Consider the following 144,179-nt stretch of genomic DNA (forward strand, 5'->3'; position numbering starts at 1 on the left):
ATGTAAGTTGTGAAATCATAAAAATGCTAGAAGAAAACGTAGGCATAAAAATTTCGGACATCTCACATAGCAGAATTTTCATGGACATGTTGCCTAGGGTAAGAGATGCAAAGGAAAAAATAAATAAATGGGACTACATCAAACTAAAAAGCTTCTGCACAGAAAAAGAAACTAGCATCAAAATGAAAGGGAACCCACTGTTTGGGAGAACATATTTGCCAATGTTACATCTGATAAGGGATTAATTTCCAAAATATATATAAAGTACTCATACAATTCAATAAAAGGAAGACAAACAATCCAATTAAAACATGGGCAGAGGACTTGAATAGACACTTCTTCAAACAGGACATACAAACGGCCAAGAGACTTATGAAAAAATGCTCAAAGTCACTAATCAGCATAGAGATGCAAATTAAAATGACAATGAGGTACCACTTCACACCAACCACAATGGCTGCCATCAATAAATCAACAAACAACAAGTGCTGGTGAGAATGTGGAGAAAAGGGAACATTGGTGCAATGATGGTGAGATTGCAGACTACTATGGAAAACAGTATGAAATTTCTTCAAAAAATTAAAAATTGATTTGATATTTGACCCAGTGATCCCATTCCTAGGAATATATCCTAAGACTCCCGAAGCACTGATCAGAAAGAATATATGCACATCTATGTTCATAGCAGTGCTATTCACAATAGCTAAGATCTGGAAATAGCTCAAGTGCCCATCAGTAGATGAGTGGATAAAAAAGCTGTGGTATATATACACAATGGAATACTATGCAGCTGTGAAAAAGAAGGATCTATTACCCTTTGAGACAGCATGAAGGGTTCTAGAGAGTATTATGCTAAGCGAATTAAGCCAATCAGAGAAAGACAAGTACCACATGATCTCACTTATATGTGAAATTCAATGAACAAAATAACATGATGAATAAAATGGAAACAGGCATGAAAACATGGAGCAGACTGATGAACTTCAGAGGGAAGGGGGTAGAGGAGGCGGGTAGAGATTAACTAAAGAATTTACATGCATCCCAATATTCCCGTGGACACAGACTATAGGGTGGTAAAGGCCTAAGGCAGAAGGGGAACCAGGAGGAGGGGGACAATGGGAGAAGGGGGAAGTAGGGGGGACATTTGTAATACTCTCAACAATAAAGATTAAAATCTTGTTTAAAAACAAAAACCTTTGTATTCTGTTAGACAATTCTAATATCCCGTGTCCTTGATGTGTGTGTAGGGGAGGAGAGCACTAATCTGTTCGGTATTAGTTCTGATGACTGACACTTACGTGGAGCCTTTGTGCTTGCTGATTTTTTTTTTTTTTTTTTTTTTTTTAATTGTGAACTTGTATTTGCTTGGATCCTATGGGACTACATGGAGGATGCGTCCCCCAGAGAGGGTTTCTACTGTTTGTGCTTAGAGTACAGGGCACTTGAAACTCTTCAGTGCTCTTCCATGGTCTTGGCTTCGCGGGAGGCTCGGGTTTGGCTCTTCTTCCCAAGGCGTTGTGAGAATTACGGGGATGGGATTTAGGAAGCGCCAGCACCTAGCGCAGTATCGATCTAAGGATTTAGGATCACTTGCAGGACAAGCTGTCCACCGTTCCTTTCCACTCTGCTTCCATCGGGTGGGCTCGGTCTGAGCAGGGGTGGAGCGCCAGGCTCGCAGAGAAACCGGCCGCCCGCGGGGCGGAGCCGGCGCTCGGGGGCCTCCTCCCGGAGGTGGGGCGGTCCCCACGGCCGCTTCAGCCTCCCCTTCCTCCCCGCGGTGCCGACTGCTGCCGCCTCTGGGGTGAGTACGCCCGGCCTTGGCTCCGCTGGCGCCCGGGCGGCGCAATTCCGAGCGGAGGGCGGTGGCGGGCGCCGCCTGGGCATCTCCGGACGGCAGGCAGGGTTCGGGCCGGGCTGGGCGCGCGTGGGCCGGCGCGGCCTGGCCTCGGTGGGGTTGTCCTGCTTCAGCCGACCGGCCGGGCTGGGCAGGGAGCCTGTGGAGGTCGAGCTGGCCGGGAAGCACCGGCCCCGGTGCAGGCGCCATCGCGGCTATTCCTCGGCCGCCGGCGGGGAGCCAAGCGAGATGCTGCCAGGTAGGAAGAGATTCGAGGTTCCTCCGCCCATCCTCCCAGGCCCAGCTTCACGGTTCTGGGATGGCCCCCAGCTTCTCTCTCCCAGCGGGCGCATCAACGTGAAAAAGCCCCTTCTTCATTGGATCCCTGCTTCCCCAGGGTTTTTACTAAGAAATTGACTGTTGATCCCAGGGCCTACAGGGGCAGAGGAGTTGTGAGAGCCATCTGGATTTTAAAGTTCTTGGTACAGATTGGCAGCTACAAAATCATCACGGGGATGTAACACGTACAACATAGGGAATGTAGTCAATAATACTGTAACATGTGGTGCCAGGTGGGTGCTGGACTCGTGGAGGGGGATCACTTTGTAAGTTACAGAAATGCCTAACCACTACGCTGTACACCTGAAACTCGTATAATATTGAATATTAAGCGTAATTGAAAAATAAAATTTTAAAAATGAAGTACTTCTGAGACACCTGCCCTTAGTCAGGCTCTGTGTCAATCCATGGCTGCCTGTTGATGTTTGGTCTTCCATTAGACAAGGGCTAAACCTAGGCCTGAAAAAAAAAGAAAAGAAAAAGTTCAGGAGGGTTGGGACTGAGAAAAGGCCTTTGGGTTGGTAGCCTTAGGACAGCGATATCCATCGGCTGGGAGTGTGCGTGTTGTAAGTGTTCAAGAGTGGGTGAGGAATGAGAACAAAGAGGCAGCCAGGGCACAGGGAGACCTCTCCAGCCCTTTGATGAAAAGGAGGAGGAAGAAGATTGTATTTGGGGCTTGAGGAGAGTTTTTTGTTGCTGAATTTTTAAATTTCTACATTTTTAAAGAGAAGAAAATAATATATTGAGAGTGCCAGAAGGTCAAGGAATCTTGACTACGAATGAGTAGGATTCAAGGTCCAGATGGAGAAATTGGGCTTGAAAAGAGGGTTAGGGGGCTATTTTAGGCACCTGGCCTGGGCAGGAGAGCTGGAATGTGTCTCTAGGGGGAGGAGATAATGCTGTATTGGACCATAATTTATCTTTTTGAAATTTTATCTTCTAGAGCAGAGTTGGCCTTTGTACCCCCATGAAATTGCAAACAGTTTCATGATCCATGCTTTGATCAGATCAAAAACATCTGTTAAAGAGAAGTGCTGAACTTGGACCACATAATCTTGGGGGAGGGGGATAAAACTAGCTCTGTTATTATATGTTTTATGCCACTTGATAGAATAAGTATTTAGTATCTACATTAAACTGAGTGTTATTTAATGTGTGCTTTTTCCAGGGATGCATGAGTGTGATTTAGGAACTAACTATCCCTTTGAAGATTTTTTTATTCAAAGTGAGAATATCCAAATCAGTGGTTTTCTTCTCTCTCTTTTTAAGCCATCAATGAACAATGGTTTCTCAAACCAACCTGGGTTCCTGTTGAAAATATGGATTCCCTGGCCTTGCCTCAAGCCTTTGAAATAAAACTCTCTGGAGGTGGAGTCTAGGAATAGTAATTTCAAACACAGACCACAAGATTCTCTGGCATTGAAAATTATTGATAGCCCCTGAGGTTTTTCTTTGAGATTTGGGGCTTGTTGGGGTCTCTTTAGAACAGATTTCCTTGAAGTTTATTTGAATGAATTGCTGCCAAACTTAGGTAACTGAAAGTTATAGTCTTTGTCTATTGTGTCATCTCTAAACTTTAATGTATTTTAAAGGAAAATTATGTAGTCATTTTGCCTGAAAAGTATATTGTTTATGATCATAAAACCCCATTTTAGAAAAAATTAGAAGATACAGAAGAAACAAGATTTCCTTAGTTCTGTAATTAAGGAACAACCACCAGCCCTGGCCAGTTTGGCTCAGCGGTTAGAACGTCGGCCTGCGGTCCGGAGAGACCTGGGTTCGGTTCCCGCTAAGGGCACGTACCTCGGTTGCAGTTTGTCCCCGGCCCTGGTTGGTCGTGCGGGTGGCAGCCACTCGATGTGTCCCTTCATGTCGATGTTTCTCTCTCTCTCTCCCTTCCTCTCTCTCCCTCCCACTTTATCTGTACAAAAAAATGGAAAAATGTCCTTGGGTGAGGATAAAAAAAAAAAAAAAAAAAAAGAAACAACCACCAGTGATTCTTTCTGGAATTTTATATATAAAAGACATGCATACCACACACATATATAGTATAGTTTGGATTATATTCTACATATATATTTTTTTAAACTTAGCTATTATAAGCACTTTCCCATGTAATTAACTTTTTTAAACCCCATTTTATTTATTTACTAAAAAAATTTTAAAATTGATTTTAGAGAGAGGGGAACAGAAAGAGAGAGAGAGATAGAAACATTGATGAGAGGAAACATCGATTGGCCACCTCCTGCAGGCCCCACACTGGGGATTTGGCCCATAACCTGGGCATATGCCCTGACCAGGAATTGAACCAGCGACCTCTTGGTGTGTGGGTCGATACTCAACCACTGAGCCACACCAGCCAGGCTGAACACCATTTTAATGAAAGTATATGTTCCATCGTATGGTGGTATTGTAATTAATTAAATTAGCTCCTTAATGTTAACACTGATTCTTTTCAGTTTTTGGTTATTTTAGTAATATTTGTTGATGAAGTCAAAAGCTATTCAAATGCATCTTTTAAATTTATTTTAAAAATTATTTTTATTGCTTTTTAGAGAGAAAGGAAGGGAGAGAGAACAGAAACATGGATGTGAGAGAGAAACATCAATTGGCTGCCTCCTGCACGCCCCTCACTGGGGAATGAGCCCAAAACCTGGGCATGTGCCCTGACTGGGAATCAAACTGGGACCTCTCAGTTCATGGGACAATGCCCAATCCACTGAGCCACACTGGCTGGGCTTAAATGCATTTTTAAGATCTAATTTTTACATATCTGTACTGCTTTTCCTCACCAGGAAAAATTGATGTTTCTGAAGGACCTATTGCATTTCAGGCTCATTCTCTTATTTCAGTGTTTCTCAAACTTCAGTGTGTGTAAGAATCATCTGAGAAGCTTGTTAAAAATTTATTTTCCTGAGTCCCAGGCCCAGCTGCTCTGGGAATAGGACCTAGGAATCTTCAATTTTAACAAATTCCGCTCTGTATTAGATACGAGTACTCTTGGAACCACATTTTGAAATATGCTTTTTAAATAAATGGCAAAACAAACTCAGAATTTAGGTTACTTGCCCAAATCCATTGATAAATCTGTTAACAAGATTTAAACTCAGTTCTACATGACTTCAGGGCCCTTTTTTTCCCATTACCTGAGTCCTTCTCCAACCTTCTCATTGAGGTGTCCCTGATGACAGCAGAAAGGGAACTCTGACCCCACTGCAGGGTTCTGGGGGACAGCTGGAAATGCCACATAAGTACACATTGAACCTCCATTAAAATCTCCCATCAGAAATTCCTATGAATTTTGTTATGCTGCATAACATATACTGTATAAAACAATTTCAGTCCTTTGCTTATTAAATTTACGTCATGTCTCCTGACCGTTTTATGACAACTCTTGCTGTAAAATGGGTGATACAGGATCATCCGGCATCTCTTGCCCAGATGCATGGACCCTGCTCTGTTGTGCTCTGTGGATTCAGGGAGGAAGGGGCAGTTGGAGTAGTAACTCCTTTCAGAGTCAGGGAAGAGGAGCACTGCTGTGGAGAGCTCAGTGGCAGAGGAGCAGTAGGTGGTGGGTGTGACCAAAAGAAAGTGCCATTCATTCTAGATGGAGCCCTCTACCCTTGGGAGAGTGCTGGGTTAGTAAACCGAAGGGAGCTAGCATGCAGGTGAGCCTTTTTACTTTCTAAAATCTTCCCAAAATGCAATTTTACATCCTGTTAATGTTTTTCCTTCCTTAGTAATCATTATTTTTTTTTTGTGTGTGTTCCATCTGTTTTAGTAGTGTCCTTATGTATTTTAACTAGCATGTCCTACAAAGTAATTTATGATTTACCAAATTCAGCACTGAGTATTTGTTAGGTCACAGGAATACATAGATCAGTGATTCTCTCTTTGTTTTTTTTAAATCCTTACACGAGGATATTTTTCTTTTTATCTTCAGAGAAAGTGGGAGGGAGGGGGAGGAAAGAGAGAGGAAGAAGGAGAAGGAGAAAGAGAAAGAGTGAAACATCCACGTGAGAGAGACACTTTGTCTGGTTGCCTCCCACCCAACCCGACCAGGGCTAGGGAGGAACCACAACCAAGGTAGGTATGTGCCCTTGACCAGAATGGAACCCGTGATTCACCGGACTGCGGGCCAATGCTCTAACCACTGAGCTAAACGGGCCAGGGCATCAGTGATTCTCTTTGAGAATTAAATTAATCTTACTGCCTTATGTTGGGTTATACTTAGTCTCCAGTTTTTTTTATTTTATTTTAACTTTTCATTTTTAATTAATTTTGGACTTAGAGACAAGTTGCAAAAATCGTACAGAAAATCCACTCAACTTCCCCTAATATAGCCCCTTATATAACCATGGTTCAGTTATCATACAATTAATTACAGACTTAATTTGAATTTCATTCATTTCTTGCTAATGATATTTTTTTCAGAGTATTGCAATACTTTATTAAGAGTGTTGGCTTTGAATTAGTAGCTAAAGTAACAACTGCATGAAGCCAGTTTAGATGTACTGCATGATACTCATACTTGATTTATTGACATTATTTAGCAATTTTTTGGACAACTTTTTGTTTTTTATTAAGCACATTTTATAGTATAAAGCTGTCATGAATGACATCTGTACAATTTAATAGTTTTAATAGCTATTTAGACACAAATTTCTTTCCAATGTCTAATTGGCAAGCATAATTAATTACAAGCATAGTTAGAATTAGACTATCCCATTGCTTTGAAACATGAATACCATGAATACAGCAGTGAGTTACAGTTGTGAATTTATACTATAATCCCAGAACTTCAGATTTCCTTGGTTGCAAAAGTGCCCTGCTGTAATTTAGTAGGTACTATTCAAAGTTTGTAAGCATATTCAAATGCCTTGATTTCTCAGGAACAAGAACTTTCTATTAAACAACATAGAAAGTCCATTTGTTCAGAAGAATTGTTTCTTCCCTTCCTTTCCCCAAGGACTCGCCTAACCAGTTTGCTAGTAACACTGTGAGATGGAGAATAGTAAAAGTTAAATTACTCTTACAACCACTGTCAGGAGCTTACCTTATGAGTGGAAGCTTATTATCATTTTTTTTTAACACTTTTAGACTCACTTCTTTTCTTTTTAAATATGTTTTTATTAGAGAGAGAGAGAGAAACATCAATGTGAGAGAGATATATTAATTGGCTGCCTCCTGCACGTCTCCCACTGGGGATCGAGCCCGTAGCCCAGGCATGTGCCCTGACCAGGAATCAAACTGGGTCCTCTCAGTCCATGGGACAAGGCTCAATCCACTGAGTCACACCCAGTGGGCAAGACTCATTTCTTAAAAATAGAAATGAATTTAGTAACATGTGGGAGAGAATATATTTAAAAAGAAAAGGAAAAAGCAAAGCCAACCCAATAAACAAATCACACACACACACAGTGATACCCCACACCGTTCTCGGTACAAAGGACAAAACAGAGACCAGAGACCTTCCCTTTAGCAGTCAAGTGTGCTTCCACAGGAAGAGGTTTAGTTAACAGGAAGTTCTTATTGGCCCTTTAAAATGTTATTGACATTGCTTTATCTCGGAAACAATCAAAGCTTATTGAACAAGGGAAAAGGAGTGCCAACCCAATCTGTTGGCGAAACTTTTCCATACATTGTCAGCACGATAGTGCTATTTACACGTGCCAGCTGCTGAGCACTCAGGAGCTTTGATAACCTGTCGGGGCCACATCAGCAGGTAACAACAGACATAACAGGGTTGGGATTCATGAGCTTGCCACTTTGTACCACGAAGGAGTACCCTTCACTCAAGATAGGCCTCTGAACTAGCCTGACCTGTTATATGGGCTCCAACATACAAGCAAGCCTGCTACCACCCTGACAAGGCCAGGATTCATGAATTCTGGAGCCAGGAAACTCAGTCAATAGGGCCTCTTGTTCTTCCCTCCCCAGGGTTACTAATGTACAGAATAATGGTTTTGTGTGTGTGTGTGTGTGTGTGTGTGTGTGTGTGTGTGTGTGTGTTTTACCCTCACCTGAGGACATTTTTCCATTTTTTGTTCAGATAGAGTGGGAGGGAGAGAGAGGAAGGGAGAAAGAGAGAAACTTCGACGTGAAAGGGACACATCGAGTGGCTGCCACCCACATGACCAACCAGGACCAGGGACAAACTGCAACCAAGGTACGTGCCCTTAGTGAGAACCGAACCCGGGTCTCTCTGGACTGCAGGCTGTCGCTCTAACTGCTGAGCCAAACTGGCCAGGGCCAGAATAATGGTTTTTGACAGTGAAGTCAAATGAATACTCTGGGAAGTGACCATTAGTACTCAGGAGTACTTACGAGGAAAAGAACAACAAAAATGTTAAGGTACCTCTTTATTGTATATACTGCTCAACAAATAAAACACTCTGTGTTAAACTTTAAATTATATTTTAAAACAAGATTCCCATTAAAAACTCACCACACGCACACACACACACACACACACACAATGACAAAATGAAAACACCATGTGAACACTGATGGAAGTGTTCTAGGTAATCCACATCAACCCTGGTATCAGGTTCTTGAACCCAGCCCATGGCTAAGTGGGAACACACTCTGTGTTAGTGTCTCAGGCATGGGGGAGCAGGGGCTGGACTTCAACAGCCTTGAGGTTAAACTGTTACGTGCATTACATCTGCATGCGGATATAGGATTTTAAATTAGGAGGCAAGCACATGTGTAAAGGTGTTACTCTACCAAATATCAGGAGATGGCTGGGGTAAAGAGAACAATTAATAAAAGGAAAGAGCTGTATTACCTGTTGGGAGATAATATAACCTGGCTTATAGTTCTTTAAATTAAAAGAAACGGTGTAGAAAGGAAGCATAATAAAAAAATATATATATTACTAAATCCAGAGAAATTTCCCCATTGTTCAACATGTTCCTAATACAGGTCAGTTAGGATCTATAGTCTCTATATCTCTATATCAGTCTGATAATCTTTGAGTGTAATGATTTATAAAATGAACTGGAAGGGTCATCTGTGGATCTGTTTTTATTTTTATCTTTTAAAAATTTTTTTATCCTCACCTGAGGATATGTTTATTGATTTTAGGGGGGGGGAGGAGAGAGAGAGAGAGAGAGAGAGAGAGAGAGAGAGAGAGAAGGAGAAAGAAACAGAGAAACATTGATCATTTGCCTCCCGTACACACCCCCACCAGGGATCAAACCGCAACCTAGGCATGTGCCCTGACTGGGGATCAAACCCACAACCTTTTGGTGTATGGAATGACACCCCAACCAACTGAGCCACCTGACCAGGGCTGTGGGTCTATTTTAAACAGATACTGATCCCACCCTCGTCTTTCTGAAAGACCCTTCCACAGAGGGTCAGTGCGCACCATTTTTCAGCCGGCTTCTTCCAAAGTGTTCCTTTGGAGACCACTTGGTGCCATTATTTACATACCAACTCTGCTGCACACAGACACCTGGCATCGAGGTAGGAAAGAATGTTTTCTGCCATGTAATCTGAGTCTTGCTTTGGTTAAGCAATAATGAAGTCCCCATGCAACATGGGCTTCAGGTACAAGTTAATGTGTTCATGCTGGTAATGGTGTTTGGGGAATGCAGTGCTCCACAAATCCCCCTTGATCTGGTTCCAACCAGGGGTCAAAGTATTTAACACACAGGTGTTTTTTTTTGTGATAGTTTCCTTCTGATGGCCTCTTTTTGGAGACAATCACAGATGCCATTCCATGACTTATCTGGAAAATATTTTGTATCTCAGATCCACAAACTCAGAATGAATGGGGGTAATTCCCTTTCAGACTAGTCTGAGAAAAGACAGCAGTCAAACAGCTTCCAAGATTCTTTCTGTTTACTGTATCCAGTTTTCTTCAACAAATCCCAAACATGCACTTCAGGAACTGCTAAAAGACAGCAATCCGTACACCCATCGTAGTATCAGCGGCAAAGGATAGCCACTGAGAGATGAAAGGAAGGGTCAGTGGCGTGTGGATGGTGAGCTCCATGGTCTTGTCCTCACTGCACCCACTGTAGCTTCCAGTGGATTCTTTTTTCCTGTTTCTGTATTCTATCCAGGATTCTAATTGCACTTAGTTATTTATCCTCCATCTCCTCCAATCTGAGACAGTTTCTCCGTTTTTTTCTTGTCTTTCATTATTTTGTTCCTTTGAAAGAGTTATCAGTCATTTTGTGGAATCAAGTTCTGTAGAAGAGTACCAATCACAGGGTCATATTACTAATCTTGAAGTTGATAGGTCTTACCACTGGTGATATTAACCTTGATCACCTAGTTAAGGTTCGTATTTGCTAGATTTCCCCCCTATAAAGTTTACTGTTGTTTCCTTTGTAGTTAATAATTATCCTGGGGAGGATATTTTGAGACTCTTCAAACTGTGTTTATCCTCAAATTTTCTCTCACTAATTTTAGCACCTGTTGGTGGTTCTTGTCTGCAACAGTTATTACAGTGGTATTTGCCTAATGGTGATTTTTTTTCCCATCTTTTTCTTCCTTATTAATTGGAAGTTTACTGTAGGGAAGAGTATATTTATTTGATCATTTATACTATTGTGAACTCACAGATACTCAATTTGTTGTGAAGGTTACAATGCAATACTATTGTCGACATAAGACACGTCCAAACCTAGAGAGAATTTTCGTTAAAAATTTATTTGAGCCAAACTGATAATTGCTAGGAAGCAAGATCTGTTTTTTAGTTTCTTTCTTGCATTTGAAATTAAGGAGGGAACATAAGGAAGATTATCTGAAGGTTGGAAAAAGCAAGGTGCGGATTGGATTACAGGGTAGTTAAGGTTGTGTGTTCTCTCAAAGGTTACGCCATTGAGTCTCTTCTAGCATTTCAAAGATGTGTTAACCTAGATGCACAAGAACAATGGACAGGGATTGTTTAGTAACTTTTCACTAAAGAAGCTATAGGCCTGGGGTGTGACTACCCACTTTGACCTGCCCAGTTAGGAATTTATAATTTTTTTACAGATTTTCATCTACGCCATCATTATTTTCTTGCTCAGATACTTCCAGTTTTAGCCATTAGGAGCTCAGTCTTTGAGTTTAAATGACTTGTCCATGTAAATGGCTGCCATTTCTATCCCACCTTTGCCCCCCACCCAGGGAACCATTGCTTCTTTGGGGTCTGGGCAATGATGACTCAGGTAAAGGAACTATAATCAGGAGAATAAATACCAGAGGACCAAGGAAGGGAGGACAATGTGTGCAAGAGTCAGCTCTCAGGAACTCTGCAGGAGTGAAGGGAGTAGCAGTTATCAGCTTTTCCCCTGGTGCTGCCCCAGAGAAACCCACAGGAGTAGGACCATGTGCCTGGGCCACATCATGCCCACTGAGATGCCCTGTGTCTCCAGGATTACCAGCTGGATTTAGAAACATCAGAATGTTATTCTGGCACCTTTGGCAACTGAATGGAGACCACATCTTTTCTTCCTGGTGGATAAGTGCTTAGTAAATAGTTATGGAGTGACACCTCATGTCCCCCCCCCCCCCCCGCCCCCTCCTCCCAATGGTGGTGCAAAATTTGTGTATGTAGAGATTCTCCAGGAATGATACTTGGCATTCATGCTGATTTACCTGTTGTTATATAGCTTGTCTTCTCTGCTAGATTTTTTCTTTTATTATTTTGGAAAAATTCAAGCATAAACAAAAGGAGAGAAAAAAAGCAAATGAACCCTCAGGTAACTACCTATCACCTAGCTTCAATACTTCTCAATATTTTGCCAATCTTATTTATTCCCCCATTTTGGGGGATGGGGCTGGTCTATTTGAAAATAAATCACAGACATTACAGTCTAAGAAAGGATTGAAATGAACTGTGAGTGTAAGGATAGTACTTCGATTTCCTTTGCATTTTTTTTTGTAGACCCAGCGCTATGCCTGAAAATAGCAGGTGCTCAGAAAAGACTGGTTGAATTGAGAAGAGGAAAAACAAAAGTATGAAAACATTATTTTGAACTAACTCTAGGGCAAACTTCTAGAAAGTAAAAGGGTGGCAAGTCTTGCCCTAAAATAACTTCTTTCATGGTACCTACATTTCTTCTCTAGTCATGACACCTCTTTCCTTCAAGACCGCCTTGATCAGGGTCTCAATTTACTAAATTTTATTATAAGTAAGTCTGTTCTGATAATGTTTTTCCCAAACACCAACCAGGGGTTACCTGCCCCAAAACAAACTTCTGTTTAAAAAAAATCATTACTGTTTTTTTCACTATAAAAATAATATATACTCATTGAAAGAAAAATAGGAAATTAGAGAAAAATAAAAAATAAAAATAATCTGTATTTCAAGTGGAACTCCAGAGATAATATTATCTCGATTAGCATTTGGGTAACATTTGAGCATGAATCACATTGGTATCAGTCAATGAAAATACAGTATGTTTCTGGGAATGTACCAGGTGTATGTGTATGTAAATCTCATCAAATTCTTACAGCAACTGTTGTGAGATTTTCACTGTTTTCCAGCTGGGGAAACATGCCTAAAGGGATTGTTTTAGTCACTCAGCGGATAAGCAGGCTGGGCAGCAGATCTCTCTTGAAAGACAATTGTGTTAGTGGCTGACTGTTCACACCTTGGATGTTCACCCACAAGACCAAGGAGACCTCACACATGAGCTTTCTTCATGCTGGCTCCCTGTGTGGTCAGTTTTGAGGAGCGCACTAAGACTAGAAAAAATCTGAAGTAATTCTTATAAAAAAATTTTTTTCCTTTATTAATTTTTTATAGAGAGAGAAAGGGAGGAGAGAAAGATAGAAACATCGATGAGAGAGAACATCGATAGGCCGCCTCCTGCATGCCCCCCACCGGGGATCAGGCCCACATCCTTGGCATATGCCCTGACCGGGAATTGAACTGGCAACCTCTTGGTGCATGGATCGATGCTCAACCACTGAGCCACACCGGCCAAGGCTGAAGTGAATCTTTTTAACTGGATCCCACATAGTCTCAATAAGCGGGGTTAGCAAAGAAGAGCTAATTATTCAGTAATCATTAAGGATGGCTCCTTGCTTTTATAATACATTTCTTATCTTTGGACAGATTCCTTGAGCTGCTGTTCAGCAGTAGTAGCCTATGGTTATTCTGAGCTCACTACTAGGGTAGGTTTCAAATCTCTTGAAGCCATGAAGCCATACTCCCTGCCTCTGTAAAATGCAGGGGACATATGTGTGTGCTCTCCACTGTAGTTCTGTGATCAGAAACCCCTCGGGCAGCTGAGCCCCCTGTCAGGGGATAATCCCTCCACAAGCAGCTCTTAGAAAAACAACGTTCCCAGTCTAAATTTTCCAAGACTGAGATTTTAATAAAGAACGATTGGCACTCCCAGCATTTACGCTTCCTGAAATTAAGTCCACAAGAGGTTGTCTGATTGGCCCAGGAACCTGCAGACTTACCTGGAAGGAAGAGAAGAGACCTTCAGGAAGCCCTTCGAACAAACAGGCCCAAGGAAAGGAACAGGAGGGTGTGGGAGAGAGGTAGAAGGCCCTTAAAAAACTCTGCATATGGCAAGGGTTTGTGTTGGGTCCACCCAGGCCCCAAGGAAAGAGATTGAAATGTCCATGTGAAGGGTGTGGCAGAAGCCCAGACTTTGGAGCTGACCACGTGGGCTCAGGCCCCAGCTTCACCACTTACTGCTTGCGTAGTCTTGGGCAAGTTCTTTAATCTCTCTAAACGAAGGTTTAGAGAGACTAATAATTCTTATCTCGTAAGGTGGAGATGAGAATTAAATAAGGTAATAAAGTTATTTAACCCCAATACATGGCACAGTGTCAATGCACAAATAAATCGCTTTTACTAGCTGTTATTACTGTTATTTCTTATGATACCTTCAGGACTAAATACAGGTCACACTGTTTAATTGCTGCTTGGGTCAAATCTTCTTTTTTGTGGTTTGACCCAGGAAGCTAACCTCCTTTAATTACATTGTGTCTAGAGAGACATGCTTTCTAGGTTTCCCTCAAACTAACCTAGAGCTAAATTGTTGAAATACTACCCTTTAGTAAGTAAGAGGCCATCCTGAGAGTTGGTAAAATTTTGTTTTTCATAGTAAATTACCACATCCCCACATCTCATTAAACACACACACACACACACACACACACACACACACCCCTTTATTTTCATTATAAAAGAACAGATGATACCATACAAAATTCTGAAAAGAAAAAAAAAATACACCCCTGTCTAACCCCATATTCCTGATACAATTGTTGCTAGCTTTTGGCTATTTTTTTTCCCTAGAGTTTTCTTATTTCTATCATTTTAGTGGTAATCATACACATATAGAGTTTATTTTCTCTTTTGTTACTTAAGATTTAATCATAAGCGTTTCTGTGTTATCACTTGGCATAGAAAATATTTTGGTCCTCATTCTGTTCATTAAATTGAGACTATGTTTGGCTGTAGAGATGATCGGTGCCCTGGCTTTAGCATGTCTGTGTCTGATAACATGGTTAGAATCTGAGGAGAGGTGTGGTTTTGGCAATGCAGGCAGCATGTCCGGGGTATTGCTTCTCACCAGGTAGCCTTCATCACTGTAGTGTTCTCACCATGGTCCAGGTGGTCCCTCAGCTATGTCCCTCAGAAACTGGATTTTTGTCAGTAACTGAGAACATAGCCACCTCTCAGATGAGTTCAAACTTAAGTATGAAATCGGCATGGTATCTTATCAAGTGACAGTGAGAAATACAGTTATAATGGTGGTTCTAGCCACCTCCAGTGTGTCTGCCTGTTGGCCATCCCTCATCTCTAGTTACTTAAAGAAAGTCATATAACAATATAACAATATTAACCACTTAGTGGGAGCTTCTTGTGTATCAGGAGGTGGGCTAACACTTGATGCATAAATACATTAGGGCACCCAGTCCCACCGTAACCTCTCTGGGTAAGTGTTATATTGATCCCCATTTTATAGACCAGAAGACCAGGTTTCATGGCCAATATGTGGTGGAACTGTGGATTCTGTCTGGATCAAAACCTCTGACTGTAACCATTTTAACTGTTATTCTACAGATGATTGACCTCCTGTGTTGACATTCTCTTAGTTTCTTGCCTCTCCCCACCTATTGGGGTGTGTCCCATGCCCGTGCCTCATTGTGAAATCCTTCGTTTTTCATCCGGTTGTTGAGGAACACATTGTTCTAGCTCTCACAGAGAAGAGCTTCTGTCTTGTTCTCCGTAACAAGATTTTGCATGTTGTAAGCTTTCTCTTAAAGCTGTGCCAGGAAGAGGACCCTTAGGGCTGTATTTTAGGCTCTGCCCAGCTCAGAACCAAGGAGGCATCCACAGTCTCTGCTTTCTCCTCCCAAGCAGCACCTGGGCATGGCTTTTCTCTGGGTGAAGGACAGCCCGAGAGAGGGCCCAGGGAGAACTCCCGCGATGTAGAGATGGTCGGAACCTTCTTCCTCTCAAATCTCTGAGTTTATGACCTCTGAACCCTAGCTGGAGAACTCCCATGACTGTTAGTCAAGTTCCGCTGGGGATAGGTTTTCAGTTTGTGCTGACGGGAATCATTTCAGGGTAGGATGTCCATCTGAAACATGCCTTTGTGATCACCTTGTAGAGATTGCTGGAGCAGAACGACGAGCAGAAGCAGGCGCTGCGTCTTCAGCTGTCATCGAGTGTGTAGTCCGACTGGGAAAGGGGAACAGGGAGCTTCCCGCCCGCAGTGAGGCCGAGTGACACATCGCAGGAGACATGGGCTTCCACACAACTTTCTACCTTTCCTACAAACTGCGGCTCCTGTTGCTTTTCACTTTATGCCTGACAGTGGTCGGGTGGGCCACCAGCAGCTACTTCATGGGTCCTATTCAAGAGACCCCGAAAGCAAAGGATTTCATTACTAATTTCAAAGAGGCCATGTTTTGGGGGAAGAAAAATACTCCGAGTAACAAAGCCTCTGTGAAAACAGTCCTGGAGAGCTGCCCTCCTGTCTCTCCACACCTCAGTAAGTATTTTCTTTATCACAAGGGCTACATCAGCGTTTTCATTCTATACATTACAGAAAAGTACAACGGCCAGGAGTGTACAGGTCAGTGAAGTTCCACGAAATGAGCAGACCTGTGCGGCCAGCATGCAGGTGAAGAAATGCTTAGTTAACACCCTGCCTTCGAGATGCGAACACCATCCACAGATTTTTCTCCTGTTTTTGAACTTTGCATAGAAGACATATGCTGTGTACACTTTTGTGCCTGACTTCCATTGTTCAACGTTAGGTTTATGAGCTGTGTCCGTATGGCTGATGGGGAGTCTTCCACTATGTGAACATACCCAATTTTATTATCCGGCTGCGAAAGTGCCAGCAGCATATGTCAATAGGCATAATTTAGCTCACAAATCTGAGGTGGGCTTGGGGGCGGTGGGTGTAGGCTGGTGGCCCTGCTCCACATGTCTCTCATCCTCCTGGGACCAAAAGGCTAGCCTGGGTGCATTCCTGTCCCGGCATCTGCAGACCACACATGGATAAATTCGGCCACATTCAAGCCTCCACTGTGTATCATCTGTTAGCATCCTCATGGCCAAAAGTCTGGAGTTGAGGGACAGGACTGAGTCTGTCCTTCAGTGTTGTGTTTAGTGTTTATTTCTTAAATATGTTGTTTGTTTTGATTCACCTTTGATGTCTTTCACTTTAAACGAGCAGTAGATTGGTATTAGTGAACCCGTGTGAGAGAAAAACTCCACTGCGATATTGTGCATAACCCACCAAGGTTCTAGTCAACCTCTGATTCTTCTGCACATTCAAGTGCTCCTGGTTTGCCAGGCACTCCTCTGAGCCTGCATATCGTTCCCTTTATCCCGAACGTCGTTCCTCAATTCATGTGCCCGGCGGATTCCTGTTTATTCATCAAAAGTCTAGTTTAGATCATGTCTCTCCCCGAAAGGTTTCTGAGACTGCCCCAGAGTTAGTCTTATGTTCCTGTGTCTGCCTGTATTTCTGCTGTTGTACCCACCACAGTGTGTGTTCTGTGTTTGCCTTTCTGCCCCAGGGCCTAGCGTGCGGGCAGGATGAGGGCAGGGTGAGCCTTGCGGTCTGTAGGGTCCAGGGTTCCTCACTTGTCCCGCAGAGGTGGCTCTCCGGGCACACTAAATGGACTCTCTCTGGGACGGCCTGGGGCTCTTGGGAGGCTTTTTGCCCTTAACTTGACAAAAACCCGCAGCCCCGCTTTCCCCACGGAATCACGGCCTCGTACCGTGTTCATACGGGCACGCTGCTTCTCTTTACCTAGTCACGGAGAAGCCAGATGGCATTCTGCTTGTGTGAGGGAATTATTTTGCTCACAAATTACACAAGTTGCGATAGAAAAATGAGTTATTGAAATGCAAATCTGAGGGGATTATCCTCCTTGTTTAGAATCCTCACAACATATTTAAGTAATAACTGTGTTTATAAAAATAAATGTGCAGCTCTGGCTGGTTTGGCTCAGCTGTTAGAGCATCGGCCCATGGACCAGAGTCGTGGGTTCGATTCCGGTCAAGGGCACGTTCCTTGGTTGTGGTTTGATCCCTGGCCCTGGTTGGGGTCATGAGGGAGGCAACCAATGGCTGTGTCTCTCTCACATTGATGTTTATCTCTCTGTCTCTCCCTCCTTCCCTCCCTCCCCCTCTATCTGAGAATCAATGGAAAAATATCCTCAGGTGAGGATAAAAAAAAAAAAAAGACATGCAGTGACACAAACCTGAGCAAGGACCTGGAGTGTGAGGGAGACATAATTAGTGGTAGATGAAGATGGGCCAGAAGGAACAAAACTTGAGAGGATGTCATGAGGGTGGCAGGGAGACTGAGAGAGGACATGGAAGCAGGTACTAGAAGGTTAGGGCCGTAAAAAGTCATGGCACTGAGAACGTGAGCAAGGGGACTGGTTTATATCAGACCTCTTACATGAGGCTCTTTCAGGGGCCAAGAACAGAGGCACGGTAGGTTAACGTGGATGATGGAGTTTATTAACAGGCTGCTCAGGAAGCCATCTCAGCAGCCACACCACCATCCCCTCCCAGCAGCTGCTCCAGTAGCTTGCCTCGCACGTGATTCCGTTTCTGGTGTTTGCTCCTAGGGCATCGCTGCCTTGCCGACTATGCCTCCCATGCAGAGCCTTCAGGAAAGGCTCTTTCTCGAAGGCCCGTTACTCTGTCTAGGTGGCTGCAAACAGTTATTTGTCCTTGGTGCTGCTTGGCAGAGTCTTAACTACTTCATGGGTGCCAGAGCCTGGTCTCAGCAGCCATGGCCAGGCTAGGGGTGGCCACCTGGAGCCAGGCACCGTGACACACATAGGCAGGGCCTGCAGTTGCTTTGCATGGAAGAGGATAGCACAATTCGCAAGCCACTTGAGATTTTACAGCCTGAGCAGTGTGTGTGGCGTTGTAACGAAGTGTGGCTCAGTTCCCTAACTGAGCTCTGCCTCCTTTCTTACCGGTCAGTATTCCCTGTTAATTCAGATCCAGGAGGAAGGTCAGTGGCTTCAGCCTGAACTTCAAAGCCTTGCATGAGATGGGTTATCTTGGACGGCTCTGGGGTTTCATGCAACCGGGCTGCGTCCAGACTCACAGAGCAAATGCTCTGTCGGGGATATCTGCCACCCCGATATCCCCATGTTGCACAGTTCTGGCTGTGTTGCACATACCTGTTATCGCTGGGTTAGGGAGCGAGGCTATTTTCTACTTCCTTGTGCTGTTTCACCATCAGGGAGCTAGGATAGCCCCTAAGAGCTCAGGGAAGAAGTGGGGAAGGGGCCTTGTCCATGAGCTTGAGTCCATGGATTGCTCTTGATTTTTTAAAAGGCTTCACCCTCCTTTGGAATTTTAAGGAGGAAAAGCAGATAGAGCACATTTGAGGTGTGTCTAGTCCTGACCTCTGCTTTCGTCAGGGTCATCAGGAGAGAACACATTTCTAATTCACTGGTGAATCACAGAGCCGAAGTTGGTTATCCGACCACAAGGGAATGCTCTTACATGTTATTTTCTTGCTTTTGTAGCCAGTAACCTGAGTCACATGGTTCTGTGGTTGTAGTTTATGACCAAATGAAGCTTCAAAGTAGTAGTAATAATAGCAGCTAGCACTCATATGGTGCTCACTGGGTGCCAGGTAATGTTCTGAGTGCTTACATGTGTACTAGCCCATGCCAGCCTGCCAACACTGGATGAGATAGCCATTGTTTCCTGTGTCCTGTTTTCATTGTAGGAGGCCAGGACAAGCTCATTTTCAAACCAGATCTCACGCTGGAAGACGTGCAGGCAGAAAACCCCAAAGTGCACAGAGGCCGGTATCGCCCTGAGGAATGTAAGGCCTCACAGCGCGTCGCCATCCTCATTCCACACCGCAACAGAGAGAGGCACCTGACGTACCTGCTAGAGCACCTCCATCCCTTCTTGCAGAGACAACAGCTGGAATATGGCATCTATGTCATCCACCAGGTGAGTGTGCCGACAGGCCTGGGCTCTGCCTCAGATTCCCCTCTCTCTGAGGGACTTGGCCCTGTGTCGGTCTTGGTTAAAAGGAGCATCAGACTATTGTCAAAGGAGAGATCTCTTATGTTGTTCATCCTTGAAAGGAGCGCAGGAAATTCTTGACCCAGAGTGTGGAGTAGTGGGACCAAGGGCTGGGGAATTTTACTGCCCCTTAAATGAACCTCTGGAGGAAGCCTGTTTTGTTGTGAGCCCTGCGGTGGGAGCCAGTGGCTGCTCTACGGTTTCCGCCTGAGTCTGCCTCACCTTTCCCTCTGCATTTGCCATGCACTGTGTAGTATGTTGGCATTGTTCTGCATTTGTCAGCGTGGCTACTCACTGGGATCTAGACAGAGGATTTGACAGCCTGCTGTGTTAATAGCCCTGGGGTTCTGTAACCCTCTCCACCATTCTGCCTTTAACTTTGCCACTATTTATTATGTAAAACATGTTCAGTTTTCACTTTATTTTTTTTATTATTATTACTTTTTTAAAATCCTTACCTGAGGATATTTTTCTATTTATGTTCAGATAGAGTGGGAGGGAGAGAGAGGGAGAGAGAGAGAGAAAGAGAAACATCAATGTGAGAGAGAACAACTGGTTGCCTCCCACACAACCCCTGACCAGGGCCAGGGACGAACCGCAACCAAGGTACGTGCCCTTGGCCGAATCGAACCTGAGACTCGTTGGTCTGCTGGCCGATGGTCTGCTGGCCGATGCTCTGCCGCTGGGCCAAACCAGCCAGGGCTGTTTTCACTTTCTTGATTTACTTATCTGGCTTCCAGAAGCATGATTTAGTAGGAACACAGTAAGTGTAAGTGTTAGATGCTTTTGAAGAATTTAGCTCTCAGTGGAGTGGGTAATTAAAGATGCCTTTATTTGGTATTAATATTTATTGAAAGAAAAATAAGGCATCAACTTGAATATCTGTGTCTAGCTTTTCAAAATTGCCCTGGGCCATCCAAATGATTTCCCCTCAAATCCTTACAAATGCTAAAAATGCAAGCAAAATCATTAGTTACATCCTTACTATTGGTTATAACAAGTAATACTGTATTTGTTTTATGAAAACTTTTGACACATCAGAGTATATAACTTTACAATGTATATTTTATAATCAGTTGGGGATCTTGAAAATTAATATGTCTGTATAATACATTTATGCCTATTACTTTAGTATTTGAAATAAAATTTTACTATTGTTAAATTTTATAATTATGTTTACTTTTATTTATTATTATTATTTTTTAAATGGGAACAGGAGAATGTGGCCCAATGCTCAGGGGTGGCTATACCATTAGATTGCTATCTTTTTTTTTGTTTGTTTCTTTATTGATGTTAGAGAGAGAGAGAGAAAGAGAGAGCAAGAGAGAAATAGAAACATCAATGAGAGAGAACATCAACTGGCCACCTCCTGCATGTCCCCTCCCCCCCCCCCCCCCCCCCGGGGATTTAGCCCACATCCTGGGCATGTGTCCTAATCGGGAATCAAACCAGCAACCTCCTGGTGCGTGGGTCAACCACTGAGCCACACTGACTAGACTTAGCTATTTTTTTTTTTATCCTCACTGGAGGATATTTTTTGCATTTATCTTCAGATAGAGTAGAAGGGAGAGAGGGAGGAAGAGAGAGAGAGACGCATTGACTGGTTGCCCCCCACACAACCCCAACCAGGGCCGGGGACAAATGGCAACCAAGGCACATGCCCTTAGCAGGAACCGAACCCGGGACTCTCCAGTCCGTGGGCCGACGCTCTAACCGCTGAGACAAACCGGCCAGGGCCAGACTTAGCTATTTTTAAGTGTACAGTTCAGAAGTGTTAAGTATATTCACACTGTGCACTCAATCTCTAGAACCTTTTCATCTTGCAAAAATGAGAATCTGTAAATGACAATTTCCCATTTCAAGGTATGTTTTTTATTTTTAATTAAAAACATTTTTTTTATCTTTATTGTTGAATATATTACAGATGTTCCTCCTTTTTCCCCTATTGACCCCCTCCTCCCCACTCCCGTCCCCTTCCTGCCTTTCCCCACACTGTTGTTTGTGTCCGTTGGTTATGTGTATATGCATATAAGTTCTTTTCTTCCCACTCCCAACCCCCCTTCCCTTTGAGGTTTGTTAGTTTAGCAACCAATTTTTACTTAATCCCTTCACCTTTTTCACCCATTCCCCCAACCCTCCTCCCATCTGGCAAACAACAAAATGTTCTCTGTATCTATGAGAATGTTTCTGTTCTGCCTGTTCATTTTGTTTGTAGATTCAGTTGTCGATAGATATGTGTTCATTGCCACTTTGTTCATCTTTTTAATCTTTTTCTTTAGGAAAACCCTTCAACATTTCATATAATAATGGTTTGGTGGTGATGAACTCCCTTAGCTTTTCCTTGTCTGGAAAACTCTTTATATGGCCATCGATTTTAAATGACAGCTTTGCAGGATAGAGTAATCTTGGTTGTAGGTTCTTGCTTTTCATCACTCTGAATATTTCTTGCCACTCCCTTCTGGCCTGCAAAGTTTCTTTTGAGAAATCAGCTGATAGTCTTATGTGAACTCCCTTGTAGGTAACTAACTGCTTTTCTCTTGCTGCTTTTAAGATTCTCTCTTTGTCCTGAACCTTTTGCATTATGATGATGATGTGTCTTGGTGTGGGCTCTTGGGGTTCATCTTGTTTGGGACTCTCTGTGCTTCCTGGACTTGTATGTCTGTTTCCTTCATCAAGTTAGGGAAGTTTTCTGCCATTATTGTTTCAAACAGGTTTTCGATTTCTTGTTCTCTCTCTTCTCCTTCTGGCACCCTCAAGATGTGAATGTTGGCACACTTGAAGTTGTCCCAGAGGCTCCTTACACTATCCTCATTTTTTTGGATTCTTTTATCTTTTTGCTGTTCTGATTGGGTATTTTTTGCTTCCTTATATTCCAAATCGATGGTTTGCTTCCTGGCTTTATCTACTCTACTCTTTTTTTTTTTTTATCCTCACCTGAGGACATCTTTTCCATTTTTTGTTCAGGTAGAGTGGGAGGGAGAGAGAGGAACAGAGAGAGAGAGAGAAACATCGATATGAAAGGAACACATCGAGTGGCTGCCACCCACACGACCGACCAGGGCCGGGGACAAACTGCAACCGAGGTACATGCCCTTAGCGGGAACCGAACCCGGGTCTCTCCGGACCGCAGGCCGACGCTCTAACCGCTGAGCCAAACCGGCCAGGGCTCTACTCTTGAATCTGTGTAAATTATTCTTTATTTCAGTTAGTGTCTCCTTCATTTCTGACTATGCATCTTTCATTTCTGACTGGTCCTTTTTTATGCTCTTGAGGCCCTCGCTAAGTTCACTGAGGTTCTCACTAAGTTCATTGATCATCCTTATAAGCAGTGTTTTGAACTCATCATCTGTTAGCTTGCTTATCTCCATTTCGCTTAGTTCTTTTCCTGGCGTTTTCTTCTGTTCTTTCATTTGGGACCTGTTTCTATGTCTCCTCGTTTTGGCTGCCTCCTTGTGTTTGTTTCTATGTATTACTTAACGAGAGGTATGGGGCTATCTGAGACCAGATGCTGCTTGTTTGAAAGAATTTAGAAAAACCTGAAGCAGGATCCAAGACAGGCCAATCCTATGGTTAAGCAACTGGCAACAGCTTGGGTGGGCCTGAAAATTGGGTGGGGCAGGGCCTCAGGAAATTACCAGGGCAGGGCTACCAGTGTGAGCCAGGTTGCTGGAGTCTTAGATACGGGGGCTATCTGCCTCCCCAGGGAAGGGCTCACCAAAGGAAGAAAGGCCTCTGACAGCACGTCTGTCTAGGAGAAAGCCCCCTCTCCAGCCCTTGCTGGAATGCCAAACAGCTCAGTTCTTCCCTGTATGTCTCTGGTGCCCCTCGAGCTGCCTCCCCTTCAAGCTTAGAGGGAGTGAGTCTGATAAGTCCATGCATGGTCCCTTTAAGAGGAGCTGCCTGGGGCCCCAGCCACCTCAGCCTCCCTGAGCCTCAGTTCCCACTGATTTTTCCGGCCTGAAGTTATGGGGACTTTTCTTCCTGGCACTGGAACCCTGAGCGGGGCACCTGGTGTGGGACGGGGACCCCTCAGTCCTCAGGGAGGACCTTCCCAGCCGAGGTGTCCCTTCTGATTTTTATCCGCCACATGTGGGTGTGGGACCAGCCGGTTGGCCTCCACCCCTCCTACCAGTCTCGATGTGGCTGCTGCTTTAATTCCGTAGTTGTAGGACTTCCATTCAGCTTGATTTCAGGCAGTTCTGAATGATGGCTGTCCTGTAGTTTAGTTGTAACTTTGATGTGGTTGTGGGAGGACGCGATACCATGTTTACCTACGCCGCCGTCTTGACCGGAAGTCTCAAGGTATGTTTTTAATTCTGGAATTTAAGTGAGTATGAAACGTGAAGACACAAGCTGTCTTTCCCTGTGATTGCAGCTCCTGTGGCTTCTTCATGTCAGCAGTGCTGCTGTGCATAGCAGGAGTGGTTCATGCAGCTCCCCTCTGAACCGCAGGGGCACAGCACGAAACCTCGTCTCTCTCCGGAGCTTCTCAACTTTTCCTTTCCCTCTCTGTAGGCTGGAAGTAAAAAGTTTAATCGAGCCAAACTCTTGAATGTGGGCTATCTAGAAGCTATCAAGGATGAAATTTGGGACTGCTTTATATTCCACGATGTGGACCTGGTGCCCGAAAATGACTGGAATCTTTACAAGTGCGAGGCTCAGCCCAAGCATCTGGTGGTGGGCAGGAACAGCACCGGGTACAGGTAAGGCGGCCCTGCTCTTGGCCGGCTGACCTGGTGAAGCTTGCCCTGTTGTCATCAAAGCTGTGTGGGATGCGTGTCCAGAGTGTCTTAGGAAAATGAGAACTAGAAACAGTGGCACATGACATATCACTTCAAGTTCAAAGCAGGAGCCCCGGCCAGTGTGGCTTAGCGATTAGAGCATTGGCCTGTGGACCGAAGGGTTGTGGGTTTGATTGCCAGTCAAGGGCACGTAGCTGGGTTGCAGGTTGGATCCTTGGCCCAGTCAGGGTTGTGCAGGAGGCAACCAATTGATGTGTCTCTTTCACATTGATGTTTCTCCCTCTCCCTCCCTCCCTCCCTCCCTCCTGCCCTACCTTCCACTGTCTCTAGAAATCAAGGGAAAAATATCCTCGGGTGAGGATTAACAACAACAACAACAGAGTTCAAAGCAGGCATTCGAGAAAGTCAGGTTTCTCCTTTTAGGAAAAAGCCCTACAGCAGCCTTGGCAGAGGACTGCCAAAGACAAAAGAGAAAGAACAGGAAAGGGAAATAACCCAGGCGTTGCCACCATGGCCTGCCCAGCACAGTGCTACACCGTGGCACTTTTTTATGCTGTCCCCACTGTGCAGAATTCACGTAACTCACCTGTCTATCCTTGATCCCCCTCTAGGAGGCAACAAAACGTTCCCCCAGTTCAACTTTTAGTCCTCTGTGGTGAGAATGTGACACCTCTTTCCAGCTAGTGGCATCTTTTCAGAGTTCTGAGGGAGGGTGAGGAGGGTGTACCCATTGAGCAGTCCGCTCAGGAGCCAGGACACCCAGGAAAAGTTCCTTCTGAAAGCCACTGTGGGAAGTGCGAGGTACCTGCATGTCTTAGTTCCCCATTTCTTGTGACCCCCCCAGGAGAGGCATATCTGCTGAATAAGGCATACCATATTTTATACCAGCTCCTATTTAAGCACAACAATGGGGAAATAGTGACCAAGAAAATGCTATACAAATGAAACTTTATATTCGCTTATGTGTGTACACTTACCTGTCAGCTTCCCCCAGGTCCTGCCATTCACAGGTGCTCACCATGTCTATGGTGCTTACTGTGCTCGGGGCCCTGAGACCAATTTTAAAAAATATTAATTAATTTTGTTATAGGTGTCCCTTCTTTCCCCCCATTGATAACCTCCTCCCCACTCCTGTCCCACCCCCACCTTCACAGTATTTTTGTCTGTGTCCATTGGTTGTGCATATGTGCATATAAGTTCTTTGGTTTATCTCTTCTTGCCCTCCCTCTGCCCCAACTCTTAGGTTTGTCAGTCTGTTCCCTACTTCCATGTCTCTGGGTCTGTTTTGTTCATCAGCTTATTTTGTTCATTGTATTCCACAAATAAGTGAGATCATATGATATTTGTCCTTCTCTGATTTTGCTTGGCATAGTACTCTCCATGTCCCTCCATGTCATCTCAAAGGGAAAGAGATCTCTCTAACAGCTGCACAGTGTTCCATTGTGTATATGTACCACAGCTTTTTTTATCCACTCATCTACTGATGGGCACTTGGGCTGTTTCCACATCTTAGTGATTGTAAATAAACCTGCTATGAATATAGGGGTACATGTATTCTTTCTGATTGGCGTTTTAGGCTTCTTAGGATATATTCCTAGACATAGAATCACTGAGTCAAATGGCAGTTCAATATTTAATTTTTTGAGGAAATTCTATAGTGTTTTCCATAGTGGCTGCAGCAGTCTGCATTCCCACCAGCAGTGTACTAGAGTCCCCTTGTCTCCACACTCTGGCCAGCACCTGCTGTTTGATGATTTGTTTATGGCAGCCATTCTGACAGGTGTGAAGTGATACCTCATAGTCATTTTAATTTGTGTTTCTCTGACCTTAAGCCAGGAACAGGTATATAGATCAGTGGAACAGAACAGAGAACCCAGAAATTGACCCAAGACATTATGCTCAATTAATATTTGACAAAGGAGGCAAGAGCATACAGTGGAGTAAAGACAGCCTCTTCAATAAATGGTGTTGGGAAAATTGGACAGCTACATGCAAAAAAAATAAAACTAGACCGCCAACTTACACCATGCACAAGAATGAACTCAAAATGGATAAAAGACTTAAATGTCACTCGTGAAACCATAGAAATCCTAGAAGAAAATGTGGGCAGCAAAATCTCAGACATCACAAATAGCAGAATTTTCACAGATACATCGCCTAGGGCAAGAGAAACAAAGGACAAAGTTAATAAATGGGACTACATCAAACTACAAAGCTCCCGTACAGCAAAAGAAACCAGCATCAAAATGGAAAGGGAACCCACTGTATGGGAGAGCATAATTGCCAAAAGTACATCAGATAAGGGGTTAATTTCCAAAATCCATAGAGTACTCATAGAACTCAACAGAAGGAAGGCAAAGAATCCTGAGGCCAATTTGAATGGGCCTGGTGCCTGCCCTCAGAGAGCTCCCTGTTGTGTGCTGGTGTGAGGAGACAGCTATTGCATCAATTTTGCACTTAACTTTTGCAAATTCAACTAATAGCACTTGGTAACGAGTGAGGGAAGTGGGAGGAGAAAAATCTGCGGGGGAAGATGCCATGTGCCTGAATGAGGGCAGGTGTAGGGGGGCCGCAGGGCTGGAGAGTTTCTGGGAGAGAATCCCAGGATTTTTTTCTTTTGGGAAACTTGATCTTTGATTCTGAATCTCATTATCTGGAGGTTTTGTTTTCTGGTCTCTGAGCCACCTCTGTTTGAAGAAAGCAGCATATTATGGCTGGGCACCTTGATATTTTCAGAAGCATGTCAAACCATCTGTTTGCTTCTTGTGTATTAATAAGTTTTCACTATCTACAACACAGAATACCCTGACACAGATGATAACTAAACATCTGTGGTGAGAAGCTACAATCACACAGTGTTTTTTGGAGGTGCAAATAACAGGATTGTTTTAACGATGGGCCTTTTGTTGGAATTCTAGATTTTATCTTTGTGTTAAGCTGGACCACAAGAAACTGAGTTCTTGGGTATTCCTGCTGGGAATTGATTTTGAATAAAACGTTAATGTCTCAAGCATGGATTTCATCAGAGGCTACTCCCTCTCAAAGCAGCCCGTGTGAATCTTGCTGTTTTAACTGGCTGTTGTAACTGGCCAGACATTACTTGTATAACTATCAGAAAGCCTTTGTGTTTTTGAGTAACTGGCAGGTTTTCTTAATGTGAATCTGGGGGTTGAACGTATTCTCTCTTTTCTTCTGGATGCAAGAAGCTCTGAGCCAAATCCGTTGCTTTCTGTTCAAAGTTTAAAAGAATCTTATTTGCAGATCGGAGTTCTGTATTTCCCACTTTAATCGTCTCTTCCGATTTAAGTTTTCCTCTGGTCCTGGTTTGTCATTTTTATATTTTTTGCTTTGTTATATGTACCATGTAAATTGCCTCCTCTGCTGTGGGCAGGGAGAGACATGCATTAGCAATGACACTGCCTCCCTCCCCTTACCTTTGCTACCTTGGGCAGAATCCCTCTCTAGCGGGCAGCTAAGTGACTGCTCCCTGCTGGTAACTGTGTCACTACGCCACAGAACTGAAACCAGCACGTACTTTATTTATTCCTTATCACAACAGTCATACGAATATGATAAGTGCAAAAAATGTTTTTGCTTTACACACATGCAGAGAGAAGGAGTGAAGGTAACTTGCCCCAGCGGTCTCACATTCTGATGATAAAGCTCTGGACCAGCCGGTGGCAAATTTTACTGCCAAGAATTCCTTTGGTACCTGCCTGCTTTCTCCAAGGACTCGGCTGTTATTTTATGACTACCTTTCCCCAATCTTTCAGCCCTTTAAAAAGAAATACAACTGTCCGGGGCCAATGAAATAGTTGTGTGTTTCCAGATCAGAAAAACCTAAAGCAGAGATCAGTAAACACCGAGGCAGATGCTCTCCGGAGGCCCCTGCGGACGGAGCTCTTTAACCTCTCCCTCCGATCGCCCTCCTGCCCTTCCCACGGCGCAAAACCGCTGTCCGGGCGCGGCTCAGACAGCGTGCACTTTTCTCCCTCTTTCCTTTCCCTCATGGACTTCTGGCCACCTAGAGGTCCCCCATTTTTCTACCCATCTGAATCCTCCATTGTGTGGCACCTACTTCCTCAGAACCCTGACAGTGCTCACCTCTCATCAGACCATAAACTCTTTGAGGGCAGGGCCCAGGGATCACAGCGTTTAGCCAGCTGCCTTGCTCCCGGCGCACAGTGGGTACTCGGTAGGTCACTGTCAGATCATCAGTGCTGGTTCTGTCCTGGTGACCCATCCGCGGTGCTTGTCAGGTTAGGCCTGGGCCGTGCTTCTGCTCTGTCCTCACGCAGCTACTGGTCTAGGTAGTTAAGAGTCCCTTGACAGTCAGAGTCCAATAACCATGGCAACAGGTCACTAACCTAGATGTCTTGGGCAGTAATAGCTGCCTTCTGAACATTTTATTCCCTTTTGTTTGTTTTAGGTTATAATAACACCATTTTCTAGAATTTTAGGGTGAGGGCGTATGAGTAAATCTGTCTCCATTATGGGTTAAACAGGGTCCTACCTGCCATCTGTATTTGGAACACAGAAACCAACATTGAACCACAAATTACCTTCTGGGACTCCACCTTTTAGATGGCAAGTGTCTATGTGTTTATGGATCACTCCTTTTGGTTTTTCTCCTTGTCTGGAAAATCAGAAATATTTCATAGGTCCTGGAGCACTTTGAACTGAAGTTAAAGTTTGAAATGCTCCACAGATTCACATTCCTTTACTCAGGAACACTCACGTTTTTTTTTTTTTTTTTTATCCTCACCCGAGGACATTTTTCCATTTTTTGTACAGATAGAGTGGGAGGGAGAGAGAGGAAGGGAGAGAGAGAAACATCGACGTGAAGGGACACATTGAGTGGCTGCCACCCGCACAACCAACCAGGGCCGGGGACAAACTGCAACCGAAGTACGTGCCCTTAGCGGGAACCGAACCCGGGTCTCTCCGGACCGCAGGCCGACGCTCTAACCGCTGAGCCAAACCGGCCAGGGCAACACTCACGTTTTTAAGCAGCCTTCATTTGCATTTCTGAATTGCTACAGTGTTATCTTCAGGGATATTTTTACTTCTCAGATTTGCTCATTGGTCCACCAGTAATCATGAGTCCTGTGTGACTGGGAGGTGCCTTCCAGCGGGTCCCTCTCGATCTTTTCTCTTTCCCCCTTTCCTTGGCGGTGTCCACATGGCTCCACCCTCTGCCCTCTTCTCACCTGCTACCTTGACCTGGGCTGGGTACCTTGACAGCTTATCCCCACAGCCATATCTTTAGCCTCTCTCCTCTCTTCAGCTTGGACCCTGTGTCCCTTTGGCCACCAGCAGAAGCCCCGGGGTATCTCCGATTCCACTTATTCAAAGCATAATTTACAATCTTCCTTTCAAAACCTAATGTTGTTCTGTATACTCTATTTCTGTGAAAGTCACTGTCCTCTACCTAATTGCTCAAGCAGGAAACTCAAGTTAGCTGAGGTGTGTTGGGTTCTTCTGGCAGCAGACGCCAGGGTGGAGCTCTGCACTCCCGGAGGTGGAGCTCAGCACACGAAGTGTGTGTAGGAACCGTCTCATGCTCTCCATCCCCCAAAAGTGAAAGTAAAAAACAGAATATTCTCTGTGACACTTATTCATCCTAAACCCGCATGCAGCCTCAGAACCCTCCTTAACCCAGAGCCCTGGTTAGCTACGACTCTTCGTTGGGTTGGCACATGAGGTGAAGTCTGTCATCCACATCTGAGGTTATGGTGCACACTCCCAGGTGCCTCTATTGAGCTCTGCATGCAAACATTAAACATGAACAATAATAGGTGGGTGGCACTTTGCCTAGTGAGGGGATGGAGCCCTTGTCTAGACAGGAATGAAGGCCAGCCAGGGAAGACCAAGGAGCTGGGCACCCAGCAGGAGTGGATGGGTGGAGTGCATGGTCTTCAAGGTGTTCCTAGTGTGCCAGCCCTGAATCAGACTTCTCAAGTGTCTGTGGCTTTGTGCTAATGTTCTTACCTTTTTTCTTCTCTCTTCTGCTCCAGGTTGCGTTACAGTGGATATTTTGGGGGTGTTACTGCCCTACGGCGAGAACAGTTTTTCAAGGTGAATGGATTCTCTAACAACTACTGGGGATGGGGAGGCGAAGACGATGACCTCAGACTCAGGTGAACAACAGAGACAGGTCCCCTTCACGGGGCTCTGCTATCGGCGATAGCTCTGGAAATCTATGGCTTATATTTCCTATAGATGCCCGTCCAGCAGGCCATGAGGCTGCAGATTTGGGTTTAAAGGGTGGCAGGGGCAGAGGGAGGGCAGGATACCCCAAATTGCTCTTAGCCACTGGTAGTGTGGAAATGATGGAAGATGGCTGGTTCTTGGCTCGTGGGTGTTAGGGGTCCACGGGTGTTGACGGAGATCTCTGTGACTTGTCAGTGGATATTGCTTACTGAGAAGGGTCTCACCAGTGAACGAAAAGCCGCAATTTGAGGAAGTGGCCAGAGGGCCCGTTAGAAGCCTATGCTCTGTCTCAGACCCCGAGGAATCCTGCCCTGTTCCAGTGCCCAGAGCAGGGAGTGCCAACAGCCTGTGAGGAGCTGCACACCCTGAAGCAGGCCAAGATGTCCTCTCTGTTAGGCATTAGCCAGCCCCACACACTGGGAGCAGCTGCCGGCCTGACTCCCGGCTGCTAACATTACCCTCAGATTCTCTTGGACAACTTTCTGCTCTGGGGGCTCGGAGGGAATATATCTGGCTTCCTCTCAGCTCCCTCCTCTGAACTTGGGTTTCATGGCCAAATAGTTATGGGTGTCCCCACCTTCCAGAAATAAGTAATTATTCAAGAGCCTGGGGCCAGTACCTTTAGACTTGTAATAACAGTGTCTGCCTGGCTATCAGGGGACCCCTTCTCCTGCTGTTGTCTCTTGGAAGGAAACTTTCCCAGCTAGGGTTCTGAACTGATAGATGTGTGACTGCCTTGCTTCAGCCTGAAGAAGCCAGGGCTCCCTGCTGGCCTTGCTCCCATGCACAGGATGGGACGGTTAGTGGAATTTTGCAGTGGTCATGTATCATCGCTGTCTTCTTTCCTGCTGCTCCTTGGCTGCAAGGTCGAGGGGAGCACCGAGTTTTGCTTTGTTTGATTAGATCATCAGGGCCTTTAGGGTGGTTCTCCACCAATGCCATAGATGACTAAATGGTTTTAACATAAAAGTTGGTTGAGATTATTTATTTACTCACCTGTGCAGCAGCTACCACCTTCTTTGCACCTATATGTCACATTACAGTTTGCAAAGCACGCCCCCTGTGGACGCTCTCATCTGAGCTGCCCGATCACCTCCGTAACACCACTAGCACTTTATCGATGGAAACCAAGACCTGGAACCATGAGCTGACTTACCAGGATTGTAAATAACAAGGCCTAGATTTCAACCTAGGTTCATGGGCTTTACAGCTCGTGGCCTTAAAAGATCATTACTTTCTTTGTTACAAGAAGGAAGAACCAAGTAAACTAGGACCCTAAGAGACTTGATTCTCCTATTCGTCATACATTTTAAAAATTTAGTTTTCAATTACAGTTGACATTCAATATTATATTAATTTCAGGTGTATAGTATAGAGATTAGACATTTATATACCTTAAGTTATGATGTTTTAAAACATGTTCTTTTTCAGTTGTTTTTGGAAAATGACGAACTGTGAATTATATCTCCTTTGTACCCCAAAAGTAAATGTTAAATGTGATTATTTTTTTTATGATTTACTGCCTGAGGCCCAACATTATTAGAAAATTCTTTTTTTAAAAGATACCCAAATAATCAAGCTATGTTTGACTGTGTGTACACGAGTATAAATTTTTGCAAACGATTCTTTTTAAATGCCTCGTGGTAGATAAATAGGATAGAATTAAAACAAACAAACAAACCACTTGTGTTATTTTTCTAGGGTTGAGCTTCATAGAATGAAAATAATCCGGCCGATGCCCAATGTGGGTAAATACACTATGATCTTCCACACTAGAGACCAAGGCAATGAGGTAAACGCAAAACGGTAAGTCCTGGCTCCCTGTGCCTGGCAGGCCACCTACTTAGTCTCTTCTGTCAGGATGGATGCTGCCGAACCCAGTCAGATGAGCCAGTTTATTTAGTACAAAGCTTTTTATTGAGGTAATTTTCAAAGAGACGCAGGAGTAGAGGCAGTAGTATGTTGCACCTTCTTGTCCCCCATACCCAGCTTCAACAGTTATCAATTCATGGCCTCTGTTCTTTTTCCCACTTTTTCTCCCCCTCTATTGGATTATTTAGAAGCAGATCATAGATACCACAGCATTTCATGTGCACATACTCCAGTATGTATCCTTAAAATATAAGAAGTTTTTAAAAAAGAACCACTATACCATTATCATACCTAAAATAAAATTAATAATACTTTCTTAATATCATCAAATATCCAGTCAGTGTTCAGATTTCCCTGATGATCTCATAAATGCTTAAAAACAAACCAGTTTTGTTTTTATTAGGATCTGGGTCCACACGTTGCATTTAGATGATCTCTCTGAAATCTTTTAATCTGTATAGTCCCTCTCCCCCACTGCAATTTATTTGTTGAACAAATCAAGTCACTTGTCCAATGGAATTTCCTACATTGAGGATTTTGCCAGTTGCATCCCAGTGGTAAAACTTAATACGTTCCCCTGGACTCTGCATTTCCGTGTGAACTGGGTGTTAGATCTTGAGGCTTAATAGAGTCCAGTCCTGTTATGGGGCAGGAACCATGTCACGGATGGTGCCATGTACTTCCTCTTGTGTCACACAGGACGGAATGTCTGGTCATGTCTTTTTGATCTCAGGATCTGTGGATTTAGGTGTTGTCAGCCCCATCCACTCCTTATGAGGTTCCCCATCAGTTTATCACCTAATGATTTGAGCAGCCATTGCTGATTGTTGCCTAAATTTATGACTCAGGGATTAAAGAATTCTAATATTCTATCACTCCTTCTGCATCTATTAGATCTTTCTACTAAGAAGGACTTTCCCTCTTCATCTGTTTCAGTACCCTGGGGTACGGTTCTTATAGAAAAGGCAGAATTGTCCAGCCACTGTGGCTCAGTGGATTGAGCATCATCCCATGGACTGAGAGGTCCCAGTTTGATTCCAGTCAGGGCACATGGCTGGGTTGCAGGCTCCATCCCCAGTAGGGGGTCTGCAGGAGGCAGCTGATCCATGTTTCTCTCTCACATCAATGTTTCTATCTCTCTCTCCCTTCCTCTCTCTCTAAAAAAATCAATAAAATCATATAAAGGAAAAAAATTAGCATTGTCTTTTCACTTTCCAAAATGATGAGTTGATGTTCCCTGGTATCCTTCAGGATGTCATTAATATTTTTCAATACTCAGCTTGTCTCCTCTTTGGCAAATGGGATCTTCTTCATGCTGACTCCTGAATCCTTTGACATAAGAACACTCATTGTGAGAGCTTCGTTCCCTGTGCTCTGGTGGGATGAGCTGTTCTAGGCTCATCTTGTACTTCTGCCCTAGGAACTGGCCCTTTCACTAAGGAATTCTAACAGATAAGCCAGTTCTCTATGGGGCTATGACTGAAGAATCTATATTTTTTGTTCTGTTTTTTTCCTTCTAACTTTCCGTTTTTGTAATCTATACCCGAGGATATGTTTTTATTGATTTTTAGAGAGGAAAGGAAAGGAGAGGAGAGGAGAGGGGAGGGAAGGGGAGGGGAGAGGGGAGGGGAGGAGAGAGGAGAGGAAAGAGGAGAGAAAGAAAGGAGAGGAGAGGAGAGGAGAAAGGAGAAGAGAAAGGAAAGAAAGAAAGGAGAGGAGAAAGGAGAGGAGAGGAGAGGAGAGGAGAGGAGAGGAGAGGAGAGGAGAAAGGAGAGGAGAGGAGAGGAGAAAGGAGAGGAGAGGAGAGGAGAGGAGAAAGGAGAGGAGAAAGGAGAGAAAGAAAGGAGAGGAGAAAGGAGAGGAGAGGAGAGGAGAGGAGAGGAGAGGAGAGGAGAGGAGAGGAGAAAGGAGAAGAGAAAGGAAAGAAAGAAAGGAGAGGAGAAAGGAGAGGAGAGGAGAGGAGAAAGGAGAGGAGAGGAGAAAGGAGAGGAGAAAGGAGAGAAAGAAAGGAGAGGAGAAAGGAGAGGAGAGGAGAAAGGAGAGGAGAAAGGAGAGAAAGAAAGGAGAGGAGAAAGGAGAGGAGAGGAGAAAGGAGAGGAGAAAGGAGAGGAAGAAAGGAGAGGAGAAAGGAGAGGAGAGAGAAAGGAGAGGAGAAAGGAGAGAAAGAAAGGAGAGGAGAAAGGAGAGGAGAGGAGAAAGGAGAGGAGAAAGGAGAGGAGAAAGGAGAGGAGAAAGGAGAGGAGAGGAGAAAGGAGAGGAAGAAAGGAGAGGAGAGGAGAGGAGAGGAGAAAGGAGAGGAGAAAGGAGAGGAGAGGAGAAAGGAGAGGAGAAAGGAGAGGAGAGGAGAGGAGAGGAGAAAGGAGAGGAGAAAGGAGAGAAAGAAAGGAGAGGAGAAAGGAGAGGAGAGGAGAGGAGAGGAGAGGAGAGGAGAGGAGAGGAGAGGAGAAAGGAGAAGAGAAAGGAAAGAAAGAAAGGAGAGGAGAAAGGAGAGGAGAAAGGAGAGGAGAGGAGAGGAGAAAGGAGAGGAGAGGAGAAAGGAGAGGAGAAAGGAGAGAAAGAAAGGAGAGGAGAAAGGAGAGGAGAGGAGAAAGGAGAGGAGAAAGGAGAGAAAGAAAGGAGAGGAGAAAGGAGAGGAGAGGAGAAAGGAGAGGAGAAAGGAGAGGAAGAAAGGAGAGGAGAAAGGAGAGGAGAGGAGAAAGGAGAGGAGAAAGGAGAGAAAGAAAGGAGAGGAGAAAGGAGAGGAGAGGAGAAAGGAGAGGAGAAAGGAGAGGAGAAAGGAGAGGAGAGGAGAAAGGAGAGGAAGAAAGGAGAGGAGAGGAGAGGAGAGGAGAAAGGAGAGGAGAAAGGAGAGGAGAGGAGAAAGGAGAGGAGAAAGGAGAGGAGAAAGGAGAGGAGAAAGGAGAGGAGAAAGGAGAGGAGAGGAGAGGAGAAAGGAGAGGAGAGGGGAGAGGAGAAAGGAGAGGAGAGGAGAGGAGAAAGGAGAGGAGAGGAGAGGAGAAAGGAGAGGAGAAAGGAGAGGAGAAAGGAGAGGAGAAAGGAGAGGAGAGGAGAGGAGAAAGGAGAGGAGAAAGGAGAGGAGAAAGGAGAGGAGAGGAGAGGAGAAAGGAGAGGAGAAAGGAGAGGAGAAAGGAGAGGAGAAAGGAGAGGAGAGAGAGAAACATTGACTGGTTGCCTCCCATACAGACCATGACTGGGGATTGAACCTGCAACCTTTTTGGTGTGTGGAATGATACTCCAACCAACTGAGCCCCCCTGCCAGGGCTCCCCTAACTTTCACAACAGCATTAAAGGGCTTTGGGCCCTTTTGTTGAAGTCTTCATTTACAACAATATGAGTGGACTTTTAGCTTAATATTACAGGGCTTTATTAGAGTCTATATTTTAAAGCAATATCAAAAGGCTTTTTAGCCCTTTTGTTAGAATCAACCTCATTACTAAAACAACTATTTATATTTTCCATGTGTCTTACTAGTCTCTGTTCATAGACATGCATTTTTCTATTTAAATAAAAAATAATTATTATTGAATAGGTAAAAAGAATATTTATAAGTAGTATGAAAAATCTGAAGATTCTTGATACCATGAATACTGGTACTTATGCTTATTACCTATGTGGTCCTCCCCAATTCCATATCTGTCTCCCACATCAAGTGACAACAATTTCCTGAAATTTTGTGATCATTATAATTATTTGTGCCATTTCTAGTTTTTGTTTTTGATTTTTATTTTCCCATAACATCTTATTCTGACTTTATTTAGCTCAGCACTGTGCTTCTGATTTCCATCCACATTGTTACTGTAACTGAAATTAACTGCGGTCCACTGCTTGGCTCTCAGAGACCCGTTCAGTTTACCACCGCTCTTCCCCCACCCCAGGGCTCCAGCCACAGTTACTGATTCTTCAGTAGGCAGCCTGCGGTTTGTATGTCTGTGCGTCTTGCACAGGTGGTTTCTCTTCTGGGTGTCTTTCCCTCGCTGTCTTCACTTAGTGGATTTCTCCTCTTTTTAGCCTCAGTCACATTTTACTTCTCTCTGACCCTCTCCAGCCTCCATCAGGAAGTGAGGTGCCCTTTATTCATCCTCCTCTACATGCATTCGAACTTTGTTCGAGACTGTTGGGAAGGCTATGTACCCTCCTTTCGTACAGACAACATTTCCCTGACGACACTGGAGGGTTCATAGATCCCCTGAAGCTTATCCGAGGACCTACTAGCAGGGAATGACTCATATCCCATCGTATCAGTGTTACCTGTGTGTCTTCTGTCCTGCAGATGGGGGGCTCATTGCATGCAAGTGTCATTATTGACACTTTTCATCATTGGTCCCCAGGGTCTCACATGGGGTCTGACACATGAACACATGGGTATCATTGGTGTGTGTTACCTTCAATGGGGAAAATAAATTTTTTTTTTTTTCAGTAGGAAATCCAACAGGTGTAAAAATACCAATAATTTTGTGGCAAGGTGAAAGGCAGTTGTAATATATGTTAAATTCTTGCCTGGCCGGTGTGGCTCAGTGGTTGAGTGTTGACCTATATACAAAGAGGTTACTGGTTCAATTCCCAGTCAGGGCACATGCCCAGGTTGTGGGCCCGATCCCCAGTGGGGGGCATGCAGGAGGCAGCCAATCAATGTTCTCTCTCATAACTGTTTCTTCTTCTCTCTCTAAAAATCAATAAAGAGCCCTGGCCGGTTTGGCTCAGCGGTTAGAGCGTCAGCCTGCGGGCCGGAGAGACCCGGGTTCGGTTCCCGCTAAGGGCATGTACTTCGGTTGCAGTTTGTCCCCGGCCCTGGTTGGTCGTGCAGGTGGCAGCCACTCGATGTGTCCCTTTCACATCGATGTTTCTCTCTCTCTCTCTTCCTCTCTCTCCCTCCCACTCTATCCTGTCCTCGGGTGAGGATTAAAAAAATAAAAAATCAATAAAGAAAAAAAAGAAATATTTGTTAAATTCTTGTCTCACCATTCACATTTGTTCTTTTTAGGATGACGCTCTTACATCAGGTTGCACGAGTCTGGAGAACAGATGGGTTGAACAGTTGCGTTTATAAATTACTGTCTGTGGATTATAATCCTTTATACATCAACATCACAGTGGATTTCTGGTCTAGCCCCTGACTCTGGATTGTCTGGTGAAGTTCAGAAGAACTGAATATTTGATGGCAATAATTTTGACCTACGGACTTCCCCTAGTAGCACACATTAAGAACTTGTTGCAGCTAATTATGGAGCTGAATTTTTCATTTTTATATTTTCTTAGCAGAGCCCCTGGTAAGAGGGAATATAACACAATTGTAACAAAACAGCTTTCTTCGTTGTTTTGATCATGAAGGTTAAAATACTGTAATACAGATACTTGAAGAACTAAGTATAAAAGAAAGACTCAAAAGATATCATGCAGGCTACGTGAGAATGTCGACTGAAGATTTAAGTTTGAAGTGGTACCTTGTGGCATTAAAAAGGCCGCAGGAAATAAGATTGCTGAATGTCCCAGAGAATTGGAATTCCTCTTGATGGAGGGAGAACGGTACGAAGATGTACTTCTGTTGCTCACTTACCCTGCGTGGTCATCTGTGAAGAGGCAGCCATGGTACTGTGTAGGTGGCACACCTGCCGCTTACACCTTCCAGTGAGACCCCAGCAGAAAACATTATCTACTAGTTTTTAAGATCATTTTTGTAAAATGATTTTGTACCTGTAGGATATGAATTAGCAGTTTACAAATTATATGTGAACGAATAATACATCGAAAATACCTCTGCAATAAAAATATAAAAAAGTTTTGGGTGCTCAGTCTTGTTTTTTACTGTTGTGTGAAGCCTGCAGATGTGTTTATTTCAGTATCCATAATCCTAAACAGCTTTAAAACAAAACAAAGGAGACCACGCCCTCCCACCCCCTCTCTCCTTCATTTTCCAGCCCTCTCCTGTTCTTCCTGTATACAGCCACCTTGTCTAAGCAGCTCCAGGCCTGTGGCAGGTGCCTCTGCGTCTAGTTTCCTGGGCCACATCGTGGCTTTGTTCTCTTCACTGTCTTGTGCCTGTTCCTTTCTCACCGTCAATATCGGGTACAGCAGAACCGGCCTAAGGAGCACACATGGTTGGTTATAGGACAGGAAGGGGTGGACCCAAGGGTTTGGAAAGCCTTTCATTTGGCCGGAAGGTGGGATCATAACAGTGACTTGAGCAGTGGCAGTGATTTGGGAGAGAAGCCACCTGTACTGTGAGCTGCCTGGGGAGGGGGTGGGGATGTGGGAGGATAATCTAAGGAACGTAATAGGAGACGGATACTGAGTCACCAGGAAAGAAGAATTTCACTTGCAAAAGTGAATGGACACTAAATAATGTAGAGGTGGATGTTTTTTAGCAGGCTTGATGCACCTGTGCCTCAGGGTCTCTCCATCCATCATTATTACATACCACTTTGTTACACTTTATTCATTTATTTATTTTTTTTATCCTCACCCGAGGACATTTTTCCATTTTTTGTTCAAATAGAGTGGGAGGGAGAGAGAGGGAAACATTGACATGAAAGGGACACGTCAAGTGGCTGCCTCCCGCACAACCCAACCAGGACCAGGGACAAACTGCAACCGAAGTACGAGCCCTTAGCGGGAACCAAACCTGGGTCTCTCTGGATCGCAGGCTGACGCTCTAACCCTGAGCCAAACTGGCCAGGGCACACTTTATTACACTTAAGCATGAATGAGTGCCACTCAAAGAGTGAAAATATATTCTTCCCAAACAGGGAGAGGGAGGGAATGGGGCTCCCAAGAAAGAGAGCAGTCACCACCCAAGAGAGGAAGGAGAATTTTAAAGGAAAACATGTTGTAGACATGACCTGTTTACCTAGGGCTGCCCTGGTTTACCTTTAACTCAGTGGGGACAAGTAAACATTGTTTTTTTTTCTTCGCACAGAAAGAATGATGGTTTTCGTATTTCTCCCCTCTTGCTCCTTTCATTCTTTTCTGCAGAATCATTTTTTAGCATTCTGTTCCAATTTCATTAATTAAAATAACATACAGACTGAACTATTGTAATGGCCAACAGCCCATCCAGGGGTCCCCAGGTTGGAGGCTGTGGGTCATGGTTGAGGAGGGTGAAGCAAGAGAATGATGTGCAAAGAATGTGAGGATCCGTATTTGAGAACTCCAGTTCTCATTCCGTGGGAACGGAATACAGTTACTGCTCTGTGCAAACTCCCTGTGCATTTTCAGCTATGAACAAGGCATCCGCATTAAAAACATTTTTTTTCTTTATTGATATTAGAGAGAGAGAGAAACATCGATGAGAGAGAACATAGACTGCCTCCTCCTGCATGCCCCCCACTGGGGATCAGGCCCACACCTGGGCATGTGCCCTGACTGGGAATGGAACTGGTGATCTCTTGGTGCATGGGTCGACACTCAAACACTGAGCCACACCGGCCAGGCCACTTGCAATTTTAAAAAATTTTATTAATCACTGTAGTATGCCTATTACTATTCTTCAGATAATTCTTTCAACCAAGATAATGTACAAGTCATTTAAATGACACATGAAACTTCTTGAGGTGGAAGATAAAATTTTAAGACCTTTATTTCCCCACTGTGCCCCTTGACCTGCACCGGGAGTCAAAGCCTAGGGACTGGCTGGAGGCCCCTGGCTGCTCTCCCGTCACGGCGGGGCAGGCAAGTCTGGTCTCCGAGAATCAGAGCTTTCCTCTAATTCCTGCCCTGTGTATTCTTCATTGTCAACTGCCACTAAGAGGCCAAGTCTTTTGCGTATTGTAGATATCCCTGCCATACTGCTAAGGGTATAGTCTGGACATCACAGTACTCAGCTTGAAGACTACTTGAAAGTTTTTACTGTTTGTTTTTTCTTCTCACATTACCACCCATAGCACTCTATGGTTGTTATGTTTTTACATGTACTCTGTTGATCCTGTTGAATCTTGAGATAGGTAGGGTAGACGAGGTGTGAGGTCACTAACAGGCGGGGGACCGGCCCGAAGTCCCACAGCTAGTCAGTGGCAGACTCAGGACGCAGACTCAGGACGCAGACCCAGGTCTCCTGACCACACGATCATGATACAGTATTTCCTTCCTCTGGGCTTCTCTCATTCTTTGAGGTAGTTTTCCCGAATCTGTATCTCTGATCTCGCTCCTAGAGAAGGTTGGTATCGTCTGGGTCCTAAGAGTACGTTCCATTCTCATTTGTTCTCTTTGAACTTTTCCCCAGACATTCTCTCTGTTTCTCGTATTTTTTTTTTTTTTTTTGCCCTTAGCACCCTCCCTTCCACTCATGCTTCTGTCAGACAGGTTTCCTGGAGGTCCCCAAATGTTCTGTGAGTGGACCCTTGGGCGAGAGGAGACATTTTCTGCCAGACTCGAAACATCCACTTCCCCAAGTCCTATTCATACATGGTCCCTGTCAAAAGGCATTAACATGTCCCATGAGATGGAAATTTCATAATTTCTTTTTTGCCAATCACATTACAAATCTTATTTTAAAGTCTATTCCTTAGTACCTTATATATTTACGCTATTGCCTCCTTGATTGGCTCTAGGTACCCTAAAGACCATCTTGTACCTGCTGAGAGGGCCTGATAGGTCTCGAAAGTATTCACCAAGATGTGGCCCAGGAAGGCTGCACCAGCAAAGGCTCCTTGCTCCACTGACAGCTGTTGAAGTTGAAAATGCAAATAAAATAGAACCTTGTGTGCATGTGGTGTATGTGTGTGTGTGTGTGTGTGTGTGTGTGATTTTGGACCTTGGGGGAGAGGTTGGTGAAGGGTGGGGCATAACAATAATTGAATGCTTGCTCCTTCTTAGTCAGTTTCCCTGTGTTTTTTATTTTAACTTTCTGATACCCCTGTAGGTATATACATACTGCAAAGAGAAAACAGATTCAAGTGAACTAACTTCCCAAAGTTGGTAACAGGAAGAGATAAGACTTGAATCCAGGTCTCTCTTGACTCCAATATCTCCACCGCCACCCCCCCACTCCCACCCCTCGAATATCACATTGTCAGGAGATTGTGAGATTTTTCTGTGAAGGCAGCATGGGCAGAGATCTCATTCACAGAGCCCTGGCCGAGTGACTCAGTTGGTTGGAGCTTTGTCCCATACACCAAAAGGTTGTGGGTTTGATCCCTGGTTAGGGCACATGCATGGGTTGGGGGTTCGGTCCCCAGTCAGGGTGTGTGCAATAGGCAAACAATTGATGTTTCTCTCTCTTCCCCTTTCTCTAAAAATCAATAAAAACATATCCTCGTGTGAGGATTTAAATAATCCTACACAGAACTTGAGATGTATCTATTAAAATGCATTATCTTGATGACCTTAGTACATTTTTCCACTATATAGTAGGAGTTTTGCTGAAAAGCTATTACTCATAACTATTGTTTGAGGGCCAGTTAATTTGGACCAATGTATTTGGTCATTAAACTTATTGCAATAAATTGAAGCAAGATGCCATTAGTTGGCATGTTCCCAGTGATTATGGGCCAAGCAGAGTTCTTCAGACCAGATTTATGTTATGACTCCCTGTTGGTATCTCGTACAGGCTGCTAGCCATTCTAACACGCACTTTGCATATCTGGCCAAATCCTTCCAGTTCCGTGTGAGGATAGACATGTTTTCCTGAAGCAGTTTCTGAGAGGCCAAGTGACTTGCCAAAGTCCTGCAGGGCTGGGATTCAGAGCCAGGTATTTGACTCCAAAGTTTATGTTCTTAACCACTTCATGGTAACACAACAAATACACAAAGAGCCCTGGCCAGTTTGGCTCAACTGTTAGAGCATCGGCCTGCAGACCAAAGAGTCGCGGATTTGATTCTGGCCAAGGGCACGTACCTTGGTTGCGGTTTGTCCCTGGCCCTGGTCAGGGTTGTGTGGGTGGCAACCAGTCGATGTGTCCCTCTCACATCGATGGTTCTCGCTCTCTCTCTCCCTCTCTTTCCCCACCTCCCACTCTATCTGAAGATATTTGAAAAAAATATTCTCGGGTGAGGATTAAAAAAACAAAAACCACAAAGATAGAAAATAAGAATGGGTAACTGGAAGGTGTCATGTCCATCAACCAAACACCCACAGGAACACACCTGCAGATAAGTAAATTGGGATTATGACTCATCACAGTGAGTGAGAACACACCATGGGAACAGTGGAGTATCTCAGGGGAAGGGAGTTAGAAAGAACCTATGAGAGCATTGGGGCTTGGGTTGGGTCATTTGGGGAGGGTCTGAGGAAGCAAGGTGTGTTCCATATGGGATACTGTCCGAACTGTGCATCTCGACATATTTTATCCATAGGGAGGGACTAGCAGGAAAATAGAGCTGAAGTAGGTAAACCCGTAGTAGCCACTCATTTTAGCCAAGAAAGGCTGTGTGGCATTTTGTGGGTGGCACCGTGACCTTGTGTTTGTCTGTGCTTAGAATTGTGAAGTGGCATTTCTTTGCCTCATTTATGCTGGTCACAGAGTAACCTTATCCAAGGTTGCGATTCTGTGGGAATGCTTACGTCCAATAGGAGAAGAGCACGTCCTGGTTGTGGGTGCCAGGCTGGCTCCTGAATGTCAGGGGCTTCTCCTTTTGTTCTTCTTTTTTTTTTAATCCTCACCCGAGAATATTTTTACATTTATCTTCAGACAGAGTGGGGGGTGGGTGGGGGGAAGAGAGAGAGACAGAGAAACATTGATGTGAGAGAGACACATTGATTGGTTGCCACCCGCACGACCCCAACTGGTGCTGGGGATGAACTGCAACACAGGTATGTGCCCTTGGCTGGAATCGAACCTGGGACTCTATGGTCCGCAGGCCGATGCTCTAACCGCTGAGCCAAACCAGCCAGGGCTTTTATTTTTTTATTTTTCAAGAGGAACTCAGAGTGGAGGCCACTGGAAAGTAGGCCATGATGGTGCCATTTCTCTTTAACCCCAGAATTTCTCTATTTGTCTCCTTTAAGTGTGTGTGTGTGTGTGTGTGTTGGGAGTTGGTGGGGGGCTGGGGAAAGGGAAGGTTAGAGAAGGATCTGGGAACTATGAATTTCTCAGGAATGCTGCCTTTTTCCAGGATTTTTTTTTTTTCCTCATTGAATGTGGCCAATTAAATCTTATAAAAAGTCACACATAAAAGCAAACTCAATGGCTTACAACTAGCCTCCTCTGGGTTTCTTCTTTGACTTAGTCTCATGTATAGGACGTGATAAGGATCTGGGTGAGGTGAAGCAGGGAGGAGAAACTAGAGGAAATACTAGATACAGAAGGAGAAAGGAAATTGTTCAGTCAATAGAAATGAGAAACCAGTTCAGTTTCCAATTCCTCAACCACAGCCCAGCTTGTCGATCAGATTGGTTGGGGTTGGAATAGAAAAGAGAGATTAGATTTCCAAATTCACATGACTATTATTATTCCTTCTTTTCTTTATTGGCATCCTGAGAATACCTGATCTGCTGCTTAGAATAGAAGTTCTTATTTATTCCCGCTGATGGGGAAAAAAGGCTGCAGAGCTGATGTTCTGAGCAGCCGGCTTTTTAACGTTCAGCATCGACAGCCTGCCAGGAGCCTCGGTAGCAAGCTGGGGAGGAACTGGCCGACCCAGAGCGTAGACCCGCTGGAGTTGCAGTCAGGGAACACCTACCCCAGAGTTAGTCTGACACATTTCCAGTGTTAGGTAACAATTTTTCTTTGCCCACCTGGTAAGCAGGTGGACAGACTGTTGGAGAAGTGGGAAGTTTCATAAGTTGGCTTTGTCTGGGTGTGCCTCCAGCCCAGCAACCTGCCAGCAGCCAGCTGTCCTGCTCTCTTCCCCTCCCTGGTCTGGGCAGCTGGCGGTGTCTTTGTTGAGGCTGGGCCTGGGCTGCACTCTGAACAGTGGTCTGGGTCAGGTGCCTTCTAGTGCCAGGTGCCAGAAGGAAGAGAGGGAAGGCTGGGCTTCCAGGGAAGGCAGAGAGGGAATGGAAGTAGGAACTGGGCAGAGCGGAAGCCGCCCTGAGGTTAAACTGAAGACCCTATAGCAGGAACCACAAGTCCTGGGCAGACAAGAGGCGTCAGGGGCAGGGCAAGCTGCTGTGTCAGGGCATGAGCCTTCACCCCCAGGGGTGCAGCAGAGGCTGCCCTCTGCTCTGCTCGTCTCTCCTTGTACTGGGCTCAGCCTAACCCCCAGGAACCTGGTCAGAGTGTGGTACTGGGGTATCCCCTGTGACTGAGTCAGCTGGGAGTAGGACCCTGAAGTGACGGGTACATTTTCTTCTTAGGAGATAGTTGGAGATGCTTCCACTTCTTCCAAGCACAGGAGGAAAAGGACTCAAGGAGCAGTAGCTCCATTACCCCTCTGGGCTCACATGAGCAGGAGCAGGAAGTACAGGTGAGCGCAGAGGGTCTAACCCTTTGACTGTCAGCAGGGTGACTGGTGTCCCACAGGAAACTAGGCTTAGTGCATCGTGCGGCTCCTAAACTTGAATTCCCATGAGCTTAACATGTTGTTCGGTTGCAACACCCGTTGTGCGAGACTCAAACTGACCACTTAGGACACTGGTGAAACGAAGGAGAACGTATTTTAAGGCCCTCTTTATTTATGATAGATGTTGAGTTTATATGAACGTCCTTCAGGGCCCCAAATGGAAACAGTGCAGAAGAGAAATATTTTGACAGTAAACAAAAATCACCACAAATCACCTATCTGATAGCTGGCTTGCTTCTCCTCTAGTTGAAAGTGTTTCAGATGCGACTGATAAATATATATCACAGGCCCCTATTTTGTCCTAAAAAGTCCGCATACTTTTAACTAATGGGAGGTTGAGGTTACTAAACACATATCACTCTACAATGTCCGAGAGGAAATTTCAGCCATTGCTACAAGATCGGGCATTGTCCTGGAGAGTAAAAGGATCCCAAGGTGCCCTTAAAAGAATCACCTGAGCCCCCGAATGTGGGAGCCCCCCAGAACAAAAGGCAAAAGATGTATTTTGGCACCTTTTTCTTACATGGACTAAGAGGAATGAAAGCCTTTGAAGGTCTCTCAGAGAGACTTGGCTGGCTGTGACAAATAGATTCCCGGGAATGTTTTCACATCCTCAAATTAAAAATAAACAGGGGTGGGAGTAGTTACTACCTACTTTACGAATTCTCCCTCTCTTCCAGTCAATACAGATGCTGCAGAATCTGAGACCAGGGCGAAAACACAAGTGGTGAGAATCTCAGGAGCCCGAGAGCTTAAAGGAACTCCTTCCACTGACCCAGCAACCAGAGCGAGGACACAGGTTCCTGGGGGCACACGTTCCTGTGGGGACACACGTTCCTGTGGGGACACAGGTTCCTGGGGGGACACAGTTTCCTGGGGGCACATGTTCCTGTGGGGACACAGGTTCCTGTGGGGGCACACATTCCTGTGGGGACACAGGTTCCTGGGGGCACACATTCCTGTGGGGACACAGGTTCCTGGGGACACATGTTCCTGTGGGGGCATAGGTTCCTGTGGGGCACACGTTCCTGTGGGGACACAGGTTCCTGGGGGCACACGTTCCTGTGGGGACATAGGTTCCTGGGGACACAGGTTCCTAGGGGCACACATTCCTGTGGGGACACACATTCCTGTGGGGACACAGGTTCCTGGGGACACACGTTCCTGTGGGGAGACAGGTTCCTGTGGGGGCACACATTCCTGTGGGGACACAGGTTCCTGGGGACACATGTTCCTGTGAGGACACAGGTTCCTGGGGACACAGGTTCCTGGGGACACACATTCCTGTGGGGGCACACGTTCCTAGGAGCACACATTACTGTGGGTACACACATTCCTGTGGGGACACAGGTTCCTGGGGACACACATTCCTGTGGGGACACAGGTTCCTGGGGACACACATTCCTGTAGGGACACAGGTTCCTGTGGGGACACATCTTCCTGGGGGCACACGTGGACCAGCAGGAGACAGCAGTTCCAGCACCAATTCCAGAGCCCCCGGGGTAAAGCAGACCGTGGTGACACTGTACTCTTAATATTCAATTCTGCTCCAGTAGAACATGGTACCCAGGAGAACCCAAAACTAGAATATAAAAGAATAAAAACAAAACAAAACAAAATAATAACAAATTGGTTTAGGAACATCTTATACATAGGGGGGAATGATGATAGGTTCCTTCAGGCTTTGAGACACTGGATTTTTAAGGGCGATATTCTCTTAGGAAACATCGGTTACTTCTGTGTTAAACTAGCCCCCATGCCCTGGGAAATTCTTCCTTCTTCCCACCAGGGCTTGTTACCCTCTAGTGTATTCCTACGTCTAGTAAGTATTGTTTTAGAATAGAGTTTCTTGCTTCTGGTAGGAACATCTTTTCCCAGGGGACTCCCTCTTTTCCCCAAAATGCTGTGACAGAAACAGCTGCCCCCACGTACTCAAGACATTTGCCTCGGGCAAGGACTAGAATACCTGGGTTCTGTGGCAGATGTGCCACTCACTCCCTGTATTCGTAAAAGTCATCTAGTAACATCTTCATCAATCCCAGTGTGAGAAGACTGAATGAGATAATGAAGTGATCATAATAGTGTCTAATATTTATTGATAAATTACTATATACCAGGCACTGTTCTAATTGCTACATGTGTAACTCAATTTAATACTTCCAAAAACAAGTAACTTACCCAGAGTCACAGAGCTGGTAGGTGGTAAGGCTGGGGTTCAAGCTCAGGCAGTCAGCTTCAGAGTTGACCTGTCTGACCACTGTGGGAGCCTCTGTCAGCAGCAGTGAACTGGGCATGCCTGAGAGCTCTTCTCAAGCACGGTTCTGAAGAACCCTGCTGAATTTCTCCAGTTCTCCTACTACAGGAGTCTGGCTACCTACCTAGTTACTGTTGTGGGGATTTAATGTTAAAAGTATTTAACATGATGCCTTGTCTATAACAAGCCTTCAATAGATCCTGTTCCCTTTCCTATTTTGAACTTCAAGGGGACTCACACAATCCAGAGCCCAGCCCACGTGATGCTTGCAGAAACATCAAACGTTTCAGCTGCTCTGGAGTTCTAAGATCCTCAAAAGTCTTTAAACATTAGCCCATATAGTTCCAGCTAACATGGTACAGTAGAAACTTGCCTATAACATTTTTCATTCACTCAACAGGTTTCAAGCATGTCCTTTTTGCTCTGTTAGGCAATGAGGTTATAAAAGGCAGCTGGACCCTGGCCAATTTGGCTCAGCGGTTAGAGCGTCGGCCTGTGGTCGAGAGAGACCCGGGTTCGGTTCCCGCTAAGGGCGCGTTAGTCCCCGGCCCTGGTTGGTTGTGTGGGTGGCAGCCACTCAATGTGTCCCTTTCACGTCGATGTTTCTCTCTCTCTCTCTCTCTCCCCCTCCCTCCCTCCCTCCCACTCTATCTGAACAAAAAATGGAAAAATGTCCTCGGGTGAGAATAAAAAAAAAAAAAAAAAAAAGGCAGCTGGTTGCCAGGCTTTGGGCAGAGACAAACACCTCACAGAGGAGCAGGTCCCAGCTAGAGGTGTGTGCAGGGTGTTGTGGAGGCTCCCAACAGAGTGGATGGAGGGATCACAGAGGAATTCTCAAAGGAGCTGACTTTCTCTTCCTGCTTCACTCAGTTTCTCACCCCAAACCCAGCCTTTCTTAAAGTGCGGTTCACCAAACACCTGCGGGGCCCTTGTAGGGGTCCATGATGCAAGACTCTTTGCATAACAATATCAAGACTTCATGTGTTGCTTTCACATTTACAGGGCCGGTGCAAAGCAGGGGAAGTAACTGCTGGCCCCTTAGCTGGATTCAAGGCAGAGGCACTAAGCTGTGTTACTTGTCTTTTCATTCTCACTGCTACACGCTTGCAGAAAGAAACGGCCAGTTTTACTTGAGCTTGTCCTCGATGAAGCAGTGAGAATGACTAATTATATGAAAGGTGTACCTTTGAGTACACATCTTTTTAACTCTCTGTGACAGAAAGGAAGTATAAAGCAGTTTTGTTGCAAACTCAAATAGGATGGCTGTCTTGAGGAAAAGCACTTGGGTAATTGTTCGAGCTGTGCACTGATTTGGTTGTTTTTTTCATGGAACACCGTTCTTAAAAAAAAAAAAATGACCAACAGACAAGCTATGGTTATTCCGAGTTGGGTGTTTGGCAGACATTTTCTGAAAAAGGTACTAAGCGAGTCTGTCACTTCGAGGATAAAAACTGACAATATGTGTTGCCAGTGATAAATGTGAGCTTTCAACAAAAATCATAAAACTTGTATTTGTCACCAAGAGCTTGATAGCACCCCAAATGCTTAAGTTCTTTTCCAACATGGCAATGTCAACGAATGTGATTCCTTGGGCTTGCATAAAGACACTGACCAACAATTGGAAGATCTACATAATACAGAGAACCAATATTTCCCCAGATAGCCAATGTGTGATGTTATGGAACTGTGCACGGGTAAAGGATTTATGCCAAGTGCAAGACAAACCGATATAATGTGTTCTAATGTAACTGTCTGAAAAGTTTGTTGACATAGTTTTAGATTCCGTATTGCAATTAACTCTTAAGAATACTACTTGTCAGGTTTTATGTAATACCAAAGAATAGTCACACCTATCTTTAAGTAAGGCTATTGAAACAATCCTGTTTTTTTTTTTCCAACTATATGTCTGTGAGAATGGATTTTCTTCAAATCCTTCAACTGAAGCAACATATTAGAACAGATTGACTGAGAAAACAAATGTGAGAATCCAGCCGTCTGCCATTAAGCCACACATTAAAGAAAGAGGCTTGTAAAACAATGCCACTGTTCTCACTTTTTTGGTTTGTTTGGGAACACAATCATTTTTCTATAAAAATGTTATTAATGATAACATGCAATGGGTTTATAATTATTATTTTAAGTGAATTAGTAAGTGTTTTGACATTTCTGTGCTACTTTCCAATGATGTAAGTATCAATCGAGATAACCTCCATAGCCAAAAATTCTTTGAAGACCTCAATTATTTCTGAGAGAGTAAAGGGGTCCTGAAACTAAAAGTTTAGGACTACTTCCTGAATGCAGTGGCTCTTAATCCTGACAGCAAAGTAGAATCATCTGGGAAAAATTTTTAAATGCCCGGGCCCTGCCTTTAGATCAACTGAATTAGAATCTCAGAGGTTGGGGTCCAGACATGCTTTGTTTTTTAAGCTCCCCCAGGAGGTTTTCATAGGCAGCCAGGGCTGAGAACACTGCTCCGCCCTCTTGCTATATCTGCATCCAGTAACATGGGCAGCAGGACAGGTGAGATGGGCCAAGGTCGCTCTTTGGAAGGAGTGAGGCAGATTAGCGTCTGATGGGGGCCATCTAGTTGGACGGCAGTCTGATATCTCACTATAATAAATTAATGAGATTGGGAGACCAGGAAGAGCAGGCGAGTGCATCCCAATCACCCAGAAGAAGGTTCTATTTAACAGGATGCATCCTTTCCCTGATAGGGAAAGGTAACTCCCTACCTCCCAAGGGACTCCACTGTCCTTGCTCAGGTGCCAGCAGCTTCCTGACCAGCCCTCAGGCCGAGGCATTGTTTTCAGACAGTCTAGTGAGGTTGGGCGTAATCTCCAAGTCTCTCTTTATCATTGTCCTCTCAGAATAAAGCATGTGCCAGGAAATACTCACAGTCCAGCAGAGAATGGCAAATCCAAACCAGGCAACGCCCCAGGCGTGTCGGTCCATTGGTCCAGAGATCAGGTCATAGCAGCCCTGCAGGAGTGGGGATTCCACACGGGTGTGAGAGGAACCAGAAAGAAAGAGTAAGAGATGGGTGGGAAGCAGACTGTTCTGTGAATCACAGTCCAGTTTAAAATAACCAAGCTATTTCCACATCCCATGGACAGCCAGTTATTGACAGTGCGTTGCCCAGGGAATAGAAATACCGTAATCTTGTTGAAAAATTCCTCCATATTACATTTATTTGTGTCTGTATCATTCAATGTAAACAACAAAGGTCTTGCTATTTTATTTTATTTTTTATTTTTTTAAATGCATTTATTTTTATTTATTTATTTATTTATTTATTTATTTATTTATTTATTTAATCCTCACCCGAGGACATTTTTCCATCTTTTGTACAGACAGAGTGGGAGGGAGAGAGAGGAAGAGAGAGAGAGGGAAACATCGATGTGAAAGGGACACATCGAGTGGCTGCCACCCGCACGACCAACCAGGGCCGGGGACAAACTGCAACCAAGGTACATGCCCTTAGCGGGAACCGAACCCGGGTCTCTCCGGACCGCAGGCGGACGCTCTAACCGCTGAGCCAAACTGGCCAGGGCGCTATTTTATTTTTTATAATTACTTCCAATTAAAGCTTTTTCTTAAAAAAAAAAAAATGCTGCCATTTTAGCCTAACATTTTTTTTCTTCATATTGGATATGTAGGTAATGTATTCTTAATAAAATTTGAATTTTTTTCTTTTCTAAAGATTCTATTGCTGATTTGTTTGAGAGCAGAGTTACTTTTTGATTTGTTAGTTTTTGTTTTATTTAAAAAATGGTTTTTTTCCTTTATTGATTTTAGAGAGAGGAAGTGATATGGAGAGAGAGAGAGAAACATCGATGACAGAGAACATTGATTGGCCGCCTCCTGCACGCCCCCCACTGGGGACTGGGCCCACAACCTGGGCATGTGCCTTGACCGGAAATCGAACCAGTGACTTCTTGGTGCAGGGTCAACGCTCAATCACTGAGCCACACTGGCTGGACAATTTGTTTGTTTTTAAATAAAAGTGTTTCTGGTCTATGAAAACCAGAGAGTATTTTTCTTTTAATCATTAAAGGAACCCCTATACCATATTTTCTAAATTTTCATTGGACATCATATTTCAATGTATGTTTTGGTTCTAGTAAGACCTTGAAGAGCCTTATTGTGTGCGCAAAAGTGTGATTCATTTTTTTTAACTCATCAAATTATTCCTTCATACATGTCATAATCCAGTAAGTTTTTACACATGGCCACTCTGTTCTAGTCACTGTGCAAAGTGCTGGAGTGTTACACATGTGTAGGGCTAGACCTGCTGTCTGCATGACCTCCACTAAAGCCCTGGGGATGACAGGGAATGCCTAGGAAATGCCAAGAACAGGCTGGTTCCCTGAACCACAGGGGCTCACAGGAAAGTGTCTTCCAAAGACTGACCTTGACGTTTAGGCCTTACTCAGTGGCTATAGGTGGCCACTTGAGGTTCAATCCTTCCTGAACCTGCCCCAGTCCCTTGTTAACCCACTGGCATGCCCTGCCTTTGCTATGCCTTGATTTCTCCCCAATTTATTCTTCTCCATCTATGTCACAGCATCTCCATTTACCTAGGTGCTCAAATAAAAAATCTTGAAATTACCCTGAACTGTTTTTCTCTTATTTGACATCAACTATTTAAGCAAATCCTTTTGGGTCTACTTTTACAATAGGTCTTAAATCCAAACATGTATTACTTCCTGCTGCCAGCTTGGCTTACCATGCCCTACTCCAGGACTCCTACAACAGCCTTCTGACTGGCCCCCCTGGGGCCTGAGTGTACTCTTTGCACTCTCCAGTCTTCATACAGTGCCAGAGGGATCCTTGTAAAACATGAGTCAGATCACTTCACATCCCTGCTCAAAACCCTCCAGGGGCTTCCCATCACCCAGAGAGTGGAATCCTCACCCTTACAGTGGCCGCAGACACTGGATGATATGGCCCTGCCTCTCCCTGGACCCCAGCTTCACTGCCAAATCTGCTTCACTACAAAGCGAACGAGTCTGAGCCTCAGGGCTGCTTAATTGCAAGACCACTTCAAAGCCCTGTACCTAATTTTGTGTGCATATTCATTGTTTTTCCTAAGGAGGACCCCTCTCCACACATGTTATAAGCTTCAGTCCTCACAAACTCTAGATCCATCCTAGTCTTCCACTCTTCCTTCACTCATTCTGGCCTTGCCATACTGATGTCCTTGTTTCTCCAAAAAGCTAAGAATGCCCTTCCTTCAGGGCCTTTGTACTTGCTGCCTCCTTTGTTTAGGACTCTTCCCCTGGTACATACCCCTAGTGGGAACAGAACCCGGGACTCTATGGTCCGCAGGCCGATGGTCCAACCGCTGAGCCAAACCGGCCAGGGCTTCCCATCTTCTTTAAGGGAGGGTCTCATTTCCTCTTAATTCAGATCTCTGTGCAAATGTCATCTCAACAAAGCCTCTTCTGACAACCATGGAGACAAATACCCTTTTCTGCATCATTCTCTATATACTTATCCTGCTTTGTTTCTGCTCATGGCTTTCATCGCTACCTGAAATGTATCATGTATTTGTTTGGTGATTAGTTTATCATCTGTCTCTGATGCCAAAAGCTCTACGAGGGCATTTTTGAATCTCTAGAACAAGTGCCTGGCACAAAGTGGGCACCTGATAAACATTGATAGGATGAATGGAACATGCTAGAAGTAATGATTACAAGAGTATAATATGCGACATAGTTGATGATTCACAAATACTCCCATATCCATTACTCACTTCATCCTCCCGACAATCCTGGGAGGTGGTCATTTATCCAATAATATGTATAAGGCCCTGGGCTGGGCATTCAGCTATGACAAGTTAGAAATGAGTCTTGTCCTCATGAAGCTCACAAACAGAACCCAGGTTTTTTCACCTCTTCTCATTGAGTGCTTTTCCTCATTATAGTGGTGCTTAACTGGATCTTCCTTAGCCTTACCCATCATAATGTTCTTGAGTGTTGTGACCAAAGCTTGCACATTGCGTTTCTGGGGCAGATGGACCATGATGTGAGAATATGCATATCTGCATCTGACATGCTATGTAAAAGTCTGATTTCCACATTTATAACCACATTTATAATGACTTCCCTAATTTTGTTAGCATTCATTTGTTTCAGGTCTTGAAAAGCTACAGCATGGATGTGAAAAGGAGAGCCATTCACCTCTTAATTTGCCTACCCACCAAACATTTATCAATGTCTGCTTTGTGCCAGGTATTATGCTAAGTATTCAAGATATAGAACTAAATAATGCATGGGCCTCAAGGAGGCTAATAGGAAAAACAGACTTGCAAATAAATAATTATAATATAGTCCAAGGTGTCAACTGCAATAATCCAAGTGACGTATCTGAGGTACTGGGTTGGCCTGTTTTGCTTTGTGGAGAAGGATTGCTATAGGAGAACTAGCAGCCCCTCTTACTCAGAAGAATGGTGGTGTGTAAGACTCTGGGGAACAAGAGTGGGCAGAACTGCAAAGGGTTAATAGATAAAGAGATAATGTTGAGAGTGAAGAATGAATGAGATTGAGAAAGTAGGAACACAGGGAGTCAGGGACAGAGGAATTTGAGGATTCAGGAATTGGTTGGGGGGTAGGGATGAGTGATTACGAGTTTGTAGTTGTAGTGTAGCTGGTGGGTAGTGCAGGTGGAAATGTTAAGGTGAGGCCAAGGAACTGCAAGGGAGGGTGCTAGAAGTGTTGTTATGACAGGTGTGAAATGTAACATTGTTGCTGTGAGATAAAGTGATTATCTGAAGGTAAACATCCTTTATGTCCCTTTCAAAGAGATGATAGATACAGTTTGTATGCAATTACAAACCAATCAAGATATGTCTGTGTGGGCCAGTTCCAGGGTTGAAATACTGAAAGCATTTTATGACTCCTAAGTGTGGTAATTATATTGTGCATCATGATTATGGGCAATACATTTAATTTTTATAGCAGTCTGAATATATCTGACTAAAATGACTCTAAAACAATGTTGTTGAAAAGCTAACTGAGGGTTGATTTGAACAACTCTGCAAAATAATTGTATCATGTTCTTTTCTGGATGAATACAACCAATCCAAGTCCAAGTGCCCTTCAGCATATGGCCGGTTGATCAGCATTGCTGTGTCCTTCGTTCTGAAATTGCGCTTTGCATTATTTACTCCAAGACTAAACAGTCTGGCATTTCTCAATTATTTAACAAACTGGCACACACTAGCTTTCCTCACAGTGGTTACTTGCAAAGTAGTGCACAGCATTTTAGAGGCTGACCATATGTGTATGAGGATTCTCTTCAGGGCTTTTGGGGAGTATTTCCAAGTTCTTTCTTGGCTTAGAATCTGGGCTCTGGAGCCAGACTACTAGGGTCTGAATCCTGACTCTACCATTTACTAGCTGCATTACCTTGGGCAAGGTACTTATTGGATTCTCTGTATTTCAGTTCCTCATTTGTAAAATAGGGATCATACTGGCACCTACCTGTGCTCATTACATGAGTTAATAGATATATGGCACTTGAAACAGTGTCTGGCTTTTAGTTAAGTACTCAGTAAATGTTAGTTTCCATCATCATTGTATCATCCTCATTAGGCTGGAGACACTTTTTCAAAAGCCATCTGTATATAAATTACTTTCTACCCAAATCATTATTCTAATGTTTTATTAAGACTATTCTACATGATTACTGAGTAAGGAATGTAGATATATAATTACGGCATTTACCCTCAGCAATCCCCATTGCTTTACAATGGGCAGATCATTCCTTCCAATTTACACTTTGCAAAAACAGAGCGAACCTTTGCCTAATGTAAATAGGTTTTGAGACACCAATTCTATGCATCGTACAAATCGCTTTCATTTAAACAAAGTTGGATTTTGCTATTGCACTTCTCATGTTCTGTTCATTTTATTAAAATGTAAAATTTCCCAGATCAGCCCTAGATTAGCATTCACATTTTGCTAACAAAGAAGAAAACAGTTAACATAAGGTTTAGGAAGGAGGACGCAGAATTCCTTACCCAGAGACTAGTGCCTCCAGTTAGCCAGTATGTTCCCACGAAGAGCAGAAGAAACTTGTGGCTGGTTTTAGGGGGCGAGGACTCACCTGACTGTGGTAATAACCAGGCACTCCTAGTTTGCAGGCATCCAGGTTGAGAGGTTCCTTCAGCTTGTTCATGACACAGCACTGACGAGGCCAGGGATAGTCTGCATCGTTGTTCTCAGTCCGGAAGGCAGAAGTGTATTTCTGCCAGTCTGACGGGCCGTTCACACCACAGCAATGGTCCTGTTGGCACATGAGGGAGACAAAATTCTCGTCCATGGTCCTTGTTGGAACCGTCAATGTAGCAACTGAGATCTTACAGAGAATAAAAGTATGAAAGGTGGTCCATACTTTATGTTTACTGAAAATCCCCCAATGAGAGTTGAAGGTATTGATAACTTACATTTTAGAGTTTGTAAAATATTTTTACATTTATTTCTTTATTAGCCATGAATGAGCTCTGTAACCATTGACAAGTTATTTAAACTCTCTAAACCCCAATTTCCTTACTTGTAAAATTGGGATAAAGTACTTACCTCATAGAATTGTTGTGAGGATTAAATTAGTTAATACACTTAACATGGTTACTACTCTGCCTGGCCCATAGTATACCCTCCATAAATACTAATACTTAAAAAATACAATACTAACATTGTGATACAACAATGTGAGAGGGGCATAATTAGCCTCATGCTACATATGAGCAAATTGCGTATCCGAAAATTAAAATGTCTAGCGGTGAAGAAATTATGAGTAATTCTTTTTGTTTTATTTTTCTATATTTTAAACATTTTCTACAGTAAATATGTATTGCTTTTATAATGGGATAAAATAAACTGGAAAAAATAACCTAAACCTTGTGACACACAGCTGTGACTCAACGTAGCAAAGCTCTATTAACACGTAGCTACTACCCTTACACTCTGGACAGAATCGAGGCTGGAGGATAAAACACAACGCACATCCCTTTCCTTCCTTTGTATGAAATTTGCTAGAATGTTTCAAGGGAAGAAATTAAAACTACAGGCATCTCTCAACTTTTAGAATAAATACATTCAAGCAAACTTGATGATAAATCAACTATCGTTAAAGCATGACCTTTTTTTTTTTTTTTTTTTAACCACTGGACTATGGAAGATATCTTACCAAAGAAAATAACTATCCTGAGCATTTTGGGCCCAGATGGTTAAATCTGAGCTAAGCGTATTTCAGATTGGGTTTTAAAAAGTTGGTAAGTGGATTTTTCAAATGCATGAACATTCATATTTTCATTTGAAGAGTTTAATTCTTGCTAACAAGAGAGTGATGGAAAGTGAAAAGGTGGTCAATGAATTGAAGGTCCAGATAGGGTAAAAACAAGTTACTGAAATGGGACTATTAAAATTGAAAGAAATTATAGAAGACGGGGGTAAAGAGAGTTCAAAGAAGGGGTGGAGGCCATAGGGAGTTTGCCGATGACGACTGTGGTATGTTGGTGTTGCGGTGGGATTAGGGTGGGGGGTTTGGAGGCAGTGTTAGAGTTGGGTTATTTAGGGGAGAAGACTTTATATACATACAGCAATAGAGAGGTGGTAACAGCTATTCTGAAAGACTTGAACTTTTGATGGTATTTGAGGTAAAATAGACTATAAGGTGTAATTGTCAGGTAGATACAACTGTGGTAGCTCACTGTCCTTAGAATCCAATAAAGAAAAACAACTTGTCTTTGAGCTGCCCTAATTAACAACCTCAGGGACAGCAAGATGAACAACGGGGAATGTTATAGACGACTTTAGCCCCATAAAAATTAACCAGAGTTTGACCTTCACTGGGAATTTGAAAAGCAACATCCTTCAGGAAAAGGGAGGACAGAAACGGCCCCAAGGCCAGAGTGTCCTGCATGCTCTGTAAAGAAACTGATAGGGAGAAACTGAAACTCCCTTTACCCCATAAAACTGTAACTGTTAAACATATGTGTATTGCACCTGACTAACCGCTGATATCCGTCTCGAATTTGTTAGTTTTTAAAATAAAAAAATGAACATAATAAAATGAACAGCAGGATAGATGTATGCTGACCCAGTTCACCCAGTTCCCTTTCGCCTCAGCTCCCTCCCACCTCCGTTCCCTCCTGCTTATCGCTAACTGCCTCCGCTTCTGTACACGCAGCTTGCTTGCTCTGCTAAACTCTTGAATGACCTCTGCCCTATATAAGCAACCCTCCCCTGAGCTCGGGGCTGCAGTTCTCCTCTGTGTAGGTTGGCTGCAGTCCCTGCGCAGGTAATAAAGCATCCCCCCAAACTAAAAATTGAGTCTAAGTGTGGTTGATCTCCTGGGTTACAAAACTAGGTGATCATCTCAAGTCAGAGCCCTTGGTCCTTAGCACGACTAGTCCATAGGAGGCGTGAAAAGATACTAAATAAGCAAAATAGACATAATTGCCACTAAGCAAAATAGACATAATTGCCACTTGAGTTCACTGTGAGGCAGAGGAGGCAACATTTTTGTTTTCATGTACGTGATGCCTGAGTTCTACGAGGCAGAGTGTGTGATTAATCTAAATTTCTTAAAAACGTCATTATCGCTCTACATGCAAGCTAATCATCATCAGGGCTTGAAATAAAATATAGATCTAGGGATCCCACTGAGTCATGTGTACAAATCCTGTCCCCTGCTGGTAAATAGCAGTGACAGATGAACTTGCCAAGTCAAGTCCCTTTGGGAAGGAAATCCCCTTAGAGGCTGTGGTCTCCAGCCTTTGCCTTCACTCCCTGGAGACCAGTCTAGGTACAAAATGGCATCTCCCCATGATCGCAGGCATTACCTGGAGCATAAGCCTGTCCCAGGTTTTGGTGACTCCGTTGTTTTTCCACTGGTCATCGTTGTTTGGAGGGCTGTTGTTTTGGTACCTCTCCAGCATCTGCTTCAGAAAGAGGTTGGGTGTGAACTACGGAGGAAGCAACACAAGAGGGAGAGTTAGCACATTAATCCCCGAAGTGTCTTGCTTGGCCCATTGCTGGGAGCACTGAACACTGTCTCCTAGAGTAAAACCGTGCTCAGAGGCACTGACTAGGGGAAGGGGGGTACGAGCTGCTCAGGGTGGCTGAAGTCCCCATGTAGGGAGAAATCCTCGTCTTCAAAGAAATCCCTGTGAGACTGGAGTGGACAGGCATTGCAGGATGGCTCAGGCTAGGGACTGGAGAAAAGAAGAGAAAGCAGGATGCTGAACTGAGAGGAAGTCTTAGATGTAGTGGATTGTTGATGGTCTTATTAGGGAGCAGTGGTCACGGCAAAGTGGGGAGAGCACAGGGGCTACCAGCCTGGGCCTGGGAGTCACAATGCCCGGACTCAGGATTCTTGCCGTCCACTTCAGCTGTGTAACCTTGGAAAAGTTACTTCCCTTGTTAGGTCTCATTTTTTTTCATCTATAAAATGACAATAGTGATAATACTCATGTCATAGGGTTACTATTGAAATTAAATAAAGTTATACAGTTATTAATGTGTATATTGGAGTGCCTGGCATGGAGTAAGGGCTTAATACATGTTAGCGACTTTCTCACTATAATGATGGTGACGGCTCATAGGATCGTGTTGCTCTGGGCTTTGGGGTTGTACTCACAAAGTCTCGTTGTGTTGCTGCGGTGATACACGACGCCACTTCAAAGCCATACACAATAAACATCAGAATAAAATACTGGAAGGGAAACACATTTTTTTTTTTTTTTTTTTAAAGGGCAACATTTACCTCCAAGGGAAGATTTTTTAAAACGAATAATTGTTTTTTGTTTTTTTTCTTTAGTACCGGGTTGGGCAAAAGCAGATTAATTCTACTACTACTAAATAATATAATAAGTAATAAATAAATAATACCAGAATAAACTCTGTTTCATGTACTCACAACCGTAAACCTACTTTTGCCCACCCCTGTATAGTCCTATAAATAGAATCATCCAATTATTCACATAGTTATTCAACAAACCTTCATTGATCAGTTGCTTGATGTAAGACTTGACGCTAATCAGCTCAATTCTCTCCTTTTCCTCAGAGAACAAATGACCACTGAATATAGAGCTGTCTCAGTCCAGCGCTCTGCATTTCTATTTTTAACTGAGTTAAAAAAATTCAAGAGGATGAACTGGCGTGCGCGCGTGTGTGTATGTGTGCGCGTGTGTGTATGTGCGCGCGCGCACGCACATGATGCCCTCACACCACTCTGCCTCTATTTATGTCTGAACAACAAATGACCCCTGAATCTGGACGATGACTATTTGCAAGAATTCTGTCTGTGCTCTCCTCAGCCTTGACATAGACCTGTGTTCTGGGAAAGGGTGCTTTAGTCCGTGTTGCCAGGGGAACACAGGAAAAACTGTCCCCCCTCCCCCCCAGCGCGAGGCTCGGAGAAAGGCTTGGGCTGGAGGGTGAACAGTAGGAGCACCTTCAGAGGCCTCCTAACATTTTCCTCCCTGTATTAGCTGCTGTCTTCTCTTTGTCAAGAGCTTGGCTGTCTCTTCTTAGAGAAGCCCAGAAACCCCTCGAGACCCTCTGGGAAGGAGGCGCAGGCTGCAGGTGTTTTCTCCGTCAGCCCCGGGGAGGGTGTCCTGCTCCCTCTCTTTGAGGGGCGTGGTGAAGAAGGTTCTCTCCCAGTTCAGTTCTCCTGGCCATGTTAGGCACACACGACTGGCCCAAAGTGAGACTGAGATGCAGCCGAAGCATGTCTCTAGGACATCTGCCCCCCATTGCCTTTCCCTGCATTCTTTTCCCACCCTGCAAAAGCGGGTGCTTTTGCTCTGGAACCAACTCACACCAAGGAACCAGAGAATGCAAATGGTCTGCATTCCCTGGATGCCAGGACGAGGTCAGAGCCCAGGAAGAGTGAACCAACAAGCACTTAAGTTGCTGGACGGGTTTCATAAAGGTGGAACTCAGGTCTGGCAGCATGGGGTAGGAGAGTTGTTTCGGGGTGGGGAGAGAGGGTGGGACCCCATCATAGTGTGAGAAACTACTGTCTCGAGCCTGGGGGCAGAGAGTAGAGGTCTGGACCCAACCCTCAAGGTTCTTAGCTCTGCTGATTTTTGCAAAGTATCTCAGATTTACTTCCTCTGCCAAAGAAGGGCATGCCTTGCTGCCTGTGGCTTGGGGCCAAATCATCTCTGTGGGTGCACAGAGTTAGAGCCTCCGCAGGCCGGCGGGAGCAGAGGCTGTACGTGGTGTTCATCAAGCTCCTCGAGGATCCTGAAAAGCGGAGTGAACGCACAGCATGGGAGGTGCAGGCTACCACACACAGTCATCGGCCTTGAGCTGAAAAATGTCTGAAAAGGATCATGCTTAAAAGTTCACGTATATCTGGTATTGCATATCTAATGTTAAATCTTGTACCCAGTTTTAATCTTATATTCTAGTTTTAATACTGACTAATATTACAGTAATATTTTTTTCCTTTGTTGATTTTAGAGAGAGAGGAAGAGAGAGGGAGAGAGAGATAGAAACATCCATGAGAGAGAACACTGATTGGCCGCCTCCTGCATGCCCCTCACTGGGGATCAGACCCACAACCTGGGCATGTGCCCTGACCGGGAATGGAACTGGTGACCTCTTGGTGCATGGGTTGATGCTCAACCACTGAGGCATACTGGCTGGGCTTACAATAATATTTTTGTCAAGAGAAAAAAGTCTAATTATGAAGTCTTCAGTCTGTCCTTTGGCCTATGTAACTCTTGGGTGTACCAGTTGGTACAGACATCAGTTTAGAAGCACAGGTCTGGAAAATACTCAACAGAGTCCCTCCCAGGGGTCCCCTTTTGGGTTCCCTTTACTGGAATCTTTTGCACCTGTAATACCAGAAGGCATTTTGCCCCCTCTTGGACAAGTTTCACTGCAGGAAGAGTTTTCCCCTCCTTCTCCCATCTCATCTGACACCCTCTGCTCCCTCTACCCCACTCAAAGCCAAGCACTGTGCTCAGGGAAGAAGAAACAATCTACCAACATCGATCCAGGAGACAACGGTAGAGAGATGTAAGGTCTTACCGCCAGAAGAAGTTTCCTGCTGGACTTCATGATGCCTACGATGCCTAGAATGGACAGGCAGAAGAGGCAGATGCCAACGAACATGCCAATCCAGGCTGCCCCATAGATGTCATCATTGTCGGTGGCTTCAAGCAATGGGTAGAGGCTGTGTTGGTCGGATACAAAGAAGATGCACTCTGCGGTCAGGGCGATGCCGCACATCTGGGGACAGAGGGGCTTCCGTCAGGCTGGTGGGAGGGCAGCATTGGGAAGGGATGGAGAAGTGGGGGCTGGGAGGTAAGAGAGACTGACTCTGCCCGCTGCCTAGGCTTTAGCAACTGACTCAAACTCTTCATTGCCAGGAAATCAAATAGCTCCTTCCAGCCTACTCACTGTTTGCATGCCTCCATCCTCGTGTTGCTCTAGTCCACTGCTATTTGGGAAACACCCAATTTCAAACCATTATAAAGGTCTTGGGGCATGAACCACTTTAACAATGTCTTCCTGTGTGAGGATAATCTCCCACCTCTACTCCCCATCATCCAAACTCCTGGGCTGTAATATTTAAACTGGTCCTGGTCATATTTATCAATGCCAGGGAGCCACTGAATGTTAGAGCTAGAAAGAACCTTGGCTTAGTTCTTCGGATGGCACTAAGAATTAGTGGGCTTCTCCCTTCCCGAGTACTCTCTGGAAGGAACACAAGGGTACGTGTTTGGCTTTCCCACCCCCTGTGTTTTATAGATGAGGGGTCTTGGCCCTGAAAGGTAAAGAGTTGTTCAGAGTTGCACGGAGTCAGAGGCAGGGCTGGGCCAAGAGCCAGGGTCCCTGACTCCCAGATACTCTCCCACCTCAATGTGCCCCACGGCTTGGTCTCTGAGCCACTCTCACTCCCGGAGTGCCTCAGTGTGACGAGAACAAGAAGGTGCAAACATCTGACCCCAATAACCTTCAAGGCAGAGTCCCGTTAAATTAAAATAGGTGAAATAAGAAAGAAACACCAAAGCATGTGTGTGCTGAGAGTGTTTGGACAGTGACCATGACCGACATGGTTCCTTTTAGATTCCTGTGCTTTAAACTTAGGAAGGAAAAATCTATTTCTTAAACCTATTCTTTTGGTATATTACATAGCTATATATGACTATTTATAAGTTAAATTTGAGCTAGTATATTTTACTAACACATTTATTTGAAAAATATATGTTTTTAGCCCTGGCCAGTTTGGCTCAGAGGTTGGAGCGTCAGCTTGTGGACCAGAGAGTCCCAGGTTCGGTTCCCGCTAGGGGCACGTACCAAAACAAATAAAAGTAAAATAAAAAATATATGTTTTTATTGATTTTCTGGAGAGAGAAGAAGGGAGAGGGCAAGACAGACAGAAACACTAATGAAAGAGAAACATCAATTGGCTGTTTCTTGAACACCCCTGACTGGGATGGAGTCGGCAGCCCAGGCATGTGTCCTGACCAGGAATCAAACCAGCAACCTCCTGGTGGGTGGGATGATGCTCAACCAACTGAGTCACACAAGCTAGGACTCATTTCTTCAAATAAAGAAAAGATGTAGGGGACCAGTAATGATATCATTATTTTCCTTTAAATTTTCACTTTTGATTGATCTAAAATCATGATTACAGGAAGAGTAGAATTGCCTGAAAAATACTCATTACTTACACCAAAAATCACATTTCCAAGAATCAGCAGGCCCTGGAAGCAACGAACTGTGGAGTCATCTTTGGCCATCTTCAGGATTTCCCCCAAGCTGGAGGCACAGTTGAGAACATTACAACTTGAGCAGGTGACAAATGCCACAAGTTTCATAACATGACTAAGTCACATTTCAAGGCATCCCAACCAAAGTCATGAGGTCATTTAGCAATGGAGGATATTTGGTTACTAAACTCAATAGTCACCATAATTTATAAAGAAGAAAAAAAAGGCAAGCTTGCCAGAGTCTGTTTAGTGTTTTCAGAACACACAGCCTGCATACTTCTTTTTTTAAAATTTTTATTCTCACCCGAGGACATTTTTTTTTTTTTGCATTTATCTTCAGATAGAGCAGGAGGGAGAGAGGGGGGAAGAGAGAGAGAGAAACATCAGTGTGAGAGAGACACATTAATTGGTCGCCACCCACACGACCCCAACCGGGGCCAGGGACAAACTGCAACAGAGGTACATGCCTTAGCGGGAACCGAACCCGGGACCCTCTGGTCCATGGGCTGACACTCTAACCGCTGAGCCAAACCGACCAGGGCTAGCCCACATACTTCTGAGTGAAGACCTGAGGTCCTGCAAGTCAACAAGGACAGACCCAAGCTGGCGATGACTGGGTGGGGAAGAAGCTCACTGAGGGTCCTTGGGATAAAACCTGAAGGGTGAACTCATGGCCAGAGTTGGCAGTTGGTTCCCAGAGGGATTATAGGCAGCTGTTAAAAACCATTATGTTCAGAATACTTTGTTGTCTTCAAAAATAGTCAGCATTTGTCCTCTGGATCTATGAGTTTGTTTCTGTTTCATTTTGTTTGTTCATTTGTTTTTCAGATTCCACACAGAAGTGAAATCAGGGAACAAATTATTGGTTGCTAAAGGGGAGGGGAGGGGAGGGGAGGGATAAAAAAAGTGAAGGGGATTAAGAAGGGTAAATGTCCATTTATAGACTAATCCATGGGGATGTCACGTGCAGCATGGGAGAGGGAGTCAATGACATTGTAACAACTACGAGGAGTGGACTTATCATGGTGATCACTTTGTAAAGTACATTCATGTTGAATCACGATGCTGTACACCTGAAACTAATATCATACTGTATGTCAGTTATAATTAAAAATACATAGTTAAAATTGGCAAATAAAAGAGTGCACTGTTACAGAAGAGGAGAAGAGGAGGAGTGGGGAGAAAGACAGCCTGACATACTGAGCTCTTTCAACGGGCCACTCTCCTAGGTACTTTACATACACACATCTGAGTCTCATAACCCAATTAGGTAGAAACAGGAGAAAGGTAAAGAGGCTCATTTAGCAGATGAGGAAACTGAAGCTTTAATTCAGGGAAAATAAAGTTCCTGGAGTTTTACAACCAATGCGTGCAAGCGCTAGGCTGGAGATCTTGTCTGTGTGACTCCGGAGCCCAAGCTCCCAGAAATTGTGTACGAGGTTCAGTGCTTCAAATGGCACTAAAAATTACAGGGCTTCTCCCTCCCTGAGGACTCTCTGGAAGGAGCACAAGGGTAAGTGTTTGGCTTTTGCACTTGAGAAAAGCCATCCACACCTCTCAATGTTTTATTAGTTAAATTAATGAACTAATCACTTTGTGCATTCATGCGCTAAACAAAATTTTATTAAATGGTGCAACCTGTGTTTTGAGATATACAAAAAAATGTAAGGGAGATTTTTACAGTCTAGGATTTTATGTTCCAGTAGGGAAGCTGAGATCTGTTTCTAAATAGTTATAAAACATCTAGAAAGTACCTACGTAGTGTGGGGGTCTGAGGAGGGAGGATCTAAGCCTTGCAGAATATGTATGGTTTTTGATAAGTAGACTAGTGGTGGGTGGGTGTGGGAGGAAGGCGGGGTGGGTGATGGTCCAGGTAAAGGGAAGGTAGGGGACTAGAGCCCGGAAGAACTAGGAGCCTGTGGGATTGTAATTGAGCCAGTTTGGCTGAAATCTCCGTTTGTGTGGGGATCAGTGTTTGGCAAGTCTTTTATTTGACTCAGACCTTGCTAAATTTTAACTTCACTGTTACACTCTAATCTAAGTATTAACAACCTTCCAAGTAACCTTAAACGTCTCTAAATAGTTTCCCTTTCCTGTTCACCTGAGTAGCTGTGAGAACTGAAAGACTTAAAATGTATAAATGTTTTTGGTTCCAAATGGGGCACATAGTGGGCCCCCCATCAAGGTTTGCTGAATAATAGAAGCAGCTGGCCCGTTGTTACAAGGCTCCTAAGTGTAGTTTCTGCTTCGAAATGCCACTCATTTCTTTCTGCTTGGAAATGTCACTGATGCTTAGAAATGTCATTCGTTCCTTCCCGAGGTGGTTACACACGGGACTGTGGGGAGCCCGAGTGCCCTGAAGGAGTTAAAGCACAAACCCGCCCAAGGGGAGCCTTGCTCGTGGAGCTGGGTCAGCCGCATGGCAAAGTTCATTGCTGGTATGCACAGACGTTGGCCCTGACCAGCTGGGTTACTTGAGACACAAGTAAACACTGCGGAAGGTAGAAGTTCAGGCAATACAAGTATAGAGAGCAAAGGGCAAGTTTCTGGAGAGACCAAATTCAGCACCATTGTCAACCACTACCGATTATGCGCCCATGTGCCAGGTAGCAGCCTATTTGTGGTGGTGTGTTAGGCCTAAAGGACACAAAAAGCACAATTTGTTCTTTCAAGGGATTTAAAGTGTGATTACAGCACCACAGGTTCAACGCCCACATGGCTGCGCACAGTGTAAAGGGGGAAATAGGGCCGTGGAGAAAAGGGAGAAGGGTGGTCAGCCACCAGAGAGGGGTTTTATTGGTCCAAAAAGGAGCTACAGGGACCCCCCCAAAAGGGATTTAGCTCCAGTGAGCCAATTATGTCCCATAGCCCCCATATTGTCCCAAAGGCAACTCTGCCACACAGTTTTAAAAGGGGGAGAGACGGTTGAAGACTCTGGGGGAATTGTAAGTCAGACTCAGGGTGGAACATGCAGACAAGAGTGGGAGAAAAGAAGGAAAGGGGCAGACAGGGGCTTGGTCTGAGTGAAAACGAGAGTTGAGAGTGAATTGAGGAAATCTAGGCAAGCATGCGATAGGGAGGCCAGGAGGCAGCTGCTGTGGGTGGACGTACCTAAGGCAGGAATAGATGGATGGGTGAGATTTTCTGAAGTTGCGGATCACTAGATTTTTCTCCTTCTCCCTATGCGTCCTCTTCTCCTTCCGACCCTTGGCTTCAGTGGCACATAATAACTTAGAAAGTCACCCTTGTCATTTATAGTCACAAAATAATGATGGAAGCTGTCACTGAGCGAGCACCTGTGACGGTCTCAGCACATGCGTGGCACTTCCGTTCATCCTCTCAACAGACCTGAGAGAGGGTATTTTTACCAGAATCTGTATTGGCTCCCTATTGCTCCTGTAATAAACTACCACAAATGTAGTGGCTTACAACACAACCCTATTCAGCCATAAGAAAAGATGAGATACTGCCATTTGCAACAACATGGATGGACCTTGAGGATATGATGCTAAGTGAAATAAGTCAGTCGCAAAAAGCTAAGAGCTGTTTGATTGCACTCACATGTAGGATATAAACCTAAAACTCATAGACACAGATAACAGATGGTTATCAGAGGGAAGGTTACCAGAAAACAGATGGTTACCAGAGGGTAGTAAAGGGTAAAGGTGTTCAAACATATGGTGATGGATGATGATTTGACTTCGGGTGCTAAGTACACAATACAATATACAGATAATACAGAAATATACACTTCAAACCTATATGATCTCATTAACCAATGTCACCCCAGTAAATTTAGTTGAAAGAAAGAATGAGAGAGAGAAAGAAAGAGAAAGAAAGAAAGAAAGAAAGAAAGAAAGAAAGAAAGAAAGAAAGAAAGAAAGAAAGGAAGAAAGAAAGACATCCAAACCACATAAATCACATGAATGCATTCTCTGAAGGTACTGGAGGTCGAAGTGTGAAACGAGCCTCATGGGCTAAAATCCAGGTGTGAGCAGAGCTGCCCTATTCCTGGAAGGTCTGGGGAGACTGCTTTGCTGACATTTTGCAAATGAAGAAAAGGAGGCTTGAAGAGATTACTTTGCTCGGTCACATTGCTAGGTAATGCAAAAGCTGCGATTCAAACCCAGGTCTGCCAGGTTCCAGATCATTTACTTAGCACTCCACAGCTTACAAAGTCCTGTCCCATAGCTAATACTTTCAGTAGAAAAAGAAACAACTGGTTCACTTCCCTGCCAACCTGGGAGCAGAGGGAGCACACACACATTCCCTGCGTGGATGGTCCTGCCTTTGCAAAGGTCAGAAGCTCATGGGCCTCTCTTGATTCACTTCTCCCGGATCTTGTCTCCTTAGCTCCTGTTTGCACATTTCCCCAAACCCAGTGCTGCACCCACCCGTTCTGCCAGGACATCTGTCTAGGTGTATCCCAAACCTGCAGTTCTCTCACCCACTCCTGGGGACTGGAGTCCTTGGAAGTAAAAGGCACGGATGTGCAGGTCAATGTGAGAGTCCACATTTCCTGGCTTCTTCTTGATTGCTTGTGTTTAGACTTAGTGTCTAGAGAACATAAAACATGTGTCCCCTCTTTTTCCCCCAAATAGCCACAAATGTCAAGAAGGAGGGCACTTAGGCAGCCACGTCTAGGCTTCTGATGGTTGGTCACAGCTGTGGTGGTGGCCTTGTGGCTGTGGTCTCGTGGCGAACACACGGGACCTGGCAGCAGGATGCCAGGATGCAAGCCCCAGCCTGGCCCATCCTTACTGTGGAACTCTGGGCAATGCCACTCAGCGTCTGTGTCTACTTCTGCTTTATAAAAGGGGCGAAACACAACTTACATGATTGGATTGTTGTGACCATTAAGATAAAAGATACAGAGTGGTTGGCAAACACTAAAATTATTTCTAAACATAAGAAATTATAAATAATAACCAGAGGGATATTTAAGAAGGGCAGGGTATTAGGTTATGGTTTTGCTTTATGTACCAGTGACCCCTGGGGCCTAGGAGGGAGGTTCTACTCTGCTCCCTGCCCAGGGGCTGCTGTGCTGGAGGGGTCTTACCCATGTGTGCCTCTTTTTATTTTCTGTGGAAGAGTTCATGGAGAAAAAGAATCTCTTTGGGAGAGAAAAAAGCTTCCCAGTTGTGTTTGGGGTGCGGCCAGAGTCAGGCACCAGGCAGTACGTCCCGTGGGAGAGGCCTCTGTGCATTCCATGGGCATTCCTGAGCAGTAACCCCGCCGCCTCTGGCTTTGGCCCGGTGATGCAGAGAGGAGCCTCGAGGTTCTATCTCCTCTGTACCAGGGCTGCTTTCTCCCTGACGCAGAAATTCCTCAGGGAGGACTTTGTTCTGCTCCCCTTGTCTGTTGTGTCCTTCTGGTATCAACCTAGGAAGGGCTTTTCCTAAGTTTTACTGTAAGAGTCTCCAAAGCACGAGACGGTGCTGGGACCCTGTTTTATTTGTCTTTCTAGGTCCAAGGTGGTGCAGTGCTTGCAACATAGTAGGCATTCAAATTACTTTGCTAAAGAAAAGGGCAGATAGCCTGACCGGTGTGGCTCAGTGGTTGAGTGTCCACCCATGCACCAAGAGGTTGCCGGTTCAATTCCTGATCAGGGCACATGCCCAGGTTGTGGGCCAAATCCCCAGTGGGGGGCATGAAGGAGGTGGCCAATCGATGTTTGTTCTCATCCATGCTTCTCTCTCTCTCTCTCTAAAATCAATAAAGGAAAAAATAAAAATAAATAAATAAAAAAGAAAAGGGCAGATAAAGTAAAATTTAAAAATGTATATTTGAATGGATGAATGAATATATCAGCATAAAATCTGCCTAAACCTTTTTGCAGAACTGGTTAGTATGGTGAGGTAGAATGTGCATGGGCTTTGGATAGACCTGATTTTGAATCTCAGCTCCAGCTCTTAGCCGTTTTGGGACCTCAGGTAGTTAATTTGTTGAAATTTCTCTCTAAATGGGCATTGTAATTCTTAACTTAAAGGGTTACCATAAAACTTAAATGAGAATATATGAAATTTGAACACAACATCACCCATACAATATTAACTTTCTTTACTTTTGCCTCAGTTACTTGAAGCAGACTGACCAGAACTAATAGACTACTGAGTGGTGACGGCACCTAAAACTAGTGATTTAACTGTGTTTTAAAACAACCATATTTTCAAAGGAAATATGATTTCCATATGTAACTCATATATAAGAACTGATAAAAATCTGGTTAAAACAAAGTAAGGTATCTGGGCCCCACAGAGCTTCTCCTAATCAGCTCTAGACTTCCTGACCACATGGCTAGCCCCCGAGTGGTTGGAAACCACTATTCTAGAATTAACAGAAGAGGAATATGAAGGTAAATTACTGAGCTCAGAAGGAAGTTACCCAAGGATTTAGAAGACACTCAAGAGTGAAGTTGAAGTGGGAAAGTCGATGTTCTACACTCTGTGTGTCAAAGAGACCCCGTTCATGGGAACAGTTCTAGGAGAGGCTCCTGGAAAAATGGGGCAAGGAATTTACTTCCATAACAGATGAGCTGGAGGAACCTCTAGGAAGGGTTGCAGTCCTGGTACACTCAGAGGAAAGGCAACATGATTTCCATGAAAGAAAATAATCAGGTCTAGAGAGTATTATGCTAAGTGAAGTAAGTCAGTCAGAGAAAGACAAGTACCACGTGATCTCACTTATTTCTGAAATATAATGAACAAAATAAGCTGATGGACAAAATTGATCCAGAGACATGGAAGTAGGGAACAGACTGACAAACCTTAGAAGAAAGGGGGATTGGGGTGAGTGTGTGTGTATGGGAAGAGATAAACCAAAGAACTTATATGCATATATGAATAACCAATGGACACAGACAATAGGCAGGAGGGGAGGGAGCAGGGAGGAGGGTAATACTGGGGGGAGGGGGGAGGGGGAAGAAGAACATCTGTAATAAAAAATAAATCAATTAATAGAGATTGCTGATAAAGCACAAAAAATAAAGTGCTTGCAGTGTAAAAAAAGGAAGGAAGGAAAAGAGAGAGAGAGAGAAAGAGAGAGAGAGAAAGAAAGACAGAAAGACAGAAAGAAAGAAAGAAAGAAAGAAAGAAAGAAAGAAAGAAAGAAAGAAAGAAAGAAAGAAGGAAAGAGAAGAGAAGAGAAGAGATGAGAAAAAAGAAAAGAAAGAGAAAGAAAGGAGCCAATCAGGTCTGGCTAACTGCTTAGAGTTGTTTGAAAGGTATTATATTTTTGTGCGTAGAGCAGAATAACAAATTTACATAAATTAACAAGAAAAACTCTGATGAAGTTTCACACCAATGGCTATTAAACACTTATGAATTTGTTGACCTTTCTGGAGAGGACAGGCATGGAGAGAGGACAGAAGGGATGAGCAAATGGGCTACATATAGAACATTAACTGTGGTGTTCTTTGGGGCCTGTAATCATTGTGTCTTAAAAAGTTAATAACTTCTTGAGTTTTGTCTCTGCTTGCCTGATAAGGAAGTATCAAAATGAACACTGTCAGGGTTAATTTTGTCAACTTGACTAGGATATGGTGCCCAGTTGTTTGGTCACATACCAGTCTAGATATTTTTGTAAAGATATTTTTAGATGGGATTAACATTTAAATCAGTAGACTTTGAGTAAAGCAGATTGTCCTCTGTAACATGGTGGGCCTCATCCAATCAGTTGAAGGGCTTAAGAGCAAAGACAGGTTTCCTGAAGAATAGGCAATTCTGCCTCAAGATTGCAGCATAGAAAACGAGTTTCTAGTCTGCTGATTTCAGACTCAAGATGGCAACATCAACTTCTTACCTGAATTTCCAGTCTGCTGGCCTGCTCTACAGATTTCTGACTTGCAAGCCCCCACAATCACATGAGCCAGGTCCTTAAAATCTCTCTCTCTCTCTTTCCCCCTGCCCTCTCTTCGTTCTTTACATGAACAGAACAAATAGGATATATATATCCTATGATATATTATATATTCATATATATATATACACACATACACACACACACACACACACACATGTCCTATATGTTCTGTTTCTGTGAAGAACCTTGAATAATACACCCACCCACCCCAATTTGGGCTGACTTATATTATTGATAGAGGCAAAAATCATTTTCTGATGTCTCCTGAAACCATTTTACCCTTTCCTTCCAATTCTTGCAGGCAGCTCCTAACTTCGGCTCAGATGAATTCAACAGTTTCTGTTTCCATTCCACACAGTGCTTCCAGACAGGATTTCAAAAGCAGAGGTTCCTAACTGATCCTACAGAGCACAGATGTTCCACCTACTGGGCCAAAACTAAGTAATTGCACCATTTCATAATTTGAAGAAAAAATTAATGCTCAAAATTTGTCATTTTAAGCATTTTTCTCTCACAAATTTTTCTTGAATTCTGGGTGCTTGCTACCACCTGTCTGGTTTATAGTATGAATTTAGGCCAAAATGATCTACTTAATTATTTTAAATTTAATATATCAATGCTTTGTGGTGTTCAACAAAGATTAAACATGCCCTCTAAGTGCAAGCCGCTTAATCAGTCTTGAGAACAACTGTTTTAAAACCCAGCTCTGATTTTCTATCATTCTCCTGCTTAAACTCCCTATAGCCTTCATTCAAAGGAGAGCGCTGGGTAGCTCCCACTGAACCCACAGGCTCCTTCTTACCTCCCATCGCCAGATGGCTCCTCTTGGCCACCCATTCTCTCTTGCTGACCAGTCTCTTTAAATCCAGATTTCTCCTGAATTTGTAACTTTTTGACTCTTCAGTTTGTGGAGATAGTCCAGTGCCTTCCCTTTGCCTGTCTCTACAGTATTTGTCCAGATCCAACCTTTCTATTCTCCTTCTAGCCCATGGATGAGAGATTGGATGACCAATGAGATGAAGCACAAGTTCCTCAGTTTGTATTCAAGACAGTGCCAACCAGGTTTCACAGGGCCTGCTGCTTGTCTTCTGCTGCCCTGAGGGTCCTGATCATGGGTCCAAGTTGTGCTTAGGTTGTCTCTCCCTTTGGGATCCCTTCTCTCATTTCTTTGCCATTGCCTGAAGCTTAGCTGAAAAACCTCTCCTTTCCCTAACTACACTTGCCCCAAATTATCCTTTCTTCCTTACCTCCTTCTCTTTGAGCTAAGCTACCAGCTCTCCAGACATGTCTTGTCTGGTGGATACGTGAGTGTGGTTTTTCTCCCCTACTAGTGTCTGCCACAGCAATCTAGCTGGTACTCTGTTACCTCTTTTCTTTATCCAAGTTTGTTTAATCAGCTATTCTGAACCCACAAAGGAATAGATGTTTGTACATTAAAAAAAGTCAATTTGCCCTGGCCGGTTTGGCTCAGCAGTTGGAGCGTCGGCCTGTGGTACAGAGAGACCCGGGTTCGGCTCCCGCGAAGGGCACATACCCCGGTTGCAGTTTGTCCCCGGCCCTGGTTGGTCGTGCGGGTGGCAGCCACTCGATGTGTCCCTTCACATCGATGTTTCTCTCTCTTTCTCTTCCTCTCTCTCCCTCCCGCTCTATCTGAACAAAAAATGGAAAAATGTCCTCGGGTGAGGATAAAAAAAAAAAAAAAGTCAATGTGACAAATAATTGCATTAAAGAAGCAAAATTACAAACTTTCAAACTAATTGATGAGTGACACACCTAGAAGGCAATGACTACACTCGTGGTAGATTTTGTCTTACGAAGAAGGTTTGTGATTAGGGAGAAATGGAAGTGTCATTTGTCATTGGGCAATTATTGGCCACATGCCCATTTCTATTGTGATAGAATATTGGCTCTGACTGCAAATTTAGAGGTTGGTAGTCAGCCCCCAAATTGTACAACTGAGGAAACGAAGCCTCCAAGAGGGGCAGTGACTTGCTGGAGATCATCGATGTGTCGTTGCAGTCAAGATTGGAGTACTGAACTGCTGACTCTTAAGCCAGCCTTATGATGACTTTGTTGCTAATCATTCTTCTTTAAGGTAGGGAGATACCATCTCCCTTAATGGTTCCTTAAAATTAAAAGTAACTCCCAACGCCCTGCCTTGAGCCTACCCTTTCCCCTGACAAGTTAAGCCACAGGGGGAACCACATAACAAAGCTGGAAAGGAGAGAGCCTTCGACCCTTGCCCTCCTTTCACAGTATTACTAATCCTTCACCCTCATTTCTGAGATCCCACAGCTAGAGAATCATCCTGTGCTGCTCCTGAGTAGAATGTGAATACTGAATATAAAAGAGGCACATTGAGTCATCAGTGTCAATGCCTCTTGTGAATGTTATCAGACCCCGTCCTCGTGTTTCCAAAGGGAGAGGGAAGACACCTAGGGAGGGGGAAGAACCTAAAAAGACACACCTCCTAACTCATGATTTGGGCTGGGGCTGACTCTATGGATAGAGACTGACTCCTGATAATATGATGTGTCTTCCCTTCCCTTTTAGCACCCAGTATATATGAGTTATTTCAAATATGAGCTTACTGACACTTTCCTGTTATTCCAAAGCAGCAATTCCCACATATGTATTAGATTTTTTTTTTTTTCCCAACCTGGTGGGGCTAGAAAGTTTGCAGATGGGATGAGGTGAATTTTTTAAAGAGAGATTGGTAGAGGGCAAGAGGGCACAGCAGCAGCTGTCCAATTCAGAAACAATACTGCCCGAGACGGAAAGTGCACAGCTCACCCCAAAATGCTTTTCACTTGAGGAACAGCCCTATGGACCCAACCCTATGGGAAACTTCCCAGTGGTTTGGCCCCAAGGTGCTGGATTCCAATTACTCAACATCCTGGGATTTGCTCTGAGGAGTTGAGATTTTTTTCAAAGGCTGGAGTTTTTTTTCTTTTTTTTCCTTGTGATTTCATTCAGTTTGTTATATTATTCATATCCATAGTGTTGATGTTTCCAGACACACTGAATAGGTCTGAAAACCAGTGATTGCTCACTAAACAAACCAATTTTCAAAGAAAGAGTGAGACTCACCCACCAAGCATGAGATCATTATTTTTCAAATTCATTACCTTTTTTCCTTACCCGAGTTCATTGGGCCAAATAACACAAACCACACCTCAAACTCTATTTCATGCTAGAGAGATTTGGATTAACAGGAAAAAATAAAAAGAGAGATCGGAAGAAACAAGAAACAAGAGACACAACATGCAGGTGCCTTAACCCCAGCCTGAAACCCAGAACAAGAGAAGAGAGTCGTTCTGACTTAGAGGTGAGAATGAAAATGGGCGTGGAGGGTTTGCACCAGGACAATTGCTAGTCTACTTAAATGCAGGGTAGGAGGAGTCCCTGGGAACGGTGGAAAGAGGCATGGCATCCACAGATCATAGCACTCATTTGTTTTTTGTCTTCTTTTTTTCCCCTTTATTAGGGAGAAAGGAAGAGAGATAGGAACATCAGTGAGAGAGAATATCGACTGGCTACTCCTGCACGTCCCCCACTGGGGATTTGGCCCCCAACCTGGGCATGTGCCCTGACCAGAATTGAACCAGCGAACCAGCGACCTCTTGGTGCATGGGTTGATGCTCAACCACTGAGCCACGCCAGTTGGGCTAGTTTTTCTTTTTTAAAGCTCTAAACTTGCTCTGACCAAAGTGATACCTAGTAGTTGCAAGTAGCTATTTAAATTCAAATTATTTCAATTAAATAAGAATTCAGTTTTTTGGTTGTGCTAGCCACATCTCAAGTGCTCAATAGCCACATGTAGTTAGTGGCTACTGTACAGGGTGGGGTAAAAGTGGGTTTACAGTTGTGAGTACGCAAAACATGAGTTCTTTCTTGTATTATTATTTATTCATTATTGTATTGTTTTCCATACGAACAACTGTAGACTTACTTTTGCCTCACCCTGTATGTTTAGGGTCTGTGGATCCTGGGGGATCAACTAATTGGTAAAGAATAAAAATGACATTGTATAAATAAAGCTAATTTCTTGACTTATTCCAACTGACACATTTATTAAACAGAATTGTCTATAGAGAAGACACCTGAGTAAATTATTTCACAAATCCCATTACAGGTTGGCAGAACCAAATGATTTCTGCCAAGGAGACCAGAAAACTTTCTCTCTACTAGGCTGAGGATGATTATAAAGAACATGACCAGTTTCCTGAAATTTCCTTTTACTTTTCTGACTCCCTGAGGAAACTGGGGGTCCACCAAGGTGTCTATATGAGATTTACTCAGGAGATGCAGGTTTTCCCAGGGTTCTTGGTCTTTCTGGGAGGGTATTTGAGGTTGATATCAGGGTGGATGAATAACAGTCCCAGAAGAACTTTAATCTTAGTTCTGAGAACAGGACAATACCAAAGGGTTTAAGGAAGCAATGTGTAGAGTTTAAAGAGAACAGAACAGTCACAATGTCCTAAATTACAACAAAAACAAGACAGGACATCAACTTCCTTGGTGCTCAGACTGCTAGCTGCCCTCCTGAGAAAGCAACCCAGACTCTGAGTGCCCAGGGGCCCTCCCTGCAGAGCGGATCAGTTTACTCACTGCGCCCTCGCCTCCTCCTGGTGCTGTGCTGGCCCAGTCTGCCGGCCCAGCTGGCCTGAGGTGCTTTTCTATCCTGCAGCAATTCTCTGAACCTTCAGGACCAGGGGAGGATGGTCTGTGAATGGGAGGAGGCATCTCACATGGGCTGAGCCGATGCTGCCTGAGCCTGCCTCCTGGGTGGGAAGTAACAGGAAGTTTTCAGGCAGGTGATCTCTGCTGCTGTGGAATGTGTGATTCTGACGGAGGAAAGCACCTCACAGGGCTCCGCACATCACCCCCCTGGAGCCGTCCGGGGTCTGGGCTCCCCTCAAACACACCCTCAGGGCTCTTATTTTCATTTTGGTTTGATCCGTTTTTATGAGTGTGATTCGATCCTTTATTCTGTTTTTCCTTGTGCTTTACAAGGTCTATGTATGGTTCTGACTGCTCCTTGTCATGCTGGTTCACATATATCTGTCCAGGGTCACCTCTAGTTTTGGTTTTTATAACTCGCATATGCTACGTTTATAGGGATAGTCATTGCCCAAGTAATGCTCACACTGAGGTGGTCCAGAGACTCAGGGGCAAGTGATCTGGGAACAAAGAGACTGGGAGAAATTCAGGCCTAGAGAGAATGCTCAAGTAGGCAACTGATGCTGTCCAGTTCCTCCCTCCCCTCCCCTACCCTCCTTCCCCTCCCCGCTTCCTCTGGACCCAACATGTATATATACAACTCCAACAATATCTGAACAAAAGAAACCACGTTTCTTTCATTGACTGCATAACATATCATGGTACAGATGCACCATAGTTTATTTTGCCTGGTTTAGCCATGGGTAATGACGGTAATGTTAGAATTCGCTGGGTGCTTTAATCAATAGACTCAACAGCTCTCATGGGTCAGGACCATCTCTGTATCAGGTTAGGTATTTCAGGAAGCCAACTCTGAGACAGAGTTTAGTGTGCGGCATATTTACCTGGGATTACATACCCCTGGAAGGAGAGGGAAGCAATAGCACTGGGCTGAGAGAGAAGTCCAGCTGCCATGCAGGTGGGCCAGCCTCAGGCCACACCTCTTCCCCAGCCCCAGAAACGGCTACAGTTGCTCTGCACTGGGCCCTCTGTGGCCAGTCCTCAGGTAAGGGTTGCCCTTGGAGGGGGCTTCTCTGTGGCTGAGGCTATCCCAGAAGGGGGCTGATAGTGGAGGCTGGGGCTGCCAGTATTTCCAGCAAGTTCCCCTTTAAGGGGCCTGCATGGGGCATCTCTGTGTCCACCACGGGCTTGTTCCTCCTCAGCTCTTCAGGACCTGGCCGGGCACAGCATGGTCATTCACACAATGGAGTTCTGTGCTGTTGTGATGAAAAAGGAAGCCACAGAAAAACGTTCAATGACATAAAAGTACGTTCACTCATTTAGTCAACGAATGTTTATTGAAAGCTTATGATATATCGAGCACTCCTCTAAGTGCTGAAACTGAAAAAAGCAGGTTACAAAATAGTTCGTATAATTCTGCACACTTATTTTTTTAAAGTGTATTTATGTATATATGAATTAGAAAGTTAGAAAGAATGTAAATGTTAACAGGGTTATATCTGATGAATGCGGTGTGGATGACTTTTCTTTTTTATAGTTCACATGTTTACAAAGGATCTATATTACAATTATGAAGAGAAATATGTAAGTTATTTAAAACATGTACTCTTCTGGAAATCTTTGTGGTATAAAGTAACAAGGAAGTGAACAAGGATGTATGTCTCCATTTATATCGTAGGTACTTTATGTTCTATTACTGAAATTATGTGGGGAAAAAATAAACACAACCCTTTTAAAAATAGATGAAGTGAGCACAAAACCCATAACAAGAAACAAGAGACTAGCTAGGAAAAGAAAGATTGCTTCTCAGATAATAACTGCAACTGATTAGATGAGGAATTTCTGGTCCTTAACATATATGTATGATTGGTTAATTTTCCAATAATTGCTTTCTAACTGTTCTGCTAATCTCTACTTCCCCTTACCCACATCTTAACTCAATTCCAAAGCTCATCACTGAATTCTTATTATGAGCAAGGAATCTCAGTTGAGTTAGAAAGATTTGGGTATTTTCTTCCTATCACTACAATTTAGGCTTGAGACTCCAGTGGTTTGGGAGGCTAGGGTGGCAGAGGCGAGGTGGTCTTCTCCCCAGTAACCCCCGTCCCAGTTCCCTGTGTATACTCCTCTGAGAGTGAAATGACATCGTCTTAAGTGACTGGCCTGGAACAGGCTGCTGTCCCTTTCTCTTGGTCATCATGACCATCCCCCATCTGGCACACCACCAGCGGCCTCAGTGTAGTCGGGGTGGTGTACAGGTCTGGCTAATGAGAGTTCTCACCAAACCCAGCCAGCTCTCCTGACCCCAGAGGGTGCTCTCTCTGCCCCCTTCATCGGTTTGTGGCCAGTTTGTATCATCTACCCTGCAAGATCCGAGCTCTTATTTCATATGTACATTTCAGGAACTTGAAACTAAAGAGAGATATACTTGTCTCCTCTCTACTTGGCCAGAGTTATTTAGAGATGAAGACTGGGGGGGAGGAGGGGGTGTTCTATCTTACAATCCTTTTTTAAAAAAATGTTTTTATTAATTTATGTTTGTTACAGATGTTTCTCCTTTTTTTCCCCAATGACACCCTCCTCCCCATCCCCCCAACCCCATGCCCGGCTTTGTTGTCCGTGTCCATTGGTTATGCGTACATGCATGTAAATTCTGTGGTTTATGTCTTCCCTCCCCCCACAACTCCCTCTTCTGAGGGTTGTCAGTCTGTACCCTACTTCCACGTCTCCTGAGTCTACTCTGTTCCTCAGACTGTTATGTTCATTATATTCCACAAATAAGTGAGATCATGTGATATTTGTCTTTCTCTGCTTGGCTTGTTTCGCTTAGGATAGTACTTTCCAGATCCCTCCATGTGGTCTCAAAGGATAAGAAATCTTTCTTTCTTACAGCTGCATAATACTCCATTGTGTATATGTACAACTGCTTTTTTATCCATTCATCTACTGATGGACACTTGGACTGTTTCCAGATCTTAGCTATTGTAAATAGTGCTGCTACAAACATGGGGGTACATATATTCTTTCTGATTGGTGTTTCAGGCTTCTTAGGGTATATTCCTAGAAGTGGGATCACTGGGTCAAATGGGAGTTCAATTTTCAATATTTTGAGGTAACACCATAGTGTTTTCCATAGTGGCTGCACCAGTCTGCATTCCCACTAACAGTGTACTAGAGTCCCCTTTTCTCCACATCCTTGCCAATACTTGTTTGATGATTTGTTGATGGCAGCTATTCTGACAGGTGTGAGATGATACTTCATTGTTGTTTTAATTTGCATCTCCCTGATGATTAGTGATGTTGAGCATTTCTTCAAATGTCTCTTAGCCATTTGTATGTCCTGTTTGGAGAGGTGTCTATTTAGCTCCTCTGCCCATTTTTCAATTGGGTTCTTTGTATTCCTTTTGTTGAGTTGTATGAACACTCTATATATTTTGGAAATTAACCCCTTATCTGATGTATCATTGGCAATTATGCTCTCCCATACAGTGGGTAGCCTTTCCGTTTTGATGATTGTATCTTTTGCTGTGCAGCAGGTTTTGAGTTTGATGTAGTCCCATGTGTTCATTTTTTCCTTTGTTTCTGTTGTCTTAGGTGATGCATCAGTGAAAATTCTGTTGCGTATGATGTCTGAAATTTTGTTGCCTACATTTTCTTCTAGGATTTTTATGGATTCATGGCTCACATTTAAGTCTTTTATCCATTTTGAGTTTATTCTTGTGTATGGTGTAAGTTGATGGTCTAGTTTCACTTTTTTGCATGTAGCTGTTATCTTACACTCTTAACTACTGGGCTATATTGTTTGAGTGTAGTTAGACAATCAGTGTAACTTTCTAAATGGTATTAAAGCTCAGCTTCCATATTAAAAACAGCTGAGCTTGCCCGGCTGGTATGGCTCAGTGGTTGAACACTGACCCAGGCATCAATAGGTCACTGATTCGATTCCTGCTCAGGGCACATGCCCAGGTTGTGGGCCCGATCCCCAGTGAGGGGCATGCAGGAGGCAGCCAATCAATGTTCTCTCTCATTGATGTTTCTATCTCTCTCTCCTTTCCTATCTGTCTAAAATCAATAAAGAAAAAATACTTAAAAACAGACAAACAAATAAATAGAAACAGCTGAGCCAAACCGGAAAACTATGTTCCTGAAGTGTCCAGGTCCACACAATTCTAGTGCCTCTGCTTTTTCTTGACTCTCTTTGCAAATTTTACTGAATTGTGTAAGTTCAGTGGGGCTTTTTGTTTTTGTTTTTTTTTAGTTTTTTAAAAAAAATCTTTATAGGGTCTTCTCTCTTACTGAGCAATCCTTTAGCTCAACATTCTTTAACATTCTCATATCCCTTTCAGTTCCTGTGGATGATAAAGCTTAACTTAGTTCATTTTTGTTTGTTTGTTTGTTAATCCTCACCTGAGGATATTTTTTTTCCATTGGTATTTAGAGAGAGTGGAAGGGACGAAGGGAGAGAGGAAGAGAGAGAAACATGGATGTTAGAGAGATACATCATTTGGTTGCCTCCTGCACAAGCCCCCGACTTGGGCCAAGGATGAACCTGCAACCCAGGTATTTTCCCTTGACCCATGAAATCGAAACCAAGACCCTTTGGTGCATGAGCTGACATCCAACCACTGAGCCACACCAGCCAGGGCAGTTCATATTTTTAGATTATGGCCATCAAAAGATGATTTCTAAGAATATATGTAGCTCAATGTTCATAGCAGCACTAATTACAATAGCTAAGATCTGGAAAGAGCCCAAATGTCCATCAGTAGACAAATGGATAAAAAAGCTGTGGTACATATACACAATGGAGTACTATGCAGTTGTAAGAAAGAAAGATCTCTTATCCTTTGAGACGACATGGAGGGACCTGGAAAGTATTATCCTAAGTGAAACAAGCTAAACAGAGAAAGACAAGTATCATATGATCTCACTTATTTGTGGAATATAATGAACATAACAGTCTGAGGAATGGGGTAGTCCCAGAGACATAGAAGTGGGTACAGACTGACAATCCCCAGAAGAGGGGATGGTGGGGGAAAAAGGAGAAACATCTGTAACAAAAATTAATTAATTTAAAAAAAAGAAATAAAAAAAAAGATGACTTCTAAAAGGAAGTCTAGCCCTCTGCCAGAAAAGTGACATGCCTCTTATAATTAGAAGGGATCTTAGCTCATTTCCATAACCATTTATAGTTATTATATGGAATTATTATATGGAATAACCATATATTCTGATAAAATAACCAGTTTTCTTCTGCCCAGTGAAGAAAAGCACCTATACTAACTATCTCTGATGTCCAACATTAAGGGGCAAGTTTCTGAGACTCGTGTTTATCACGAGGTATTGTTGAGAATGCTGTGCACGATTGTACATGTCGGGTATAAGAGGTCCCAGGGAAAACATGATCTCTGGTCTCAGTATCTGGAATAATCATACTTTTCCTAATCAACAGATTTTTTTTTTTGAACACTGTAGATATATTTTTAATTAATTAATTAATTCATTTTTTTATCCTTACCTGAGGACATTTTTGCATCCATCTTCAGATAGAGCAAGAGGGAGAGAGGGAGGAAGAGAGAGAGAGAAACATCATTGTGAGAGAGACACTTCAATCAGCTGCCACCTACACGACCGCAACCGGGGCCGGGAACAAACTGCTACCGAGGCATGTGCCCTTAGCAAAAACCAAACCCAGGTCTCTGTGGTCTGCAGACCGATGCTCTAACCGCTGAGCCAAACGGGCCAGGGCTGGGCACTGTAGATATAAAACTTTCAATCAAATTCAACCTTGCCTCCATTCTTACCACTCCGTTGAAACTGCTTGTCAAGTTACAAACAACCTCTATGTTGCCACTTTCAGCAGACAGGTCTTTGTCTTTATTTTACTTGGTCACTCAGGGGCAACTGAGACAGTCGATAACTCCATCCTTCCTATACCACTTTCTTCTCTGGCTTCCATAATACCATGATCTGTTCGTGCTGCTTCTGCTTCTCTGGCTGATCCTGCTCAGTTTCTTCTCCCCATTGCTGTCTCCCCATTGGCTCTGCCAATTACATTAGAAGACTCCAGGGCTTGGACCCAGCTCTCAGTTCTGAATCTAGGTCTGGAAGTGCATCAGGAGCCAGCAGCCCCGCACCCCTAGTTCCTGGTTATAGGTTCAGAAAGATAAAGCAACACTGTCTGGATTTAAGGGGAGTAGGAAGAATTCCAGCCCTTTGCCATTTTACAAATAAAGCTTTTTTTTTTTCCCCCCTCTGCTTTTCCCCTAGAACCTTCTTCTTCTTTCCTTTGGCCACCCATTTTGGAAGAACAGTGAATTAGGTTGTAGTCTCTCTTAATTTGATTTTGGCAAGTATATATACTTTTTTATTTTTAAAAGTTTTTGTTTATTTTATTAGGCATTGGGGTGGAAGATTCTGTGATGCAATTCAAAGCCGCCCTCTTAATCAGAAACTTCTGAGAATTAAAAAAATGTAAATCAGACTTTGTTGTTTCTCTGCTTAAAGGAGTCCACTGGCTTCCCTTTGCACTCAGTGTAAGATCCAAGCCCCTTACCACGGCCCACAAGTTGCCCATGTATTCTTCCCTACTTCATTAGGCACTGCCCACACCCTATGTATGCTCCAACCACATGGCTTTTACATCTGCTCTCCCCATGAGTGGACATCCATTTCTCCAAGCGGTTCCCAGGGCTGATACCTTATATCCTGCAGGTGCAGTTCAGCTCACTTCCTCTGAGAAGCTTTTCCTGATGACCCTAATAAAGTACCTGCCCTCTTACTCCACCGACTTTCTCTCTTATCATGTTTTATTTCCTTTGTAAACATAATCAGAATCTGGTGTTCTCCTATTTATTTGTTGCCTTTCTTCCTCTGCTGTTGCTGCCTCACTCAAACTAGAATAGTTTTGAGTGAATGAATGAATTTCTAATTTGAAATGTTTAGGGTGAATTAGATCTGTTCAGTCCTGGAAAAACAGACAGACAGACAGACAGACAAATAAAAAACCAACCTTGCATTAAGTAATGCTTGGAAAGAGCCAAAAGTGTGTGATTAGAGTGCCAGTTACATGAAGGTATCTGCATTTTTTAAAGAATTGACCTAAATTATTCTAATTATTTTTTGCTTTTATTTTGATTTTTTATGTTAATCCTTACCCTAGGGTATTTTTTCCATTGAATTTAGAGAGAATGGAAGGGAGGCAGGGAGGCGGAAGAGAGAGAGAGAGAGAAAGAGAGAGAGAGAAACATTGATGTGAGAGAGACAGCAATTGGCTGCCTCCTGCATCCGCCCTGATTGGGGTGGGGATCAAACCTGCAACCCAGGTAGGTGCCCTTGACTGGGAATTGAACCCGCCACCCTTTGGTGCATGGGCTGACGCTCTAATCACTAAGCCGCACCAGCCAGACAGTTATTCTCTGCTTTTTAAAGAAATTCATTTCTTTATTTGCTTTCTTATTCCCTGCTTTTAAAAATAACATTTATTATTCCATTCTAATAGCAAAATAAATGTATATTCATTGTAGAAAATGAAAATCACTATACTTCCTCACCCAGCAATAAACACAAGGAAGATTTTGGTATAGAATCATCCATTCAGGAACTCTTTGAGGTACTACTATGTGTCAGGTACAGTTCTAGGAATAATAAAGAGAAAAAAAATCTCTACCCTCATGGCACTTTCTGACTTCCTTCTTTGCATTTCCCCCACATAATTGAGATCATTCTTATTTACAGTCTTCGAAACCAGTTATTTTTACTCACAATATGATGTGGACATTTCCTATGGGATTTTTCTACAACATAATTTTAATGACTGTTATAACTCAGGACAATTTTTTTAAAAGTGCAGATACCTTCATATAACTGGCACTCTGATCACACACTTTATGACTATGCTATTAGATATCTAATTGAATTCCTCAAGTTGAAAATTTAGATTTTCAATTTTTCAACATTATAAATAATGCCATGGAAAATATTCTTGTACATAAAATTTTAAGCATGTTTCATTTCCTTAGTAAGAATTCCTAGAATTAGAATTTCTGACTATAGAACATGCTCATTTTAAAGTTTTTGGATTTACATGGTCAAATTGTATTCTAGAGAGTATAAAACACATACTCCCCATAGCAGTGTAAGAAAGTGCCAATTTTGCTGCAATTTTAGCCCAGTAAGGTATCTTCTTCTTTTTTTTTAATCCTCACTTGAGGATATTTTTACATTTATCATCATATAGAGTGGGAAGGAGAGAGAGAGAGAAACATTGATTTTCCATCTCTCTCTCCCTCTCCCTTCCTCTTTCTCTAATATCAATGAAGAAAAATATATGAAAGATATTTAATTTTTGTTTCAATTTATATTTGTTTGGTGAATTACATGTTTTTCTCAATAAGTTTCCTGTTCATATTCTTATCCCTCTTTTTTAATTGCGGCATATTTCTGGTTTTTAAAATTGATTTGTGGGAACTTGTTGCAGATTTAGGATATTGCCCTGCCATGTTCATTGCAGCCATTGCTCTCGGCTAATCATGGTCATTTTGCTAACTTTTTCCCCCCAATACTTAAAAAAAAATTTTTTATGTTAATTATATAAATATTTTCTTTAATGATTTCTGCCTTTGGCATTATGTGTAAAGGGGGCTTTCCAACGGAAGATTTCCTATTTTCTTATTCTTTTATTTCTTTCAGTCTTTTTCTTTCTCTTTTTATGTAGTTGTATATTGTTATGTGTGTATATGTACGTTATATGATATGGAGCAGATCTAACTATATGCATTCAAATACTTAATAATTACAGTGACATTAATTGGATGTATAACATTTCATTGCATGAACATGTCACAATTTATTTGATCCGTATGTGGTTGAACAATTATGTGCTTGGACAATTATCCCACTTCTTTTCTCATTATACACAGTTGACACAAATCTTCCCTATAAAATTCTCCAGGTTCAGTGCCATTTCTGGAAGCGTGATTTGTCTATATGAGTGGTTTCACTGTGGGTGGTTTTGGTGATGACAGGTGTGGCTCTGGTGGTGGGTGACTAAAGGGAGTGTAAAGGTCATTGGGAAGGAGGAGTCCGCTGTTACTCACAGCTCACTTCTTTCTCCTGTACCTGCCCACACTGTGCGCGGAGCCCCCGGGGCTCTGCCTGGACAAAGTCTTCTCCTTCCGCCGCCGCCTTTGCCGCTCTGCGAGGGGGCCTTCGCTCTGCTTTCTCTCATCGCTATCCCATCTGCTTTCTCTCGTCAGAAATCATAAAACCTCTGCCCTCTTCCTGCTTTGAGCATTAAAACAGATTTGCTTCTTTTTGTAATTTTTAATGGAGTTTGAGAATAATTGCTTTTTCCTTTTTTAAATGAAAACACAGACTTAGGCAAACAACTCTGCGTACGGGCACCCTACCTGTTCCTATTACTAGGTGACACCACCGCTCCCTAGGGTGAGCTTGTTGCACATCCTGGCAACACTCTGCGAAAACAACGCAGGCTTTGGAGAACCTAGTCAAGTACTGGGAGGCTAACATTGATCGCCATGCAGAAAAACAACGATCTCTGTCTGAGTTTTAACTTCACAGTGTTCCCAACCAAATTACTGACATGACAATTCAAGCATAGGCCCACAGCCATCTGGAACCAGATTGTCACCTGTAGTGTGGACTCCTGTCCTGGGACTACATCCTACCACATAAGGACTAAGAACTAAATATAAGTTCTTTTAGCTGGCTGATCTACTCTAGGCAGCTCTTTCAGTAGAGGGTCCGACTCACTACAAGTGAGGCCTGATCTTCATTTTCTCCCTTCTCTTTTCAGTGAGATGTGTTCAGACACTGGTCCCTAACAATCCGGTCCCTGTGCTTCACTGCCTCACAGAAAGCCAATGAGAAGGGCTGAAGTGGCTGATGTGGCCTGGTTTGAGGTCTTCTGCTTAATAGACATATCAAAGCTGTCTGCTATTAGAGCTGAAAACCAGTGAACTAAATCCAGTACTTAATTTCAGATGTTATTGATCACATCCCAGTGTTCAATCAGAATAATGGTCCTGGCCCTTCAACCTTTGAAACTTTTTTCCAACCAACTGATTCACTGTAACCTTAGCCATGTCATTTAAACTTCACTGCAAATTTACCAGCATTCACTTATCAGTCCATGGTCAGCAGACAAGCTGTTCCTCTGAGTGGGTAACACGTACTGAGTCTGAGCACACGCACGTTCTGTGGACCACTGAAAGAAAAACTCAATAAACTCTGAAGTTATAAGCAGGGCGGTTTGGATCTAATTATTAGAGATGAAATTCAGGTATAAAAAAGTAAGATTTTTCTTTTTGAATTTTGGGGACTGATTTTATTTGGGCTTCTCACAGTGTTTAGCGCCACTCTGTCTTCAGAACAATCGCAGCACAGGAAATGTGTCACTGAGACTGCTCAGAAAGGTCTGACCAGCTGAATCTTATTGGTTAAAATATATATATTCACAATAACTGACGAATGATGTGCTTCACGCAGGAATGTGTCACATTTGCAAAACTTCTGACTATAGCACCAAACCCTCGACCAACCCCTTCCTTATCATGCACCTGAAAACCCAGACTCAATCGGATCTCCCTGGCCTCCTAACTAGTCCTTCAACTCCCCATTTTCATCACTTTCTGCACTCAGGGTAGCGTCCTGGAGCACGGGACAGACTGTGACTGCTGGAATCAAGCCCCGCTCCCCAGGTTCCCTGGTCCTCTTCTCCTGCCTGGAGGGTAGGACGCTCCAGTGAACCTTACACTCAGACCAGCTCCCCCCTCAAGTGAGGGAAGGAAACTTGAGAAGGCCAGAACCCATCCATTTGATCAGTGAACTAAAGGAGGATTCATTTTGGTAAAACTTGATCTTCTTGGAGATACTTCAGTGAGTTGCTTGGGAATTTGTTTTGACAGTGGAAGGAAAGGCATCTGAGGGCAGACACACTCCCGCCTGTTCCCGCCGCACACCGGCCTGCTGGCATGCACTGGACCTTTGTATGTGAATGTCCAAACAGAAGCTTAATTTATTGTAATGCAACCACAGAATCACACCAAGGTACCAGTTAACAATATAAAAAATCAAGTCTGCTTTAATGTCCAAATAGAAATTAAGTAAAGATTCAACTCACATAAGTAGTATCAGTCATGATTCCTGAACAGATACTCTCATACCAGACAGACCTCATTAAGGTTTTATGTTTTTAAATACCAGTTCAACTGGTTATACAGTCCATTGATATAGATACTTTTTAGGGAATAAAGGTAATGAGAAAGAGACATTTTGCCTCTCCCACAGGTGTGTACAGAGTAGTATAACATGTTTGAATTTTGCTGTAGGTTAAAATTAGAAGGAACCTGTCTCCAGGAATAGATTAAATTACATATACTAATGGCAGAATATAGCAGTCAGGGTCAAAGAGGAAAATAGTAAAATTATGTTGGAGGTATTAAAAAACAAGAAAAGAGATACTATAATAATCATCTTTCATCAAGAGAGAAAATAAGTGCTGCCCCAAATTATTTTCCACACATTTTCTGGTTTACATTTTTATAAACAGCCTGAAGACATGATAGAGTAAAAAAGTTTTTTTAACTTAAATAAATGTCGTATTTGTTAACATCCAAGAACAGGTTTTCATTAGCGACAGTTTGGGAAGCTGCTCTATTAAATTAATTTCATATGAACAAATGTTTCATAATGTCCTCATTTATGCTAAATGAGTACATTATATAAAAGGCTCTGTCCTAAGTGAAGGAGGAGATTCATGTATGGGTGATTAGATTGGTAATATAATCAGTCTCCTGTTGTTGAATTTACACTCTAGTACATTTTTGACAACTTTATTTATTTATTTATTTTTTAAAGTTTATAGACTCATGAGTTAAGCCACTTGAGTTTTATTTATTTATTTTTATCCTCACCCGAGGACATTTTTCCATTTTTTGTTCAGGTAGAGTGGGAGGGAGAGAGAGGAACAGAGAGAGAGAGAGAGAAACATCGATGTGAAAGGAACACATCGAGTGGCTGCCACCCGCACAACCGACCAGGGCCGGGGACAAACTGCAACCGAGGTACGCGCCCTTAGCGGGAACCGAACCCGGGTCTCTCAGGACCGCAGGCCGACGCTCTAACTGCTGAACCAAACCGGCCAGGGCAACTTTAAACACTTTTTAAAAAATTATAAACGGGGACTTCCAGTCAAGATGGCGGCGTAGCGGTATCGCGTCCTCCCACAACCACATCAAAGTTACAAATAAACTACGGAACAACCTTCATTCAAAACTGCCTGAAATCAAGCTGAATGGAAGTCCTACAACTACGGAATTAAAGCAGCAGCCACATCCAGACTGGTAGGAGGGGCGGCGGCGGCTGCGACGCGACGGGCTGGTCCCACACCCAAGTGTGGCAGATAAAAATCAGGAGGACACCTCGGCTGGGAAGGTCCATCCTGAGGACCGAGAGGTCCCCATCCCACACGAGGTGCCCCGCTCAGGGTTGCAGTGCCAGGAAGAGAAGTCCCCATAACTTCTGGCTGGAAAAACCAGCAGGAACTGAGGCTCAGGGAGGCTGACGCCTGGAGCCCCAGGCAGCTCCTTAAAGGGCCCGTGCACGGGCTTATCGGACTCTCTCCCTCTAAGCTTGGAGGGGAGGCAGTTCGAGGGGCACCAGAGACATACAGGGAAGAACTGAGCTGTTTGGCACTGGAGCGAGGGCTGGAGAGGGGGCTTTCTCTGGGACAAACATGCTGTAAGAGGCCTTTGTTCCTTTGGTGAGCCCTTCCCTGGGGCGGCAGACAGTCGCCATATCTGGGACTCCAGCAACCTGGCTCACACTGGTAGCCCCGCCCTGGTGACTCCCTGAGGCCCCACCCCGCCCCACCCAACTTTCAGGCCCACCCAAGCTGTTGCCACTTGCTTAACCATAGGATTGGCCTGTCTTGGATCCTGCTTCAGGTTTTTCCTAAATTCTTTCAAACGAGCAGCATCGGTCTCAGCTAGCCCCATACCTCTCATTAAGTAATACACTGAAACAAACACAGGGAGGCAGCCAAAATGAGGAGACAAAGAAACAGGTCCCAAATGAAAGAACAGAACAAAACCCCAATAAAAGAACTAAGCGAAATGGAGATAAGCAACCTAACAGATGCTGAGTTCAAAATACTGCTTACAAGGATGCTCAATGAACTTAGTGAGAACCTCAGTGAACTTAGGGAGGGCCTCAAGAGCATAAAAAAGGACCAGTCAGAAATCATGGATGCACAGTTAGAATTGAAGGAGGCATTAACTGAAATAAAGAATAATTTACACAGCTTCAATAATAGAGTATGTAAATCCAAGGAGCAAACCATCGATTTGGAATATAAGGAAGCAAAAAATACCCAATCAGAACAGCAAAAAGAAAAAAGAATCCAAGAAAATGAGGATAGTGTAAGGAGCCTCTGGGACAACTTCAAGCGTGCCAACATTCGCATCTTGGGAGTGCCCGAAGGAGAAGAGAAAGAACAAGAAATCGAAAACCTGTTTGAAACAATAATGGCAGAAAACTTTCCTAACTTGGTGAAGGAAACAGACATACAAGTCCAGGAAGCACAGAGAGTCCCAAACAAGATGAACCCCAAGAGGCCCACACCAAGACACATCATCATCAAAATGCAAAAGGTTCAAGACAAAGAGAGAATCTTAAAAGCAGCAAGAGAAAGGCAGCTAGTTACCTACAAGAGAATTCCCATTAGGCTGTCAGCTGATTTCTCAAAAGAAACTTTGCAGGCCAGAAGGGAGTGGCAAGAAATATTCAGAGTGATGAAAACCAAGAACCTACAACCAAGATTACTCTATCCTACAAAGCTGTCATTTAGAATTGATGGCCAGACAAGAAATTAGTTTCCCAGACAAGAAAAAGTTAAAGGAGTTCATCACAACCAAACCGTTATTATATGACATGATGAAGGGTCTTTTTGAAGGAAAAGATAAAATATATGAACAAACAAAATGGCAATGAATACATATCTATCAACAATGGAATCTACAAACAAAATGAATAGGTAGAACAGAAACATTCTCATAGATACAGAGAACATTTTGTTGGTTGCTAGTTGGGAGGAGGGTTGGGGGAATGGGTGAAAAAGGTGAAGAGATTAAGAAGTACAAATTCATTGCTAGACTGACAAACCTCAAAGGGAAAGGGGTTGGGGGGTGGGAAGAAATAAACCAAAGAACTTATATGCATAACCAATGGACACAGACAATAGTGTGGGAAAAGGTGGGAAGGGGGCGGGAGTGGGGAGGAGGGGGTCAATGGGAGAAAAATGTGGAACATCTGTAATACATTTTACATCCAACAATAAAGATTTAAAAATATATATATAAACATTACTTCTTTATTGTTGACACTATTACAGATGCCCCCATTTTCCCGTGCTTACCCACCTCCACCCAACCCTTGCCCCCCTGCCTCTGGCCATCACCACACTGTTGTCTGCGTCCATTGGCTATGCATATATGTTCTTTGGCTGATAGACTTGTATTCTTTGGGAGAACTACATATGCATTGCTAATATACTTATTTTGATCCTCTTTGAGATTTTTAAACTTGTTATTGTTCAGTACTTCAGAGGAATGAGTATTGAAACATCAATGTATAGATAAGTATAACATGTATATTTTTGTATGATTAGCCAAAGATACCTGTAATTGTTATGTGTATTGTACAAAAATACCCTATAGATTTTTTTTTTTTTTTTTATCCTCACCCGAGGATATTTTTCCATTTTTTGTACAGATATAGTGGGAGGGAGAGAGAGAAAGGGAGAGAGAGAGAGAGAAACATCGACGTGAAGGGACACATCGAGTGGCTGCCACCCGCACGACCAACCAGGGCCGGGGACAAACTGCAACCGAGGTACGTGCCCTTAGCGGGAACCGAACCTGGGTCTCTCCCGACCACAGGCCGACGCTCTAACCGCTGAGCCAAACTGGGCAGGTCCCCTATAGATTTTTTACTTAAAAATTAAGAACACATTTTAGGCAGAATCATTAGTAATGATCATTCAAAAACCACTTTTCAGAGTAGAAAACAGAACGTAGTGTTGACGCTGATGGCTGTAAACAATGTTGAAGAGAGATTCATTCGTTGTAGGTTGCATTTTGGTCTCTGTTTTTTATCATTTCCTGTACCTGAGGAGAATGAAAAATAATTTTTTTCAATTGAAATTTTGGTCTACTTGGAATTACCAAGTACTTGTGGGGCTAAAATATGTAGACATTGTACTGAAGTCCTTGTACTAAACTATACAAATAATTTAAACTTCGATAAATCAAGAATACATGTTAATCTCTAGGAGAATCAGTAATATTATTAGAGGATTTTACGGCAGTAACCCTATTCTGTATGATACTATAATTATAGATACATATCATAATTTAAAAATACATTTTAAAAAACCTATAGAATGTACAACACAAAGAGAGAACCCTATGTAAACCGTGAACTTTAGTTAATCATGTGCCACTATTAGCTCATCAACTGTAACAAATGTATCACACTAATGCAAGATGTTAATAATAGGGAAACCAAGGGTGGGGAAGGGAGTAAATCAGGACTCATTGCACTTTATGCCTAATACTTCTGTAAACCTAAAACTACTCTAAAAAATGTTTATTAATTTTAAAAGGTTGCCCCAATGTAAAACCAAAAAAAAACTTAAGAGACTTAACTTCTAAACTATAGAAAGAAAAATGGAGTGATAAAAGAAGGCAAAAAGTAGGGAGAAAAAAACAGAACAGGTAAGACAAATAGATATCATATGGTAGGACAATAGATGTAAATCAAATATATCTTTAATAACATCAAATATGAATGATAACATTATAATATAAGCTATTTATAAGAAAGGTAGCTAAAACTTAAGGACAAAGTACAGTTAAAAGTAATAAGAGTAGATACATATACTATTTAAACACTAACTAAAATAAATCTGGTACAGCTATAAAAATATTGAACAAAACAGAGTTCATGTTATACCTCTCAAAGATAAAAAGTTCAATTTACTAGTAAGATGTAAGAACTCTAAATGAACTTTCAGCCAATAACATAGCCTAAACTACATAGACAGCATAATTTGACAGAACTATAGGACATTAGGCAAATTTACAATCATATTAGAAGACTTGAACAACATATTTAGCAAATCTGATCTAATGGATATATTTAGAACACTTCTGAATAATTGCAGAATATATATTTTTCAACCCTAACTGATTCATTCACAATAATTAATATGCTGCATCATAAAGCAAGTCAACACATTTCCAAGATTTGAAATTTTGTTTTATGAGTAAAGTGCAATTGACTTAGAAATCATTAACTAAAGGGTAACTAGAAAATCTGGTATTTGATAATTTATAGAAATAATCTAATGTCCAAAAGAAGAAATCATAATGAAAACTAGAAACTGTTTAGAACTAAATAAAGTAAAAATATTACATACTTAAATTTATGTGGTAAAAATATAACACACTTAAATTTATGTGGTAAAACCTTAAATGTATATATTATATATAAAAAAGGAAGATCTGTTTCCTATATGCAAGAGTAAGCACTTAAAAAATAAATCCTGCAAATAACAGTTGTGTAATATAAACAAAAGACAACCCTCCCTGTGCTAAAAAACAAAAACTAAATCAAAGCAAAAATCCCACAGTAACCGGATGGTTCTGGAGACTAAGCAAAGACTGTCAGATTTTGGAGGAGAAGCAAAATTTGAAGCAAATGACCAACTTGAAATTAATTCCTCATTATTTATAACTTTGACCCAATGAAAATTCACAGAAATGCCTACAACTCTGATAGAAAGCCCACTGTCTTTCTGGATGAAACATCAAGAAAAGTAGATGGGCCAAATATGGCCAGATGCTGAAAAATTAGGGGGAAACCTAGAAGAGGAAAGGAGATTCTCTAAGTCTGTGTATGGAACTTGCACAAGGCTCAGGATGACACCTGAAACATGCGCTCACAGGACAGATTCAAAGCAGAGCAGTAAAAGCTTAAAGAATTCACCTGAGCTCTGACTCATTAATAATGGAAGGCAAGCCAGTACTTACAAATGAAATCTAATCATGTTAACTGCCAGCTAAAACAAAAACATAATTTACCAGAGGAATATGACAGAACTCAGTAGAAAAAGAAAACACACAAAACAATTCCTTTTGCAATAAACTTAACAAAGGATGTGAAGGACCTATATACTAAAAACAACAAAGAATTATTAAAAGAGATTGAAAAAGACACAGTGAAGTAGAAAGATATTCTGCAGGAATCAACATAGTTAAAATGTCCATATTACCCAAAGCAATATACAGATTTAATGCAATCCATATCAAAACCCCAATATCATTTTTTAAAGAAATAGAACAAAAATCACGATTTTCATGGAACCACAAAAAACCCAAATAGCCAAAGCAATCCTGAGAAAAAGAATGAAGCTGGCAGTAACACACTACCTGACTTTAAATTATACCACAGAGCTGTGATAATCAAAACAGCATTGTTGTCCAGCCAGTGTGGCTCAGTGGTTGAGCGTCGACCCATGCACCAAGAGGCCACTGGTTCAATTCCTGGTCAGGGCACATGCCCAGTTTGTGGGCCCAATCCCTAGTGGGAGGTATGCAGGAGGCAGCCAATAGATGTTCTCTCTCATCGATGTTTCTATCTCTCTCTCCCTTCCTCTCTCTCTAACATCAATAAAGAAAAAAAATTAAAAAAGACAAAAACAAACCAGCATGGTATTGGCAGAAAAACAGACACACAAATGAATGCAACAGAATTAAGAGCCCAGAAATAAAACCACATGTAAATGGGCAAATCAGTTTTGACAAAGGAGCCAAAAACACACAATGGAGAAAAGAAAGCCTCTTCAATAAATGGTGCTGGGAAATTGGAAAGCCACATGCAAAGGAATGAAACTAGATTATAGTTTGTCCCCTTGTAAAAAAATAATTCAAAATGGATCAAAGACCTAAATATAAGATCTGAAACTTATAGACCTTGGTCTTACAAAAGATTTTATGAATTCTATCCCAAAGGCAAGGGATGTAAAGGCAAAAATGAATGGGACTATATCAAACTAAAATGCTTGGTACAGCAAAAGGATATGACAGCAAAACAAAAGGCAACCAACCAAATGGGAGATGACATTTTCATACAACAGCTCCAACCAGGGGTTAATATGCAAAATACATAAAGAATTTATACAACTCAACACCAAACAAACACAATCCAATTAAGAAATGGGCAGAGGAGCCCTGACCAGTTTTGCTCAGTGGTTAGAGCGTCAGCCTGTGAACCCAAGGGTCGTGGGTTTGATTCTTGGTCTAGGGCACATTCCTGGGTTGCAGGTTTGATCCCTGGCCCTGGTTGGGATTATGTGGGAGACAACCAATCGATATGTCTCTCTCACATCGATGTTACTCTCTCTCTCTCTCTCTCTTTCTCCCTACCTTTCACTTTCTCTAAAAAAAAAAAAAAAATCAATGGAAAAATATTCTCAGCTGAGGATTAACAACAACAACAACAACAAAAATGAGCAGAGGACCTGAACAGACAATCATTAGATATATGAAAAGATATTCAACTTCACTAGCTATTAGGAAAATGTAAATCAAAACTACAACGAGATTCCACCTCATACCTCTAAGAATGGCAGTTACTAACAAAACAAGTAAAAAACAAGTAATAACAAATGTTGGAAAGGTTATAAAGAAAAGGGAACCCTCATTCACTGTTGATGGGAACGTAGACGGGTAGCCACTCTGGAAAACAGCCTGGTGATTCCTCCAAAAATTAAGGATAGAGTTACCATATGACCCAGCAATCCTTCTTCTGGGTATCTACCTGATTCACAGAGATACATGCACCCCTATGTTCATTGCAGCACTGTTCATGGTGGCCAAAACATGGAGACAACCAAAGTGTCCTTCAATAAAGAAGATGTGGCTCATATATACTATGGAATACTACTCAGCAATAAGAAGAGATGAAATACTGCCATTTGCGACAACATAGATGGACTTTGAGAATATTATGCTAAGAGAAATAAGTCTGTCAGAAAAAGCTAAGACATTTAATTATAATGTGTTTTGTTTTGAGTGTCTTTGGGTTCATCTCGTTTGAGACTGTCTATGCTTCCTGGACTTGTATGTCTATTTCCTTTGCCAAGATAGGGAAGTTTTCGATCATTTCTTCTTCAAATACATTTTCAATCCCTTTTTCTCTCTCTTCCCCTCTGGGACCCCTATGATATATATGTTGTTATACTTGATGCTGTCCCATAGTTTTATTTATTTATTTATTTAATTATTATTATTTTTTAATTAATTTTTTTAGTTACAGATGTTTCTCCTCTTTTTCCCCATTGACACTCTCCTCCCCCTTCCCCTCACCCCATACCTGGCTTAGTTGTCTGTGTCCATCGGTTATGCGTACATACATATAAGTTCTATGGTTTATCTCTTCCCTTCCCCCACCACCCCCTCTTCTGAGGGTTGTCAGTCTGTACCCTACTTCCACGTCTCTGGGTCTACCCAATTCCTCAGACTGTTATGTTCATTATATTCCACAAATAAGTGAGATCATGTGATATTTGTCTTTCTCTGCTTGGCTTGTTTCACTTAGGATAATACTTTCCAGGACCCTCCATGTTGTCTCAAAAGATGAGAGATCTTTCTTTCTTACAGCTGCATAGTACTCCATTGTGTATATGTACCACTGCTTTTTTATCCATTCGTCTACTGATGGACACTTGGGCTGTTTCCAGATCTTACCTATTGTAAATAGTGCTGCTACAAACATGGGGGTACATATATTCTTTCTGATTGGTGTTTCAGGCTTCTTAGGGTATATTCCTAGAAGTGGGATCACTGAATCAAATGGCAATTCAATTTTTAATTTTTTGAGGTAACACAATAGTGTTTTTCATAGTGGCTGCACCAGTCTGCATTCCCACTAGCAGTGTACTAGAGTCCCCTTTTCTCCACACCCTCGCCAACACTTGTTTGATTAAAAATTATTTTTATTAATTTATTTTTGTTACAGATATTTCTCCCCCCCCATTGACACCCTCCTCTCGATCCCCCATGCCCCCCCCACCATCCCCAGCATTGTTGTCTATGTCCATTGGTTACGCATATATGCATATAAGTTCTATGGTTTAACTCTCCCCCTTCCCCCACACACCCTCTTCTGAGGTTTGTCAATCTGTACCCTACTTCTATGTCTCTGGGTCTATTTTGTTTATCAGTTTGTTTGGTTCATTATATTCCACAAATAACTGAGATCATGTGATATTTGTCTTTCTCTGCTTGGCTTGTTTCACTTTGGATAATACTCTCCTGGTCTCTTTATGTCATCTCAAAGGATGTCCCATAGTTTTAAAAAATACTATTCTAAAACTTCTGGTCAAGATGGCGGCGTAGGTAAACGCTGTATCACGTCCTCCCACAACCACATCAAAGTTACAACTAAACTACAGAACAACTATCATTCAAAACCGCCTGAAATCAAGCTGAATGGAAGTCGTACAACTACGGAATTACAGAAGCAACCACATGGTAGGAGGGGTAGAGGTGCGACAGGCTGGTCCCACACACATGTGTGGCAAATAAGAATCAGGAGGACACCTCGGCTGGGAAGGTCCTGCCTGAGGACTGAGGGGTCCCCGTCCCATACTAGGCACCCCACTCAGGGTTCCAGTGCAGGAAGAGAAGTCCCCATAACTTCTGGCTGGAAAAACCAGCAGGAACTGAGGCTCAGGGAGGCTGAGGCGGCTGGAGCCCCAGGCAGCTCCTCTTAAAGGGCCCATGCATGGATTTATCGGACTCACTCCCTCTAAGCTTGGAGGGGAGGCAGCTCGAGGGGCGCCAGAGACATACAGGGAAGAACTGAGCTGTTTGGCACTGGAGCAAGGGTTGGAGAGGGGGCTTTCTCCAGGACAAAAGTGCTATCAGAGGCTCTTGTTCTTTTGGTGAGCCCTTCCCTGGGGCGGCAGACAGCCGCCATATCTGGGACTCCAGCAACCTGGCTCATACTGGTAGCCCTGCCCTGCTGACTCCCTGAGGCCCCGCCCCACCCAACTTTCAGGCCCACCCAAGCTGTTGCCACTTGCTTAACCATATTGGCCTGTCTTGGATCCTGCTTCAGGTTTTCCTAAATTTTTTCAAACAAGCAGCATCTGGTCTCAGCTAGCCCCATACCTCTCGTTAAGTAATACACAGAAACAAACACAGGGAGGCAGCCAAAATGAGGAGACAAAGAAACAGGTCCCAAATGAAAGAACAAAAAAAACTCCAGAAAAATAACTGAACAAAATGGAGATAAGCAACCTAACAGATGGCTGAGTTCAAAATACTGCTTTTAAGGATGCTCAATGAACTTAATGAGAACCTCAGTGAACTTAGTGAGGGCTTCAAGAGCATAAAATAGGACCAGTCAGAAATGAAGGATGCACAGTCAGAAATGAAAGAGGCACTAACTGAAATAAAGAATAATTTACACAGATTCAATAGTAGAGTAGGTAAAGCCAAGAAGCAAACTATTAATTTGGAATATAAGAAAGCAAAAAACACCCAATCAGAACAGCAAAAAGATAAAAGAATCCAAAAAAATGAGGATAGTGTAAGGAGCCTCTGGGACTACTTCAAGCGTGCCAACATTTGCATCTTGGGGGTGCCAGAAGGAGAAGAGAGAGAACAAGAAATCAAAAACCTATTGAAAACAATAATGGCAGAAAACTTTCCTAACTTGGTAAAGGAAACAGACATACAAGTCCAGGAAGCACAGAGAGTTTCAAACAAGATGAACCCCAAGAGGCCCACACCAAGACACATCATCATCAAAATGCAAAAGGTTCAAGACAAAGAGAGAATCTTAAAAGCAGCAAGAGAAAAGCAGTTAGTTACCTACAAGAGAGTTCCCATAAGACTTTCAGCTGATTTCTCAAAAGAAACTTTGCAGGCCAGAAGGGAGTGGCAAGAAATACTCAAGAGTGATGAAAAGCAAGAACCTACAAACAAGATTACTCTATCCTGCAAAGCTGTCATTTAGAATTGATGGCCATATAAAGAGTTTCCCAGATAAGAAAAAGTTAAAGGAGTTCATCACCACCAAACCGTTATTATATGACATGATGAAGGGTCTTTTTGAAGAAAAAGATAAAATATATGAACAAACAAAATGGCAATGAATACATATCTATCGACAATGGAATCTACAAACAAAATGAACAGGCAGAGCAGAAACATTCTCATAGATACAGAGAACATTTTGTTGGTTGCCAGATGGGAGGGGGGTTGGGGGAATGGGTGAAAAAGGTGAGAGGTTTAAAAAGAACAAAGTGGTTGCTAGACTGACAACCCTCAAAGAGAAGGGGGTGGGGGGTGGGAAGAAATAAACCAAAGAACTTATATGCATAACCAATGGACACAGACAACAGTGTGGGAAAAGGCAGAAGGGGGGCAGAAGTGGGGATGAGGGGGTCAATGGGGAAAAAATGAGGAACATTTGTAATACATTCAACAATAAAGATAAAAAAAAATACTATTCTCATTTTTAAAAATTGTTTCCTTTTGCTGTTCCAGTTGGGTGTCTTCCACTACCTTGTCTTCCAGGTTATTGATTCAATTATTTGCTTCATGTAATCTATTGTTGGCTCCCTCTAGTGCAGGGGAGGGCACTGTCCAGCCTGTAGGCCATATACGGCCCAGGAAATCATTTGGTCCTTTATTCATAGCAACATAAATTTATATTAAGTGAATCATAATAATCACATAAATTTTGAGGGACAAGCATGGAATGTCCATTATTAGATAGACAGGACATATACAAGTACATGACGGGACAGACACTATGCTTCTCGTCGGCTGCCTGCAGCACATCTGCCTGTATAGTGGTGAGTCAGAGGACAGTCAGACAGGCAGGCCAGAATTGTACACATTGTGAAAGTGCTAACACACTGTGGCAAAACTACGGTGATCTAGTGATGATGAGACAAGGTGTGATGAGATGATTCCTTGGGACATCGATGACCTTGCCTCTGATGACTGACAATGATGTTGTTGACTTCTTTGTCCACACAGATGATAACTCCAATCCAATTTTTATTCACAGGTTTATGATCAACAATCCTCACAAAAACTGAATCTCAGATGAAGATTTAGGAAATCAGACTACACAGAAAAGACCTTGCCCTGGCCAGTTTGGCTCAGTGGTTAGAGAGTTGGCCCGCAGATCAGAGAGTCACGGGTTCGATTCTGATCAAGGGCACGTACTTCAATTGCAGTTTGGTCCCTGGCCCTGGTTGGGGTTGTGGAGGAGGCAACTAATCAATGTGTCTCTCTCACGTGGATGTTTCTCTCTCTCCTCTCTCTCTCTCTCTCTCTCTCTCTCTCTCTCTCTCTCTCTCTCCCCCTCTCCCTCCTTCTCTATCTGAAGATAGATGGAAAAATATACCCAGGTGAGGATTAAAAAAAAAAAGACCTCAAAGGTCAATGATATGAATGTTGTATATGTTCCAAATCCAAGATGCAGGATCAAAGCAAAATAATTGCGTTGTTGACAATACACACATTGGATAGTTATTAAAAATTTAAGTGGTGTGACATCCTACAAATGGCGACTACAAAAAAAAAAGTCAATGCAGGGTGTCATTCTTTCCAAGAGAAATGGACAAATGATTATTTTTTGTCGACGTCAAAGGCAAACCTGTGTGCCTAGTGTTTGGCGATGCGTTAGCCAATCTGGAGCATCATTACAGCTGAAAACATGCTAAACAATGAACTGGGAGGCCAAGTGTGTCTGGATAAAATCAATGCTCTTCAGCGGAGTTTGGAAACACAACAAGCCGCTTTCACTCGGCCTTGTGACAGAGACAACATTATTCAGATGAATTATGTAGTGAGTGAGCTAATCCCAAAAAAGCCGATGCCTCACGTAGAAGGAGTTTGTGAGAGTGCATGGTGGCTGCTGGGGAGATGTTAGCACCAGACAAAGTGAAATTGTTTCAGTGTTGGTTTGTCTCGGAGAACTGCCTCAGATCGGATTACTGATTTAGCACAGATATTGAAAAAACACTGAAGGATTCTGCAGGAGATTTCCAATTTTTCTCTCTGGCTGTGATGAGACAATGGACACAACAAATACTGCCCAACTGGCCATTTCTGTTTGTGGGATAACTGCAGTGTGACACATGAGAGGAACTGCTATCACTGGAAGCCATGCATGGCACTGCGAGAGGTGAGGACTTGTCTGAGAGACCTGTTTTATCAATGAAAAAACTTGAGTTAACATTTGAAAAGTTAAGACAGATGGCGCTCCAGCCATGGCTGGCTTGCACAAGGGTTAATTGCATCTGTTAAGAAAGAACTGAATCATTGCAGTCTTGATCCAAGTGATTTAATTATGTGCCACTGCTTCATACACCAAGAAAGCCTCTGTGCCCAGTTGTCGTGGTTCAACAACGTGATGTCAACAGTAGTGTCATGCATACATTTTGTCAAAAGCAGAGGGTTTAACAGGCACCAGTTTAAGGAGTTCCTGACTGATCTTGGCTGAGTATGGTGATCTTATCACTGTGAAGTATGGTGGCTGAGATGTGGGAACACATTCATGAGGTTTTACAAACTGCGGGATGAATTCAAGCATTTCATGCATAGAAAGGGAAAATTGGTCAGGGAACTCAATGATGGCAAGTGGTTGTATGACTTAATGGTCATGGTGGACATTAGCAAGTACCTCTCAGAGATGAACGTCAAGCTGCAGGGCCCCAACAGGCTTCTCGGTTCCCTGCTTTCAAATGTGAATCATTTGAAGCTAAATGAAGGATGTGGAAAGTGCAACTCAAAAGAAATAACATGGTGCATTTTCCCACTCTGGAAGGACAAAAGCCATCTATGACACTTGGATATGCTGGTGAATGTGCAAAACTAATTGAGGCCTTTGACAAAAGATTCAAGGACATGAAAAGTAAACAAATGGAATTGAACATCTCTGCTACACCATTCAACGTGGAACCATCTGATGTGCCCGATAACATACAACACAAAATCATTCAGCTGCAAAGTGATGATGAGCTGAAAGCTAGGTACCCCACCTCCCACTGCTTGAGTTCTATAAACATTAATGAGCAATGATGAATTTCCCACTTTGAGGAAATGTGTATTGAAATATGCACCTGTGTTCAGAACAACTTACTGCTGTGAGCAGCTCTTTTCTAAACTTACTATCACAAAGAATCAACTACACTCCAGACTGCCACAAACCTGGAAAAGCAGTAGTGAGTAGCAACATCATCCATACCAGCTAACATCACATGCCTCCCCAAAGAGAAGCCGTTCTAGCCATCACACTAGAGGTGAGTTAATTAAATATTTGACCAAATATAGCAGGCTAATTTTTAAGTTGTTAATTTTGTATGGCCTGTGAATGAATGATGTTGTAAATAACCAAATGGCCCTTGGCAGGAAAAAGGTTCCCCACCCCTAGTCTAGTGTATCTTCAGTTCTGACAGGTTCTTTTTAATGTTTTCTATAACCTTTTTAATGTTTTATATATTTTTGAAGTTCTCTCTGATATCTTTTCTTCTGTCAAGTTCACTTAGACTCTTTATCTGATGAATGGCTTGTCTCCATTTTGTTTCGTTCTTTTTTTTTTTTTTTTCCTGGAGTTTTGTCTTGTTCTTTCATTTCTGTAACGTGACAAATAATTCTAAATACTGATGTGGAAATGCACAGGCCTAAGAACATTCAAGGTATTTTAAAGAATAAGATATGAGGACTTACTCTAATAGATATTAAAACTTATTATAAGGCATAGTGATTAAGACACTCTCATATTAAAGCAAGGATAGACAAATATAGCATAAATCAAATCAAATAAAGAGCAGTGTGAAACGTATGGTCTTTTTTTTTTTTTTTTAATAAAGGGTACTTGGTTAATTGGATATCTACTTGAAAAAAAATGAAATGGCACCACTTCACATACTATACAAAATCAATTCCAGATTGATTGGATAGAAATGTTAAAGGCAACAAAATTTAACACCTCCCCAGTAAAACCCCATAAACAAATTTCTACAAGATAATACAGGGGACTATGGTTAGGAGCTTTAGCAAAGGAGAGACTTCTAAAACAAGACACCAGAAATACTAATCCTGAATAAAAATATTGTTAAATTTGACTATATCAAAATTAAGAATTTCCATTTATCAAAAAATACCTCTAAGAGATAAAAAGGGAAGGCAAAGAGTGGGGTAAGACCTGTGACAAACACAATCAACAAAGAGCTCACAATCAGAATATATAGAAACTGTTACAAATTGAGCAAAAAGAAAAAAACAAACAAACAAAGAATAAACAATAGAAAAATAAGTACTTCCAAATGGCTAATAAACAAATAAAAAGATATGCAACTACTTTAGTAATCAGGAAACAAAACAAAACAAATAAAAACTGCAATGATTTATTACTAACCACCCATTCAAAATGGTTAATACTAAAAAAATTCATAATACCAAGCATTGAATACAGTCTAGGTAAGGATGTAAAACAACTGGAACTCTAATATACACTTCTATTAGGAGTACATATTGGTATAAACACTTTGGAAAATTGTTTGAAATAATATACTAGAGCAAACACACACCTTATGATCTAGCAATCACTCTCAGGGTATGTACTCGAGAAATGTGTATATATGTGTACTAAGAGACATGTAAACAAAAGTTCATAAAAAAATATTTTTGCAATAGTTCCAAGCTGGAAATAACCTGGATGGTTCACATCCATCATAGAATGGATACATTGTGGCATTTCATACAAGGAATACTATACAGCAATGAAAATTAGCTACGGCTACTCACAATAGCATGCATAAGCTCACAGACATGTTGAGCAAAGGAAGCTAGATATACAAATTAATATCTACTATATAGTCCCATTATATAAAGTTGAAAAAGAGCTAAACAAAAGTTTTTCACGATTCACATTTAGTGGTAAAATTATAAAGAGAAGTGAGGAAGTCAATATCAAAAGAGTCAGAAGAATAGTCCCTTGTGGGGAGTAATAACTGAGGGAAAGGAAGGTAGCTTCTGGGATGCTGGCAATGTTTTAACTTTTAAAATAATTACAGGTTTGCTCATTTTATGAGAATTCACTGAGTTGTACATGCTTAGTTTTATACACTTATATGTGTGCTATATTTATAATAAAAATAATAAAAAGATTGTTCTTTTTCTCCTATTCCATACCTGGCATAGCATAAAATTCAGGGGGTCCTCTGGCCTTTCATAAACTAAGTTTTCAGTGATCTGCTGAGAGAGGATATGGCATCACGTTATGGTTCTGAGCTAAAGTTATGCGGTCAGGTTATATCTGAAGCAATCTTTTGCACTACCACGTACCACACCATTTTAAAGAAATTCATATATCTGTACAAAGTGACAAATTACTTTCTTACTACTGATAAAATTAGATAAATTAAAGTTAAATTGGTAGGAATAAAAACTTGGTAGTAAGTAGCAATGGATATTTCTATTGTTTCCAAGATCAAAGAGGTAGTGAGAAGTTTTAGAGGAAGTTTTCGTTTTGAGAACTGTGATTTTACTAGACTGAGGAATGAACATTATTCGCTTTGAAGAATAGTCAGAGAAAAGTATTTTGAGTAAAATGTTTAAAAGATTATATGATTTTACAGAGAGCCTTCCTTCTGAGGCATTTGATTCTAAGAGGTGAAAATGATGTTCATTGTTTCTAATAATAAATGAGAGAGCATATATAAAACTTCAGAGATTCACTACTATACTTTTATTGTTGTTGAACATGTATTTTATACCTTTCTCATCACAAAGTTACTTTATGTACTCATGTATTGTATAAGAATATGTATCTTGCTGACTAATAATATTAACATAAAAGTAAACATGTCAGGCCCTGGCCAGTTTGGCTCAGCGGTTAGAGCATCGGCCTGCGGTCCAGAGAGACCCGGGTTTGGTTCCCGCTAAGGGCACGTACTTTGGTTGCAGTTTGTCCCTGGCCCTGGTTGGTCGTGCGGGTGGCAGCCACTCGATGTGTCCCTTCACGTCGATGTTTCTCTCACTCTCTCCCTTCCTCTCTCTCCCTCCCACTCTATCTGTACAAAAAATGGAAAAGTATCCTCGGGTGAGGATAAAAAAAAAAAAAAAAAAAAGTAAACATGTCAGGCAAATAAAAACCAGAACAACCCATCAAACAACAAACATTTTATAAATGTAACCATCTCTTGTATTTCTATATTGGCCAAGGATATTATACTTTAAAGACGTTTCCAGTCCCATCTCCTGAGGTCAATAAGATTCAAAATTTTAAGAATTAAAAGCAACTCTTAACTACTTCCCCCACCCCCTCTTAAAGAATGTGGTCACAAGTTGGTTATCTTTGGAAAATATTATATTCTGCCTGGAAAGCCTTTTTTTTTCTCCTTTTCAATGGCCAATATTTTGTCCTTCCTTCCTAGTCTGGCTCAAACTTGAACTCTTGGCCAAGTTTTCCCCTCTCAATCAATCTACCTGATCCCTCTGAATGGCTTCATATCATGGTAAGTATCACTCATTTGGTGTTCATCATTTACTACTTTTGGCAAATACCTCTTACTAACTTTTCAATGAGATTATATCCTTTGTATAGCAAAGGCCCTTTCTTGTACCACAGGAAAGCCAGGTCAAAGTTTGGTTTTACATTATAATTACCAAAAACCTCACAATTACAAAAAGGGAATGAGAGGTATACCTGGAATATTTGCAGAACGTTGTGCTTCTCCATGTATTGCAGTGAAACTTGATAAGGATCTTGATACACTAGAGAAGGGAACTGCCTCTTATAAGTTTGGTTGTTCTTCTTGTCTTGGTATTCTGAAATATCCTGAAATGGAAATATCACCGCCCCCCCAAGCGTCTTTAATAAATCAAACAGCCCCAGGAAGTTTTGTTCTTATTTTTGCTGTTATCAGTGAAATCTGGTGATGATGGGATCTGAACACCATGAGTTGGAAAAAAGACCTGGATGATCCCCCAGGCAATATAATGTACCTCTCCTGGGAGGTGCCCTAGGCTTCTCCAATCTACTTCAAATACTTTTCCCTTCATAGTCACCTTTGGTTTATTCTAAATTCCTTTTCTTTGGTAGAAGCCCAGAGAGGGGAAATGACTTAGTGTTTTAGAGTTAGCCCCAGAACCAGGACTTGAAACCCACATCTCCTGAATGCTCATTCATTGATCCTTCCTGAATGGCCTTAGGGTAGCAGAGAAAGCAACATATCTCTATATATCCAATCCTTCTCCTGTCCTTCTAGAGTCTTATAGGTCACACATTTCACAACATGTGGGTTTACTTCTCATCCTTGATGCAACCTATGCCCACCCCCACCCTCAACCCCTATACCACCACTGTAGGCCCCTGACTTGGCTGTCAACCTCCCATTTGGATATCAAATGCCCCTTTAACCTACTTGATTTTTTTCTTGACAGGTGATATAGTCCAATTTGGTTGAGATGGGGAATCTTTGGGAAAAGTCTTTTGCTTGGAAATTACTGAGGAACTTGGCTTCCAATGAGTTGATTGCTTGTAGAGAGTTGGTACTTTCAGAGTCAGTTACAAATGAAACCCTGGAATCATTGAAGTCTGTTTGGTTAGTCTCAAATATGAAGGATTGTACTCTGTCCCCTTTGTCCTCCTTGCTGGTAAATGTTCTGTCATCATACTCATCACTGTCTCCATAGTCAGACTGGTTGTCATCTATGTCATCATCTTCTTCATCAAGCTGGTCAGATTCACTGTAGACAGGCTTGTCAACTGTAGGGTGAGCAGCCTGGTGTTCAGCCAGTTCAGTAATTTGGTTATGTTCGTTGTGGTGAGTCATTACAGATGTATTGTAGGCCATTTGGTCAGACAATCTATGTTGACCCTGTTCATAAGTTTTTTGTTCAACCAGACCAAACTTTCTGTGATCAATCTGTTCAAGAGTTCTGGGATCATTTTGGCCAGACATTCTGCGGTCAGTCTGTTCAGAAGCCCTTCGGTCAGCCTGGCCAGACAATCTGCGGTCAGTCTGCTCAGAAGTCCTTCGGTCAGCCTGGCCAGACGTTCTGCGGTCAGTCTGCTCAGAAGTCCTTCGGTCAGCCTGGCCAGACAATCTGCGGTCAGTCTGCTCAGAAACCCTTCGGTCAGCCTGGCCAGAGGTTCTGCGGTCAGTCTGCTCAGAAGTCCTTCGGTCAGCCTGGCCAGACATTCTGCGGTCAGTCTGCTCAGAAGCCCTTCGGTCAGCCTGGCCAGACGTTCTGCGGTCAGTCTGCTCAGAAGTCCTTCGGTCAGCCTGGCCAGAGGTTCTGCGGTCAGTCTGCTCAGAAGTCCTTCGGTCAGCCTGGCCAGACAATCTGCGGTCAGTCTGCTCAGAAGCCCTTCGGTCAGCCTGGCCAGACATTCTGCGGTCAGTCTGCTCAGAAGCCCTTCGGTCAGCCTGGCCAGACGTTCTGCGGTCAGTCTGCTCAGAAGCCCTTCGGTCAGCCTGGCCAGACAATCTGCGGTCAGTCTGCTCAGAAACCCTTCGGTCAGCCTGGCCAGAGGTTCTGCGGTCAGTCTGTTCAGAAGCTCTTCGGTCAGCCTGGTCAGACGTTCTGCGGTCACTGTGTTCAGAGGTTGTTTGTTCAGATGAGACAGACAATCCATGGTCAGTCTGTTTAGAAGCTCTTTCATCCTCGCTGGACAATCTGTGGCCAATGAGTTCAGAGGTTCTTTGTTCATGCAGAAAAGGCATTTGACTGTCAGTCTGTTCATATTCTACAGAATCAGCTTGGGGAGATGCGTTGCTGTCCATGTGTTCAGATAGTCTTTGGTCAACCTGATCTGCTCCTCTGTGGTCAGCAACATTAACATAGTTGGATATTCCAAGGTCAGACTGATCAAATGTTCTGTGCCCATTGTATTCGAATACTTTGTGGTCTGGTTGGCCAAATATGCTGGGTTCAGCCTGACTAGATACCTTTTGATCTGCTTCATTAGCTTTTCTGTGATCAGTCTGGTTATCTGCCTCCTCTTTGTCCAGGTTCTGCCAGTTGTCTTCCTGTTGATCTGTGTGGTTGTCATTTGGGGACTTCGCTGTGTTTTCAGGTTCTAAGGATTCCCCAGGAGCCTCTTCTGGAGGCTCTTCCATTTTCTGCCTATCCCTGGCTTGTCTGTTGCCAGATGCTGTGGGTGGGGCCAGGCTGGGTTGTCTAGGCGACCTTGGGGGAACGCAGGACAATGCCTGCGGGCTTTGCGTGGGCCTCAGTGCACGGTTCGTCCTTCCTTCCTTCCTTTCCCGAGTGCGGGCTGCTGGGCTTGAAGGCCGCTGGGCTCCAACGGCTGCTGGGAAAGGGCTGCCTAGGACTCTGGGCACAGTCTGGAGAGGGATTCTGCCTAATGCGCAGTGTGGACACCCTTTTCTCGAGAAGAGGCGATAACTTCAGAGCTTTACGGATCAGTGTCTTAGAGTAGTACCCTCCTCGTTTTCTTGCGAGGTTTGCAGTGGTGCAAATCCGATGGTTCAGGCACGACTTTTCTTACTACACAAGAAAATGTCAGGCATTGAACACGCGCGCAACCACAGGAGGGCAGCGTATCTGAACAGAGGTAGTTATTGCCGTCAAATCCAATCCATTCTCCCTCCGCCACTGCGTTGTCTAATTACAGTTGTCTCGCACAGTGTATTAGTGCTGGGCACTGTGCTAGTGAATGGGCATGCTAAATGTTATTCTTCTGTACGTGCCCCAACCGGCCATCCAACACGCAACCTTTTGGTGTATAGGATGACGCTCCAACCAACTGTGCCTCCCGGCCAGAACGATAGGCATATGTTAAATGAGGTCTAAGGGTGGGACCCTAATTTATTCTAACTGGTAACCTTGTAAGAAGAAGAGACCAGGGAAGTGCTCACGCAGAGAAAAAGCCATGTGAGGACATAGCTAGAAAACAGCCATCTACAAGCCAAGGAGAGAAGTCTCAAACCTGCTGACACTTGGATCTTGGACTTCTAGTCTTCAGAACTGTAAGAAAATACATTTCTGGCCTAGTTGGTGTGGCTCGGTGAATTAAGCACCATTCCACTGACTGAGAGGCCCAGCTCCATCCCCAGAAGGGTCATACAGGAGGCAGCTAATTGATGTTTCTCTGTCACATCGATGTTGCTATCGCTCTCTCTCTCTTTCAAAAGTCAATAAAAAAAATATATTTTTTTTTAAAAAAGAAAATACATTCCTGTTGTTTTAAGCTACCCAGTCTTTGCTATTTTGGATGGCAGTCCTAGCAGACTAATACAGCTCTCATAATGTTTTTTAAAGACATTTGATGCTTAGTTGCTATTTTAATATTATGGAAGACTAGAGAGAAATCTGATAATTGAATACATTTTAAATGAGGTAATGGGTTATTTGTTTTTTTTTTAGGTGAGATTCATTTAACTTAAAATTAACCATTTTAAAGTATGGAGTTCAGTGGCATCTAGTACATTAACAACATTATGCAACTACCACTTTTATCGAGTTCCGAACATTCCATCACCCCAAAGAAAAGGTCATACACATTAAGCAGTCATTCCCCATTTTCCTTTCCCCACAGTCTCTTGAAACAACAAATCAGTTTTCTGTTTTTTATGGATTTACCTATTTTGGATATTTTATATAAATGGAATCATACAATGTGTGATCTTTTGTTACTGAATTTTTTCACTTTGTATACTGTTTTTGAGATTCATCTATATGGTAGCATATATTAGTATTTTATTCCTTTTTATAGCTGAGAAACATTCTGTTGTAATGTATATACCACCTTTTGTTTATACATTCTTCTGTCGATAGGCATTTGTGTGCTTTTACTTTTTGGCTATCATGAATAGTTCTGGTATTAACATTACTGTGAAAATGTTTGAGTTCTTGTTTTCAATTCTTTGGAATCCCTACAAGTAAATTGCTGAATTGTGGTAAATCTATGTATAACTTTTGAGGAACCAACAGATTGTTTTCCACAGCAGCTGTACTATTTTATATTCCTACCAGCAGAGTATGAGGGTTCTAATCTCTACACATTGTTACCAACACTTGTAATTGTCCATGTTTCAATTATAACCATAATAATTGAGTGTGAAGTGGTATCTCCTTGTGGTTTTGATTCCTTAATGACTAAGAATATTGAATAACTTTTTGCGTGCTTATTGGCCACTTTTCTTTGGAGAAATGTCTGGTTAAGTGCTTTGCCCATTTTTTAATTTTATTTAGTTGTGTTTTGGAGGTTATAAGAGTTCTTTATATATTCTGGATACTAGGTCTTTATCAGATATATGATTTGTAAATATATTCTCCCATGCTCTTTCTTGATAGTGCCTTTTGACACAGTTTTAATTTTTATCTATTTTATTATAGGTGGTGCCTTGGGTGCCATATTTAGGAAACCGTTATCTAATTCAAGTTCATGAAGATTTAGATCTATGTTTCTGTCTAAGAATTTTATAGTGTTAGCTTTTATATTTATGTTTTTGACATATTTTGAGTTAATTTTTGTATGTGGTGTGAGGTAGGGGGTTCAACTTCAATCTATTGCGTGTGGATATCCAGTTGTCCCAGCACCAGCTGTTGAAAAGACTATTCTTTTCCTGTTCAGTGGTTGGCTGCTCTTGTTAAAAATCACTTAACCATTATATTAGTTTGCTAGAGCTGCCATAACAAAACACCACAGACTAGGTGGCTTAAAACAACATAAATGTATTTTCTTACATTATGGAGACTAGAAGTCCAAGAAAAAGTATCAGCAGGTTTGGTTTCTCCTGTGGAAAGAATGTGGTTTGCAGATGGCCATCTTTGACAGTGTCCTAACTTGGCATTTTCTCTGTACCCATCTATCCCTGGTATCACTATCTCTAAGTCCTAATATCCTCTTTTTATAAGGACTCCAGTCACATTGGATTAGGGCTCACTCTAATGTCCTTACTTTTACTTAAGTAGTTCTTGGTTTTATCTTCAAATATGGGCATACTCTGTGGTACAATGGGTTAGAACCTCAACATATGCATTTGAGGGGGACACAATTTAGTCCATTACAGCTGTGAATGTGAGGGTTTATTTCTAGACTCTCAATGTATTCCACTGGTCTATATGTCTGTCCTAATGCCAGGACCACACTGTTTTGATTCCTGTTGTTTTTTAAATTTTTTTATTTTAATTTTTTTATTAATTTATTTTTGTTACAGATGTTTCTCCTTTCCCCCCTCATTGACACCCTCCTCCCCATCCCCTCCCACCCTGTCCTCAGCTTTGTTATTTATGTCCATTGGTTATGCATACATGCATATAAGTTCTGTGGTTTAAGCCCCCCACCCCTCTTCTGAGGAATTGTCAGTCTGTACCCTACTTCTATGACTCTGGGTCTATTTTGTTCATCAATTTGTTTAGTTCATTATATTCTAGAAATAAGTGAGATCATGTGATATTTGTCTTTCTTTGATTGGCTTGTTTTGCTTAGGATAATACTCTCCAGGTCCCTCCATGTCATCTCAAAGGATAAGAGATCTTTCTTTCTTATAGCTGCATAGTATTCTATTGTGTATATGTACCACAGCTTTTTTAACCACTCATCTATTGATGGACACTTGGGTTGTTTCCATGTCTTAGCAATTGTAAATAGTGCTGCTATGAACATGGGGGTACATATATTCTTTCTGATTGGTGTTTCAGACTTCTTAGAGTATATTCCTAGAAGTGGGATCACTGGGTCAAATGGCAATTCAATTTTTAATTTTTTGAGGTAGCATCATATTGTTTTCCATAGTGGCTGCAGCAGTCTGCATTCCCACTAGCAGTGTACTAGAGTCCCCTTTTCTCCACACCCTCACCAGCACTTGTTTTTTGATAATTTGTTGATGGCAGCCATTCTAGTAGGTATGAAGTGATACCTCATAGTTGTTTTAATCTGCATCTCTCTGATGATTAGTGACGTTGAGCATTTTTTCATATGTTCCCTGGCCATTTGTATGTCCTGTTTGGAGAGGTGTCTATATAGGTCCTCTGCCCATTTTTTAATTAAATTCTTTGTCTTCCTTTTATTGAGTTGTATGAATACTCTACATATTTTGGAAATTAGCTCCTTATCTGACATATCGTTGGCTCTCCCATATAGTGTGTTCCCTTTCCATTTTGATGGTTGTTTCTTTTGCTGTGCAGCAGGTTTTTAGTTTGATGTAGTCCCATGTGTTCATTTTTGCTTTTGTTTTCATTGCCTTAGGTGATGTATCAGTGAAAATTCTGCTGCGTATCATGTCTGAAATTTTGTTGCCTACATTTTTTTTTTTTTTTTAGGATTTTTATGGATTCATGAGTCACATTTAAGTCTTTTATCCATTTTGAGTTTATTCTTGTGTATGATGTAAGTTGGTGTTCTAGTTTCAATTTTTTTTTTTTTTTTTGCATGTAGCTGTCCAATTTTCCCAACACCATTTATTGAAGAGTCTGTCTTTACTCCACTGTATGCTCTTGCCACCTTTGTCAAGTATTAATTGAGAAGGAGTTCTGAAGATTGTGGCATAGGTAAATGCAGTTTTGCATCCTCCTACAACCACATCAAAATTACAACAAAACTACAACACAACCATCATTCAGAACTGCCTGAAATCAAGCTGAATGGAAGTCCTACAACTATGAAATTAAAGAAGCCGCCACATCGAGACTGGTAGGAGGCGCCAAGGTGCAGACGAGCTGGTCCCACACCCACGTGTGGCGGATAAAAATCAGGAGGTCACCTCAGCTGGGAAGGTCCTCCCTGAGGAGTGAGGGGTCCCCGTCCCACACCAGGCACCCAGCTGAGGGTCCCAGTGCCAGGGAGAAAAGTCCCTATAACTTCTGGCTGTAAAACCAGCGGGAACTGAGGCTGAGGGAGGCTGCAGCTGCGGAAGCCCCAGCAGTTCCTCCTAAAGGGCCCTCGCACAGACTTACTCAGACCCGCTCCCTTTGAGCTCCGAGGGGAGGCAGCTTTAGGGGCACCAGAGAACAGGGAAGAACTGAGCTATTTGGCCTCTGGATGAGGGCCAGAGGGGCAGCTCTGCCTAATACATAGAAACAATCACAGGGAAGCAGCCAAAATAAGGCAACAAAGAAACATGTCCCAAATGAAAGAAAATAACAAAACTCCAGGAAAAGAACTAAACAAAATGGAAATAAGCAAGCTAACAGATGCAGAGTTCAGAATACAGGTTATACGATTGCTCAGCGAACTTGGTGAGACACACAAGGGACGTAGTGAGACCTTCAAGGAACTTAAGGAGACCTCTGAGGAACACAACAACACAAAAAAGGGCCAGTCAAAAATTAAGGATGCATTAACTGAAATAAAGAATAATTTACAGGGAATCAATAGTAGAGTAGGCAAGAAGCAAACCATTGATTTGGAATATAAGGAAGCAGAAAACACCCAACTAGAACAGCAAAAAGAAAAAAGAATGCAAAAAAATGAGGATAGTGTAAGGAGCCTCTGGGACAACTTCAAGCGTGCCAACATTTACATCACAGGGGTGCCTGAAGGAGAAGAGAGAGAGCAGGAAATTTAAAAACTATTTGAAACAATAAAAACTTCCCTAACTTGGTGAAGGAAACAGACATACAAGTTCAGGAAGCACAGAGAGTCCCAAACAAGTTGAACCCAAAAAGGCCCACACCCAGACACATTGTCATCAAAATGCCAAAGGTTAAATACGAAGAGATAATCTTAAAAGCAGCAAGAGAAAAGCAGTTTGTTACCTACAAAGGAGCTGCCATAAGACTGTCAGCTGATTTCTAAAAAGAAACTTTGCAGGCCAGAAAGGAGTGGCATGAGATATTCAGGTTGATGAAAAGCAGTGACCTTCAACCAAGATTACTCTATCCTGCAAAGCTATCATTTATTTTATTTTTTTATTTATTTTTTATCCTCACCCGAGGATATTTTTCCATTTTTTGTACAGATAGAGTGGGAGGGAGAGAGAGGAAGGGAGAGAGAGTGAGAAACATCGATGTGAAGGGACACATCGAGTGGCTGCCATCCGCACGACCAACCAGGGCCGGGGACAAACTGCAACCGAAGTACGTGCCCTTAGCGGGAACCGAACCCGGGTCTCTCCGGACCGCAGGCCGACACTCTAACCGCTGAGCCAAACTGGCCAGGGCGCAAAGCTATCATTTAGAATCGATGGCCATATCAAGAGTTTCCCAGACAAGAAAAAGCTAAAGGAATTCATCACCACCAAACCAGTATCAAATGAAATGTTGAAGGGTCTTCTTGAAGGAGAAGAACAACAAAAATGTGAACAATAAAATGGCAATTGATACATATCTATCAACAACTGAATCCACAAACAAAATGAGCAAGCAGAACAGAAACAGACTCATAGATACAGAGAATTTTATGTTGCTTGCCAGATGAGTGGGGGCTGGGAGGGTGGGTGAAAAAGATGAAGGAATTAAGAAGTACAAATTGGTTGTCAGACTGATGACCCTCAAAGGGAAAGGGGGAGGGAGGGTGGGATGAGATAAACCAAAGAATTTCTATGCATATATGCACAACTAGTGCACACCAACAAGTGTGGGGAAGGCAGGAGGAGGCGGGAAGGGGGAGGAGGGAGTCAATGGGGAACAAAGGGAGAAACATCTGTAATACATTCAACAATAAAGATGAGTTTTTAAAAAAGTATTAATTGAGCATAATGACTTGGGTCAATTTCTGGGTTCTCTGTTCTGTTTCATTGATGTATATGTCTGTTCTTGTGCAGTTTTGATTATTATGGCTTTGTAGTATAACCTGTATTCAGCATTGTGCTCCTTCCTGCTTTGTTCTTCTTTTTCAAGATTGCTGTGGCTTTTCTGGGTCTTCTTTGGTTCCACATAAACTTTTGGAGTATTTGTTCTAGTTCTTTGAAATATGTCGTTGGTATTTTGATGGGGATTGCATTGAATCTACAGATTGCTTTGGGTAGTATGGACATTTTAATGATGTTAATTCTTCCAATCCATGAACAAGGTATATGCTTCCACTTTTTTATATCTTCCTCTATTTCTTTTTTCAATGACCTGTAGTTTTCTGTGAATAGGTCCTTTACCTCTTTGGTTAAGTTTATTTCTAGGTTTCTTTATTTTTTTTGCTGCAGTGGTAAATGGGATTGTGTTTTCAGTTTCTCTTTCTGTGAGTTTAGTTTCACTTCCTCCTTTCCAATTTGGATCCCTTTTACGTTTTCTTCATGTCTAATTGCTGTGGCTAAGACTACCTATGACATTTTTCCATTTAATTTTTAATTCTATTTATTTTGCAATTTATTACAACTGATGCAAAATTTAAAAAGTGAAATGTACTTTTTAAAATTTGAGATTTTCCAAAATGACTAGATTATGAATGCAAATAAATTTGTTACCTGAGATAATTCAAATTTTGAAATATTTTTGGAAAAGATATGTGTATTTAGAAAAAAAATAATTGAGTAGGAAAATTGTTTTATGTTTTAAAAAGAAATCACTTAGCCTACTAAGATGTCACCTTTATGTGCACTACACAATTATGTCCACAAGAGGGAAGCAGTGCCTCATGATTGCATTGGGCAGTAGTACAATGCTTTGAGATTATCCTTGGAATACAGTTTCCGATGCAAAATTGGACAGAATGCATTTGTCATTAATTTTTAAAACATATATTTGTTTGAATTTTTGGCCAAGTAAAAATTAAGCCCTATTATTAGCTATTAAGTTTAGTAAAAATAATTGTGTTGTGTCACAGAATAATTTTCTTACCTTTGTTTCAACTTAATTTCTTATTTTATTTCTTCACCCAGCAAACATGCATGAAGCTCTGTTCTGTGCTAGGTACTCTACTTGACTGGGCAATACAAGGGGGACTAAGGTGTAGTTTTTGCTGCAGAGAACCCTGTTTCAGTTGATTAAAATAAATTGTTTTAGTATTCCTATACCGTATATAATATGGGATACAGATAAGTATAAGGGATAATAATACGCAGCTTTGAATGCTTACAGTGTGCACTGTTGTAAAGACACTGTTCTAAGTGCTCTACTTCTGTGATCTCACCACTCAGAACACCTGGAACACACAGGTGTTAATATTCCCATTTTACAGGTGGAAACTGGAGGTACAAAGAGGTTAAGTACCTGGTGAGGCATCACACAGCATTTAAGTGATGGAGCCACCATTTGAACCCAGGCAGTTGTAATATAACACCCACACTGTTCATCACCGTGCTGTGTGCTGTTTCGCACAGAAGCTCTGTTTTCAAAAAAATAGTCACTTGTGGAGAAATGAGATGTCCAGAGGAAAGAAACTGCATCATATGAGTTAAGTGCTTCCTCTTGAGGTGTGTGGTGGAGTCTCAATAAAGGCACTTCTCTTTCTCACTTGCATTCTGAACAGTTTGAGAAATAAAAGAGTTGGGAGATGGGGCCAAATGATCACCTTTACTACTGATATCACCACATCTTCCAACTTGGCTGTAGATCTGTTAGCCAGATAGGCTTGCAGACACTGAGCCCGAGTTAGCAGGCCACCTCACTCACCCACCAGCAAGGCAAGCCCGGCCCTCCCTCCAGCGCCGCTCCCAGCGGAGGCGGAGTCCCTGGCGCAGCAGTGAGGCAGTGCTCCCCATAACATCTCACTCCCAGAAGGAGGAAGGGGGTTCTGAGCCAGAATTGCTAGAAATCAGTGTGTTGTGTAAGCCATTCAGTCTGGCATTTTGTGACAGCAGCCTGAGCTGACCAGGACAGGTAGGTACAATGTAATCACCCTTGAAACTGACAGCCCCCGAAAGTGTGCGAAAACCCACCATGTGCAAAATGGTGTCTGATAAATGTGGGACTCCTGGTCCGGAAGAGGGTTTGGTATGAAGCTCTGGGAATTAAGGAGAACTCCCCATGCCCAGCGGTGTGGCTCAGTGGTTGAGTGGCGACCCGTGCACCAAGAGGTCAACGGTTTGATTCCCGGTCAGAGCACAAGCCTAGGTTGTGGGCCCGATCCCCAGTGGGGGGCATGCAGGAGGCAGCTAGTTGATGTTCTCTCTCATCAATGTTTCTATACCTTTCTCCCTATCCCTTCCTCTCTCAAATCAATCAATAAAATAAAATAAAATAAAACAAAGTTAACTCCCCAGCCACCCTCCTTGCCTGAGGCCCCATGGGATGAGGTGGGGCCTGTAAGACAGAGAGAACATTTTATGATGTCTAAGACAGTCAAGGTCTATGTTACTCTGTTTTTTTGTTTGTTTTTGTTGTTTTTTTATATACCTTGGCATTTAACCAAGGTGCGACTGTCCAGCCTTTCCCGGCTGTACTGGGCATAAAGGAAAGACCCTTGCACTGCACGAGGTGGACAGCTAAATGCAAAGCTGTGCAAATCGAGATGATTCTAGGAGGCAATCTTCCACGGGCCCTGGGCACCCCTGCATGCTCCTGCTGCATGTGCTGTGGACTGAGACATGAAGAATGAATGTGGATTTTCTAGGCTGGCAAGAAGGTCACGTACACCAAGTCGGGTAGCACCGAGTCAGGTGAGGCTTCCTAATAAAGGCTGTAGCAATCCTGTTGATTCTGACCCATATAGATCTTCTTGGCTCATGGGTTCTTGGAAAAATTAGGTATGTATAATTCTATTTGCAGCATATCTCTAATCGTGCACAGCTCTTAGTGTGAAGGAGAGGCGAGCAACAAGAAAATGATTATGCCTTCTCAGGCCTGAGTGCGAACCATAATGTGAAGAGTGTGTGCAAGTGTGTGCGTGTGTGTATGTGTGTGTGTGTGTGTGTGTGTGTGTGAGTCTGCTTCTGACTCAGGGTTAAATAATAACTTTGAGTTTTTACTTTGATCCTTTTTCTTACCTCATTTTTGTGTGAAATTGAATTCCGTAAACTTTATTTTTTTCCTCACCTGAGGACATTTTTCCATTTTTTGTTCAGATAGAGTGGGAGGGAGAGAGAGAGAGAGAGAGAGAGAAACATCGACGTGAAAGGGACACATCGAGTGGCTGCCACCCGCACGACCCAACCAGGGCTGGGGACAAACTGCAACCGAGGTACGTGCCCCGAGCAGGAACTGAACCAGGTCTCTCTGGACCGCAGGCCAACGCTTTAACCGCTGAGCCAAACCAGCCAGGGCAAATTCCATTAACTTTTAAAAATAAGATGGGTTTAAGGAAAGTTGTTCTTTTTTTTTTTTTAATTTCACAAACCTCCTTCTTTTTATGTGAATTAAAAAATATGGTGACTTGCTAAAAAAAAAAAAGTAAGTAATCTAATTAAATTTTAATATTGATTTCATGTTGAAATGATACTATTTTGGATATAGTGGGTTGAATAAAATATGTTATAAAATTAAAACAACATGGTGACTTGCTTCCTGGGGTCTTCTGCTCTGTTCACCTGCACTGCGTTGGTCTAGAATCTAGACGTTCCTCTTCCCTCTTCTGCTCAATTGTGATTGCATTCCCAGCACACACTCTGCATCCTTCTCTCTCCGGACACGCCTAACTCCATGTCAGCATCTCCTTCCTGGAGGACCAGGACTGATAAAGGGGTTTTGCTCTCAAATCCGTCGGAAGCTGGCTGGCTGCTTTATTTTTCTTACTAAAGGGACATCAACCCCACATAGAACGTTTGCGGCTATTAGTGTTTCCCCAGACCTGTCTGTGTTCAGGATGTTGTAAGCGTACATTGTTGTCCAATTAAAAAATTTTTTTTTTGCAATTTTTATTAATTTATTTTTGTTACAGATGTTTCTCCTTCCCCCCCCACCAGATACCCTCCTCCCGATCCCCCCCCCCCCAGTATTGTTGTCTATGTCCATTGGTTATGCATATGTGCATATAAATTCTTTGGTTTATCTCATCCCTCCCTCCGCCGCCTCCTCTGAGGTTTGTCAGTCTGAACCCTACTTCTATGTCTCTGGGTCTGTTTTGTTCATCAGCTTATTTTGTTCATTATATTCCACAGATAAGTGAAATCATATGGTACTTGTCTTTCTCTGACTGGCTTATTTCGCTTAGCATAATACTCTCCAGGTCCCTCCATGTTGTCTCAAAGGATAAGAGATCTTTCTTTCTTTACAGCTGCATTAGTGTTTTTTAAACAAATGTTGTTCATGCATTTTGGCTTTGCTATCTGGTTGTTCTTCCTGTTTCTATGTGTGGATTTGAAAAAAAATGGAAAAATTATACTGCCACTACATTCATCTTCCTGGGATCCATGTGAAAACTCTGGTCAACTAACTATTAATCGTTTGGCCAGTGAATTCCTGCCACATGCTTTCCCCGATGAGGTGATTTACAAGGATACTCCAGCTTAATGAAAGTATTCTTTAAAATGTCTTAAGATCATTTTCCTTATTATAGCTAGGCCATTTCCTGACCTCAGTTTGATTTCTCTCAGAAGCAATTATGTTGCTTAGCTGAGACAATGAGATACCCTTATTTCGGGTATCTCTGTGAGCCAGGCACAGAGACCAGAGTTGAGTAAGCTGGAGACCCTACATTGAAGGAGCCTGCGGTCACGTACATGTGTACAGCAATTACTGATCTACCCTTACCCAGATCGGCCAGACCCCTGAAAACAACCTCTGGGGAAGACAAGGAATATGGGCTCTCTATCAAAGCCCAATGGAAACAACAGTAAAGTTTCTGGGAGGTAGAAATGGAAACTGTTACCAAGCCTCACATAAATGTGGAGGACAAGACTTTGCTTTTAGTATTGATTTTGTTGTTGTTGTTAATCCTCACCTGAACATATTTTTCCATTGATTTTTAGATAGAGTGGGATGGTGGAAGGGACAGAGACAGAGAGAGAGAGAACATCAATATGAGAGAGACACATCAATTGGTTGCCTCCCATATGCACCCCAACCAGGGCTGGGGATCGAACCGGCAACTCAGGTACGTGCCCTTGACCAGGAATCGAACCTGAGACCCTTTGGTCTATGGGCTAATGCTCTAACTACTGAGCCAAACCAGCCAGGGCTTAATGTTGATTTTTGAAGGTTCCTGGTGGCGGTTAAAAATTTGTCATCTCAAAATATGTGACTGGCCAGCAGCTTCTGCAGGGAGCTGTCCGTAGTCCAGGGTTTGATCTGCCTGAGCTCGCTCCACAGACACGGACACAGAGCTGAGGCTGTGGGCTCCCTGGGAGGAGGTGGGCCACACAGCACAGTGCTGCCAGTCAAAGGTGAGACAGATGAGCTTTGCAGGCAGGTAGCTTAGCAAGCTTCATTTTCTTGTATAACATCAAGATATTTAGTGTGTGAATTGTATGATATTTTCTGTTATTTAGATATTAATGTATCTTTGTAATATTATGTATGTATGTATGTATAGGGTAGGGCAAAAGTAGGTTTACAGTTGTTCCTCTGAAAAATAATGCAATCATTAATAAATAATAATACAAGAATAAACTGTTTTACATACTCACAACTGTAAAACTAATTTTGCCCCACCCTGTATATATGTATGCAAGGGATTGAATCTTTATGTCCCCCCAAAATTCATGTGTTAAAATCCTAACCCCCCAAAGGATGGTGTTTGGAGGCGGGGCCTTTGGGAGGTAATTAGGTGATGAGGGTTAACCCCTCATGAATGGAGAGGCCCCAGAGAGGATCCCTTGAGGACAGAACGAGAGGAGGGCAGTGTGGGGGAGGTGTGCTCTCACCAGACAGGGCAGCTGCTGGCCCTTTGACCTTGCACTTCCCAGCTGCTAGAACTAGAAGTAAATTTCTGCTCTTTGTAAGCCGCCTGGTTTGTGGTCATCTGTTCTAGCATCCGGAACAGACGAAGACTAGCTGGGCATAAACTCTTTTTGTAAGTGTGCGTGTGCCAGAGATCAGGTAGATGAGTTATTCCCACGGGGGCTGGAATTAGGAATAAATTACATAGAAATAGTCCGTGAAGTAGGCTGGGGCCAATCAATGAAAGAATTCACAGTTTATAGTCCTATATTTGTATTTAAAGTGTCAATTTAGGCTGTTTGATTATAGTTTCTTCTTAAAACATAACCCTAACAATTGATTTTGAAGCTGTGTAAACCTTACCTGGTACTATTCTCTGTACACCCCCTTGAGACAGGACAGTTTTGTGTATATGTTTCTTTTATCCAGAACTGCTTTTCTGTGCCATGTCGGTCCCAAAAGCATGCAAAGTCGACATCTTCAGAGTACGTTTATCATGCCTCCCAGATCCTTCTCTGAGGAATTCAGTAAAATTCAGTGGTTTTTTTTTTGTTGTTGTTATAAATATTTGAACATACAAACTCTGAAGACTAAACCTAGATGCAGAGAATTCCATGTTGTGATCAATGAAACTTGTAGTGGCATCAATTGATCTGAAATATTGAAGGATGAACACGGCGACTATTGTGCTTCGGCTACTATTGTGCTTCATGACATGTAAAGATAAACTGTAAGCATTGGCTTTTGGTTTCGAATGTATCTATTGAAGGATAGTATCGGCGTAATCCCATAACACATATGCTATTAACTGTAAGGGTGCTGTTGGGGATATGATTTAATACATTATAAATTATTTTCTACATGCGTACTCATGGAAGAAATGTGTGTCTGTTCCTAAGTTTTTGTTTTGTTTCCCTATGAAGGACCTTTTATTCTATAACTGATCATGTTCCTCTATGCAGCGCTGGCCAGGAAGGTCCGAGCTAAGTTTATGGCTGAGCCACAGGGAGTTTGGAGGGTATCACGGCACACATGGTCCCTTCACCTTGCTTTTACTCTGCCATTATTTCTTACCTATCACGTTTTTGTCATAACTTATTCTTTTTTTTTTTTTAATTTGGTAAGCCTCTAAATTTTCATTAAGAAGTCTGAATAAGGTGAGTAGCTCAGATAAGTGAGGACAGGTGGTAGGCGTTTAGAGTCGAGCTCATTTGTTCTGGGTTGGAGCTGACTGCGGGCCCATGGGATGCAGCAGGCAGTCCTCTGAACTCTGGGTGCTGGCTTAGGTCTCAGGACCCCTAACGCGGAGGAGGCAGGAGGCCAGGCTTCACAAGTTCTCTCCTCGGAGCCACCACAGCTCAGGTGTTCTGGGGACTGTGACCTCCTCTCCTTTTCCTCCCTGTTCTCCATTTTCAGTGCTTGCCTTAGGAAGCAGCACAGACAAAAAGTATATTATAAGGGGAGGCTCCTTGCTCCCAAATACCTTCCTGCTGCATAAAATGCCAGCAGCCCTAGATTGATTTGGACTGAGAAGCCAATGCGTATGGCAGGACATAGAGTCAGGTACTACTTCCTTCTACAAGTAGGTGTGGATGAGGAACAGTATTAAAGCACCGAGAGGGACAGTACGGAGCCCAAACAGCTCTCCTTTTATGAATGAAGAAATGCAGGTTCCCTGAGCTAAAGTGATTCGCTCAAGGACATAGTTTGTAAATGTTAAAAGCCAAGACTAGAACTCCTGGCTCTAAGCCCAGTGTATGTCAGAACATAATTTTTTTTAAGGAGGAACTGTATGGCATGGCACAGTCCTTTGTATCTATTTAGTCCATCGGATGTGTAAGCTGCACCTCCGGAGCCGGCAGGGAGCAGCAGCCCCTGGGATGCAGCGTTCACCCAGGTGTCGTGGTCATGACGACGAGAACAGAGATGGAGCAGAACATGAAGAGACAGACTGGGAGGCAGAATGCATGAGAACAAGTAGCAATAAAAGGCAGAGGGAAAAGAAGTAAGGGGTAAGATTATGAAGAGAAGCAGAAGCAGATGGGAAAGAGACAAAAACAGAAGTGAGAGAGACAGAAAAAGAAAAGAAATGAGCAAAATAAAAACATGAACAAGGGGACTACAAGGATGAAAAGTGAGTAAGAAAGAGATAATGAGGAATATGACAGGAGAGAGAGGAGGAATGCCCCAGGGACAGTCAAGTGCTCAATCAGATGTTGTAGGGAGCAGGTGGAACCAAGCATTTTTAAAAGATGGTGTATTCATGTTATTTTGTAAGTTGTTGAGAGGCACCGACATACTGCCCTACAATGAAAATTAATACAACATTTAAAAAAGCAAAACCAACACACAAAACCCAGAACTTCCTGGGTAAAATTTCAGTAGGAGAAAATTCATCAATGTATGAATAGATTTTGGGTCTGCAGGGAATTAAAATGGGATAAAAAACAAAAACAAAAACAAAAAAAACAACTGTCACCCTAGTATAGTTTATTTTTCTTTAAAGATGCAAATTAAGCTTGGGATCTCAAATGTTATTTAGGAAAGGAAAGTTACAATTAGCTGCTATAATACCGTGCTCTTTGGTTCTTGCTTTGTCTCACAGTGGCTTTAATTAAAGGCCTAGTGCTGTAGGAAAGTCACATTAATTATTCATCTGCAAACATTTACATAGACTTCCCTGTCCCCCTTCAATAAATTATCAACTTCACATATACATAATTTAATCAGATGACTAAAAATACACCATTTCCATCTTCTGCCCCTCCTCTCTGGGCTTTGTCTCCTCAATGTTATTCGTTTCTGGGGAAGACTCCTACTGTTATTAAGAAAGAAGAGAAGAACGTCTGGCTGCTGAAATTGTATAGATGGTGTTCAACTTCTCCCACCCTGTCATACTGATCGGTATAAAGCTATGGCTTGTAAATGTCCTTAATTTTGGGGGGAGCCAGATGAGAGGTACCAGAGAACTACTGTATGCTATTATTAAAAGCCAGTGCAGCATTAGAATATATTAATAGAAGCATAATATTTGAGAATAAAACAGCACTTTCTCCCATGATCCTCAGAGTGTGAAGAAGCAAAGCTTCAACTATTAAGCATAGAAAAATCATAAAAAGGGAAACATCCCGGGGTTACAGCTGAAAGACAAGAAGGAGCACAGTCAGAGAGCCAAGTGTGAAACTAAAAATGCCCTGCACGAAGAGTGCCCTTCGAGAAGGCAGAGGTGCCATTGGGTCCCTCGTTACTGAGTAGGTCTCCCATGTGGCCTCTTAAAGGTGCACTGGCAAGCAGTTAAATGCAGGGATTAATAAAGGATGGTAATGGGAAAAATCTGGATTTTGGAGCCAGCTGGACCTGAGTTGAAATCTCAACTCTGATTTTGGATACTTGTGAACTTTTCAAAATCTTATTAATTTTGATAGGTACTGTCTTAGCCCAGCATCATTTGATTACAAGGAGCAGAAACCAGTTCAAACCAGATTAAGGTTTACTATAAGAAAACAAAAGGAATCTCATGGAACACATATACACTACAAAAATACAGCCAAGCATTATGGAAATTGGGAAGTTTTGGGACAGCCTTTTCTGAGTGTTCTCCTAGAATCTCTTATTTATGATTCCTGTGAAAGATTTATATTTCCAGAAGAAATTAAAGAGGACCTAAATAAATGGATGGATGTCCCATGTTCATGTATTGAAAAACTTAATATTGTTAAGATGGTCACACTCCTCAAATTGATCTATAGATTCAACACTGTCCCTATCAAAATTCCAGCTGAATTCACTTGTCTGGGAATTCCTTCAGGTCCAGCTCACATGGTTACCTCTCTGCTTGACTTCCCTGACTCTCCATGTTCCTGACAATGTAATTGTAATTGGTTTTTGTGTGTTTTCGTCTCTCTAGACCTCCGCAGTAGTGATTTTCTCATGGTTTAAATGCATTGCCAGAGGACTGAATAGTGGCCATTTTCCTTGTGACTTAGGCCTAAACTCCTACATACAGTGCAAAAATCTAAAATCCAAAACCAAAACACAACAACCCCCACACCCTAAGAATGCATATATACTCTAAAGACAGATACTTGGATACTACCTACACTTCAGCTCTAAGATATGCTTCTTAGCTGTCTAGGTAGATATCCAGGTACAATTTTAAAAATTAAAAGATAAATTAAAGTCATCTTAAAGTACTTACATATTCTTGCCCATCTGGTGTGGCTGTGGTTGAGTGTCGACCCAGGCACCAGGAGGGGACCAGTTCCATTCCCGGTCAGGGCACGTGCCCAGGTTGTGAGACGTATCTCTAGAGGGGGGCATGCAGGAGGCGGCCAATCAGTGTTCTCTCTCATCGACGTTTCTATCTCTCTCCCCCTTTCCCTTCCTCTCTCTAAAATTGATAAAGAAAAAAAAATTTTTTTTAGAAGTACTTACATATTCTTGTTCGAGGTATGTTGTGGATCTGTTTCCCCTTGTAAATTGAAGATACTTCCCAGTATTCACACCAGGGTTAAAGGAGATAATGCTTAGCACCTAGTAGGGGCACTACAATTGTTACCCAATGCCTTCTCCTTCAGAGTTGTCTCATACTTCAGTGAATCATCGCTATATGGAATTTCAGAGCTGGGAAGAAATAGATCTCCATTTTTATTGCCATGACAACAGAATCAGAGAAGTGAAAAATTTCCCCCTGAAACAGTGAGCAGCTGCTAACAAAGTCACACCTTTTTAATTGGTGGCAAGTATGTGATTTTCTTCCTTCTCTTTTCCCCTTTGCTTCAGCTAGTTTCCCTAATCCTATTTATTTACTCTGAAAGGACCAAAAGAGGTTGGTGATTGATTTTCTACATACTGAGAAAATGTTAACAATGATATGATATCCAATACTTTTATATCACCTACTTTCTAACTGCTGCCTGCAGAATATCATCAAAGGTACCTGGGGTGCCATTATCTGAAAATTAGACACCTTTATAATCAGTACCCACATTTTCAGATGTCTTTAAGATATATATATATATATATATATATATATATATATATTCCTCACCCGAGGACATTCCTCCATTTTTTGTTCGGATAGAGTGGGAGAAAGAGAGAGGAAGAGAGAGAGAGAGAAACATCAACGTGAAAGGGACACATCGAGTGGTTGCCACCCACATGACCCATCCAGGGCCGGGGACAAACTGCAACCGAGGTATGCTCCCTTAGTGGGAACTGAACCCGGGTCTCTCTGGACCGCAGGCCGATGCTCTAATGCTGAGCCAAACCGGCCAGGGCGATACTTATATTTTATTCACAAAATCTCAGAGAGTTACAGTCTATTCTTTTTTTCACTCTCTAAACAGGATCATTTCCAAAAGTAATTTTTCTAGTCTTTGTTTTGACATGCCTAAAAAGGACTTAATTAATTTGTATGGTAATAGATTTCTTCATAGTTTTTGTGGTCTTAATTACCAACCCAATTTACTAAAACTTAAGGCTCTTCTCTCTCTTATAGAAGATTTAGAAAATAGTTAATTGTTGCCAATATATCTTTACATGCTCTAATTAAGAAAGATCTCATTATGATCTATTCATTATGATAAATTGTCTTTAAAATTTTTTTTATTCATTAAAATTTTTTTCTTTATTTTATTTATTTATTTTTAATTAATTAATTTTTGTTAATTTTTTGTTAATACAGATGTTTCGCCTTTTCCCCCCACTGATTCCCCTAATAAATTGTCTTTTTATCACATGATAGAGTACAAAGCTATTTTAGAACAATATGTTCCACTTAAAATACATTTTTAAAAAGTTGCTTTGAAAGTCTGATTGCTTGAAAGCAGTTTGGTAGAGATCTGTAACTAAAGTCAGGCTTCAGGCCCAGTAAAGATGTCATTCACTAAACATTTCTTACTTGACAGAAGAAAGGCGTAACAGAGGAACACTCTGCCAGTAAAATGATTTCTTCCTTGTGATAAAAGATCACTACAGATATGTCAATCATGCTTCTTGCATGTAAATATGAAAGTGCAGAACTCTCTTGGGCTTTTGATTAAAATTTTTGGAGCAGAAAATAATCTTTCTCTTGTGCAATTAGAGAGAGGAGTTTATTAGTTAGATAAGAGAAAGCTAAAGGAAGTACAAAGAATTGAACTGTAGCAGAGATTGCTAGTTGCCCCCCAATACACATTCTCTTCTTTTTCCTTACCAAGGGAAGCCCAGTTTTGTTGGGGGCAATATTGTATTCAGGTTAACAAATGTTACATTTCCCTGTCTTCCTTATAGACAGAAGTGGGCAAGTGATACAGTTTGGGTCAATGATGTGCAAATGGTTATTCAGGGCTGGAGTGATCAAAGGAAACTTGCCTGTCTGGTGTGCATGCAATGAACATAGGGGTGCATATATCTTTTCGGATTAGTATTTTTGTTTTCTTGGGATAAATACCCAGAAGTGGAATTGCTGGGTTGTATGATCTGTTTTTAGTTTTTTGAGGACTGTCCATACTGTTTTCCATAGGGTCTACTCCAGTTTTCAGTACCACCAACAGTACACAAGAGTTTCCTATACATCTTGACCAGCACGTGTTATTTGTTGACTTTTTGATAATAGTCATTTGACTGATGTGAGGTGGTATCTCATTGTGGTTTTGATTTGCATTTCTCTGAGGATTAGTAATAGTAAGCATGTTTGACCATTTTTGATCAGATTATTTATTTTTTTGTTATTGAGTTGTATGAATTTCTTATATATTTTGGATATCAACCCCTTATTGGATATATCATTTGCAAATATATTCTTTCATGTCTTTTTGTTTTGTTGAAGGTTTACTTTTCTCTGCAGAAGCTTTTTAGTCTGATGTAGTCTCATTTATTTTATTTTATTTTTTCTGTTTCCCTTGCTCGAGGGAGCATAACCAGAAAGATATTACTCAGACTGATGTCAACTTGTTTACTTCTTATGTTTTCTTCTAAGATTTTTATGATTATTATGAACAATTTTATACTATAAATTCAGATGAAATGCATAGATTTTTGAAAAATACCACTAATCAAAGCTGACAGAAGACTAGAAAACCTGAACAGTGTTGTTTATTAAAAATGTCCATTAAAAAAAAACCCAAACTTTTCATAATAAAATCCCAGGTTTGATGGATACACAAGTGAATTCTTATAAACATTTATGGAATAAATCAAACAAATTTTTCAAAAAAATTTTTGTAAAATAGAAAAAAGGAATACCTCTTTACTTTTTATGTGACCAGCATAAACTTGATTCTAAAACTCGACAAGGAAATTACAAGACCATTACAGACCTATCTCTCTTATGAACGCAGAATCAAAAAGCATTTAAAAATGCAGTTGTAGCCCTGGCCGGTTTGGCTCAGTGGTTAGAGCGTCGGCCTGCGGTCCGGAGAGACCCGGGTTCGGTTCCCACTAAGGGCACGTACTTCGGTTGCAGTTTGTCCCCGGCCCTGGTTGGTCGTGCGGGTGGCAGCCACTCGATGTGTCCCTTTCACATCGATGTTTCTCTCTCTCTCTCCCTCCCACTCTATCTGTACAAAAAATGGAAAAATGTCCTAGGGTGAGGATAAAAAAAAAAAAAAAAAAATCCAGTTGTATAGGAGGAGTCAAGACGGAGGAGTACGCGGGAGAGCCCTGCCCCTGGCGAACTGTGGACGACTGTGGGGGGCCTTCACCGTGGGCACCCTAGGAGGCGGTGTCTTCCCAGCAGTCAAAGGTTTTCGCGATTCTCAGGTGGGAGGAAACCACAGACTCAGGGAGCTCGACAGCGATTAAAACCAGGGCTCCGCAGTTGGGAGGTAGCTTTGCAGTGTGGGGAGGTCTGTTTTCCACGATCGCCTTCAGTCTGGTTCCAGTCCGAGGGCAGGAGGACCCCTGGAACTCCATCGCAAGTGGGGCGGTGACAGGAGCCATCCTGGCTGCAGGAGACGGACCCGCGGCCACGGTCGGGTCAGCCGCGATGGGCGGTGTTCTTCCGCGTCAATCGAAGGAGCTGGCATCTTGTTGACAAGATTCGCATCAGCACAATCTCCCAATGGTCCTCAGTTCGCTGAAGACCCGTCCCAGCTGCCTTCGGCCGGTCGCCAGCCTCGCCCTTTGGAGGCTGCCGGCAGTATCAGTAGGACGCGAACAGGGAGCTGGGGGTCCGCAAAGCGCTCAGGACATCAGGTCAAAGACTTTCTGAAGCCATAGGTGGGACAACTATGGCCAAGTAGGCTGCAGAGAGACGATGAGCAAGCACTTCTTCTATTTAAAGGAACATGTGGTGGGGGTGTGGAAAGATCATCATTTTTTATGCACCCGTGGAGTGTGTGTATGACGGGGGTAAATGATACCTTAAAAGAAAACATATTGAGTGCTGGGAAAATGGAGGACCACAGGCACACAGCAGTGAGACGCGCCATCGTCCCCTTGGGGACTCCTGGCCTTGTGTTCTGTAGACAACAATAAAAACTCCTGGAGCTTGAGCCTCCCTTTCACCTGTGCCGTGGACTCTACATTTCGTCCTGGACACGGCAGGTGATGCAGAGCCCAGGAGAGTGGTGAGGTGTATAGTCCAGCCCATCTCATCAGCTGTGCCGGGGGGTCTGCAGTCATCGTGGATCTCACCACAGTAGACACTGGATGGATTGGAGGCTGAGGACCCACACTCCCCTTTACCTGGAAAGGAAAGTACACTTTTTTCTCAGTTTTGAGGATGTCTGTTGAGCATCCGCCCATGCACCCAGAGGTCGTCAGTTTGATTCCAGGTCAGGGTACCCAGGTTGTGGGCCAAGTCCCCAGTATGAGGTGTGCAGGAGGTGGCCAATTGATGTTTCTATCTCTCCTTCTCCCTTCCTCTCTCTCTCTAATATCAATAAAGAAAAAAACAACAACCAAGAAACTCTACCTTTGAGGCTGCTGAAACCTCCCAGAATCAGCTTCCTCCCCAAACCCAGTCCTTGGTGAGGGGACTTCCTGGAGGGCCTGGTCGCACCGGCAGTTTGGTTTATTGTTGTTGAAAATAAAATTGATGCTGTTTTAAATGTGTTAAAAAAAAAAACCCAGTTGTATATAAAAAGAATACTATGTCATGACCAGTGGGATTTATTTCATAGACAACATGGTAGCTTAGTATTCATAACTCAGCTAAGGTAATTCACACATTCTTAAGAAAAAAAGGATAATGGCAACAAATATAGAGAAAGCATGTAAGAAAATTTAAAAGACATTAATATTTTTAAAAACCATGCCGAATTTGGAATAAAATATAACTTTCTAAATTTGATAACCATATCTATTAAAATACCTGTAGGAGCCCTGGCCTGTTTGGCTCAGTGGTTAGAGGGTCAACCTGCTGACTGAAGGGAAACGGTTTTGATTCCAGTCAAGGGCGTGTACCTGGGTTGCAGGTTCCATCCCTGGCCCCAGTCAGGGTGGTTCGGGAGGCAACCAATCAATGTGTTTCTTCTCTCTCTCTCTCTTTCTCTCTCTCTCTCCCTTCCCTTCTCTCCTTTTGCCCTCTCCCTCCCTCCCTTCCACTCTCTCTAAAAAACAAACAAACAAACAAATCAGTGGAAAAATATCCCTGGGTGAGGGTTAACAAAAACAAAACAAAACAAAACAAAATTAAACTAAACAACAAAACACCTGTGGGAGACATCATAGTAAATGATGAAATATTCCAAACTTTCCCTGTGATATTAGATATGAGACATGGAGGCCTGCTACAGCCATTTACAGTCAACATTTCCTGGGGACCGTAGGAAGTGCAATAAGGCAAAAAAAAAAAAAAAAAGAAAAAAAAAGAAAAATAAATAGGAGTGAAAAGGAATAAAATAAATCTATTTTTAGATGACATGATTGTATATGTAGACCATTCAAAACAATCTACGACCTATTTGATCAATAAGTGAACTTAGTACAATTGTTGGAAACAATTTAGATGTAAGAGTTTTTTTTTTCTGCATGCCAGCAAAAACCAAATAGAAAATGAAATTTGAAAAATGATACCATTTACCATAGCATCAAAGATTTAAATTTATTAACTAGTAGTAAATTTAACCAAAAATGGGCAAAAACTGCTAAATATTATTGTAAGAAATGAAAAAAAAAACAAAACACCTCTAAATACATTGCTTGATATGTTTCATTCTTGGATTGGAAGACTTAATATTATAAAGATATCATTTTTTTCTTAATTAATCCATAGTTTCTACACAATCCTAACCAAATTCATAGGAGATTTTATTGTGGAAATCAAGGTGCTGATTCTCACATTCGCATGGAAATGCAAAAGACTACGAGTAGCCAAGGCAATCTTAAGAAGGCGAACGAAGCTGAAGGACTTACACTACCAGACGTCAAGACTATCACGTACCTACAAGAACTAAGACAGGGTGGTATGGGAGCAAGGATAGAAAATTGATCAATGAGAACAGAAGAGAAAAATAAAATCTCACGCATACACAATCATCTCATTTATGACACAGGCTGCACTGCAGTTCTGTAAGGAAAGGTTAGCCTTTTCAATAAACAAGGGTGAGTTAACTGGCTAACTCTACCTCACACCATACACAAAAATCAAATCCACATGAATTTCAGATATAAATATGAAAAGTAAAACAATAATGCTTTTAGAAGAAAATGTAGGAGAACATCTTTCTGACCTTGTTGTAGTCCTTTATCTGTGGTTATGTCATTCCAGCTTTAGGAACCCTAAGCTGACACCATTCTTGGCATCTCAGAATGCCTCCCCCTACCCACCCACCCCACCCCCGCTCAACCAAGAACATGATAACTCTGACCTCCTTTCTTCCCCATCTTTATGGAATGTGCATATCTCTGGGAGACCATCTCTGGCCTGCCCATCAAGACTATTCCCAGCCAGTCTCTTCCACCTATTTTCTAAACTGTAGCAGTGCCTTTATATAAAAAATATATATATATTTTTTTCCTTTTTGTTGATTTTTAGAGAGAGAGAGAGAAAAACATCGATGAGAGAGAACATCGATCGGCCACCTCTTGCATGCTCCCCCACTGGGGATCAGGCCCACAACCCGGGCATGTGCCCTCACCAGGAACCAAACTGGCGACTTGGTGCACGGGTCAACGCTCAACCAGTGAGCCACACCAGCCAGGCAGTGCCTTCCTGAACTGCTATCCCTACAAGGAAAGTGAGGCCACCCGATTCGGCTTCCTGGCCGGCCTTGGTTCTGCTTTGAAAAGTTTCTCTATCCTTCTTGCTTGGGTTGGAACCTCAGTTATGCAATATCCTCTGACCGGTTTTCAGGGTGACTTAACAATAGAACCCTTTTGTTTGAATCCTTCTGGCTAGACTCTTGATCCTTCAAAAGGAGTTTTTGGAATGAAAAACAAATAAAACCGCAAACGATAGCGGCGACCAGAACAGCAATAGGTACAACTTGGCTCTCTCGTGAAGACTGGCTGCAAGAAAGTAGCCTCACCATGGATTAAAAGAGGCAACCATCATTCTTGAAGCAGAAGAGTGACTTGTTTTTCTTAAGTACCCCCTCTATCATTTTCTGTGCACAACACAACTCATGGCTTGATCTACAATGTGGGGAAACTCCAGGAAAATCTGATTTCCAAAGGGGAATTGAAAATGCATAATTTTAATTGTTTCAAAATATCTCCTTTATACATGCTGCTCCCTGGGTTGGAATTTATCTGTTTCTCCATTGCCTAGTCAATGGTCAGTCTTTGTAGATGAATCATTCCTTCAGGGAACTCTTCCTAGATCTCTTTATTTATGTTAAGTTCTGCTATAGGCCTGCTTAGCAACCAGCCTCTCTCCTTCATACCACTGTCACATTTGTTTTGTAGGATTATGTGATACATTTCTGCATTTTCCACTTAGCTGAAGGTTTAGTAAGAGCAGAAACCTTTTTATTTTTGCTACTTAATGTATCACCTGTGCCTTGGGCAGAGCTGGGGATATGATATACTCTCAAAAAATACTGTAAAACCCCATTACAATATGCCCCAGAAATAACTAGAATGAACATATAATGAATTTGGCAATTAATTTCTGTCCTGTGTTCAGCCTTTTTCATATGGCGGGGTGGAGGATAAAGTACTTTCTTTTTAAGGGAGGGTGGGGTGGGGTGGGTGAGGGTAGAAGTTAAATGGCAGGCAGTTCTACCTTAGGGAGCAGAAGGTGTATACCTGTATATTATGGGCAACTATCCTTGCGGTAAGCTGATGAAACTCACCGTTCCCGGAATCATTGATGCTGCCCGTGCTATCAATACAACCCAGAACCTTTCCCATCAAAGCTAAGCTTCAATTTGAAGTGCCACCAGGTGGCGCTGAATCACAGCTAGGACAGGAATAGATGTGGATCTAGCAACAGAACCTCTGGAATTCCGGGGCAACTAGCCTATCTGTGAACCCAGTCATTCTATTACCTTCATAATAATGCAAACAGACACTTTACATGATCTATTTGTTTAGTGGCCACAACACAGCATAGTGGGATTTTCTATACTTGTTGAATTGACGAATGACTGCATAAGACCTGTGTACATTTGGGAATGATGGAAAGACAAGGCAGGGTTGGTTATGAGGCAAAGATATTTTGTTAAAGGAATAATGCCTCGAAGTCTTTCACTTCAAAGATCTACACAGAGGTCTTCTCAGCTTATCCTGTGGAGATACCTTGGTTCTGAGAGTCAAATGAATTCAAATATTTTTTTATGGCTACAAAATACAAAGCATTACAAAGTTTTTTGGTGGGATACAGAGTCGGCAAAGTGGATATTTTATCCTTGGGATGACAGGATTTCAAATAAAATCAATAATAACATCAACAACCTATAAGTAATAAAATCAATAATCTAATAATGGTAATAATAACAGCAGATAACATTACTTGCCAGGCTGATTATCTTTCAGGCCCTATAAAGGGCATTTTTACGTATTTTTACCTAATTGAATCCTTATAACACCTGTGAGGTAAGAATTATATTCCATTTTTATAAAGGTAATAGTTCAGTCATAGAGAGATTAAGTGACTTTCCAAAGATTATTTTTAAAAAATATAGCAGAGCTGAAATTGAGCAAACCTTTTATCTTTAGAGGTTCAAAGGCAAAGCTCAATTTTGTGTCTGCCTTGTTTGATTCTAGTTATCAAGAAAGATGCATGATGGAGACCTGCCAAAATCTCTAGGACAAGAACAAGTGTGGTTTTATCATATAATTTGAAAAGAGCTAGCTATTTAAAAAAGCTATAGTAGAATCTTAGTAGGAACCATACACACAGATATATAGAATCTTCTTAAGGGAAGGTTTCTTACCCTGGGTTCCCCTGGAAGTTTATCCTGACTCAAAGGCTTATGTAGGGTTAATTTATTTAAGAAATTAATTTATTTAACAAGTAATGGATGGGAGGGTGAAAAAGGGAGAGAGGAAAAGCCAGTCAAGGATACATTTTTTGGTGGATGTTGTCTTTTGGTTACTGTTGATCACACCAGGACCTTCTGAGGAGCTTGATGAACTAAGAACTGCCCACTTGAAGCATGCAAGGGATAGGATTACCCACTGGCTCCCAGCTCACGTTAGCCAAGAGCGGCCCCACATGTGTCAGAGAAGCTCCTGAGCAGAGAGAGGCACTTGGTGTAGGCCACAGTGAGACAAGTTACTGTCAGGTTGTTCCTGTGAGAAGCCAAGCGTGCAGCAGAAGCTGGGATAAGAGGTAGGGCTGAGCAGATCTGAAATACTGCCTGGGAAGGTTCTAACACTGCGGTATTCTTCCTTTAGAAACACATGGTATTAATTTGAGAATTTTGGCAATAAGAATTAGATAGATATGGATTTTTCTAAAATGATATTAACACTGTGAAATAATTTATTGGAATTGACATATCTTTTGCTCAACTAATTTTTCCTCATTGTGTTGCCATAGAAACAAAGCATGGTTCACTGTTTTTAATTTGAGTTTCAGTTTTTATGGGGTTATTACTGATTTTATTATTAATAGCACATAAAATCCAGGTATTATTTAGTTTTCCAAGCTCACTAAATATAAAATTTTAGATTAATTTTGAAGGGGGGTGGTTTAGGATTTAGTTAATTGTGTCCTTATCTTCTAAGGAAGAGTGTTCATCAACAAATTCAGAAGACAGGCTAAAATCTGAAAAATCATTTAGTATTAAAAAGTAGCAGAAATTTTACCAGTTATAAATTGTCGGTCAGGTTGCTAATTCAAAGAGAGGTATCAGGGTGGAGTGGAAAGAATAGTGGCCTCAGAGTCAGAAAAGTTGGGTTTTACAACATAAGGGCTTGTTGACCAAACAGTTTAAAGTTTCTCTGACTCTCAAATTTCTTCTTTGGAAAAATGGGGTAAAACTGTCTGTATTACTATGTTGCTTTGAGGATTTAAATGAGAGTATGCATGTTAAAGCACATAGCAGGGTGCCCGCACATAGTGAGAACAGTCAGCCAGAGGAAAATAGAAGTGATCAGAGAGACAATGGGAGACTGGATCCAGCTGGGCCTTGTGGTGAGCAGAGTAATACTCCCCCACCCCCCACCCCCCAGACCCATGTGAATGTTTTACCTCACATGGCCAAGTGGAATTAAGGTTGCAGATAGAATTAAGATCACCTTCAGCTGACCTGCAGATGAGATTATTCTGGATTAGCCAAGTGGGTTCATTGTAATCTCAAGGATTCTTTTTTTTTTTTAAATCTATTTTTTATTGATTTTTTAGAAGGAGAAGAAAGGAGAGAGAGAGAGAGATAGAAACATCGATGTGAGAGAGAAACATCGATCGGCTGCCTTCTACATACCCGCTACTTGGGAATCCAGCCCGCAACCTGGGCATGTGCCCTGACCAGGAATCGAACCAGGACTTCTCAGTCCATGGGACAATGTTCAATCCACTGAGCCACACCAGCCAGGCCACAAGGATTCTTAAATGTGGAAGAAGAGGCAGGAGAGAGAGAGAGAGTTCCAGAGAGATGGCAGTGTGAGAAAGACTTGGCCCAATGTTGATGGCTTTAAAGAAGGAGGGGATGGGGCCATGAACCAAGGACAGGTGGTGGACTCTTTTTGTTAATTCTCACATGAAGATATTTTTTCCATTGATTTTTATAGGGAATGGAAGGGAGGGAGGGGTTTGGGGAGGGAGAGGCAAAGAGAGAGAGAGATCAATGTGAGAGAGAAACATCAATTGATTATTTTCTGCATGTGCCCCAATCAGGGCCAGGGATGGAACCTGTAACACAGGTATGTGCCCTTGCCTGGGAATTGAACCCATGACCCTTCGGTGCACAGGCCGATGCTCTAACCACTGAGCTACACCGTCCAGGGCAGAAAGGTGGTGTACTCTTTAAGCTGGAGAAGGTAAGGGAAAGAATTTTCCAGAAAGGAAACACAGCCCTGCAGCCCATTATGGGTTTCTGAACTTGGGACTATGAGATAGTAAATTGTATTGTTTTATGCTACTAAATTTGTAGTAATTTGTTACATCAGCATAAGATAGTAAATTGTATTGTTTTATGCTACTAAATTTGTAGTAATTTGTTACATCAGCAATAGAAATTTAATATAAGCCCTGCAGTTTATAGTAAGGACTTCTACTGAGTGAGACACGAAGCCATTGGGTGGAAGAAGGATCTGACCTGACCTAATAGGATCACTCTGGATGCCGTGCTGAGAATAGACTGTTGAAGGATTCCTTCCTTCATCTAGCTGTTGGCTTGACTTTTCCATATTTACTGAGAGATCATCAATTCATTTAAGATTTTACAAAATATGATTTCACATTATTTTGTAAGTCAAGGTCTCTAATCTGTTTTGTTGCCAGCAATGAAAATCTATACTGCACTTTAAATTAAACTTTGATGGAAAATGCATCAGAATTGGAAAAAACTGAGTACTGTATCCCAATATATAAAATAAAATAAATGACAGTTTTAAGCAGATTAGTTTAGATTAGAGAATACTGATAAAGAGACTGAGGAATTTTTGAAAATTCTCTTCATTACAAGAAAGAGAATACAAAACATTTTCAGGTCACATAAAATGCTTCTTATGCTATTACCTTTTCAAGTCATAAAAAACACTGTGAGGCCCTGGCCAGGTAGCTCAGTTGGTTAGAGCATCATTCTGATACACCAAGGTTGCAAGTTTGATCCCTGGTTAGAACACATACAAGAATCAACCAATGAATGCATAAATAAGTGGACCAACAAATCAATGTTTCTCTCGCTCTCTAAAATAATCAATAAATAAAAATAAAACCCAGTGGTGCCATTTTAAATTTGCCATTGGAATGAATTTAATAGCACTTTGTCACAGTGAGCTCTTCTCAGAGTAACTTTGCCTGGAAATAAATGTGTTCATAATGAAAAGATTTAAAGGAAAAACACGAACTTTTCCCAGAATGGATGTTGATGTGAAACTGCTTCAGCAATATTCACAGTGGTGACAGGGACTCAGTTACGGAGTGGGCCGGGGCGTGGAGACGTTTACCTTTGTGTAAATTGTCTATCGGGTTACCAGAGGAGTCAGCAGAAACATTCAAGACTAAGGGGTCGATATGTCTAGGTTGTAAATTAATCCAAAATGTGAAAAGTATGTTTAAAATATTAAATGACCTATTTACGTCTTTTTTTTTTTTTTTTTTATCCTCACCCAAGGACATTTTTTGATATTTTGTTCAGATAGAGTGAGAGGGAGAGAGAGAGAGAGAGAAACATCGACGTGAAAGGGACACATCGAGTAGTTGCCACCCGCACAACCCAACCAGGGCTGGGGACAAACTGCAACCGAGGTACATGCCCTTAGCAGGAACCAAACTCGGGTCTCTCGCGACAGCAGGCCGACGCTCTAACCACTGAGCCAAATTGGCCAGGGCCCTATTTATGTCTTAACACACAATAAACACTTATTGACTTGTTAATTACTCTACTGATTCCACTATTACCTTCTCTACTCCTTTATTGTTACTTTAGAGCCTTTACTGCTTCTTCACAAAGTGGATCAGGGAGACATTCCTTTCATATTGTACTTCTAAAAGGACCAAGCTCTGCTCTGGACTATATATGGGTTCTAAGCAGCCAGGTTAAAATAGTTATAGAACAAGTTAATGGCTCAAAAAAAGATCAGAAAAGTATTTTCTAACTTTAAGAAGGAGGTTCTTTTAAAACATTCTATAGACAAACACCCTCAAGAATGTAAATGCAATAAACCTTTAATTATGGAGATGGATAGATGGCATTAATAACTTAAAATAGCTCATTAATAATATAATATTATAAAATAACTTATATTTAGCTTTGGAAAAACTTATAATTTCCTTCCTTATTTTTTCTTAATTATATTTTTCTTAAACTAATAATGAAATTAATTTTCCACTTTTTGTTGTTGTTGTTGTTAATTCTCACTCAAGGTTTTTCACTGGTTTTTCTAGATAGAGTAGAAGGGAGGGAGGGAGAGAAATTGATGTTAGACACATGGATTGGTTGCCTCCTGCATGACCCCAACAAGGGCTGGGGATTGAATCTGCAACCCAGGTATGTGCCCTTGATTGGGAATCGAACCCATGACCCTTCATTCAGTGGGCTGATGCTCTAATCACTGAGCCAAACCCGCCAGGGCAATGTTCCATTCTTGAATGCAGAGTAACTGACTGTGGAAAGAGATGATCCAGCATTATGATGGGTGGAGGAGAGAAGCTAGTGTAGAATTACAACTTGAATTTGGATCGTCCACATTTAGATATTTAGGAGTTGACTGTATTCTGTCATCAGTGTTTTTGAGCCAAGATTATTATCCTACAGCAGAGTCTTTTACCCCAGAGTTCTTTGTCCTAGTCCTTCCCCTCTCCATTTCTTCCTTGGTCGGATAGACCAAACTATAGCTCCCCTAGAGGGGTGTGTGTGTGTGTGTGTGTGTGTGTGGCAGTGTTATCCAAATTTTACAGCTACTCATGTAGGGGTGGGGTAAATGTTGGGGAGGCAACAGCAGTGTTCCCCACAGATGGCTTTAAGACACTATGGTTTATATAAATTTATATAAAAGATGAAAGACATGTCTCCACTGGGTGGCTCAGTTGGTTGGAGCGTCATCCTTTACAACAAGGTTGCAAGTTTGATTCCCAGCCAGGGCTTCTATGGGAGGCAACCAATTGATGTTTCTTGCTCACTTCAATGTTTCCCCCCCTCTCCCTCTCCTACCCCTTCCCCGCCCCCCAAATCAATACAAAACATATCCTTGGGTGAAGATTAAAAAAAAGACATGATATGGTAGAAAAACTATAGGGTGAATGTGAGAAGACCTTAGTTCCAGTTCTGCCCATTGGTATTTGAAATCCTGGAGGTGTCCCTTGATCTTTTTATAAGAGATAAGAGACTCACTATCTTACTATGTGAAGTGTGTGTGTGTGTGTGTGTGTGTGATAATACCTGTTTTCCCTACCCTCTGGGGTTGCTGTGAAGTTCAAATCAGGTAATATATGTGAAAATACTTGGAAATTTATAAAGTATTATACAAATATAAGATGTCGTCTGTTGCTTTAGCACTCAGAATACTTAAGAGATTTAAAGAAACTCTACTGTGGTCATAAGGCAGATCAGGATAAAAGAATTTCATGAAACTCATCATTACTATTAAAAATGTACTCAAAATACATGCCAGCGGCACTATCTCTGTGAATTAAGGAGCACATTTTTTGCTCTGTTTCCTGTGAGGGTGTCCTTTGGGAAGCCTTAGTGTACAGCACTTGGAGTTTCCAGTCCCCCTGATCTGCATCCTTCAAGTCCACCATCCACCATCTGCCTCGCGCTTATGGGCAGCCAGATTGCCTCCTGAAATCTGATCGTCCCCACTCTCCCTTCAGAAGCCACACTTCTTTTTCTATTAAAAAGGCTGCTCCACTGAACTGTGAGCACTCTGTCATTTTAATAACTCCCCAGCTCCTGTCGGGCAAGGCAGAAGTACACTATGGTGACAAAGAGGCAGGAGAGCTCTCTTTCTCTGCTGATTCATGACAGTGCAGATCTAGCCCATGTACATTTAAAAGTTATTTAAGGACAAGGATTATATATTACACTTTATGTTTAACCTTCAACTAGTGTCTTACATCATGTAGATACTCAGACATATATTTGCTGAACTGATATGCTAAGAAGTATATCAGGTAATTTGCTTTATCAGGGCTTTCAGCCTAAACTATTAGGTTATTTGATTATATAATAAATATTCTATATTTAAATCTGGGGTTGCAGTGAAGTAAAGTCGTGCTCTGGGGAGCACCTTCCAATTGACAACTTCTTTGCTTTTCTCTTTATATCACTTACTATTATGTTCCGCTTGTGACTGGGTTAGAATGCAGGAATATGTGCAGGGCAAGGTAAGGAAGTGGACTGGATAGAGAAAAAAAAAATCTAGTCCTTGTGGAGTTTAAAGGAATGAGACTAAACCCAGTGATGAAATCATAATTGAAATTTTAAACTTCTGTTATTAATATCAAATCCTCTCTACTGTTATATCATTCTTTTCCTGCCATTAGAGATCTGGTAAGGGATGCTAGCAAACTGGAAGAGAGCAAAGTTGAGGCAGCTCTAATTCATAATCAAACTATATCTTTCCAGGGTATTTTTGTTAAAGGTGATCGGCATTTCTGAATGTGCTCCCTTTTTTAAAACTTGAAATTGTAACAGCACCATTATTTTCATTTCTACATATATCTTCTAATCTTTGTCCAAATGTAAGTATAGATGTTTTACCTATTTGCCTTTCTCCTGTGCATACTAGACTCGTTCCTGAGTTGCCTTGGGAGGATTGTATCTGCTAGATGGGGGCTCAGAATCTCTGAATGGCCTCAAGAAACCTAATCTATGCCACTGCAGAAACTGACCAGAAAGGCTGACATTCCCTGGGCAGGTATGTCCTCAAATTTAGAATGCTAGGAGCAGGGGCTGAAGCAGAAACTGACTGGGGGCTGTAGGACAGTGACCAGTGACCTCGGTGGAAAAGGAATAAAGATAGGTTTTATAAAAAGAAGATGTAGGTAGATATTTAAATAACATAACTTCGGATGCCAGCAAGGTCTCTATTCCCACCCAACCAAAGCAAACAAGAAACAAAAGTAAAAACCTAACCAAAGGAACAACCACCCTAATAGAATCACCTCCTCACTTAGTTAACAAATACTTGAAATTGGTTTAAGCTGTAACATTTAAAAAGGAAAAACTTAAATATTAGAAGTTGGCATAAAAATTACGAAAGGATTAAGAGAAGATGGTTGTCTCTTTGATAAAATGAGGAGTGTGGACCAGGGTACAGCCCCTCCACTCTTTTCAAGGACGTCGGGAGAAAACAACAAGTATAAAACAGAACAAACCTCATCAGTTCTTAATTTGCCAGAGTCTGGTTCTTTCAGATTATTTAGTTTATAGAAGAGAGGATTGGGAGAAAATGAAAATGGCCAAATAGAAGTCATTTTAGAACTGCAACAGAAAGAATCTCGCTGGTTCGGAGGAAGGAGGTGGAAAAGTCCCTCCTGGAGCTCTCTGGGGATCAGGACCGACCCTCCACCTGTGCCGGGAGCGGTTCAGGACAGGCGGGGAGGACAGGGCCTCCGTCCCGGGTACCCAGGGAGGCGTGCGGGGCAGTGGGCCGCACCGCGCACAGGTGGCTGGGGCCGCGCCAGCTGCGCGCCGCGCTCGCTCCGCGGGTGGGCCGCCAGGCGTCGCGCTGGAGCCGCGGTTGCCCGGGAGACCGAGCAGTGCCAGTGGGCGGCGCGGAGCGGAGCCGGGCTGCTGCGGGAGTAGCGGGGCGAGAGTTGGGGGGAGTGGCTCCCCGGCAGCGCGGGGGGCCGGCGGGTCCTGGGGCAGCGCGAGGTGGCTCTGGCTCTGCGGGGCGAGGCTGTCGAGCACCGGACGCCCCTGGTCGCTGCTCAGCCTCCGCGGAGCAGGGCGGCGCGGGAGCTGCACTTGCCTAGTGTGCGCGCCCGACGGTCTGAGCCCTGCGGGGCGGACTGCGGCGGGGCGGCGAGTCGGGGAGCACCGGCTGCCCTGGGAGCGCCGAGAGCCCGGCCCGCGCTTCCGCTGCCACGAAGAGGAGCCGGGCGGGCGGCGGGCGCGCTGCCTGCGGCCCCGGCATGACTACTCGGGGCTCCCCTCTGGCGCCTTTGCTGCTCTTCTCTTTGCATGGTGAGTAGCCCGAGCCCTCCCCTCCCAGTGGGGCCCGGCTGAAGCTGTCTGGGGGTCGCCTGTGCCAGGTATTGGGAGCCCAACTTTCTCAGGCCATCCGTGCTCGCTGCGGTTGGCCCAGGCTCACGCGCCCACCCGCCGCAGCTGCCCTGCGCCCCGCTTCCCCGCCTCCCGCACAGCCCAGGTGTGCCCTGATCAGAGGCAACCACACCTGCTGCTCGGTGACCGCGATCCTGGACCTGGCTCTGACCCCGCTGTGCACCTTTTTAGATAACGAACCCCAGTATTTACTGCCTCCAGTGAGAAACAGTATTTAGAATCACTTTCTGTTACCAGGTGGCTCCAGGAAAACGTGAGATGCCATTAAAATAATTGAGAAAACTTTATCATCGTGCCTTTACCATAACCTTTAACAAGCATATGCAAGTTTAGCTGAAATTGTGATCTTTATTTAAAAAATAACTATACAGTGTGCTGCACTATATTTGAAAACAAGAATTTATTTTCTATACTCTAGCTTCTTCCCTAAAGGATTTAAATAGTTTTGCAAAAATACCTAGACTGTAACAATATTAGAATAAAAGGAATAAATGTGTCTTCAGTTTTCTTATTAACGGTTTCTGAAAATCTATTTAAATTGAATTTTATACTCTCCATTTAATCTTTCTTACATTTTATTTTCTATGAATAGCCATATTTAAACAATGATTTTCATCTAATATGGTGCCCTTTTCTTTTGTGAGTGCACTGTCCTGTGGAATCAAGTTTTCTGTTCCATTTAAATTGGTTGTTGAGATTTACTGAGATTTATTCTGAAGGGTTTTATTTTAAAAGCAGGTTCAATGATTGATGGAAGATTGTGGTTAACCCTGTTTTGATTTTATTTTCCTGGAGATTTCAGTGTTTTTCCCATGACCCCTTAGATCTTGAAGTAATCTAATATTTATTAGCTGACTTAAGTTGTACAAATTCATTTAGTAGGGGAGAAATGAATACAAAACTTTGTATACCTTTTCCATAGAAGCCAGTGAAGGAAATAATAAAAATTACAGATAACTTTCGTGGAGTTCAGTAGGTATATTTTTAGTGATGCTTTGTAGATAATAATTAAATGACATCAGTATATGCTTCCAAGTAAATTTTGTCTGAGAGCCAACATTTGTCTCTGTCCTACTTCCTTCAAGTGTGAAATAAGATTGAGTAAATTGTCTTTAAATATTACTATAAGAACAGTTGAAATTTTTGGTAAAAAAATCTGTTAATCTTTGTATATTACAATAAATGCCACTCTCTCTTTTTGTAAATAGCATTTGTGTAGTTTGTTTTTGAATTCTTAGGCAGTACTTTTAAAGAGTTGATGTAATTTGCAGAATCAGTCTTACAAGGTCATCTGCTTTGTTTCTTTTCCTTCAGCAGAACTATTCCTAAGCCATCCTAGAATGTTTTTAAAGACTTCCAAGGACATTTTAGCCTTCGTGATAATCTATTCTGTAAAGGCACTTTTCACCCTCAAAAATGAAAAAATGTGTTTATATGTTCAGTGAATTTATACTGAGCTGCTCTGGTGGGGAGGATGGTTGTGGAAGACAGAGAAGCACAAGAGTTTGCGCACAGCCCTGAAGGCATTTGCAGTTTTAAAACAGGCTGTAAGCATGCACAAATGATTTATGATACAAGAAATATATGATGAGTGCCATTTATTAATGGTGATATCAAGGAAGACTTCATGGAAGAGTTTCTTTTGATCTGGACTTTGAGTAAGATTTGAATTCACTGAGTTGACAGTGGTTGGGCTTTCCTAGTAAGATTTGAATTCACTGTGATGACAGTGATTGGGGAGGAGTGGATATCTGAACAAAGTTACTTCCTTATTAAGAAGGAACAACAACTGTCGAACAACCTGGACGAAAGATATGAAATGGAAAGTGCAGGTCCATATTCTGGAAAGTCCAAGCCCTTCTTGCTGCTAGAACAGGAGGTTGTGCAAAGGAGAAAGGGCTAAAAAGGTAGAAAAAGGATAGTAGAGAGCCTTGAATGCTGAGTTTGGGATTTATTTTTTATTAATTAATTTTGTTACAGATGTTTCTCCTTTTACCCCCACTGATTCCCCCCTTACCCTCCCTCCCTGCCCTGTCCCCAGCTTTGTTGTCCATGTCCATTGTTCATGCATACATGCATATAAGTTCTGTGGTTTATCTCTCCCCCACCACCCCCTCTTCTGGGGATTGTCAGTCTGTACCCCACTTCCACGTCTCTGGGACTACCCCATTCCTCAGACTGTTATGTTCATTATATTCCACAAATAAGTGAGATCATATGATACTTGTCTTTCTCTGTTTGGCTTGTTTCACTTAGGATGATACTTTCCAGGTCCCTTCATGTAGTCTCAAAGGATAAGAGATCTTTCTTTCTTACAGCTGCGTAGTACTCCATTGTGTATATGTACCACTGCTTTTTTATCCATTCGTCTACTGATGGACACTTGGGCTGTTTCCAGATCTTAGCTATTGTAAATAGTGCTGCTACAAACATGGGGGTACATATATTCTTTCTGATTGGTGTTTCAGGCTTCTTAGGGTATATTCCTAGAAGTGGGATCACTGGGTCAAATGGAAGTTCAATTTTAATTTTTTGAGGTAACACCATATTGTTTTCCATAGTGGCTGCAGCAGTCTGCATTCCCACCAGCAGTGTACTAGAGTCCCCTTTTCTCCACACCCTCGCCAACACTTGTTGTTTGATGATTTGTTGATGGTGGCCATTCTGACAGGTGTGAGGTGATACCTCATTGTTGTTTTAATTTGCATCTCTCTGATGATTAGTGATGTTGAGCATTTCTTCATATGTCTCTTGGCCATTTGTATGTCCTGTTTGGAGAGGTGTCTATTTAGTTCCTCTGCCCAGTTTTTTAATTAAATTCTTTGTCTTCCTTTTGTGGAGTTGTATGAGCATTCTATATATATTGGAAATTAACCCCTTATCTGATATATCATTGGCAATTATGCTCTCCCATACAGTGGATAGCCTTTTCGTTTTGATGATTGTATCTTTTGCTGTGCAGAATCTTTTGAGTTTGATGTAGTCCCATGAGTTTGGGATTTATTAAGCCGATCATGGAAAGTCCCCTGATACTGTTTCCATAAGATGGGGGAGGGGAAGAGGGTGAAGAGCTATTGAGTGGGTAGCATAACAACCTCCAGTCTCCAGGAGACTGTTATGTCCTGACTGCATTAAATTCTTGAACCAGTCAATAGCTAAGTTGGTTTCAGTGAATTAGGGCCCATTCCCAGGACCTCCAGTGTGGAATAAGGGGCAGGAGTGGATATCTGAACAAAGTTACTTCCTTATGAAGAAGGAAAAGGGAAATGGATGCTAGATAGATGACTATTTGATGCAGTGACCACTACAATGGTACAGTGCACTGAAGATAGATATAGAGTCTGACATTTTTGAAAGAAAATAGATGTCAAGACATTTCTGTTTTTATTTTTGTTTAAATCTCTGTGGAGTAACTTCAAAAGGAATTTGAATTGTAAAATTGACTACTTAGTTCTACCAAAGGGTTAGCTATATCTAAAATATTTCTGGTAGTACTTGTGATTCCTTGAAATAGTGGATAACTTCCCAGAATATGAGAAAAGCATGAAATAAAGAAAAGACCATATAAAAGGAAATGAAGTGAATTATGAGTCTAAATGTTAGCATTATGAAATATTTATTGCAAACTTTAATTTCTTGGCTCGAATTT

At 42.5% G+C, this 144,179-nt stretch overlaps 3 protein-coding genes and 1 pseudogene across 3 annotated transcripts; 2 read left to right on the plus strand and 2 right to left on the minus strand.

The window, feature by feature from the left end:
- The first annotated feature begins 1,742 nt into the window (after positions 1-1,742).
- B4GALT4 (beta-1,4-galactosyltransferase 4) lies at positions 1,743-38,245 on the plus strand. Its single transcript, XM_036243241.1, has 7 exons — positions 1,743-1,801; positions 15,760-16,143; positions 19,372-19,604; positions 24,195-24,382; positions 30,439-30,561; positions 32,336-32,440; positions 37,488-38,245. The coding sequence occupies exons 2-7, from the start codon at positions 15,894-15,896 to the stop codon at positions 37,618-37,620; spliced, it is 1,032 nt and encodes a 343-aa protein (XP_036099134.1). The 5' UTR covers positions 1,743-1,801; positions 15,760-15,893; the 3' UTR covers positions 37,621-38,245.
- Positions 38,246-46,213: 7,968 nt separating this feature from the next.
- Positions 46,214-75,508, minus strand: UPK1B (uroplakin 1B). The gene is made up of 8 exons (XM_036243204.1): positions 75,406-75,508; positions 62,896-62,983; positions 61,247-61,447; positions 58,842-58,916; positions 58,045-58,167; positions 55,305-55,484; positions 50,091-50,174; positions 46,214-46,523 (listed from the first exon to the last, which is right to left on the minus strand). Exons 2-8 carry the CDS (start codon positions 62,962-62,964, stop codon positions 46,473-46,475), a joined length of 783 nt encoding a protein of 260 aa, XP_036099097.1. The 5' UTR covers positions 62,965-62,983; positions 75,406-75,508; the 3' UTR covers positions 46,214-46,472.
- A 26,249-nt stretch (positions 75,509-101,757) lies between these two features.
- Positions 101,758-106,720, minus strand: TEX55 (testis expressed 55). Its single transcript, XM_036242510.1, has 5 exons — positions 106,323-106,720; positions 105,020-105,992; positions 104,302-104,433; positions 102,786-102,848; positions 101,758-101,796 (listed from the first exon to the last, which is right to left on the minus strand). Exons 1-5 carry the CDS (start codon positions 106,718-106,720, stop codon positions 101,758-101,760), a joined length of 1,605 nt encoding a protein of 534 aa, XP_036098403.1.
- A 14,370-nt stretch (positions 106,721-121,090) lies between these two features.
- On the plus strand, positions 121,091-127,390 carry LOC118616963 (annotated as a pseudogene).
- Positions 127,391-144,179: the final 16,789 nt, after the last annotated feature.

Source organism: Molossus molossus, unplaced genomic scaffold, assembly GCF_014108415.1.
Source record: "Molossus molossus isolate mMolMol1 unplaced genomic scaffold, mMolMol1.p scaffold_m16_p_5, whole genome shotgun sequence".
NCBI classification, from domain to species: domain Eukaryota; kingdom Metazoa; phylum Chordata; class Mammalia; order Chiroptera; family Molossidae; genus Molossus; species Molossus molossus.

Coding starts and splice junctions, on each gene's coding strand:
- B4GALT4 (XM_036243241.1), top strand. CDS start 15,894: ATGGGCTTCCACACAACTTTCTACCTTTCCTACAAACTGCGGCTCCTG. Junction 16,144..19,371: donor TCCTGTCTCTCCACACCTCA/GTAAGTATTTTC, acceptor TTTTCATTGTAG/GAGGCCAGGACAAGCTCATT. Junction 30,562..32,335: donor GACGATGACCTCAGACTCAG/GTGAACAACAGA, acceptor TTATTTTTCTAG/GGTTGAGCTTCATAGAATGA.
- UPK1B (XM_036243204.1), bottom strand. CDS start 62,964: ATGGCCAAAGATGACTCCACAGTTCGTTGCTTCCAGGGCCTGCTGATT. Junction 55,485..58,044: donor GGGACAGGCTTATGCTCCAG/GTAATGCCTGCG, acceptor ATGTGCCAACAG/GACCATTGCTGTGGTGTGAA. Junction 46,524..50,090: donor TTGCCATTCTCTGCTGGACT/GTGAGTATTTCC, acceptor TTTATATTCTAG/TTTTGGGTTCTCCTGGGTAC.
- TEX55 (XM_036242510.1), bottom strand. CDS start 106,720: ATGGAAGAGCCTCCAGAAGAGGCTCCTGGGGAATCCTTAGAACCTGAA. Junction 102,849..104,301: donor ACGTTCTGCAAATATTCCAG/GTATACCTCTCA, acceptor ATCCTCTCTCAG/CAGATCACTGAAAACTTAGT. Junction 101,797..102,785: donor TGAATTTTATGCTATGCCAG/GTATGGAATAGG, acceptor TGTTTGTCACAG/GTCTTACCCCACTCTTTGCC.